Here is a 144179-nt window from a genome sequence, read left to right as displayed (position 1 = left end):
AAATCAATGGTGTCTTCTTCGTTCCTGAGAACGGTAGTTGGAGTCAGTTCATGTTCAGAAATCTTCTTGGGCTTCTTGGTTTTCTTTGTCTTCTCGGCCTTCTTGGAGACACGAGACAAGTCTTCGGACTACACACTGGCTTCAGGAGGTGCAGTGGCCAATGGCTTCACACACGAAGCTTTTGGTGAGGTAGGGGGCTTTGAAGTCTTTGATTTATTCTTCTTCTGCGGCTTGGGTGGAGCTGGTGCTTCTTCAGAGTCTGCGTCATCAGCAGAGTGCTCCACCATAGCCCCCTGTACAGCTATGTGAGTGAGAAGGCCATCGAGGTTGTAGAAGGGGCCGATGACATTTGGATTGGCATCATGGGTGCCATCAACCCTAAGAGCAGATGGGCCAGGGTTGAAGTCGAGGCCAAACTCCTTATTTTTGACAACAAACTCCTTTGCAAACTGATAATTGCACTTGAATAGATTGTCTTCACAACACCATAACAAGGATGATGGGTCGGAATTCTCTGGCTGTGGCCCTCGAACCATGCAAGGGTAGAAGCCTTGAGCAATGGCTTCAGACTTGGACTTGGGCTCCAGATTTCTGTATAGAATATCTCCCCAAGGGCCCTTGATGGCGTTCTTTTCAGCATATTCAGCAGTCACAAATCTGCACATGAACCATTCTTCCGCCCAATATCTTTGAATCCATTGGATTCAGGTTTTGCGCTGGTTGTAGCTTTCCTCAGGATCTGATTTGTACAGCTCAAACAGACCTGGAGGTAAATCCTTAGTTGTATTTCCATGGCGCTGCCTGCCACCCTTTCTAGCTGATTTCTCTATTGCCATTGTATTAAGATTGAAAGGCTTCAAGACAGTGAATGGCTTCCTTTTGCTGGTCAAACAGGAACTGGCTTCAGGTGAGTGAATATGACGATGTAAGAACTCTGCATATGAATGCAAACTATGAGAACCAAGGGATTCTCCCATGGACATGTACCTGTGACAGCATTAGAGATGCGAGGGAAGGGGAAGAGGTCATATGCATTCTCAGAAGATTTTTAAGATAAATCAGTTTGAAGACATTGATCTCATAGCGCGAAGACATTCACTTACTTGAAGAGAGTCGGTTCCACATTTGTACGAATCCATGAATAAGTACAAGTGAGGAATCTAATTAGTTGTGAAGCATAAGTGAATATACTTGGCATGATATGAGATGAAGATAAGGATGGATCCATATTTGGAAGTGAAGAAACCACTTTTGGTTGAAGTGGATGGATCTGACGGATATGAAAGGTAGTAAAAAGTAAGATTTAATTACCACAGATGAACTGCTAGCCGAGGTGGAGAGAGAGGTCGAGCAATTCAATCTTCCTTGCCCTAACATGGCGGCGGAAGTGTAGCGACCAGACCTAAAACAGTCTGATCTCTGTGCTCCGGTGTCATCCCTGGATCAGTCATGCTGACACCACACAGTACTCGGAGGATTTATAGCAGAGTAACAATCACACACTTATTACATCGAGTGTCTCGAGAGAGAACTTATTACAATAAATATGGCTTAAGGCCATCTAATAACGATAACAACGGAAGGCTTGGAAGATAAGTGAGTCCATAAACTCCAACGGCATCACTGAGTATAGAACCACGACCTAAAAACTCCTTAATCGTCGTCTGAAAAGTCTGCAACATTAACGTTGCAGCCCGAAACGGGTCAGCACATGGAATATGCTGGCAAGGTAACACATAGAGAGTAATGGAATGAAACAACTATACTATATGCATATTTGGCTAGTGGAAAGATCTATGGTTACAGTTTTGCGTAAAGCCAATTTTTCCCTACTTCAAAGGAATAAATTTATTTAACTATCATGGTAGTTGTTAAACATTGAGAATGGTTGACAGCATTCTCAATCCCAATTAAGCATCATCATTAAACAAAACCCAAAATAAAATTAATTTAGGGTAACATGTTGAGATTCACATGATAATCCAAGTACTAGATACTCAAGATTGTCCATAACCGGGGACACGGCTAATCATGATTAGTTTATTCCACTCTGCAGAGGTTTGTGCACTTTTCCCCATAGGACTCGATCGCCTCTGTTTGGTTTCTCGCACTACATGGTGTTTGAGAAGACGGATGACCGAGACATAGTCTTTCAGAAGCGCTAGCACCTTACGATCGGGTAGACCGTACCACCTACATCCCCTACATCTGCTAGTCTACCACTGTAAGAGTTCGCACGACTTAGTCAACTATGCTAGAGCCCATAATAGCTTGTGGCTGCACACGGAAGTTTCTAGTATGAATGGTCTCATGATCCCTTTGAGCCTGGGTGGCGGTCCAAAAGAAAACAGGCAAGTCCTGAAATACCCAGGTGCCTCAATCCACCCAGATGTGTGTTTAAGTTGCCACCTTAGATAAACCATTAATTAACAAACTCACATCTGTCATGGATATCACTCACCCAATCCATGTCTACTAGCATAGCATGGCATAATAAGAAAATGTAGAAGTAAGTCCCAAAGGTTTGAAAGTAAACAGGTAATAGGTACTACCTCAACTACTTCCCATCCCACAATTTAATTAGATCCTAATCATGCAATGTTTGAGGATTGATCTAATGCAATAAACTAGGTAGTAGGAAAGGTATGATCAAAGTGTTACTTGCCTTGCTGATGATCTGGGAAACCTAGCGATTCGAAGTAACAAGCGGCACACTCCGGGTATTCTATCGCAGATAAACAAACAAGCATACAATAAGTACTCATCTAATGCACAGGTAAAAGTCAAATAAGAGATCTAACCAGAAGGTTCAACTTAAGAACTCCGCTTTGCAAAAAGAATCAAATCGAACGAAGCAACGAAAGTCAAACGGCGAAAGAAAACAACTTCGTTCTACTAATCTGGATCTAAGGCAATTTTTACAGTAGCAAAAACTTGTTTAAGTTGGTTAAACGGATAGAGGGTTTCGAGATGAAACTCCAGGCGCTTGAATCGGCTGATTCCAATAAACGAGCGAAAAGTTATACTAAAAAGAAATTCGGATCAGGAATCGCAATCAGAAAAATCGCGGATTAAATCCGAGAAAAGAAAAACGATGAACGTTCATTAGAACGAACGAACAGACGAACGCTCGCTATTTAAATAAATCGGAAAAACCGATCTATTTAAAAAAACCGAAACTTAAAAAATAAAAAATAAACGACGGAAAAACCGGACGGTTTTTCAAAAAAAAACCGGCACGGAAATCGAGACGACCTCGGGCGGCGTGTCGGCGGCGGCGGGGTCGGCGGCGGGCGGCGGCGGCGGGGAGGCGCTGGGTGCGGCTCGGCTAGGGTTTGGCTGGGGCTGGGCCTCCCCCCCGGCTTATATAGCCTAGTCGGGCTGGAGTCCGAGTCGGACACGGCCCGTTAGGTCGGTTCGTTTTTTTATATAAATAATTACGCGCAGAAGAAAAATAAAAAGAAATACTAAACGGACTCCAAAAATCCCGAAATAAATTTTCCCGGGCTTCTAAAATCAAGCCGCACATGGTGAACATTTATTTGGGGCCTAAATGCAATTTTGAAAAACGCACATTTTTCCTAAATTCAAATAAAATAACGAAAAACTCCGAAATAAAATCTTATTTGATTTTATTATTAAATCCTCAATATTTCTTTATTTTGGGAAAGTCATTTTATTCCCTCTCTCATATTTTTGTAATAGAAATAATTGACGATAAAATAACAAAATCAAATGATCCTATTCTCAATATTTGAGAAAACTCAAATATGAAAATAATGAAATCCCCAACTCTCTCCGTGGGTCCTTGAGTTGCGTAGAATTTCTAGGATCAAAACCAAAAGCACATAAAAATATGATATGCATAGATGATCTAATGTATAACATTCCAAATTGAAAATTTGCGATGTTACAAACCTACCCCCCTTAAGATGAATCTCGCCCTCGAGATTCGGGTTGGCTAGAAAATAGGTGAGGGTGGTCCTTGAGCAAATCTTCCTCTCGTTCCCAGGTGGCTTCGTCCTCCGTGTGGTGGCTCCACTGAACTTTGCAAAACTTAATAACCTTGCTGCGAGTGACTCGACTGGCAAACTCGAGAATCTTAATTGGTTTCTCCTCATAGGTCAAATCGTTATCCAACTGAATAGTTTCAAATGGCACTGTATCTCTCAAAGGTATGTCAGCCATCTCCGCGTGACACTTCTTCAACTGGGAAACGTGGAACACATCATGAACTCGTGACAATCCTTCGGGCAATTCCAACTTGTAGGCCACTTCTCCCATACGCTCCAAAACTCGATATGGTCCTACAAATCATGGCGCTAACTTTCCTTTAACTCCAAAACACTTTGTTCCTCGAAGTGGAGATACTCGAAGATAAGCTCTATCTCCAACTTTGTAAACTACATCCTTGCGTTTAGAATCTGCATAACTCTTCTGTCTGGACTGAGCTACCTTGAGCCTATCGCGAATCAACTTCACCTTCTGTTCAGACTCTTTAATCAAGTCAGGCCCAAACAACTGGCGGTCTCCAACTTCGTCCCATGACAACGGTGACCTGCACCTCCTTCCGTACAAGGCTTCAAAAGGAGCCATCTTCAAACTGGTTTGGTAACTGTTGTTGTAAGAGAACTCTGCATATGGCAAATTATCGTCCCAACTAGATCCGTAATCTAGCGTACAAGCTCTCAGCATATCCTCCAAAATCTGATTGACTCTCTCGGTCTGTCCATCTGTCTGTGGATGAAAAGCTGTACTGAATTCTAGCCTGGTTCCCAAAGTTTCTTGCAACTGCTTCCAGAACTTTGAGGTAAACTGGGTTCCTCTATCTGATACGATACTCCTCGGAACTCCATGCAGACATACGATCCTGGTCATGTATATGTTTGCCAACTTAGCACTGGTGTAAGTGGTCTTTACCGGGATGAAATGAGCTACCTTCGTCAATCGATCAACTACAAGCCAAATCGAGTCATAGCCTGAACGAGTCCTAGGTAATCCCGTGATAAAATCCATGCCTAATTTATCCCACTTCCATTCGGGTATCGGCAATGGTTGTAACAATCCTGCTGGCTTCTGACGCTCTGCCTTTACTCTCTGAAACACATCACAAACTGCTACGTACTCTGCAATATCCTTCTTCATTCCGGTCCACCAGAAAATATCTTTCAAATCCAAATACATCTTGGTATTTCCTGGATGAATCGAATATGGTGAATCGTGTGCCTCTTGCAGAATCAACTTCCTAATCTCCGGGTCATTGGGCACATAAACACGGTCTTTAAACCATAGGGTGTCGTGCTCATCCTCACGAAATCCTTTAGCCTTTCCTTTGCTAAGTTTCTCCTTAATAGAGGCAATGTCCTTGTTAGTCTTCTGAGCTTCTCTGATTCTATCCATCAAAGTTGACTGAATCTCCAATGCTGCTGCATAGTCTCTCAGAACTATTTCCAAACATAGTTCATGAAGATTTTCTGCTAACTCCCTTGGTATTCCTCCCGTCATTAATGTATTGACGTGGCTCTTACGGCTTAATGCGTCAGCTACTACATTAGCCTTCCCAGGATGATAATGCAATTTCATATCATAATCCTTGATGAGCTCCAACCATCTCCTTTGTCTGAGGTTTAACTCCTTCTGGGTGAAGATGTATTTCAAACTCTTATGATCCGTGTACACCTCACAATGATTTCCAATCAGAAAATGTCTCCATGTTTTCAATGCGTGCACTACGGCTGCTAACTCCAAATCATGCGTAGCATAATTCAACTCATGAGGCTCCAGTTGTCTTGAGGCATATGAAACAACTCTCCCTTCCTGCATAAGCACTGCTCCAAGTCCTCGACGTGAAGCGTCGTAATACACCTCATAATCCTTGGTCTGGTCTGGCAAAATCAACACTGGTGAGGTAACCAAACGTTTCTTCAACTCCTGGAAACTAGCCTCACATTCCTCCGTCCATATGAACTTGGTATCTTTCTTTAATAACTCTGTCATAGGCTTCGCAATCTTGGAGAAATTCTCAATGAATCTCCGGTAGTATCCTGCGAGTCCAAGAAAACTCCGGATCTCTCCCACAGTGGTTGGTGCTTCCCACTTGGTCACGGTATCAACTTTAGTGGGATCAACTGCTATACCTTCTCCAGATATAACGTGTCCGAGTAATCCTACTTCCTTCAACCAAAACTCACATTTGCTAAACTTGGCATACAACTGATGTTCTCTGAGCTTCTCAAGTACCAATCGCAAATGTTCCTTATGCTCCTCTTCATTCTTCGAGTAAACCAGGATATCATCAATGAACACCACGACGAACTTATCCAAAAACTCCATAAATACTTTGTTCATCATGTTCATAAAATAGGCAGGTGTGTTAGTTAGACCAAATGACATAACGGTATACTCGTACAGCCCATACCTGGTGGTAAAAGTTGTCTTAGGAATATCCTGTTCTCGAATCTTCAACTGGTGGTATCCTGATCGCAAATCGATCTTGGAAAATACCTTAGCTCCTTGCAATCGATCAAACAAATCATTGATCATTGGTAGTGGGTACTTATTCTTGATGGTTACTTCATTCAATCCTCGATAATCGACAACCATCCTTAACGATCCATCCTTCTTCTCCACTAGAACTACTGGCGATCCCCAAGGTGAGGAACTTGGGCGAATATATCCTTTATCCAGTAACTCCTTAATTTGCTTCTTAATTTCCACCAAATCCTTTGCTGGCATCCTATATGGTCTCTTCGATATTGGCCCGGTGCCTGGCAATAGCTCAATCAAAAACTCAATATCTCTATCCAGTGGCATGCCTGGCAACTCCTCTGGAAATACTTCAGGGAAATCCTTCACTACTGGTACTTCCTCCTGCACAACTCCTGTTAAGCAATTTACTTGAGTCCTCTTTGGCACATGTCGGGATACATACTTGATCCTTCTCCCTTCTGGGGTGGTAAGCAAAATTGACTTACTAGCACATTCAATATTCCCTTCATACTTTGACAACCAATCCATGCCTAATATCACATCCAATCCTTGGGATTCCAATACTATTAGGTCTGAGGGAAAACATAGTTACCAATCCTTAATGGCAACCGATCACACCATAGACTAGCCATATATTCTGCTCCAGGTGAGGTTACTAACATGGATGACCTAAGGGCTTGGGTTGACAGGTTATACTTATCCACAAATCCCCTTGAGATGTATGAATGCGATGCACCAGTATCAAAAAGAACGAGTGCAATAAATGACTTAACCAAAAACTTACCTATTACTGCATTGGGCTGAGCTTCAACCTCCTCCACGCTAACGTGGTTCACCTGTCCCCTGTTGAAAGGGTTCGGCTTCTTCCCAGAGCTTCCATTGCTATTTCCATTTTGTATTTCAGGGCATTCATTTGCATAATGTCCTGTCTTCGAACACTTAAAGCAAGTGACTTGGCTCAAGTCCTTCTTGGCTGGGGTTGATGGGTTGGTGCGATTCTGGCCATTGCTTCCTCCATTCCCATTACCATTCCTGGTGCCATTGTGATTGTGCGAGCTACCTCCTCCATGGGTATGCTTAAAATGTCCTCCCGGTCTAGGGGTAAAACGTGGCTTCTGCTGAGCTCCTGAATTGTACTTTCCTTGTCCATACTTCCTCTTGCGATTCTCAATTTGCTGCTGCTTGCCTTCAATCATAAGAGCACGGTCTACCAACTCCTGGTAGTTGTTGAAGGTTGCTACCATCAACTGCATGCTCAACTCATCGTTCAGTCCTTCCAGAAACTTCTCCTGCTTAGCTGCATCCGTAGCAACGTCATCTGGGGCATAACGTGCTAACTTACTAAAGTCCTCCACATACTGGCCTACTGTCCGTCCTCCTTGGCGCAAGTTGTGAAACTCACGCTTCTTCATGGCCATAGCTCCTGCTGAAACATGGGCAGTACGAAAGGCCTGCTGAAACTGGTCCCATGTGACAGTGTCGACAGGGAAAGTGGCTATGAAATTCTCCCACCATGATGCTGCGGGTCCTTCAAGCTGATGTGCGGCAAACTTCACCTTCTCCGCATCCGCGCATCCTGTTGTGGTCAACTCTCTAGCTGTCTTGCAGAGCCAATCATCTTCTACTATCGGCTCGGTGCTACTGGAAAACACCGGCGGATTTAGCCTAAGAAAATGGGCTAAGTGATCAACAGGTGGTGGTGGTGGTGGTGGGTTGTTGTTGTTGTTGTTCCCCTAGTTCTGATTCTGGACTAGCAACTGCATCAAGGTGTTCTGCTGCTGGATCAACTGGGTGAGCTCCGGTGGAAAGGTAAATCCGGGGTCACGTCTCGGAGGCATCTGAGGGTTTAGAAAAGATGAGATGTAAGAATAGAGGGGGTCTAAAGAGAAAACACTACCCATATGCACATGAGGCAAAAGCAAACAATTCACTTCATTCAATCAAACAAGGGCATACAGTCGATCTAGCTATCGCAAAAGTGCTCGGACTACTTTATTTACATGGTGGACTACTATTACTGATGAGGTGGTCTACTAGAAATATTCTTCGGTTGCAGACTCCATGATATCTGCTCCAGCTTCATCAACATAGTCATCATCGCTTTCGTCTGGGTCTAAGTCTGTGTCGTCGATGATGATGTAGTCTCCCGGGCGAATCTCCTTGGGTTCTTCGTCTTCATCTACTGGTGTAGGGCCTCCCATAAATATCCCAATCTTCTTGATCAGATCGTCATTCTTCTCCACCAATACTTCAATTTCCTCTTCATAATCTTCACGTGTAGCCTTGAGTTCTTCCTCCAGTTCCTTGATTCTAGTCTTAGCCTTCTTCAGATCTATCATGGCGGCGCACATCTGGTTCTCCTGTCGTCGAATGTGCTGGTTTAACTCCTGGATAAAACATGCAATTGATCTATCCTTCCTGGTGCTGATCATCTCCCAGTGCTCATCTCGGCGCCCACAAATCTGGTAGATAGTATCCTTGAGATCATTGCGGTAGACTTCTCCAATGCGTCCCATGGCGATGTGAGCTGCCATGCTCTTTCCTAGACTCCAAATTGGTGCATCAAAAGAAAACTCTATGGGCTCAGTGACTGGCATGAACGTCCTTCCTGGAACTTGAACTTGAATCATCCAGCGCTCTTCTTCAGGTAAAGTGGCATTGTAGGTTCCTGTGAAGCTTGGTACTCCTATGTTCAGATATCTAGTGACTTCCTTCAAGTGACGTCCAAAGGGTGTATCTTCATCCGGTTGTGTGGACTTGTTCCTTGCATCCGCCATCCTAAAAGAGTAGAAAAGATGAATAGTCAGAAGAGAATAGAGTGAGTAGTGATCTAGGTCTTTAGCTTAGTGGTCGTGTCCTACAGTCAGCATGTGCTCTGATACCATCTCTATAGCGACTAGACCTCAAACAGTCTGATCTCTGTGCTCCGGTGTCATCCCTGGATCAGTAATGCTGGCACCACACAGTACTCGGAGGATTTATTGCAGAGTAGCAATCACACACTTATTACATCAAGTGTCTCGAGAGAGAACTTATTACAATAAATATAGCTTAAGGCCATCTAATAACGATAACAACGGAAGGCTTGGAAGATAAGTGAGTCCATCAACTCCAACGGCATCACTGAGTATAGAACCACGACCTAAAAACTCCTTAATCGTCGTCTGAAAAGTTTGCAACATTAACGTTGCAGCCCGAAACAGGTCAGCACATCGAATATGCTGGCAAGGTAACACATAGAGAGTAATGGAATGAAACATCTATACTATATGCATATTTGGCTGGTGGAAAGCTCTATGGTTACAGTTTTGCGTAAAGCCAATTTTTCCCTACTTCAAAGGAATAAATTTATTTAACTATCATGGTAGTTGTTATACATTGAGAATGGTTGACAGCATTCTCAATCCCAATTAAGCATCATCATTAAACAAAACCCAACAAAATTAATTTAGGGTAACATGTTGAGATTCACATGATAATCCAAGTACTAGATACTCAAGATTGTCCATAACCGGGGACACGGCTAACCATGATTAGTTTATTACACTCTGCAGAGGTTTGTGCACTTTTCCCCACAGGACTCGATCGCCTCCGTTTGGTTTCTCGCACTACATGGTGTTTGAGAAGACGGATGACCGAGACATAGTATTTCAGAAGCGCTAGCACCTTACGATCGGGTAGACCGTACCACCTACATCCCCTACATCTGCTAGTCTACCACTGTAAGAGTTCGCACGACTTAGTCAACTATGCTAGAGCCCATAATAGCTTGTGGCTGCATACGGAAGTTTCTAGTATGAATGGTCTCATGATCCCTTTGAGCCTGGGTGGCGGTCCAAAAGAAAACAGGCAAGTCCTGAAATACCCAGGTGCCTCAATCCACCCAGATGTGTGTTTAAGTTGCCACCTTAGATAAACCATTAATTAACAAACTCACATCTGTCATGGATATCACTCACCCAATCCACGTCTACTAGCATAGCATGGCATAATAAGAAAACGTAGAAGTAAGTCCCAAAGGTTTGAAAGTAAACAGGTAATAGGTACTACCTCAACTACTTCCCATCCCACAATTTAATTAGATCCTAATCATGCAATGTTTGAGGATTGATCTAATGCAATAAACTGGGTAGTAGGAAAGGTATGATCAAAGTGTTACTTGCCTTGCTGATCCAGGAAACCTAGCGATTCGAAGTAACAAGCGGCACACTCCGGGTATTCTATCGTAGATAAACAAACAAGCATTCAATAAGTACTCATCTAATGCATAGGTAAAAGTCAAATAAGAGATCTAACCAGAAGGTTCAACTTAAGAACTCCGCTTTGCAAAAAGAATCAAATCGAACGAAGCAACGAAAGTCAAACGGCGAAAGAAAACAACTTCGTTCTACTAATCTGGATCTAAGGCAATTTTTACAGTAGCAAAAACTTGTTTAAGTTGGTTAAACGGATAGAGGGTTTCGAGACGAAACTCCAGGCGCTTGAATCGGCTGATTCCGATAAACGAGCGAAAAGTTATACTAAAAAGAAATTCGGATCAGGAATCGCGATCAGAAAAATCACGGATTAAATCCGAGAAAAGAAAAACGACGAACGTTCATTAGAACGAATGAACGGACGAACGCTCGCTATTTAAATAAATCAGAAAAACCGATCTATTTAAAAAACTCGAAACTTAAAAAATAAAAAATAAACGACGGAAAAACCGGACGGTTTTTCGAAAAAAAACCGGCACGGAAATCGAGACGACCTCGGGCGGCGTGTCGGCGGCGGTGGCGTCGGCGGCGGCGGCGGGCGGCGCGGCGGGGCGGCGGCGGCGGCGGGGAGGCGCTGGGTGCGGCTCGGCTAGGGTTTGGCTGAGGCTGGGCCTCCCCCCGGCTTATATAGCCTAGTCGGGCCGGAGTCCGGGTCGGACACGGCCCGTTAGGTCGGTTCGTTTTTTATATAAATAATTATGCGCAGAATAAAAATAAAAAGAAATACTAAACGGACTGCAAAAATCCCAAAATAAATTTTCCCGGGCTTCTAAAATCAAGCCGCACAAGGTGAACATTTATTTGGGGCCTAAATGCAATTTTGAAAAACGCACATTTTTCCTAAATTCAAATAAAATAACGAAAAACTCCGAAATAAAATCTTCTTTGATTTTATTATTAAATCCTCAATATTTCTTTATTTTGGAAAAGTCATTTTATTCCCTCTCTCATATTTTTGTAATAGAAATAATTGACGATAAAATAACAAAATCAAATGATCCTATTCTCAATATTTGAGAAAACTCAAATATGAAAATAACGAAATCCCCAACTCTCTCTGTGGGTCCTTGAGTTGCGTAGAATTTCTAGGATCAAAACCAAAAGGACATAAAAATATGATATGCATATATGATCTAATGTATAACATTCCAAATTGAAAATTTGGGATGTTACAGGAAGACACCTACAACGACGACGGAGAGGACGAGGTCCGCGGCCGGTGTGAGGACGACGTCGAAGAAGTTGCGGAAGTCAAGCGCTTCATCTCCGGCATCGACACGAGCTAGCAGAGGCGCTAGGGTTTGTGCAAGGCAGAGAGGTGGAAGAAGAGATAATGACCATGGTGAGTTGTGTATTTATAAGGATAGGGACGACACAACACAATTACGCAGGTGCCCCTGGCGGTTCACATTTGAAGGACACATGGCTTGCATGCAACTTATTGAAAGTTGTTCCACGTTCCCGTGCACGCCTGGATTGTTGGGTGGTCGTTCCGACTTCTCCGGTTTTCAGGCAAAAAGGATATGGCAATAAAAATAGATTTAAATGTTTGTCTCTTTGTCTTCTGCTGACAAGGACTCAAAGAAGACAAATGACAGGTTTCAATAGAATGCATATGATTTGGATAGATAGAATTTGAGGTAGAAGCACATAAGAGGTTAGGCTCCGATCACATTCACTTAGATCAAGAAAAATTCAATCGTGAAGACATAGCCATAAGTGAATGCTGTAGAGGACAAAACACTAATATATATATATATATATATATATATATATATATATCAGACCAACTCAACATTGGGAAGATAAACATGAAGTTAGATCAATGTTGAAGACAAATGAAATGTGAAGACTATGCAATTTTGACGCCACATAAAACACTTCAAAAAGATTTTGGTGGTGGCGTTATCCACCGTATAGGAAGTATTAGACCCAGACACGGCACAAAATTATCGTGGCGCTCCGATGTCAAATTCCGCGTTGATGTATTCACACTTAGAATGTATGTCTTCATTGATTGAAGATATACGTTACTTTGTGTGTTGCACATCTAAGTCGTCAACATGCATAAGCGTTAGGATGTGTGTCCAATTACAGGACATTTGCGAATTCTAAGATATTTAGCTCACACCGTAACTTGCAAAACCTTTTCTCATCCAAGGGCTTTGTGAAGATATCTGTCAATTGCTCTTCAGTGTTGGCGTGAATGATATCAATATCTTCCTTCATAACATGATCTCCGAGAAAATGATGACGGATCTGAACGTGCTTTGTCTTCGAGTGCTGAACTGGGTTATTGGCAATCTTGATGGCGCTTTCATTGTCGCAGTAGAGTGGCGCATGCTTCAGGTGGATGCCATAGTCCTTGAGAGTTTGCTTCATCCATAGAAGCTGATCACAGCAAGATCCAACAACAATGTATTCAGATTCAGCAGTGGAGAGAGATACACAGTTCTGCTTCTTTGAAGACCAAGATACAAGAGATCGTTCAAGAAAATGACATGTGCCTAATGTGTACTTGCGATCAACCTTGTCACCAGCATAATCAACATCTGAGAATCCAACTAGATCAAACTCTGAGCCCTTTGGATACCATAATCCTAGTGTTGGGGTGTCAGCCAAATATCGAAGAATTCGCTTCATAGCTAAGTGATGCGACTCCTTTGGTGCCGCTTGGAATCGGGCACACATGCAAACGCTAAGCATTATATCTGGCCTAGATGCACATAAATAGAGTACAGAACCAATCATGGAGCGGTATACCTTTTGATCGAACTCTTTACCATTGTCGTCGGGGCCCAGATGACTTTTAGTTGGCATTGGCGTCATGTATCTTTTGCAGTCTTGCATTCCAAACTTCTTCAGACAATTTTTGAGGTATTTCTCTTGTGATATGAAGATGCCGTTGCTCTGTTGACGGATTTGAAGACCAAGGAAGAATTTCAGCTCACCCATCATATACATCTGATATTACTCTTGCATCATGTGTCCAAACTCATCACTGTATCTCTTGTCAGTGTAGCCGAAGATAATGTCATCCACATAGATTTGGCACACAAACAATTCTCCACCATATGTCTTCGTGAAGAGTGTAGGATCTAGAGAACCAGGTTTGAAGCCTTTTCTCTTCAGAAAGTATTTGAGTGTGTCATACCAAGCACGAGGTGCTTGTTTGAGGCCATACAGTGCCTTGTTGAGCTTGTATACCATATCAGGACGTTTTGGATCTTCAAAGCCAGGTGGTTGTGCAACATACACGTCTTCTTCAATCTTGCCATTGAGAAAAGCACTCTTCACATCCATTTGATATAGGAGGATGTTGTGATGGTTGGCATAGGCTAGCAGTATGCGAATGGCTTCAAGCCTAGCCACCGGAGCAAATGTTTCATCAAAGTCAATCCCTTCAACTTGAGTGTATCCTTGAGCAACGAGACGAGCCTTGTTTCTGACAACTTGACCATGCTCATCTTATTTGTTGCGATAGATCCATTTGGTGCCTATGATATTGTGCTTCCGAGGGTCAGGACGCTTAACCAATTCCCACACATTGTTCAGCTCGAACTGTTGAAGCTCTTCTTGCATCGCTTCCATTCAGGTTCCATGAAGGCTTCAACAACTTTCTTGTGTTCAGATATAGATACAAATGCAAAGTGCCCATAGAAATTTGCTAGCTGTGTTGCTCTTGAACGAGTGAGTGGACCAGGTGCATTGATGCTATCGATTATCTTCTCAATCTGCACTTCATTTGAAACACGAGGATGAGCTGGACAAAGATTTTGGTCTTGCTGATCATTGTCTTCATTATCGGCATTGACTTCAGGCTGAGCATTGTCTTCGGGTTGATTTGGTGCAGAGATGATGAGTTCTTCTTCAGCCTGAGCCTCTGAAGGTATGATTTCTCCAGTACCCATAAGCTTGATGGATTCACTTGGTGAGACTTCATCTAACATATTTGGCAGGGGCTCTCTTTGCGAGCCGTTAGTTTCATCGAACCGCACATCCACATGTTCAACCACTTTATAGTGAAAGAGGTTGAAGACTCTGTAGGAGTGCAAATCCTTTCCGTAACCAAGCATAAAACCTTCATGTGCTTTCGATGCCAATTTAGAAGTGTGATGTGGATCCTTGATCCAGCATCTAGCACCAAATACTCTGAAGTAACTTACGTTTGGCTTCTTACCAGTTAGTAGCTCATATGATGTCTTCTTTAGAAGCTTGTGAAGATAAACACGGTTGATGACGTGGCATGCAGTATCAATGGCTTCAGGCCAGAACTTCCTTGGAGTCTTGTACTCATCAAGCATTGTCCGAGCCATCTCAATGAGGGTTTTGTTCTTGCACTCCATGATGCCATTCTGCTGAGGTGTGTATGGAGCTGAGAACTCATGAGTAATGCCCAATGTATCAAGGTAAGTGTCGAGGCCGATGTTCTTGAACTCTGTGCCATTGTCACTTCTAATGTGCTTGATCTTGATGCCATAGTTCGTCATGGCACGATTGGCAAATTGTCTGAAGACATCCCGCACTTCATTCTTGTAGAGGATTATATGCACCCATGTATATCTTGATTAATCATCAACAATGACGAAGCCATAGAGGCAAGTAGTGGTAGTAAGAGTGGAGTAGTGAGTAGGGCCAAATAAGTCTATGTGAAGCAGCTCGAAGGGACGAGATGTCGTCATGATTGTCTTCAAGGGATGCTTGGCCCTTGTCATCTTTCCAGCTTCGTAGGCACCACACAGATGATCCTTCTTGAACTTGACGGCCTCGATGCCTACGACATGTTTCTTCTTCGCGAGTGTGTACAGGTTCCTCATGCCAGCATGCCCTAGCCTCCGATGCCAGAGCCAGCACTCTGAAGCTTTTGCTAGAAGACATACGGCCAACTGTGGTCCTACTGAGAAATCTACCATGTACAAATCATCCTTTCGATACCCTTCAAAGACTAGAGATTTGTCAGATTCCATAAGCACAAGGCAAAGATATTTTGCAAACATCACAATCATGTTCAGATCACAAAGCATTGAGACAGACATTAAGTTGAAACCAAGGGATTCAACAAGCATCACTTTATCCATGTGCTGATCCTTTGAGATTGCAACTCTACCTAGACCCAATACCTTGCTTTTACCAGTGTCAACAAATGTGATGTGAATCTTGTCAGATGGACGTAAGGTTGAGTCCATGAGAAGACTTCGATCACCAGTCATGTGGTTAGTGCATCCACTGTCCATAATCCACTCAAAAGCCTTTGATATCGTACCCTACAGTGCAGTTAGGAGGATAGGCTTCACCAAGGGAAATGTGAAGCATAAACATTTGACGAACAAGTATATTATCCAAATTCAAATCCTGGTTAGGGAAGATAGGATGATTGTCAAGGAATCCAGGAACAAAATACATAGTAAGACCATTTGGGCATTTTATCTTGCGCCCCACAAGATGTTTTAGGTCCCCAGCATAAGTATCAGATGACTTTGATTTCTGGCTGGAGACCTTTCCCTGCAAAAGAGAGTTAATTCTTCTTAACCACCCACATCTTTAGGGGTGGCTTAGAAGCAATGAGTCTAAGTGCAGCATCTGAGAACTTTGGCTTTGGAGCCTCATAACCCACAAGTATAGGGGATCGCAACAGTTTTCGAGGGTAGAGTATTCAACCCAAATTTATTGATTCGACACAAGGGGAGCCAAAGAATATTCTCAAGTATTAGCAGCTGAGTTGTCAATTCAAACACACCTGGAAACTTAATATCTGCAGCAAAGTATTTAGTAGCAAAGTAATATGATAGTAGTGGTAACGATAGAAAAAGTAATATTTTTGGGTTTTGTAGTGATTGTACCAGTAGCAGCGGAAAAGTAAATAAGCGAAGAATAACATAGGAAAAGCTCGTAGGCATTGGATCGGTGATGGAGAATTATGCCGGATGCGATCGATCATGTAACAGTCATAACCTAGGGTGACACAGAACTACCTCCAGTTCATCAATGTAATGTAGGCATGTATTCCGAATATAGTCATACGTGCTTATGGAAAAGAACTTGCATGACTTCTTTTGTCCTACCCTCCCGTGGCAGCGGGGTCCTAATGGAAACTAAGGGATATTAAGGCCTCCTTTTAATAGAGTACTGGACCAAAGCATTAACACATAGTGAATACATGAACTCCTCAAACTACGGTCATCACCGGTAAGTATCCCGATTATTGTCACTTCAGGGTTAACGGATCATAACACATAATAGGTGACTATAGACTTGCAAGATAGGATCAAGAGCTCTCATATATTGATGAAAACATAATAGGTTCAGATCTGAAATCATGGCACTCGGGCCCTAGTGACAAGCATTAAGCATAGCAAAGTCATAGCAACATCAATCTCAGAACATAGTGGATACTAGGGATCAAACCCTAACAAAACTGCAGACTAAGGCATAGCCTAGTGGTGGGAAGGGGCTGATGCCTTCCCACCCACCCAGGTTCAAGGCATGGTACTTGCAAGTTGGGTTTGTTGCACCAATTATACTATAGGGGATTCCCCTATAGTCTTTCTGTAAAAAAAACCCTAACAAAACTAACTCGATTACATGATAAATCTCATCCAACCCATCACCATCCAGCAAGCCTACGATGGAATTACTCACGCACGACGGTGAACATCATGAAATTGGTGATGGAGGAAGTTTGATGATGACGATGGCGACGGATTCCCCTCTCTGGAGCCCCGAACGGACTCCAGATCAGCCCTCCCAAGAGAGTTTAGGGCTTGGCGGCGGCTCCGTGTCATAAAACGCGATGAATCCTTCTCTCTGGTTTTTTCTCCCCGAAAGTGAATATATGGAGTCAAGGTTGAGGTCGGTGGAGCGTCAGGGGGGCCGCGAGGTAGGGGGGCGCGCCCAGGGGGGTAGGGCGCGCCTCCCACCCTCGTGGACAGGTGGTGGCCCCCCTGACGTGGATCTTTCTTCCAGTATTTTTTATATATTCCAAAATAATTCTCCATTGATTTTCAGGTCATTCCGAGATCTTTTATTTCTGCACAAAAATAACACCATGACAATTCTACTGAAAACAACGTCAGTCCGGGTTAGTTCCATTCAAATCATGCAAGTCAGAGTCCAAAACAAGGGCAAAAGTGTTTGGAAAAGTAGATACAACGGAGATGTATCAACTCCCCCAAGCTTAAACCTTTGCTTATCCTCAAGCAATTCAGTTGAGAAACTGAAAGTGATAAAGAAAAACTTTTACAAACTCTGTTTGTTCTTGTTGTTGTAAATATGTAAAGCCAGCATTCAGATTTTCAGCAAAGATTATGAACTAACCATATTCACAATAACACTTAGGTCTCATGTTTACTCATTCCAATGGCATAACCAACTAGTGAGCAATAATAATAAATCTCGGATGACAACACTTTCTCAAAACAATCATGATATGATATGACAAGATGGTATCTCGCTAGCCCTTTCCGAGACTGCAAAACATAAATGCAGAGCACCTTTAAAGATCAAGGACTTACTAGACATTGTAGTTCATGGTAAAAGAGATCCAGTCAAGTCATACTCAATGTAAATTAACAGCAATGGATGCAAATGGCAGCGGTGCTCTCCAACTGGTGCTTTTTAATAAGAGGATGATGACTCAACATAAAAGTAAATAGATAGGCCCTTCGCAGAGGGAAGCAGGGATCTGTAGAGGTGCCAGAGCTCGGTTTTGAAATAGATATGAATAATATTTTGAGCGGTATACTTTCATTGTCAACATAACAACTGAGAGATCTCGATATCTTCCATGCTACACACATTATAGGCAGTTCCCAAACAGAATGGTAAAGTTTATACCCCCCTCCACCAACAAGCATCAATCCATGGTTTGCTCGAAACAACGAGTGCCTCCAACTAACAACAATCCCGGGGGAGTTTTGTTTGCAATTATTTTGATTTTATTTGCTTAAAGCATGGGACTGGGCATCCCGGTGACCAGCCATATTCTCATGAGTGAGGAGCGGAGTCCACTCCTCTTGAGAATAACCCGCCTAGCATGGAAGATACAGACAACCCTAGTTGATACATGAGCTATTCGAGCATACAAAACAGAATGTTTATTTAAAGGTTTAGAGTTTGGCACATACAAATTTACTTGGAACGGCAGGTAGATACCGTATATAGGTAGGTATGGTGGACTCATATGGAACAACTTTGGGGTTTATGGAATTGGATGCACAAGCAGTATTCCCTCTTAGTACAAGTGAAGGCTAGAAAAAGACTGGGAAGCGACCAGCTAGAGAGCGACAACAGTCATGAACATGCATTAAAATTAATCAACACCGAATGCAAGCATGAGTAGGATATAATGCACCATGAACATAAATATTGTAGAGGCTATGTTGATTTTGTTTCAACTACATGCGTGAACATGTGCCAAGTCAAGCCACTCGAATCGTTCAAAAGAGGATACCACCCTATCATACCACATCACAACCATTTTAATAGCATGTTGGCACGCAAGGTAAACCATTATAAGCTCCTAGCTAATTAAGCATGGCATAAGCAACTACAATCTCTAATTGTCATTGCAAACATGTTTATTCATAATAGGCTGAATCAGGAACGATGAACTAATCATATTTACAAAAACAAGAGAGGTCGAGTTCATACCAGCTTTTCTCATCTCAATATGTTCATCATATAATCATCATTATTGCCTTTCACTTGCATGACCGAATAATGTGGATAATAATAATAGTGCACATGCATTGGACTAAGCTGGAATCTGCAAGCATTCAATTCAAGAGAGAAGACAAGGTAATATGGGCTCTTTGTTTGATCAACAATAATGCATATGAGAGCCACTCAACATTTTAATCATGGTCTTCTCCTCTCAACCCCCAAAGAAAAAGAAAAGAAATAAAACTATTTACACGGGAAAGCTCCCAACAAGCAAAAGAAGAATGAGAAATCTTTTTGGGTTTTCTTTTTAATTACAACTACTACAGGCATGGAAAATAAACTAACTAAAAGCTACAACTATATTTTTTTTGTTTTTTTCTTAAGGTTTATTAAACACACAAGAAGAAAGCATAAAAAGGAAAATAAACTAGCATGGATATTACAATGAAAAATTATGAGCACCGACAAATAGCATGAGTGTGTGAACATGAATGTAATGTCGGTGAGAAATACGTACTCCCCCAAGCTTAGGCTTTTAGCCTAAGTTGGTCTATGGCCACGGCTGGCCTGGCGGATATCCAAAGTAATAGTTGGGGTCGTACTGAGAAGAATCCCCCTGGTGCCACTGGTTGGCGATTTCTTCCGGATTCCACTGATAAACAGACTCCCGGTGAGGATCAAATTGTGGTTCCGGCTCTGGCTCTGTAGCTGGTGTGGGGTTTCGGTGGGCGTGAATGGCCTCCGGCGGAATAAGGTACTTGCTTGCAGATAAGTCAAACAAAGAAGGAGCAGGCCAAGTAATAGTCTCAGGGTGATTTTTATCAAATATCAGCTTGTGCTTAAGCATCTTTTCCTTATTCTTAACGATAAAATCATGTTCTACCATACTCTTATAGTCTAGAAAAACAGGAGGCAGCAACTTTTCTTCTTTCTCATAATGCCTAATATGTATGCTCAAATGTGCAGCGAGGCGCGAGGCAAAGATACCTCCCAAAATGGGGCCCTTAGTACGGTTAAGATTTAACCGCTTTGCAACAATAGCGCCCATACTAAATGTGTCATCACGGAACAAGGCATGGAACAAAATAACAATATTAGGGGCACTAAGGTTGCCACAGTTTCCGTGACCAATTAAGCATCTACTAGCAAATATTGCGAAGTAACGTAAAACAGAAAAATGTATGCTAGTGATTCTTGCATCAGAAACTTTCCTCGTTTCCCTACAGCAATTGTATCAATAAACCCTTCCACATCGTCACGATGCAGTTCCTCTACACTGCCCTCGAAAGGGATCAAACAAATCTGACAAAAGTCATGAAGTGACATCTCCTTATGCTCATCATATAAATAAAATTCCACCGAAGGTGGTGAGCTCCTATCATGGAAATTAAAGTTTTGCACAAAGATATTGGTGAGTAAGAGATACTGTTCACGTTGGTTGTGGAGGAAGGCGGCGAGGCCTGCATTCTCAGCCAACTCGTAAAAATCATCATAAATCCCGACTGCTCTCAAGAAATTATCACAAGGCCATTCACATGGCCGAACTTCCACGATGCGAGGGAGATTATATTTGGGCCTCTTATCCTCCTCACTTTGCTTATCCTTCAAGCTTCGGCTCGATGAGCCCCTCAAAAATCTCTTCATCTTTTTCTAAAAATATATGAATTTTTTAGTAACTTCAAAACAAAAGTGAACCAAACTCAACAAAATTGATAGCAACTACTCCTACAAGTGCCTAGAGGCTATATCATGCATTAAAACTACTTTTGACCATATAAATTTTACATGCGAGCTCAAGAACAGGGTCACCTAAGCAGCAAAAAATTCCAATTAATAAAGCACTAGAACAAAAACTAATTGGACCATTGGAGGAGTAAAATACCAAAGAACAATCCCCCAAAGCAGTTTTGTGAATGGAGCTTTGAGCAAGAAGATCGAAAATGGCAGCAAGATGAGCTAGAACTCGTGCTTGAGCTGGTTAGTGATTTTTTTGGGAGGAAGAAGGAGTGTGTGGTGGCTGGAATAAGTGGAGGGGAGCCACCATGGGCCCACGAGGCAGGGGGCGCGCCCAGGGGGGTGGGCACGCCCTGGACCCTCGTGGCCAGGTGCTTGCTCCCCTGCTGTGTTCTTAGTGCCATATATTCTCAAATATTCCAGAAAAAATCATATTTAAATTTTAGGGCATTTGGAGAACTTTTATTTTCAGGGTATTTTTTATTGCATGGATAATTCAGAAAACAGACAGAAAAATACTATTTTTGCTTTATTTTATATAAATAACAGAAAATAAAAAGAGGGTATAGAGAGTTGTGTTTTCTAACTTCATCCATCTCATGCTCATCAAAAGGAATCCACTAACAAGGTTGATCAGGTCTTGTTAACAACTCATTTCGAGTAACATGAAACCGGAGAAATTTCGAATAACACTATGGAATATGCACGTCCCCAATAATAAGAATATCATATTTCTTCTTGACAGTAGGTAGAGGAAATTCAAAACCTCCAAAAATAATCGATGGAATTTTTCCAATAGAGTTTATACTATGAACTTGAGGTTGTTTCCTCGGAAAGTGTACCGTATGCTCATTTCCATTAACATGAGAAGTGACATTGCCTTTGGTGCAATCAATAACAGCCCCTGCAGTATTCAAAAAGGGTCTTCCAAGAATAATAGACATACTATAATCCTCAGGAATATCAAGAATAACAAAGTCCGTTAAAACGTTTGCAACCACAACAGGCACATCCTCACAAATACCGACAGGTATAATAGTTGATTTATTAGCCATTTGCAAAGATATTTCAGTAGGTGTCAACTTATTCAATTCAAGTCTACGATATAAAGAGAGAGGCATAACACTAACACCGGCTCCAAGATCACATAAAGCAGTTTTAACATAGTTTCTTTTAATGGAGCATGGTATAGTTGGTACTCCTGGATCTCCAAGTTTCTTTGGTATTCCACCCTTAAAAGTATAATTAGCAAGCATGGTGGAAATTTCAGCTTCTGGTATCTTTCTCTTATTAGTAACAATTTCCTTCATATATTTAGCATAGGGATTCATTTTAAGCATATCAGTCAAATGCATACGCAAAAAGATAGGTCTAATCATTTCAGCAAAGCGCTCAAAATCCTCATCATCCTTTTTCTTGGATGGTTTAGGAGGAAAAGGCATGGGTTTCTGAACCCATGGTTCTCTTTCTTTACCATGCTTCCTAGCAACAAAGTCTCTCTTAACATAATGTCGATTCTTTGATTGTGGGATCAAGATCAACAACAGGTTCAATCTCTACATCATTGTCATTACTAGGTTGAGCATCAACATGAACATCATCATTAACATTATCACTAGGTTCATGTTTATTACCAGATTGTGTTTCAGCAGCAGAAATAGAAATATCATTGGGATTCTCAGGTGTGTCAACAACAGGTTCACGAGAAGCATGCAAAGTCCTATCATTTTTCTTTTTCTTCCTTTTAGAAGGACTAGGTGCATCTATAGTAGTTCTTTGAGAATCTTGCTCAATTCTCTTAGGGTGGCCCTCAGGATACAAAGGCTCCTGAGTCATTTTACCACCTCTAGTCGCAACTCTAATAGCATTATCATTCTTATTATTTAATTCATTGAGCAAATCATTCTGAGCTTGAAGTACTTGTTCTACTTGAATGGTAACCATAGAAGCATGCTTAGTAATAAGTTTAAGTTCACCTTTAACACTAGCCATATAATCACCCAAGTGTTCAAGCATATCAGCATTGTGTTTCAATTGTCTACCAACATAAGCATTAAAATTTTCTTGTTTAACAATAAAATTATCAAACTCATCTAAGCATTGGCTAGCAGACTTATTACGAGGAATATCACCTTCATCAAATCTATAGAGAGAATTTACCTTTACTACCTGTGTCGGGTTATCAAGACCGTGTGTTTCTTCAATAGGTGATGAATTAAGACCAGGTATTTCTTCAATAGGTGGTAAATTCTTAACATCTTCAGCTTTAATACCTTTTTCTTTCATAGATTTCTTTGGCTCTTGCATATCTTCGGGACTGAGAAATAGAATACCCCTTTTCTTCGGGGTTGGCTTAGGAGTTGGTTCAGGAAGTGTCCAATTATTTTCATTAGTCAGCATATTATTCAATAGAATTTCAGCTTGATTAATAGTTCTTTCCCTGAAAACACAACCAACACAACTATCCAGGTAATCTCTGGAAGCATCGGTTAGTCCATTATAAAAGATATCAAGTATTTCATTTTTATTGATAGGATGATCAAGCAAAGCATTAAGTAATTGGAGAAGCCTCCCCCAAGCTTGTGGGAGACTCTCTTCTTCAATTTGCACAAAATTATATATTTCCCTTAAAGCAGCTTGTTTCTTATGAGCAGGGAAATATTTAGCAGAGAAGTAATAAATCATATCCTGGGGACTACACACACAACCAGGATCAAGAGAATTAAACCATATCTTAGCATCACCCTTTAATGAGAACGGAAATATTTTAAGGATATAGTAGTAGCGAGTTTTCTCATCATTAGTGAACAGGGTGGCTATATCATTTAATTTAGTAAGATGTGACACAACAGTTTCACATTCATAGCCATAGAAAGGATCAGATTCAACCAAAGTAAATATATCAGGGTCGACAGAGAATTCATAATCCTTATCAGTAACAAAGATAGGTGAAGTAGCATAAGCAGGATCATATTTCATTCTAGCATTCAGAGATTTTTGTTTCAGCTTAGCTAATAGTTTCTTAAGATCACTCCTATCATTGCAAGCAAGAAAGTCTCTAGCAGTTTGTTCATCCATAACGTAACCCTCAGGAACAACAGGTAATTCATATCTAGGGGAGAATCTTCATCATCACTTTCATCAATATTATCAGTTTCAATAATTTCATTCTCTCTAGCCCTAGCAAGTTATTCATCAAGAAATTCACCAAGTGGACAGTGGTATCAAGCATATAAGTAGTTTCATCATAAGTATCATGCATAGCATAAGTGGCATCATCAATAACATGCGACATATCAGAATTAATAGTAGAAGCAGGTTTAGGTGTCGCAAGTTTACTCAAAACAGAAGGTGAATCAAGTGCAGAGCTAGATGGCAGTTCCTTACCTCCCCTCATAGTTGAGGGAAAAATCTTGGTTCTTTGATCTTTCAAGTTCTTCATAATGATAAGCAGATATAAATCCCAAGTGACTCAAAGAATAGAGCTATGCTCCCCGGCAACGGCGCCAGAAAATAGTCTTGATAACCCACAAGTATAGGGGATCGCAATAGTTTTCGAGGGTAGAGTATTCAACCCAAATTTATTGATTCGACACAAGGGGAGCCAAAGAATATTCTCAAGTATTAGCAGCTGAGTTGTCAATTCCACCACACCTGGAAACTTAATATCTGCAGCAAAGTATTTAGTAGCAAAGTAATATGATAGTAGTGGTAACGATAGTAAAAGTAATATTTTTGGGTTTTGTAGTGATTGTACCAGTAGCATCAGAAAAGTAAATAAGCGAAGAACAATACAGCAAAACCTCGTAGGCATTGGATCGGTGATGGAGAATTATGCTGGATGCGATCGATCATGTAACAGCCATAACCTAGGGTGACACAGAACTAGCTCTAGTTCATCAATGTAATGTAGGCATGTATTCCGAATATAGTCATACATGCTTATGGAAAAGAACTTGCATGACATCTTTTTCCCTACCCTCCCGTGGCAGCGAGGTCCTAATGGAAACTAAGGGATATTAAGGCCTCCTCTCAATAGAGTACCGGACCAAAGCATTAACACATAGTGAATACATTAACTCCTCAAACTACGGTCATCACCGGTAAGTATCCCGATTATTGTCACTTCGGGGTTAACATATCATAACACATAATAGGTGACTATAGACTTGCAAGATAGGATCAAGAACTCTCATATATTGATGAAAACATAATAGGTTCAGATCTGAAATCATGGAACTCGGGCCCCAGTGACAAGCATTAAGCATAGCAAAGTCATAGCAACATCAATCTCAGAACATAGTGGATACTGGGGATCAAACCTAACAAAACTAACTCGACTACATGACAAATCTCATCCAACCCATCACCATCCAACAAGCCTATGATGGAATTACTCACGCACGGCGGTGAGCATCATGAAATTGGTGATGGAGGAAGGTTGATGATGACGATGGCGACGGATTCCCCTCTCCGGAGCCCCGAACGGACTCCAGATCAGCCCTCCCGAGAGAGTTTAGGGCTTGGCAGCGGCTCCATATGGTAAAACGTGATGAATCCTTCTCTCTGTTTTTTTATCCTCGAAAGTAAATATATGGAGTCAAGGTTGAGGTCGGTGGAGCGTCAGGGGCCCACGAGGCAGGGGGCGCGCCGCGCGCCCCCACCCTCGTGGACAGGTGGTGGCCCCCCTGACGTGGATCTTTCTTCCAGTACTTTTTATATATTCCAAAATAATCCTCCATTAATTTTCAGGTCATCCCGAGAACTTTTATTTCTGCACAAAAATAACACCATGACAATTCTGCTGAAAACAACGTCAGTCCGGGTTAGTTCCATTCAAATCATGCAAGTTAGAGTCCAAAACAAGGGCAAAAGTGTTTGGAAAAGCAGATACGATGGAGATGTATCAGAGCCCTAGCAAATAGCCTTGCACGAGGTGAATAATACTCATAAGAATAAGCAAAATAGTGCTTGGTATTATGAACATAGCGGTTTGATGAAACACGCTCATATTCATAAGTCTGGGTATGGTTTCCCTACAAAACATTGGTGTTAGGGTGACTCTGGTGAGTCCTCTGTCTGTATGAATCCTTTGGTCTGGGGTTTGTCTTCTTCCCAGGTGGTGTCATGTTGACATTGACCTAAAGATTCTCAAGACAACTCTTGGGCACCCAGATCTTCCTCAAAGGGAGTCCATACCTGCAGTTAGTACCAATATACCTGGCAAACACTTCACCATTCTGATTCTTAAACAGTTTATAGTTTGCATCAAAGGATTCATCAATGATAATAGGGTTAGCACAAGTGAAGCCGGATAAGGTAGATGGATCCACTGAAGGTCCCTTTGCAGCAACCCATGTGGTTTTGGGGTACTGCTTAGGCTTCTAGTAGGAACCATCAACATTCATTTTCCTCTTGAACCCAACACCCTCTTTCCTAGGGTTTCGGTTCAGAATCTGTTTCTTGAGGACATCGCACAGTGTCTGATGCCCTTTGAGGCTTTTGTACATCTCTGTTTCAAGCAATGTCTTCAACCTGGCATTCTCATCAGCAATAGTAGTGGCATCCTCAGAAGAGGGGTTAGTTTCCACATTAGCAGTTGAAGACATAGCAACAGTAGAAACAGTGGAATATCCAGCAACAGAAGCAGTATTATCACGCTCAAGACATTTTAAACATGGGGTCTCAAAGTCTTCCTGAGCGGACCTGATCTGTTGAGCGCAGAGTGACTCATTCTCCTTTTGAAGATCTTCATGAGCCGATCTCAAGTTCTCAAGCTCTTGCTTCCTTTAAAGATAATCATAGGAGAGCTTTTCATGAGTAGTTGAGAGCTTTTCATGACGACTTTCTAGTCCCTCGTACTTAACATGAAGACTTTTAATGTCTTCAATTAAGGACTGAGTTCGAGTCATTTCCGCGTCCAACAGGTCATCGCCTTTGTCTAGCAACTTTTGAATATGTTCCATAGCATTTTGTTGTTCTGTTGCAATTTTAGCAAGTGTTTTGTAGCTGGGTTTAGATTCACATTCAGAGTCATCTTCACTTGAAGTTTGAAAGTAAGCTTCTTGTGAGTTTACCTTGGCACCACGTGCCATGAAGCAGTAGGTGGGAGAAGATAGCTTAGGTTCGGGAGTCATTGTTTTGAGTGACTCTTTGAATTCAAGGAACCATGGGTCCTGACATGTTCGATGACCTTCATAAACGTCAGAGATCCGGTCCCATATAAGCTTTGCATTGCAGAGATGCTTGACGCGCCTGAACTCGTCTCTTGACAGACAGGAGCATATAACAACCTTCGCCTTCGTATCCAGAAAAGTGTATTTCTGAATATCGTCAGCATGCGCCATCTTGAATAAATCGGTGAGACCAATCTCCGTGACAGTTCAAAGCTCATTGTCCATAGCAAGAAGGCGCTTCCTCATCATAGCCTTCCCTCGGGGATAATCATGACCATCGAAAATGGGGCACACAATGGAGACCTGGATTATCCCTGCAGTCGACATAGCTAAAACTCTAGTGGTTAAACCGAATCACACAGAACAAGGGAGCACCTTGCTTTGATACCAATTGAAAGTGCTAGTTATCGACTAGAGGGGGGTGAATAGGCGATTTTTATGAAAGTCTTCAAAACACGGGGGCTTTGAAGACAAACGATAGAAATGAACCTGTTGATATGCAGCGGAAGGTAGACTACACTAGACAAGCCATAGTCAAGTAAGCAATGAAGTGAAAGCACGAAGACTATCTGCAGCTAGGTAGCATGGATCAGGATGGAAGATAGTATGAAGCCAAAAAGCAAACAATCTTCACACAGTGAAGCCAATCAGATCATGCAAGCAGGCAATGACTTCATGAACACAAGTGTAAAGTAAAGGATGATAAGGATAGAACCAGTTGCTTGGAGAGGACACGAGTTTGGTAGACCAGTTCCAGTTGCTGTGACAACTGTACGTCTGGTTACGGAGGCTGAGATCCAACTTATAAGACCGCGTCTTCACCTTATTCCCCTTGAGCTAAGGACACACAATCCTCGCCCAATCACTCTGGTAAGTCTTCAAGGTAGACTTCCAAACCTTCACAGACTTTGTTCACCGGCAATCCACAATGACTCTTGGATGCTCAGAATGCGACGCCTAACCGGCTGGAGGATTCATAGTCCTCAAGTGTAACAAGTCTTCAGATCATGCAGATAGAGAGACTTCAGTGATGCCTAACACTCTTTGGTTTGGGTGTTTTGGGCTTTGTCCTCACAAGGATCTCTTTCAAACGCTTCGGAGGTGGGTTGCTCTCAAACAACAAAAGTCGTGCACTAACTCTGAGCAGCCACCAATTTATGGTGTAGGGGGTGGGCTATTTATAGCCAGGAGGCAACCCGAGCTGATTTGTCCGAACTGACCCTGGGTCACTAAGGAACTGACATGTGTCCAACGGTCAGATTTCAAACACACGCGGCAACTTGACTTGGGCTACAAGTAAAGCCGACTTATCCAGCTCTGGATAAGATTTGCTCTCATTGTCTTCGCTCGAAGGCATAGGATTTGGTTGAGCATCACATCAATCACTCTGACTTTGTTCACTTGGACCCCACTTAACAGTACAGTGGTTCCTATGACTCAACAAAGAAGAAAAGGAAACTACGAAACAACTATGTCTTCATACTCCATAGTCTTCATACAATGTCTTCTCATGTCATAGTCTTCAATGTGAATCTCTTCACAGACCACCATTGTCTTCAATGTCTTCACACATTTTTAGGAGTCATCTCTGGTAGGTAAACCGAATCAATGAGGGAATACTACCTGTGTTATCCTGCAATTCTCACAAACACATTAGTCCCTCAACCAAGTTTGTCGTCAATACTCCAAAACCAACTAGGGGTGGCACTAGATGCACTTACAACTTGTGAGAGAGGTTTAGTCAACGGGTCTGTCACATTCGTATCCATATGTATTTTGCAAATTTCTATGTCTACAGTGCGCTCCATGGAGCTACTATAGCTAATTGCTCCCACTTTCAATATGTATCCAGATTGATACTCTGAGTCATTTGAATCGGTGTTAAAGCTTGTATCGATGTAACCCTTTACAACGAACTTTTTATCACCTCCATAACCGAGAAACATTTCCTTAGTCCTCTTAGGTAACTAAGGATATTGTTGACCCTTGTCCAGTGATCTACTCCTGGATCACCATTGTACCCCTTGGCAAACTCATGGCAAGGTACACAATTGGTCTGGTACACAACATGTCATACTTTATGAAGGAAATATGCCCTAGAGGCAATAATAAAGTTATTATTTATTTCCTCATATCATGATAAATGTTTATTTTCATGCTAGAATTGTATTAACCGGAAACATAATACATGTGCGAATACATAGACAAACATAGTGTCACTAGTATGCCTCTACTTGACTAGCTCCTTGATCAAAGATGGTTGAGTTTCCTAGCCATAGACATGAGTTGTTATTTGATCAACGGGATCACATCATTAGGAGAATGATGTGATTGACTTGACCCATTTCGTTAGCTTAGCACTTGATCATTTAAGTTTACTGCTATTGCTTTCTTCATGACTTATACATGTTCCTATGACTATGAGATTGTGCAACTCCCGAATACTGGAGGAACACTTTGTGTGCCACCAAACGTCACAACGTAACTGGTGATTATAAAGGTGCTCTACATGTGTCTCCGATGGTGTTCGTGGAGTTGGCATAGATCAAGAATAGGATTTGTCACTCCGATTGTCGGAGAGGTATCTCTGGGCCCTTGATAACCCACAAGTATAGGGGATCAATTGTAGCCTCTTTCGATAAGTAAGAGTGTGGAACCCAACGAGGAGCTAAAGGTAGAACAAATATTCCCTCAAGTTCTATGGACCACCGATACAACTCTACGCACACTTGACGTTCGCTTTACCTAGAACAAGTATGAAACTACAAGTACTTTATAGGTGTTGTTGGATAGGTTTGCAAGATAATAAAGAGAAAGTAAATAAAAATTAGGGGCTGTTTAGATAAAGACACAACTAAATTAGTTTTAGTAAAGAGATTTTGTCAACAAGAAGGTTATTTGTCCCTAGGCAATCGATAACTAGACCGGTAATCATTATTGCAATTTTATTTGAGGGAGAGGCATAAGCAAACATACTTTCTCTACTTGGATCATATGCACTTATGATTGGAACTCTAGCAAGCATCTGCAACTACTAAAGATTCGTTAAGGTAAAACCCAACCATAGCATAAAAGCATCAAGCCCCCTTTATCCCATACGCAAACAACCTACTTACTCGGGTCTGTGCTTCTGTCACTCACGCCACCCACCATAAGCAAATCATGAACATATTGCAAACCCTACAGCGGGAATCCCTCACGCTTGCGCGACATGGAGAGCACCATAGGACAGCACCAATAATAAAACATACAACTCAAACCAATCACGATCATCAAATAGCCATTAGGATAAAACAGATCTACTCAAACATCATAGGATAGCCATACATCATTGGGAAATAATATATAGCGTTGAGCACCATGTTTAAGTAGAGATTACATCAGGTAAGAGAGAGGTTACACCGCTGCATAGAGGGGGAAGAGTTGGTGATGATGGCGGTGAAGTTGTTGGTGAAGATGGCGGTGATGATGATGGCCCCGGCAGCGCTCAGGCGCCACCGGAAGCAAGGGGGAGAGGGCCCCCCTTCTTCTTCTTCTTCCTTGACCTCCTCCCTAGATGGGAGAAGGGTTTCCCCTCTCGTCCTTGGCTCCCATGGCGTGGGAGGGGCAAGAGCCCCTCTGAGATTGGATCTATCTCTGTCTCTCTCTGGTTCTGCGTTCTCTCCTGGCTCTGTTTCACCGTTTCGTATATATATGGAGATCCGTAACTCCGATTGGCCTGAAACCTTCGCCGTGATTTTTTCCCGAATATTAGCTTTCTTGCGCAAAAGAAGAGCGTCAACCGCCTTACGGTGGGCTCACGAGGGTAGGGGCGCGCCCTAAGGGGGGGGGCCTGCCTCGTGACCACCTCGGGCACTGGTTCACGTTGATTTTCCTTCCGAATTTTCCAAAATAAGCTCCATCCGTTTTTATTCCGTTTGGACTCTGTTTGATATGGATATTCTGCGAAACCAAAAACATGCAACAGACAGGAACTGGCACTGGGCACTGGATCAATATGTTAGTCCCAAAAATAATATAAAAAGTTGCCAAAAAGTATATGAAAGTTGAATAATATTGGCATGGAACAATAAAAAATTATAGATACGACGGAGACGTATCAGCATCCCCAAGCTTAATTCCTGCTCGTCCTCGAGTAGGTAAATGATAAAAAAGATAATTTTTGATGTGGAATGCTACCTAGCATAATCTTGATCATATGTCTAATCATGGCATGAATATTAAGACACGAGTGATTCAAAGCAATAATCTCTCCTTTGACATAAAGACAATAATATTTCAAGCATACCAACCAAGCAATTATGTCTTATTGAAATAACATAGCCAAAGAAAGCTCATCCCTACAAAATCATATAGTCTGGCTATGCTCCATCTTCACCACACAAAGCATTCACATCATGCATAACCCCGATGAAAAGCCAAGCAATTGTTTCATACTTTTGACATTCTCAAACCTTTTCAACTTTCACGCAATACATGGGCATGAGCCATGGACATAGCACTATAGGTGGAATAGAATATGATGATGGGTGTTATGTGGAGAAGACAAAAAGGAGAAGATAGTCTCACATCAACTAGGCGTATCAACGGGCTATGGAGATGCCCATCAATAGATATCAATGTGAGGAGTAGGGATTGCCATGCAACGGATGCACTAAGAGCTATAAGTTTATTAAAGCTCAAACTGAAACTAAGTGGGTGTGCATCCAACTTGCTTGCCCATGAAGACCTAGGGCATTTGAGGAAGCCCATCGTTGGAATATACAAGCCAAGTTCTATAATGAAAATTCCCACTAGTATATGAAAGTGATAACTCAATAGACTTTCTATATGAAGAACATGGTGCTACTTTGAAGCACAAGTGTGGTAAAAGGATAGTAACATTGCCCCTTTTTATTTTTTTTATTTTTCTTGCGGGCTTCTTTTGCCGTCCTTTTTGTATTTAGGCTTCTGTGGCCTCTCTTTTTTTGGGCAATGCTCTAATAATGATGATCATCACACTTTTATTTACTTACAACTCAATATTACAACTCGATACTAGAACAAAGATATGACTCTATATGAATGCCTCCGGCGGTGTACCGGGATGTGCAATGATCTAGTGTAGCAATGACATAAAAAAACGGACAAGCCATGAAAACATCATGCTAGCTATCTTACGATCATGCAAAGCAATATGACAATGATGCTCAAGTCATGTATATGATGATGATGTAAGTTGCATGGCAATTTATCTCGGAATGGCTATGGAAATGACATAATAGGTAGGTATGGTTGCTGTTTTGAGGAAAGTATGGTGGGTTCATGGTACCGGCGAAAGTTGCGCGGTACTAGAGAGGCTAGCAATGATGGAAGGGTGAGAGTGCATCCATGGACTCAACATTAGTCATAAAGAACTCACATACTTATTGCAAAAATCTATTAGTAATCGAAACAAAGTACTACGCGCATGCTCCTAGGGGGATAGATTGGTAGGAAAAGACCATCGCTCGTCCCCGACCGCCACTCATAAGGAAGACAATCAATAAACACCTCATGCTCCGACTTCGTTACATAGCGGTTCACCATACGTGCATGCTACGGGACTTGCAAACCTCAACACAAGTATTTATCAATTTAACAATTACTCAACTAGCATGACTCTAATATCACCACCTTTATATGGCAAAACTATTGCAAGGAATGAAACATATCATATTCAGCGATCTACGAGTTTATGTAGGATTTTATGACTAACCATGTGAATGACCAGTTCCTGTCATCTCTCTAAATAGATATAAGTGAAGCAAGAGAGTTTAATTCTTTCTACAAAAGATATGCCCATGCTCTAACAAGTATAAGTGAAGCAAAATAGCATTCTACAAATGGCGGTTGTCTATGTAAAGAGAAACAGGCAATCCAAGCTTCAAATGATATAAGTGAAGCACATGAAGCATTCTATAAAGCCATACTCAAAAAATATAAGTGAAGTGCAATGAGCATTCTATAAATCAACCAAGGACTATATCATACCAGCATGGTGCATAAAAATAAAAATAAAAACCTAAATGCAAAAGACGCTCCAAGACTTGCACATATCGCATGAACGAAACGAATCCGAAAACATACCAATATTTGTTGAAGAAAGAGGGGATGCCTCCCCAGCATCCCCAAGCTTAGACGCTTGAGTCTCCTTGAATATTTACTTGGGGTGCCTCGGGCATCCCCAAGCTTGAGCTCTTGCCTCTCTTCCTTCTTCTCACATCGAAACCTTCTCAATCATCGAACACTTCATCCACACAAAACTTCAACAGAAAACTCGTAAGATCCGTTAGTATAATAAAGCAAATCACTACTCTAGGTAATGTTGCAAACCAATTCATATTTTTTTTTGCATTGTGTATACTGTAATATAACTTTTTCGTGGCTTAATCCACTAATATAAATTGATAGTTTCATCAAAACAAGCAAACTATGCATCAAAAACAGAATCTGTCTAAAACAGAACAGTCTGTAATAATCTGAACATTCACCATACTTCTGATACTTTAAAAATTCTACCAAAATTAGGAAAAATAAAAAATTTGTATAGGAAGACAGTGCAAAAAGAATAAGAACCATTTGACGTTCCAGCTAAAAATGTAAAATCGCGCACTACAGCCAAAGTTTCTGTCCTGCACCGTACAAACCATCAAGCAAATGTAAACATCCTAAAGGCAAACCTTGGCACATTATTTTTATAATACAATGGAATTGTACAAGGGTATAATTATTTTTGTTGAAAGGTTTCTGTAATTAAGATTCACAAAGTTCCCATGGGCACGAACAAAGTTCAAGGACGTCCCCCACTTTCACAATGCTCGTCTCTCTCACTTTCACTTTTCTTTTAGAAAAAGTTTTGGGTTCCCCTCTTTATTTTTGTTGTTTTTAAACTATATAAAAGCACTCAACAGAAATAAATGACTCTCTAAAACTTCTGGGTTGTCTCCCTGGCAGCGCTTTCTTTAAAACCATTAAGCTAGGCATATAGTGCTCAAGTAGTGAATCCACCCGGATCCCAAGGTATATCAAAGCCAATTTTAATTAACAATGATTTGTAATTTAGTGGTGAGCACAAGGTAACATGTATCATGTAATGACGAAGTCTAACTCTCTTCCTATGCATCAGCATGTCATAAAAGAACAATTCGTGCACACAAAGTAAAGGCCAATGCATAGTATAAACAATTTCTTGCAATTTTATCATATTGGAAACATAGAGAGGTGGAGACATAGTTCCTCTCTAATAATAATTACAAGTAGGAGCAGCAAGCACATGCATATAATATCTATCAAAATCATCATGTGCAACGGTAGAAGGCAACCCATCAATGTAATCCTTAACAAGTGCAAACTTCTCCGATATAGTGTAATCGGGAGAATTCAAAAAGATAATAGGACTATCATGCGTGGGTGCAATAGCAACAATTTCATGTTTAACATAAGGAACTATAGCAAGTTCATCTCCATAAGCATAATTGATATTGGCATCTTGGCCACAAGCATCATCAAAAAGGGATATTTCAAAAGAATCCAAGGGATCATAACAGTCATCATAGCAATCATCCTTCGGTAAGCACGAAGGGGAATTAAACAATGTATGAGTTGAAGAGTTACTCTCATTAGAAGGCGGGCACGGGTGATCAATCCGCTCTTCCTCCTTTTGTTCTTCGCTCTCTTCCTCATCTTTTTCATCCAATGAGCTCACAGTTTCATCAATTTCTTCTTCCATAGACTCCTGCAAAATATTAGTCTCTTCTTGGACAGCGGAGACTTTCTTAATAAGCGCATTAATTTCTTAATTGTATTCATAATTCTCATAACAATATTTCAGGATAGCTAAATTTTCAGGTCTATAAACAGCATCATCAAAATCTTCAAACTCTTTAAACATAGATTCAATTTCATAAGCACCCTTAAAATCAACTAATTCTTCTATTTGTTCCACATCATAGTAATCATATATACAATTAGCATAAGAAGCCAAGGTTTCATTATCATTAAATTCACATGAAAAGGGAAGGTGTGGAGCCTTCACCTTAGAGCAACAAGTATAATCATATCTCAAGCATAGTTGCCTAGCATACCACTTCAATATATGAATTTGATCCCATAATAGTTTCCCTTTTTGTGTCAAGCGGTAATCCCTAAAGTATTCATGTTGATCCAACATTACTCCCGTTACATAATTGAATGGGGTTTTCTCAGGATTATTAAAGTAGTACATAATATCTTTCACATAACCAGCATCGAGGGTTTTAGGAGGTTCCCCATCTCCATGAGCAGCAAGTACACCTAATTTTTTTGGTATTTCGTGTTACATATCCATAACTAAAGATAGAGAAGAACTAAGAACAACAAATAAAAATTACTTAGTGATAAAGCAAACAAGCACACACGAGAATATTCACCCCACGCTATTGCTCCCCGGCAACGGCGCCAGAAAAAGGTCTTGATAACCCACAAGTATAGGGGATCAATTGTAGCCTCTTTCGATAAGTAAGAGTGTCGAACGCAACGAGGAGCTAAAGCTAGAACAAATATTCCTCAAGTTCTATCGACCACCGATACAACTCTACGCACGCTTGACGTTCACTTTAGCTAGAACAAGTATGAAACTAGAAGTACTTTGTAGGTGTTGTTGGATAGGTTTGCAAGATAATAAAGAGCAAGTAAATAAAAAGTAGGGGCTGTTTAGATAAAGACACAACTAAATTAGTTTTAGTAAAGAGATTTTGTCAACAAGAAGGTTATTTGTCCCTAGGCAATCGATAACTAGACCGGTAATCATTATTGCAATTTTATTTGAGGGAGAGGCATAAGCTAACATACTTTCTCTACTTGGATCATATGCACTTATGATTGGAACTCTAGCAAGCATCCACAACTAATAAAGATTCATTAAGGTAAAATCCAACCATAGCATTAAAGCATCAAGTCCCCTTTATCCCATACGCAAACAACCTACTTACTCGGGTCTGTGCTTCTGTCACTCATGCTACCCACCATAAGAAAATCATGAACATATTGCAAACCCTACATCGGGAATCCCTCACGCTTGCGTGACACGGAGAGCACCATAGACAGCACCAATAATAAAACATACAGCTCAAACCAATCATGATCATCAAATAGCCATTAGGACAAAACAGATCTACTCAAACATCATAGGATAGCCATACATCATTGGGAAATAATATATAGCGTTGAGCACCATGTTTAAGTAGAGATTACATCGGGTAAGAAAGAGGTTACACCGCTGCATAGAGGGGGGAAGAGTTGGTGATGATGGCCCCGGCAGCGCTCCGGCGCCACCGGAAGCAATGGGGAGAGGGGCCCCTTTCTTCTTCTTCTTCTTCTTCTTCCTTGACCTCCTCCCTAGATGGGAGAAGGGTTTCCCCTCTGGTCCTTGGCTCCCATGGCGTGGGAGGGGTGAGAACCCCTCCGAGATTGGATCTATCTTTCTGTCTCTCTCTGGTTCTGCGTTCTCTCCTGGCTCTGTTTCACCATTTCGTATATATATGGAGATCCGTAACTCCGATTGGCCTGAAACCTTCGTCGTGATTTTTTTCCAAATATTAGCTTTCTTGCGGAAAAAGAAGAGCGTCAACTGCCTTACGGTGGGCTCATGAGGGTAGGGGGCGCGCCCTAAGGGGGGGGGCGTCCCCTGCCTCGTGACCACCTCGGGCACTGGTTCGCGTTGATTTTCCTTCCAAATTTTCCATATTTTCCAAAAATAAGCTCCGTCCGTTTTTATCCCGTTTGGACTCCGTTTGATATGGATATTCTGCGAAACCAAAAACATGCAACAGACAAGAAGTGGCACTGGGCACTGGATCAATATGTTAGTCCCAAAAATAATATAAAAAGTTGCCAAAAAGTATATGAAAGTTGAATAATATTGGCATGGAACAATAAAAAATTATAGATACGATGGAGACGTATCAGCCCTCTCGGTAATGCACATCACTATAAGCCTTGCAAGCAATGTGACTAATGAGTTAGTCGCGGGATGATGCATTACGAAACGAGTAAAGAGACTTTCCGGTAACAAGATTGAACTAGGTATTGAGATACCGATGATCGAATCTCGGGCAAGTAACATACCGATGACAAATGGAACAACGTATGTTGTTATGCGGTTTGACCAATAAAGATCTTCGTAGAATATGTAGGAACCAATATGAGCATCCAGGTTCTTCTATTGGTTATTGACCAGAGACATGTCGGGGTCATGTCTACATAGTTCTCGAACCCGTAGGGTCCGGACGCTTAAAGTTCTGTGATGATCGGTATTATGAGTTTTTATGTTTTTATGTACCGAAGGTAGCTCGGAGTCCTGGATATGATCACAGACATGACGAGGAGTCTCGTAATGGTCGAGACATAAAGATCGATATATTGGATGACTATGTTCGGACACCGGAAGGGTTACGGGAGGTTTCAGACATATACCGGAGTACCGGGGGTTACCGGAACCCACCCGGGAAGCTATTGGGCCTTATGTGCCTTAGTGGAGAAGAGAGAGAGAGAGCAACCAGGAGGTGGCGCGCGGCCCCCCTTGCCCCAATCCGAATTGGACAAGGGGAAGGGGCGGTAGACTCCCTCTCCTTCCTTCTCTCCACCTCCTCCTTCCCCCTTCTCCTTCTTGGAATAGGAAAGGGAGGGGGCAAACCTACTTGGAGTAGGATTGCCCCCCCTTGGGCGCGCCTCTCCCTTGGCCGACGCTCTCCTCCCCCCTTATATATGGGGGTAGGGGGGCACCCCAAAGACACAACAATTGATCTGTTCATCTCTTAGCCGTGTGCGGTGCCCCCCTCCACCATAATCCACCTCGGTTATATCGCAGCGGTGCTTAGCAAAGCCCTGTGACAGTAGCTTCATCAACATCGTCACCACACCGTCGTGCTGACGAAACTCTTCCCCGAGCTCTACTGGATCGTGAGTTTGCGGGACGTCACCGAGCTGAACGTCTGCTGAACGCGGAGGTGCCGTACTTTCGGTGCTGAGGATCGGTCGATCGTGAAGACGTACGACTACATCAACCGCGTTGTTATAACGCTTCCGCTTAACGGTCTACGAGGGTACATGGACGACACTCTCCCCTCTCATTGCTATGCATCACCATGATCTTGCGCGTGCATAGGAAAATTTTGAAATTACTACGTTCCCCAACAGTGGCATCCGAGCCAGGTTTATGCGTAGATGTTATATGCATGAGTAGAACACAAGTGAGTTGTGGGCGATACAAGTCATACTGGTTACGTGCATGTCATACTTTGGTTCGGCGGTATTGTTGGATGAAGCGACCCGGACCGACATTACGCGTACGCTTACGCGAGACTGGTTCTACTGACGTGCTTTGCACACAGGTGGCTGGCGGGTGCTAGTTTCTCCAACTTTAGTTGAACCTAGTGTGCCTACGCCTGGTCCTTGAGAAGATTAAAACAACACTAACTTGACGAACTATCGTTGTGGTTTTGATGCGTAGGTAAGAATGGTTCTTGCTCAGCCCGTAGCAGCCACGTAAAACTTGCAACAACCAAGTAGAGGACGTCTAACTTGTTTTTGCAGGGCATGTTGTGATGTGATATGGTCAAGACATGATGCTATATTTATTGTATGAGATGATCATGTTTTGTAATGGAGTTATCGGCAACTAGCAGGAGCCATATGGTTGTCGCTTTATTGTATGCAATGCAATTGCCATGTAATTGCTTTACTTTATCACTAAGCGGTAGCGATAGTTGTAGAAGCAATAGTTGGCGAGACGACAATGATGCTATGATGGAGATCAAGGTGTCGCGCCGGTGACGATGGTGATCATGACGGTGCTTTGGAGATGGAGATCAAAGGCACAAGATGATGATGGCCATATCATATCACTTATATTGATTGCATGTGATGTTTATCCTTTATGCATATTATTTTGCTTTGTTTGACGGTAGCATTATAAGATGATCTCTCACTAAATTTCAAGGTAAAAAGTGTTCTCCTTGAGTATGCACCATTGCCATAGTTCGTTGTGCCGACACACCACATGATGATCGGGTGTGATAAGCTCAACGTTCATCTACAATAGGTGTAAGACAATTTTGCACACGCAGAATACTCAGGTTAAACTTGACGAGCCTAGCATATGCAGATATAGCCTCGGAACACTGAGTACGAAAGGTCGAGTGTGAATCATATAGTAGATATGATCAACATAGTGATGTTCACCATTGAAAACTACTCCATTTCACGTGATGATCAGTTATGGTTTAGTTGATATGGATCACGTGATCACTTAGATAATTAGAGCGATGTCTATCTAAGTGGGAGTTCTTAAGTAATATGATTACTTGAACTTAAATTTATCATGAACTTAGTACCTGATAGTATTTTGCTTGTCTATGTTATTGTAGATAGACGGCACGTGCTGTTGTTCCGTTGAATTTTAATGCATTCCTTGAGAAAGCAAAGTTGAAAGATGATGATAGCAATTACACGGACTGGGTCCGTAACTTGAGGATTATCCTCATTGCTTCACAGAAGAATTACATCCTGGAAGCACCGCAGGGTGCCAAACCCGCTGCAGGAGCAACGCCAGATGTTATGAACGTCTGGCAGAGCAAAGCTGATGACTACTCAATAGTTCAGTGTGCCATGCTTGACGGCTTAGAACCGGGACTTCAACGATGTTCTGAACGTCATGGATCATATGAGATGTTCAAGGAGTTGAAGTTAATATTTCAAGCAAATGCCCGGATTGAGAGATATGAAGTCTCCAATAAGTTCTACAGCTGCAAGATGGAGGAGAATAGTTATGTCAGTGAACATATACTCAGAATGTCTGGATATCATAACCACTTGACTCAGCTGGGAGTTAATCTTCCAGTTGATAGTGTCATTGACAGAGTTCATCAATCATTGCCACCAAGCTACTAGAGCTTTGTGATAAACTATAATATGCAAGGGATGGATAAGACAATTCCCAAGCTCTTCGCAATGCTAAAGGCTGCGGAGGTAGAAATCAAGAAGGAGCATCAAGTGTTGATGATCAACAAGACCACTAGTTTCAAGAAAAAGGGTAAAGGGAAGAAGAAATGGAACTTCAAGAAGAACGGCAAACAAGTTGCTACTCAAGGGAAGAAACCCAAGTCTGGACCTAAGCCTGAGACTGGGTTGAAGGAAATATGCCCTAGAGGCAATAATAAAATTATTATTTATTTCCTTATATCATGATACATGTGTGAATACATAGACAAACAGAGTGTCACTAGTATGCCTCTACATGACTAGCTCATTAATCAAAGATGGTTATGTTTCCTAGCCATAGACAAAGAGTTGACATTTGATTAACGGGATCACATCATTAGGAGAATGATGTGATTGACTTGACCCATTCCGTTAGCTTAGCACTAGATCGTTTAGTTTGTTGCTATTGCTTTCTTCATGACTTATACATGTTCCTATGACTATGAGATTATGCAACTCCCGTTTACTGGAGGAACACTTTGTGTGCTACCAAACGTCACAACGTAACTTGGTGATTATAAAGGTGCTCTACAGGTGTCTCCAAAGGTACTTGTTGGGTTGGCGTATTTCGAGATTAGGATTTGTCACTCCGATTGTCGGAGAGGTATCTCTGGGCCCACTCGGTAATGCACATCACTATAAGCCTTGCAAGCAATGCAACTAATGAGTTAGTTGTGGGATGATGTATTATGGAACGAGTAAAGAGACTTGCCGGTAACGAGATTGAACTAGGTATTGAGATACCGACGATCGAATCTCGGGCAAGTAACATACCGATGACAAAGGGAACAACGTATGTTGTTATGCGGTTTGACCGATAAAGATCTTTGTAGAATATGTAGGAGCCAATATGAACATCTAGGTTCCGCTATTGGTTATTGATCGGAGACGTGTTTCGGTCATGTCTACATAGTTCTCGCACCCGTAGGGTCCGCACGCTTAAAGTTAGATGACAGTTATATTATGAGTTTATATGTTTTGATGTACCTAAGGTAGTTCGGAGTCCCGGATGTGATCACGGACATGATGAGGAGTCTCGAAATGGTCGATACATAAAGATCGATATATTGGACGACTATGTTTGGACACCGGAAAGGTTCTCGAAGGTTTCGGAGATTTATTGGAGTACCGGGGGTTACCGGAACCCCCCGGGGACTAATGGGCCTTGTTGGGCCTTAGTGGAGAGAGAGAGGGGCTGGCCAGGGCAAGAGGCACGCCCCCTCCCCTTGAGTTCGAATAGGACAAGGAAAGGGGGGGGGGCGGCGCCCCCCTTGCCTTTCCCATCTCCCACTCCTTCATTCCTCCTCCTTATTGGACTAGGAAAGGGAGGGGCAAACCTACTTGGAGTAGGTTTCCCCCTCCTAGGGCGCGGCACCCCCTTGGCCGGCCCACTCCTCCTTCCCCCTTTATATACGAAGGAGGGGGCACCCCATAGACACAACAATTGATCTCTTAGCCGTGTGCGGTGCCCCCTCCACCATAATCCAGCTCGATCATATCGTAGCGGTGCTTAGGCGAAGCCGTGCGTCGGTAGAACATCATCATCATCACCATGCCACCGTGCTGACGAAACTCTCCCTTAACACTCGGCTGGATCGGAGTTCGAGGGACGTCATCGAGTTGAACGTGTGCAGAACTCGGAGGTGCCATGCCTTCGGTACTTGATCAATCGGATCGTGAAGACGTACGACTACATCAACCGTGTTGTGCTAACGCTTCCGCTTCTGGTCTACGAGGGTACGTGGAGACACTCTCCCCTCTCGTTGCTATGCATCACCATGATCTTGCGTGTGCGTAGGAATTTTTTTGAAATTACTACGTCCCCCAACAGTGGTATCAGAGCCAGGTTTTATGCGTAGATGTCATATGCACGAGTAGAACACAAGAGAGTTGTGGGCGATACAAGTCATACTACCTACCAGCATGTCATACTTTGGTTCGGCGGTATTGTTGGATGAAGCGGCCTGGACCGACATTACGCGTACGCTTACGCGAGACTGGTTCTACCGACGTGCTTTGCACACAGGTGGCTGGCGGGTGTCAATTTCTCCAACTTTAGTTGAACCAAGTGTGGCTACGCCCGGTCCTTGAGAAGGTTAAAACAACACTAACTTGACGAACTATCGTTGTGGTTTTGATGCATAGGTAAGAACGGTTGTTGCTTAGCCCGTAGCAGCCACATAAAACTTTGCAACAACAAAGTAGAGGACGTCTAACTTGTTTTTGCAGGGCATGTTGTGATGTGATATGGTCAAGGCATGATGCTATATTTTATTGTATGAGATGATCATGTTTTGTAACCGAGTTATCGGCAACTGGAAGGAGCCATATGGTTGTCGCTTTATTGTATGCAATGCAATCGCCCTGTAATGCTTTACTTTATCACTAAGTGGTAGCGATAGTCATAGAAGCATAAGTTGGCGAGACGACAACGATGCTACGATGGATATCAAGGTGTCGCGCCAGTGACGATGGTGATCATGACGGTGCTTCGGAGATGGAGATCACAAGCACAAGATGATGATGGCCATATCATATCACTTATATTGATTGCATTTGATGTTTATCTTTTATGCATCTTATCTTACTTTGATTGACGGTAGCATTATAAGATGATCTCTCACTAAATTATCAACATATATGTGTTCTCGCTGAGTATGCACCGTTTCGAAAGTTCTTCGTGCTGAGACACCACGCGATGATTGGGTGTGATAGGCTCTACATTCAAATACAACAGGTGCAAAACAGTTGCACATGCAGAATACTCAGGTTAAACTTGACGAGCCTAGCATATAACAGATATGGCCTCGGAACACTGAGACCGAATGGTCGAGCATGAATCATATAGTAGATATGATCAACATAGTGATGTTCACCATTGAAACTCCTCCATCTCACATGATGATCAGACATGGTTTAGTTGATTTGGATCACGTGATCACTTAGAGGATTAGAGGAATGTCTATCTAAGTAGGAGTTCTTAAGTAATATGATTAATTGAACTTAAATTTATCATGAACTTAGTACCTGATAGTTTCTTGGTTGTCTATGTTGATTGTAGATAGATGGCTCATGTTGTTGTTCCGTTGAATTTTAATCCATTCCTTGAGAAAGAAAAGTTGAAAGATGATGGTAGCAATTACACGGACTGGGTCCGTAACTTGAGGATTATCCTCATTGCTGCACAAAAGAATTACGTCCTGGAAGCACCGCTGGGTGCCAGGCCTGCTGCAGATGCTGCTAACAACGTTAAGAACATTTGTCAGAGTAAACCTGATGACTACTCGATAGTTCAATCTGCCATACTTTACGGCTTAGAACCGGGACATCAACAACGTTTTGAACATCATGGAGCATATGAGATGTTCCAGGAATTGAAGTTAATATTTCAAGCAAATGCCCGGATTGAGAGATATGAAGTCTCCAATAAGTTCTATAGCTGCAAGATGGAGGAGAATAGTTTTGTCAGTGAACATATACTCAAAATGTCTGGGTATCATAATCACTTGACTCAACTGGGAGTTAATCTTCCTATTGATAGTGTCATTGACAGAGTTCTTCAAGCACTGCCACCAAGCTACAAAGGCTTCGTGATGAACTATAATATGCAAGGGATGAATAAGACAATTCCCGAGCACTTCGCGATGCTCAAGGCTGTGAAGGTAGAAATCAAGAAGGAGCATCAAGTGTTGATGGTCAATAAGACCACCGGTTTCAAGAAAAATGGCAAAGGGGAGAAGAAGGGGAACTTCAAGAAGAACGGCAAACAAGTTGCTGCTCAAGAGAAGAAACCCAAGTCTGGACCTAAGCCTGAGACTGAGGGCTTCTACTGCAAGCAGACTGGTCACTAGAAGCGGAACTGCCCCAAGTATTTGGCGGATAAGAAGGATGGCAAGGTGAACAAAGGTATATGTGATATACATGTTATTGATGTGTACCTTACTAATGCTCGCAGTAGCACCTGGGTATTTGATACTGGTTCTGTTGCTAACATTTGCAACTCGAAATAGGGGCTACGGATTAAGCAAAGATTGGCTAAGGATGAGGTGACGATGCGCGTGGGAAATGGTTCCAAAGTCGATGTGATCGCGGTCGGCACGCTACCTCTACATCTACCTTTGGGATTAGTTTTAGACCTGAATAATTGTTATTTGGTGCCAGCGTTGAGCATGAACATTATATCTGGATCTTGTTTGATACGAGACGGTTATTCGTTTAAATCACAGAATAATGGTTGTTCTATTTATATGAGTAATATCTTTTATGGTCATGCACCCTTGAAGAGTGGTCTATTTTTGATAAATCTCGATAGTAGTGATACACATATTCATAATATTGAAGCCAAAATATGCAGAGTTGATAATGATAGTGCAACTTATTTGTGGCACTACCGTTTAGGTCATATCGGTGTAAAGCGCATGAAGAAACTCCATTCTGATGGACTTTTGGAACCACTTGATTATGAATCACTTGTTACTTGCGAACGGTGCCTCATGGGCAAGATGACTAAAACGCCGTTCTCCGGAACTATGGAGCGAGCAACAGATTTGTTGGAAATCATACATACAGATGTGTGTGGTCCGATGAATATTGAGGCTCGCGGCGGGTATCGTTATTTTCTCACCTTCACAGATGATTTAAGCAGATATGGGTATATCTACTTAATGAAACATAAGTCTGAAACATTTGAAAAGTTCAAAGAATTTCAGAGTGAAGTTGAAAATCATCGTAACAAGAAAATAAAGTTTCTACGATCTGATCGTGGAGGAGAATATTTGAGTTATGAGTTTGGTCTTCATTTGAAACAATCCGGAATAGTTTCGCAACTCACACCACCCGGAACACCACAGCGTAATGGTGTGTCCTAACGTCGTAATCGTACTTTACTGGATACGGTATGATCTATGATGTCTCTTACTGATTTACCGCTATCGTTTTGGGGTTATGCTCTAGAGACAGTTGCATTCACGTTAAATAGGGCACCATCTAAATCTGTTGAGACGACACCTTATGAACTATGGTTTGGCAAGAAACCAAAGTTGTCGTTTCTTAAAGTTTGGGGCTACGATGCTTATGTGAAAAAGCTTCAACCTGATAAGCTCGAACCCAAATCGGAGAAATGTGTCTTCATAGGATACCCAAAAGAGACTATTGGGTACACCTTCTATCACAAATCCGAAGGCAAGACTTTTGTTGCTAAATTTGGAATCTTTCTAGAGAAGGAGTTTCTCTCGAAAGAATTGAGTGGGAGGAAAGTAGAACTTGATGAGTTAACTGTACCTGCTCCCTTATTGGAAAGTAGTTCATCACAGAAACGGGTTCCTGTGACACCTACACCAATTAGTGAGGAAGTTAAATGATGATGATCATGAAACTTCAGATCAAGTTGTTACTGAACCTCGTAGGTCAACCAGAGTAAGATCCGCACTAGAGTGGTACGGTAACCCTATTCTAGAGGTTATGTTACTAGACCACGATGAACCTACGAACTATGAAGAAGCGATGGTGAGCCCAGATTCCGCAAAATGGCTTGAGGCCATGAAATCTGAGATGGGATCCATGTATGATAACAAAGTGTGGACTTTGGTTGACTTGCCCGTTGATCGACAAGCCATTGAAAATAAATGGATCTTCAAGAAGAAGACTGACGCAGACGGTAATGTTACTGTCTATAAAGCTCGACTTGTTGCAAAAGGTTTTCGACAAGTTCAAGGGATTGACTACGATGAGACTTTCTCACCCGTAGCGATGCTTAAGTCTGTCCGAATCATGTTAGCGATTGCCACATTTTATGATTATGAAATTTGGCAAATGGATGTCAAAACTGCATTCCTGAATGGATTTCTGGAAGAAGAGTTGTATATGATGCAACCGGAAGGTTTTGTCGATCGAAAGGGAGCTGACAAAGTGTGCAAGCTCCAGCGATCCATTTATGGACTGGTGCAAGTCTCTTGGAGTTGGAATAAACGTTTTGATAGTGTGATCAAAGCTTATGGTTTTATACGGACTTTTGGAGAAGCCTGTATTTACAAGAAAGTGAGTGGGAGCTTTGTAGCATTTCTTATATTATATGTGGATGACATATTGTTGATTGGAAATGATATAGAATTTCTGGATAGCATAAAAGGATATTTAAATAAGAGTTTTTCAATGAAAGATCTCAGAGAAGCTGCTTATATATTGGGCATCAAGATCTATAGAGATAGATCGAGACGCTTAATTGGACTTTCACAAAGCACATACCTTGACAAAGTTTTGAAGAAGTTCAAAATGGATCAAGCAAAGAAAGGATTCTTGCCTGTGTTACAAGGTGTGAAGTTGAGTAAGACTCAATGCCCAACCACTGCAGAAGATAGAGAGAAAATGAAAGATGTTCCCTATGCTTCAGCCATAGGCTCTATCATGTATGCAATGTTGTGTACCAGTCCTGATGTGTGCCTTGCTGTTAGTTTAGCAGGGAAGTACCAAAGTAATCCAGGAGTGGATCACTGGACAACGGTCAAGAACATCCTGAAATACCTGAAAAGGATGACGGATATGTTTCTCATTTATGGAGGTGACAAAGAACTCGTCGTAAATGGTTACGTCGATGCAAGCTTTGACACTGATCCAGACGATTCTAAATCACAAACCGGATACATGTTTTTATTAAACGGTGGGGCTGTCAGTTGGTGCAGTTCTAAACAAAGCGTCGTAGCAGGATCTACATGTGAAGCGGAGTACATAGCTGCTTCAGAAGCATCAAATGAAGGAGTCTGGATGAAGAAGTTCATATCCGATCTAGGTGTCATACCTACTGCATCGGGACCAATGAAAATCTTTTGTGACAATACTGGTGCAATTGCTTTGGCAAAGGAATCCAGATTTCACAAGAGAACCAAGCACATCAAGAGACGCTTCAACTCCATCCGGGATCAAGTCCAGGTGGGAGACTTAGATATTTGCAAGATACATATGGATCTGAATGTTGCAGACCCATTGACTAAGCCTCTTCCACGAGCAAAACATGATCAACACCATGGCTCCATGGGTGTTAGAATCATTATTGTGTAATCTGGATTATTGACTCTAGTGCAAGTGGGAGACTGAAGGAAATATGCCATAGAGGCAATAATAAAGTTATTATTTATTTCCTTATATCATGATAAATGTTTATTATTCATGCTAGAATTGTATTAACTGGAAACATGATACATGTGTGAATACATAAACAAACAGAGTGTCACTAGTATGCCTCTACTTGACTAGCTCGTTAATCAAAGATGGTTATGTTTCCTAGCCATAGACAAAGAGTTGTCATTTGATTGACGGGATCACATCATTAGGAGAATGATGTGATTGACTTGACCCATTCCGTTAGCTTAGCACTTGATCGTTTAGTTTGTTGTTATTGCTTTCTTCATGACTTATACATGTTCCTATGACTATGAGATTATGCAACTCCCGTTTACCGTAGGAACACTTTGTGTGCTACCAAACTTCACAACGTAACTAGGTGATTATAAAGGTGCTCTATAGGTGTCTCCAAAGGTACTTGTTGAGTCGGCGTAATTCGGGATTAGGATCTGTCACTCCGATTGTCGGAGAGGTATCTCTTGGCCCACTCGGTAATGCACATCACTATAAGCCTTACAAGCAATGCAACTAATGATTTAGTTGTGGGATGATGTATTACAGAACGAGTAAATAGACTTGCCGGTAACGATATTGAACTAGGTATTGAGATACCGACGATCGAATCTCGAGAAAGTAACATACCGATGACAAAGGGAACAATGTATGTTGTTATGTGGTTTGACCGATAAAGATCTTCATAGAATATGTAGGAGCCAATATGAACATCCAGGTTCCGTTATTATTTATTGACCGGAGACGTGTCTCGGTCATGTCTACATAGTTCTCGAACTCGTAGGGTCCGCACGCTTAAAGTTAGATGACGGTTATATTATGAGTTTATATGTTCTGATGTACCGAAGGTAGTTCGGAGTCCCGGATGTGATCACGGACATGACGAGGAGTCTCGAAATGGTCGATACGTAAAGATCGATATATTAGACGACTATGTTTGGACACTGGAAAGATTCCAGAAGGTTTCGGACATTTATCGAAGTACCGGGGGTTACCGGAACCCCCCCGGGAACTAATGGGCCTTGTTGGGCCTTAGTGGAGAGAGAGAGGGGCCGGCCAGGGCAAGAGGCATGCCCCCTCCCCTTGAGTCCGAATAGGACAAGGAAAGGGGGGGCCCCTTTCCTTTCCCCTCTCCCACTCCTTCCTTCCCCTCCTTCTTGGACTAGGAAAGGGAGGGGCAAACCTACTTGGAGTAGGTTTCCCCCTCCTAGGGTGCGCCACCCCCTTGGTCGGCCCTCTCCTCCCTCCCCCCTTTATATACGGAGGAGGGGGCACCCCATAGACACAACAATTGATCTCTTGATCTCTTAGCCGTGTGCGGTGCCCCCCTCCATAATAATTCACCTCGATCATATCGTAGCAGTGCTTAGGAGAAGCCCTGCGTCGGTAGAACATCATCATCGTCACCATGCCTTAGTGCTGACAAAACTCTCCCTCAACACTCGGCTGGATCGGAGTTCGAGGGACGTCATCGAGTTGAACGTGTGCATAACTCGGAGGTGACGTGCGTTCGGTACTTGATCGGTCGGATCGTGAAGACGTACGACTACATCAACCGCGTTGTGCTAACGCTTCCGCTTTCGGTCTACGAGGGTACATGGACACACTCTCCCCTCTCATTACTATGCATCACCATGATCTTGCATGTGCGTAGGATTTTTTTTGAAATTACTACGTTCCCCAACATGAGTGCTTCTACTGCAAAGGGACTGGTCACTAGAAGTGGAACTGCCCCAAGTATTTGGCGGATAAGAAGGATGGCAAGATGAACAAAGGTATATGTGATATACATGTTATTGATGTGTACCTTACTAGAGCTCGCAGTAGCACCTGGGTATTTGATACTTGTTCTGTTGCTAATATTTGCAACTCGAAACAGGGACTACGAATTAAGCGAAGACTGGCTAAGGACGAGGTGACGATGCGCGTGGGAAATGGTTCCAAAGTCGATGTGATTGCCGTCGGCACGCTACCTCTACATCTACCTTCGGGATTAGTTTTAGACCTGAATAATTGTTATTTGGTGCTAGCATTAAGCATGAACATTATATCTGGATCTTGTTTGATGCGAGACGGTTATTCATTTAAATCTGAGAATAATGGTTGTTCTATTTATATGAGTAACATCTTTTATGGTCATGCACCTTTAAAGAATGGTCTATTTGTGTTGAATCACGATAGTTGTGATACACATATTCATAATGTTGAAGCCAAAAGATGCAGAGTTGATAATAATAATAGTGCAACTTATTTGTGGCACTGCCGTTTGGGTCATATTGGTGTAAAGCGCATGAAGAAACTCCATACTGATGGACTTCTGGAATCACTTGATTATGAATCAATTGGTACTTGCGAACCATGCCTCATGGGCAAGATGACTAAAACGCCGTTCTCCGGAACAATGGAGCGAGAAACAGACTTGTTGGAAATCATACATGCTGATGTATGTGGTCCGATGAATATTGAGGCTCGCGGCGGGTATCATTATTTCCTCACCTTCACAGATGATTTGAGGAGATATGGGTATATCTACTTAATGAAACATAAGTCTGAAACATTTGAAAAGTAGAAAGAATTTCAGAGTGAAGTGGAAAATCATCGTAATAAGAAAATAAAGTTTCTACGATCTGATCGTGGAGGAGAATATTTGAATTACGAGTTTGGTCTACATTTCAAACAATGTGGAATAGTTTCGCAACTCACGCCACCCGGAACACCACAGCATAATGGTGTGTCCGAACGTCGTAATTGTACTTTACTAGATATGGTGCGATATATGATGTCTCTTACTAATTTACCGCTATCGTTTTGGGGTTATGCTTTAGGGACGATAGCATTCACGTTAAATAGGGCACCATCGAAATCCGTTGAGACGACACCTTATGAACTATGGTTTGGCAAGAAACCAAAGTTGTCGTTTCTTAAAGTTTGGGGCTGCGATGCTTATGTGAAAAAGCTTCAACTTCATAAGCTCGAACCCAAATTGGAGAAATATGTCTTCATAGGATACCCAAATGAGACTATTGGGTACACCTTCTATCACAGATCCGAAGGCAAGACATTTGTTGCTAAGAATGGATCCTTTCTAGAGAAGGAGTTTCTCTCGAAAGAAGTAAGTGGGAGGAAAGTAGAACTTGATGAGGTAACTATACCTGCTCCCTTATTGGAGAGTAGTTCATCACAGAAACCGGTTCCTGTGACACCTACACCAATTAGTCAGGAAGCTAATGATGATGAACATGAAACTTCAGATCAAGTTACTACTGAACCTCATAGGTCAACCAGAGTAATATCCGCACCAGAGTGGTACGGTAATCCTGTTTTGGAGGTCATGTTACTTAAGCATGATGAGCTTACGAACTATGAGGAAGCGATGATGAGCGCAGATTCCGTAAAATGGCTTGAAGCCATGAAATCTGAGATGGGATCCATGTATGAGAACAAAGTGTGGACTTTGGTTGACTTGCCCGATGATCGGCAAGACATCGAGAATAAATGGATCTTCAAGAAGAAGACTGACAGTGACGGTAATGTTACTGCCTACAAAGCTCGACTTGTTGCAAAAGGTTTTCGACAAGGTCAAGGAGTTGCCTACGATAAGACCTTCTCACCCGTAGCGATGCTTAAGTCCGTCCAAATCATGTTAGCAATTGCCGCATTTTATGATTATGAAATCTGGCAAATGGATGTAAAGACTGCATTCCTGAATAGATTTCTGGAAGAAGAGTTGTATATGATGCAACCTGAAGGTTTTATCGATCCAAAGGGTTCTAACAAAGTGTGCAAGCTCCAGTGATCCATTTACGGACTGGTACAAGCCTCTCGCAGTTGGAATAAACGTTTTGATAGTGTGATCAAAGCATATGGTTTTATACAGACTTTTGGAGAAGCCCGTATTCACAAGAAAGTGAGTGGGAGCTCTGTCGCATTTCTAGTATTATATGTGGATGACATATTGTTGATTGGAAATGATATAGAATTTCTGGATAGCATAAAAGGATACTTGAATAAGAGTTTTTCAATGAAAGACCTCGGTGAAGCTGCTTATATATTGTGCATCAAGATTTATAGAGATGGATCAAGACGCTTAATTGGACTTTCACAAAGCACATACCTTGATAAAGTTTTGAAGAAGTTCAAAATGGATCAAGCTAAGAAAGCCTTCTTGCCTATGTTACCAGGTGTGAAGTTGAGTAAGACTCAATGCCCGACCACTGCAAAAGATAGAGAGAAAATGAAAAGTATTCCCTATGCTTCAGCCATAGGCTCTATCATGTATGCAATGCTGTGTACCAGACCTGATGTGTGCCTTGCTATTAGTTTAGCAGGGAGGTACCAAAGTAATCCAGGAGTGGATCACTGGACAACAGTCAAGAACATCCTGAAATACCTGAAAATTACTAGGGATATGTTTCTCGTTTATGGAGGTGACAAAGAGCTTGTCGCAAATGGTTATGTTGATGCAAGCTTTGACACTGATCCGGACGATTCTAAATCGCAAACTGGATACATGTTTATATTGAACGGTGGAGCTGTCAGTTGGAGCAGTTCTAAACAAAGCATCGTGGCGGGATCTACGTGTGAAGTGGAGTACATAGCTGCTTTGCAAGCAGCAAATGAAGGAGTCTGGATGAAGGAGTTCATATCCGATCTAGGTGTTATACCTAGTGCATCGGGTCCAATGAAAATCTTTTGTGACAATACTGGTGCTATTGCCTTGGCAAAGGAATCCAGATTTCACAAGAGAACCAAGCACATCAAGAGACGCTTCAATTCCATCCGGGACCATGTCCAGGTGGGAGACATAGAGATTTGCAAGATACATACGGATCTGAATGTTGCAGACCCGTTGACTAAGCCTCTTCCACGAGAAAAACATGATCAGCACCAAGACACCATGGGTGTTAGAATCATTACTGTGTAATCTAGATTATTGACTCTAGTGCAAGTGGGAGACTGAAGGAAATATGCCCTAGAGGCAATAATAAAGGTATTATTTATTTCCTCATATCATGATAAATGTTTATTATTCATGCTAGAATTGTATTAACCGGAAACATAATGCATGTGTGAATACATAGACAAACATAGTGTCACTAGTATGCCTCTACTTGACTAGCTCATTGATCAAAGATGGTTGAGTTTCCTAGCCATAGACATGAGTTGTTATTTGATCAAGGGATCACATCATTAGGAGAATGATGTGATTGACTTGACCCATTTCGTTAGCATAGCACTTGATAGTTTAAGTTTACTGCTATTGCTTTCTTCATGACTTATACATGTTCCTATGACTATGAGATTGTGCAACTCCCGAATACCGGAGGAACACTTTGTGTCCTACCAAACATCACAACGTAACTTGGTGAGTATAAAGGTGCTCTACAGGTGTCTCCGATGGTGTTCGTGGAGTTGGCATAGATCAAGAATAGGATTTGTCACTCCGATTGCGGAGAGGTATCTCTGGGCCCTCTCAGTAATGCACATCACTATAAGCCTTGCAAGCAATGTGACTAATGAGTTAGTTGCGGGATGATGCATTACGGAGCGAGTAAATAGACTTGCCGGTAATGAGATTGAACTAGGTATTGAGATACCGACGATCGAATCTCGGGCAAGTAACATACCGATGACAAAGGGAACAACGTATGTTGTTATGCGGTTTGACCGATAAAGATCTTCGTAGAATATGTAGGAACCAATATGAGCATCTAGGTTCCGCTATTGGTTATTGACCGGAGACATGTCTCTGTCATGTCTACATAGTTCTCGAACCCGTAGGGTCCGCACGCTTAAAGTTCCGTGACGATCGGTATTATGAGTTGTTATGTTTTGATGTACCGAAGGTAGTTCGGAGTCCTGGATATGAGAACGGACATGACGAGGAGTCTCGAAATGGTCAAGACGTAAAGATCTATATATTGGATAACTATGTTCGGACACCGGAAGGGTTCTGGGAGGTTTCGGACATATACCGGAGTACTAGGGGTTATCGAAACCCCCCGGGAAGCTATTGGGCCTTATGGGCCTTAGTGGAGAAGAGAGAGAGAGCAGCCAGGAGGTGGCGCGTGGCCCCCTTGCCCCTATCCAAATTGGAGTAGGATTGCCCCGCGTTGGGCGCGCCTCTCCCTTGGCCGACCCTCTCCTCCTCCCCCCTTTATATACGGGGGTAGGGGGCACCCCAAAGACACAACAATTGATTTGTTGATCTCTTAGCCGTGTGCAGTGCCCCCCTCCACCATATTCCACCTCGGTTATATCGTAGCGGTGCTTAGGCGAAGCCCTGTGATGGTAGCTTCATCAACATCGTCATCACGCCGTCGTGCTGACGAAACTCTTCCCCGAGCTCTACTGGATCGTGATTTCGCGAGACGTCACCGAGCTGAACGTGTGCTGAACGCGGAGGTGCCGTATGTTCGGTGCTGAGGATCGGTCGATCGTGAAGACGTACGACTACATCAACCGTGTTGTTATAACGCTTCCGCTTAACAGTCTACGAGGGTACGTGGAGGACACTCTCCCCTCTCGTTGCTATGCATCACCATGATCTTGCGTGTGCGTAGGAAAATATTGAAATTACTACGTTCCCCAACACTTTATAGAACCTATGGCCGGGGCATGTGGAATGACTTTCATTCTCTCTTTATCTTCTGTCGTGGTCGGGTTTTGAGTCTTACTCAACTTCGCACCTTGCAACACAGACAAGAACCCTTTCTTTGTCTGATTTATTTTGAACTTCTTCAAAATTTTGCCAAGGTATATACTTTGTGAAAGTCCTATTAAACGTCTCGATCTGTCCCTATAGATCTTGATGCCCAATATATAAGTAGCTTCACTGAGGTCTTTCTTTGAAAAAATCTTATTCATGTATCCTTTTATGCTATGTAGAATTTCTATATCATTTCCAATCAATAATATGTCATCCACATATACTATCAGAAATTCTACAGAGCTCCCACTCGCTTTCTTGTAAATATAGGCTTCTCCGAAAGTCTGTATAAAACGATATGCTTTGATCACCTCATCAAAGCATATATTCCAGCTCCAAGATGCTTGCACCAGTCCATAGATGGATCGCTGGAGCTTGCACACTTTGTTAGCACTTTTAGGATCGACAAAACCTTTTGGTTGCATCATATACAACTCTTGTTTAAGAAATCAATTAAGGAATGCAGTTTTGACATCCATTTGCCAGATTTTATAATCATAAAATGCGGCAATTGCTAACATGATTCGAAGAGACTTAAGCATCGTTATAGGTGAGAAAGTCTCATCGTAGTCAATTCCTTGAACTTGTCAAAAACCATTCGCAACAAGTCGAGCTTTGTAGACAGTTACATTACCATCAGTGTCAATTTTCTTCTTGAAGATCCATTTATTCTCTATGGCTCGCCGATCATCGGGCAAGTCAACCAAAGTCCACACTTTGTTCTCATACATGGATCCTATCTCAGATTTCATGGCCTCAAGCCATTTATCAAAATCTGGGCTCATCATCGGTTCTTCATAGTTCATAGGTTCATCATGGTCTAGTAACATGACTTCCAGAACAGGATTACCGTACCACTCTGGTGCGGAACGTGCTCTGGTTGACCTAAGAGGTCCTGTAGTAACTTGATTTGAAGTTTCATGATCATCATCATCATTAGCTTCCTGTCTAGTTGGTGTAGGCATCACGGGAACGAATTTCTCTAATGAGCAACTTTCCAATCCGAGAGAAGGTACAATTACCACATCAAGTTCTACTTTCCTCTCACTCACTTCTTTCGAGAGAAACTCCTTCTCTAGAAAGTTTCCGTTCTTGGCAACAAAGATCTTGCTTTCGGATGTGTGGTAGAAGGTGTACCCAATTGTTTCCTTAGGGTATCCTATGAAGACGCACTTCTCTGATTTGGGTTCGAGCTTATCAGACTGAAGCCTTTTGACATAAGTGTCTCAACCCCAAATTTTAAGAAACGACAGTTTAGGTTTCTTGCCAAACCACAGTTCATACGGTGTCGTCTCAACGGATTTAGATGGTGCCCTATTTAATGTGAACGCAGCTGTCTCTAATGCATAACCCCAAAACGATAGTGGTAAATCGGTAGGAGACATCATAGATCACACCATATATCTAATAAAGTACAGTTACAACGTTCGAACACACCATTACGCTGTAGTGTTCCATGTGGCGTGAGTTGTGAAACTATTCCACATTGTTTTTAAATGAAGGCCAAACTCGTTACTCGAATATTCGCCTCTGCGATCAGATCGTAGAAACCTTATTTTCTTGTTACGATGATTCTCCACTTCTCTCTGAAATTCTTTGAACTTTTCAAATGTTTAAGACTTGTGTTTCATTAAGTAGATATACCCATATCTTCTCAAATCATCTGTGAAGGTCAGAAAATAACGATACTCGCCGCGTGCCTCAACACTCATTGGATCGCATACATCGGTATGTATTATTTCCAATAAGTCATTGGCTCGCTCCATTGTTCCGGAGAACGGAGTTTTAGTCATCCCACTACAAAAAAAGACACATCCGTGACATTTTGGGCCGAACGAATTTTTTTGTCATGCTTATGACACTTCTATGATGATAATTGTGACAAAACCCGGTATCATCATATATGTGGTGGGCTCCTACTTCTATGACAAAAAATCATGATAGAAAATGGGCTTTTCGTCCTGGGCGGGCTGGAGATGCAGTTGCATTAGATTCTTTGGGCCGTCCATGACGGAAAAAACCGTGGTAGAAGCGAGGGCGAGGAAAATATCGAGTAGTTCCCGGTTACGGTGGGTGGTCGGGGCCGAGCGATGGACGAAGGTTTACGCATTTCTCTCGTACACGTATGCGCGTGTGTGTGAGGCGTTGCACTCTAACTGAACCCGAGCAAGGCGTCCGCCTAATGAACCCGAGCGATTGCACTGCAGGCTACGCGTTACTGAACCCGAGCGATCGATCCCTGGCTGTTAACTGAACCCGATCGAGCTATTCCTTCGCTACTACTGCTAACTGAAGCCGATCGAACAGGACCCCGTGGTAGTAGAGGCCATTGCCGCTGGATGAACATGACCCCGATCGAGCCGAATGGGGGTGGATGAACAGGACCCCGTGGAGGGCTGGATGAATAGGACGGCCCCGTGGAGGGGTGGTTGAACAGTAGCCGGTGGAGGGCTGGGTGAACAATAGCCCGTGGAGGGGTGGTTGAACAGAACCCCGTGGAGAGGTCTGGTTGAATAGTAGCCGGTGGAGGAGCGGTGGAGGCTTGATGAACAGGAGCCCGTGGATGAACAATCGCGGGTGGAGGCTGGAGGAGGTCGACGGTGGATGAACAGTAGCCCGTGGAGGCTGGAGGAGGTCGACGGTGGAGATGAACAGTAGCCCGTGGAGTCCCGTTTTGCGGTACACCACACCCCTCCCGATGAACGGGACCCCCGTTTCGACCATAGCGCTCCAACACAAGTCTGTTTGCTCTGTTTTGCGGTACGCCACACCCCTCCCAATCAACAGGACCCCATTTTGATCATAGGCACTCGAACACAAGTCTGTTTCCTCCGTTTTGTGGTACTCCAAACCCCTCCCGATGAACAAGATCCCGTTTTGACCGTGGCCGGTCGAACAGAAGGTTGTTTCCTCCGTTCTGTGGTACGCCAGGCCTCGTTTCGATCGGTTTTTCCGTCCAAGCCGGTTGGTGATAACCCACAAGTATAGGGGATCACAACAGTTTTCGAGGGTATAGGATTCAACCCAAATTTATAGATTCGACACAAGGGGAGCCAAAGAATATATTGAAGGTATTAGCAGCTGAGTTGTCAATTCAACCACACCTGAAGATTAATTATCTGCAGCGAAGTGATCAGTAGCAAAGTAGTATGATAGTTTTTATAATAGTAGCAGCAACAACAATAACAGTAACAGTGATAGCAGTAATTTTGTAACAAGTGCAACAGTAAACATAACAGTAGTAACTTAGCAAGAACAATATAGGATAAATTCGTAGGCATTGGATCGATGACTTGTTGGATGATATTCATCATGAGACAGTTATAACCTAGGGCGATACGGCACTAGCTCCAGTTCATCAATATAATGTAGGCATGTATTCCGTAAATAGTCATACATGCTTATGGAAAGAACTTGCATGACATCTTTTGTCCTACCCTCCCGTGGAAGTGGGGTCCTATTGGAAACTAAGGGATATTAAGGCCACCTTTTAATAGAGAACCGGAACAAAGCATTAACACACGGTGAATACATGAACTCCTCAAACTACGGTCATCACCGGGAGTGGTCTCGACTATTGTCACTCCGGGGTTTCCAGATCATAACACGTAGTAGGTGACTATAACTTGCAAGATCGGATCTAGAACATGGATATAATGGTGATAACATAAACGGTTCAGATCTGAAATCATGGCACCCGGGCCCAAAGTGACAAACATTAAGCATGGCAAAGTCATAACAACATCAATCTTAGAACATAATGGATACTAGGGATCAAGCCCTAACAAAACTAACTCGATTACATGATGAATCTCATCCAACTCCTCACTGACCAGGAAGCCTACGAAGGAATCACTCACTCCCGGTGGGGAGCATCATGGAATTGGCGATGGAGAAATGTTAGTGATGACGAAGAACGAAGATCCCCCTATCCAGAGCCCCAAACGGACTCCAGATCTGGCCTCCCGATGAAGAACGGGAGGTGACGGCGGCTCCGTCTCATGGATCATGATAATTCTTCCTCCTCGATTTTTTTCTGGAAAAATAGGATTTTATAGCATCGGTTTCAGGGTCTGCGGGGCCACCAGGTGGGGACAACCTACCTGGGCATGCCAGGAGAGGGGGCTGCGCCCTGGTGGGTTGTGCCCACCCAGGTGCCCCTTCTCCGGTAGGTCTTGACTCCAGAAATTCTTGTTTATTGTATAAAAATTCCTCGCAAAGTTTTGTTCCATTGCGAGAACTTTTATTTCTGCACAAAAACAACACCATGGTAATTCTGCTGAAAACAACGTCAGTCCGGGGTTAGTTTCATTCAAATCATGCAAATTAGAGTCCAAACCACAAGGAAAAGCGTTAGGAAAAGTAGATACGTTGGAGACGTAGTTGGCTCCCGATGAACACGACGCAGTTTCTCCGTTCCGACCCAGCCGGTTGGCTACTGATGAACAGGACGCCGTCGTTGCCTCTCCATGTACACGAGCCTGGGCCGTACGTATGCGCGAGTAGGCATTCGAGACCCCGCCCGTATGTATGTACGTGGCTGTAGTTACTTTTCTTGCACCCTGGTTGTATGTATGTGTACATGCTACATGTGCGCCTCTACTACGACACGTGCCCTTCCTTACTCGGCCACGGTTCATCGCTGCAGCTTGCAGACAGACCAATCGACTAGTATGTACGTACACGTTCGCGACCAGAATGACAACGCTACGTACACTTGGACTAGGTGGGTCCCGACTGTCAGGGAGGATAAGGAGGCACTTCCTTGCATGCGGAGATGTAGCTGGTGGGTCCCAGCAGTCAGAGGGAAACATTTTTTTTTCGCGAAATACGGTGGCCCGTCTGGTGGGTCCCTGTTGTCAGGTGGAGGAATCATTATTTTCCACGTAATAAGGAGCATTTCCTTGCTGCGGTCATGGACCCAGCTGTCAGCCTCTCCACGTACAGTACTCTTCCGATGGAAGTCGTTCCTTGACCACATTGACCATGCCGCACCATGAGCACCAAGGCGGTGGACGACGGCGAGGCCTAGGAAGGGTACGAAGTGGAGCCGGGGAAGACGCGGCACTGGATGCCCACGCGGAAAGGAGTACGAGGGTTCACTAGTTCGGCTGTGGTGTGAGGCTGCCATCGCCGTAGAATAACAGGGGGTGTGGGTGAGTAGAGGGATGGTCTGGCCAGTGGTGGGAGTAGTAGGGGGCGGTGTGGCCTCCGCGGCAGCACAACCGGCCACGGTAGGCAAGAGCACGCGGTGGTTTGGACGGCTGGAGCAAGAAAATCAGAGGTTGAAGAAGCAGGACGACCGTTGGATGTTAACAATCCAACGGTCACTAGTGATAGAATCGTTTGTTGACTCAGTTGAGAAAGCCCTCTGTCCGCCTCAACTTAGTAGGCCCACAAGTCAGCCTCCCACTATGGTGGGTCCCAGCTAGCAGGGGGAGTATTCTTTTTTTTGTGCGTAATAAGGAGGCAATTCCTTGCATGCGAAGATATAGCTGGTGGGTCCGAGCTGTCATTGGGAGTATTCATTCTTTTTGGCATAATAAGGAGGTACTTGCTTGCGGCGGCCATGGACCATGTGGTTCCCAACTGTCAGCCTCTCCATGTACATCCCTCTTTCGATGTTGTCGTTTGTTGACAACGTTGACGACGCCGTGCCGGGAACACCAGCGCGATGGACGGCGGCGAGACCCAAGAAGGGAATGACCCGGAGGTGGTGAAGCCACAACAGTGGAGGGATGTGGGTGAGTAGAGGGATGGCCTGGCCATCGGTGGGAGTAGTAGGGGGCAGTGAGGCCTACGCGGCACCACAGCCGGCCACGGGAGGCGGGAGCAGGCGGTCCCGCCGACGCTGGATTTGGCGGCTCGAGCAAGAAGATGAGAGATTGAAGAAACACGACGACCGTTGGATTGACATCCAATGGTTACGTCTGCTAGAATCATTTGTTGACGTATATAATAAGTAAAAAAAATTGCATACGCGTTAACTTAATAGGCCCACAAGTCAGACCATTCCCTATTTTTTTAACAATTTATAGCTCATTGCAACTTCTTATGCAATTTATTGCAGTCCGTTTTTTGTTGGCCAGGGCAAGGGTTAAAAATTTAAACGAAATTTCACATATTTCTGTGGGTTCCAGACATTTTTAATACCAAAATGTCGAGCTAGATTTAAAGTACTTTGAAGATATATTTAAATTAGGTTAAAGCCCCGTGAAATTGGAATATGAAAATGTGAAAAAATTCAAAAATTATAAAGTAATTGCCAATTTGTCATCTGTTTTTTATATTTACAGCCCATTTCATATTACTTTCAAGATTTGCAGGAGTCTTGAAAGAGTTGCAACCCATCAGGGCATAGAAAAATAAGTAGGCCTAGATTGGGTATTCTTCAGAAAAAATAAACTGGGTTCATTTTCACAAAGAAAAAATAGTTGGGCTGGTAATGTGGTGAACATAAAATATAAGCCTGGGCTAGATGGGCCACAACCGAGTTGAAACCCTGCTCCGTCTCAACAATAACAAAAAAATACTGCTCGAGCAGCTACGTCCCAAGTGTCAGTCGATCTTGTGTTGTTCTCTTGTCTATTGACTATATACGCTGACAATGTCGTGGGTCCCAGATGTCAGGAAACCACTAGGAGTAAGCATTTTATTTTTCCATACACTGACAATGGAGTATATATAACAAAAAATGAGGAACTTCCTTGCGTACGGCCATGGACATGGTGGGCCCCTACTGTCATCCTCTCCACGTACAGTCCTCGCTCGATTCCTCTTATTTGTTGACCATGTTGACAATGTGAGAGGGCGGCGGCGCGGCGAGCGCACCAAAGCGCGCAGAGAACGACGGCGAGGCCTCGGACGTCAGCGTTAACGATTTAGGAGATGGTGGGGCGGCGATGCATGCACTGAGGCGCAGCCAGCCATGGGAGGCGGAAGCAGGCGGCCAAGCCGATGCTGGTTTGGTTTTGGCGGCTGTAGGAAGGCAGGGCTGAAGAAACACGACAGACTGTAAAAGCAGCAGGAGTACTTAACAACCTTAACTGAAACTAGCAGGGGCACTTAACAAACATAGCGGAAAGCTTATACAGGTTCAGCCGTACAAATAACGCCTCGAATAGTGCTACTTTGCCTACAATTAACCAAGGGTGAGGCCGCCAAGCCGCAGGACAAGGCCCAGGCGCCACCCCATTCATCCACAACCTTCTGAAAGCAGCTTCATCTCGCAATGTGGTCAATAAACAGGATATTCGCTTTAGAGCCATGGAAAAGCATGAACATAACCTTCTGTCCTATTCTCCAAGATGGACGTGCCTTCATTATTTGAGACCACCCATGAATAAGTATCTTTTCACCTCCAAGGGGAATGGAGTAGGTCGACATAAACATCATGTTGTGACCAAGCGCAAGTCTGACCCGACCATGGTCAGGCATATGTATAGGAACAATAGAACTGGGCAGTTTCTGTTTCAAGAAGATCACAACTGTAAAACTGTGTATAAGCAAGAGTTTATGAATAACATATATAACAGAAAATAGCTCATACCATAAGTTTCTCGACACAGTTGGACCTGTTCAACGACTGCAGGAGTGGCACACATATCCCACGTGGCCTTCCACCATTGAAACGCCCCACAAGGACCTCAAGATGATTAATAAAGTGTAGGAACTTGTGGATGTTGTCCCAGTCAACTTCAGTGCCATCAGTAACAGTCGAGTTCTTATAGAATAACAAACAAGTAGCCTGCTTAACTTTGAAAAAACCTACATGTGCCACCAATTATAAATCTTAGTTAGAAGTAGCATCTTCGTGAGAGATTCACTGCTACTTCTAAAGTTAAATTGTGATTACTTAGATAGAATAGGTGGATTAAGAAGTAATCGAGGCAACAAGCAAGAACCAGATACAAAACTAACATGGATGAACAATTGGAATGACGTCGGGGTGGAAGATCACAGTGAAGATGAGACCGGATTCTGCTATTTCCATCAACATTCGTGCGCCAACTTTCAGTCTGTAACACTTGAGAAAGTTTATCCAAGTTCGGCCATAAAAAAGTGGTGATCTTCTTGGTTCATGAACCCAACTCGGAACTTATATCCATGGCTTGTCTTCAATGTGACCATTAAACTGGTGTATTCAGTTATGGCAAGGCCGAGCATCTTGAGTACATGTGTTCTGGCAGAGCAAGGAATGCACCGCAGGGAAAATAATATGAGAACACAATGTATTCCCTATCCAAATCTAGAAATAATTTCCTCCTTCACGTTAGTGTTGACCATGGTACTAGTACCTTTTATCCAAATATAGCAAATTTCCAAATTAGTTGACAACATGTTCAAAAAACCCCACCCTCCCGGATGGAAAAGAGGATTCTAGGAACATATTGTGCGCGCTTTAAAATCTTGTGTTAGGATGAGAAGGAACAAGTGTGGCATCTCGCTGAGGGCACAGAAACCTGTAGGCTCCTCGCACTTTGGGCACTGCAAATGAAACACACTAGATTCAGTAGGAAGAAAAATGCATCAACAGCGGCGACTACCATCCTAGGATTACCCGACCAAGGGACTTGGATTTATCGGGGATGGATGAAGAATTCGTACATGGTTCTCCATGAGAAAACCCTATCCAGTCGCCGAGAGGTGGTTTTCTCTGAACAAGCAAACAAGGGAGAAGGCGATTCAGGCCAGTGAAATATTGTTGCTTCGTCCGTCCAGCTTACTGCTAAAGCTAGAAAGGTGGGGCTTTTTTGTGATTTGGCGGCTCATTGGGCATTACTGCGGCGCTATGACCGGGGTGAGTCTGTGCAGTTGTGCACTCTAATTTGGTGCATGGCACGTGGACCCCGTTGCCGGATGCCCACATATCAGCGAAAGGAAGTAGAAAGGCAGGAGTAACTAGTTACACATAAATATATTTTTGACAGAGAGATACTCCCTCTGTAAAGAAATATAACAATCTTTTATATCACAACTTCATACATAAGAAAAATCAAGGGGAATATATATAACATATATATAACATAATTATAAAATACAGAGTTGGTGATGATGGTGTGCCTGCCATCCTGCAATATAGGCCGTCCGATTTATATCTGACGGATAGGAAGGAAACTATGGCCATTTTGCAAAAATGTACCCACACACCTCTCCACATTTACAAATAAGGCCTTCCCGCGTTCATCCTTTTCTCTCACAAGATAAACTACTCATACAAATGCATCTTGATGTTACGTGCAACGCACGTGCATCTTGCTAGTATAACATAATATGGGGGTTCAACTGAGAATATAATACTCTGGCAGGCTCACGGTTCTGGACTTTGGGCCACAGGCCGGTGGGCCTGTATGTTTGGGGGCCCATGTGTTCTACATCAATGCTTTTCATATTGCAAGAGATCAGTACGACACTGGTTTTAGATGCTGTCGCAAGGCGAATATACAAAATTGAATAAAGCACGCCAAATGTTAGAATGAAATCGAACGACAGTTCCTAACCAGCAATCAGAGTTGCAATTCTATCAACGATATACTACGTGATAAATAATACTATCGTACTACTTATACACACAGGACACTTGTTTCACCATGCCAGATTATTGCATCAAAATCTCTCGGAGGATAGATCAGTTCGGCAGTTGAGTGCTGCTACTGAAGAATTTCAAAGTTGATTTGGACCGGCTCTCCTTGCCGAGAAAGTTCGATTTTGACATCATCCCCTACCGCAAGATATGATTTAGATTTGAACCTTGACCATCCTTTAGCATCAATCATCATGCGACCATCCTTTGTACTTATAGTATATTGAGTACGTTCATTCACACCAAGGCTGCGCATGGTAAGAGAAACTTGGCCACGGTCTCCCGGATTGTTGAATGACTCCCTCGTTGCTCTAGGAATTATCTGTTTGCAAACAAGAAGACATACACAAACAGTTAGATCAACACAGTGAATCATGTGAAACAACATGGAAATAAAAAAGAAAGAAGCATTTGGGCGGCCAATGCTTACCAAGAAGGTGGAGATGTCGGTTTTTGTAAGGACTTTGGTATATGCAGTGCGAACTGCGGCCCAGTCTGTTGCCGGTGCAACAGATGGTTCTGTTGCCGCTACATGGGCTGGAGCAGATGCAAGTGCAAATGTTGGTGCAGGTGCCGGAGCCATTGCTGGTGCCCGTGCCGATGCGACTGGTAGTGCTGCTACTGCCGGAGATGGTGCTCCTTGTAGAGCTCGTGCCGGTGTCGGAGCAGGTGCCGGTGTCGATCAGCCTGATCCGCTGACGCGGTCGGTGCCCAATCCTCAGGTGGATCATACTGAGCTGCTGCCACTGTCAGTGCTAGAGCAAGTGTCGTGGGATAAGGTGCCAGTGCTCGATCCGTTGCTGAAGGTGGTATCGATGTGTGAGATAGCAACGATCGTGTCTGGTCTGCTATGATCAGCTTTCTAACTTGACTAGGCTTCCTGACCATGATCCAGTCTTTTTCTTCATTTCTTTTAAATGCGAGAAGGACTAATTGTGGCGTGTTTGTTAAACCAAACTGCAGTTCATCATAGGGCTTCAGCTTGTACTCAGACAATAGACTGATCCAATTGTTTCCAGTAATATAAGTGATGGACAGTGCCTTCGTTACTCACACGACATAAGAAGTGAAACCTGCAAAAATAACCATCGTAGAGCAAACCAGACAGTTTATTCTGTGATGAATGTCACATGGCAAAACCTGCATCGTAAAATTGCAGCAAAAGTAAGAAAACATGACATTAAATCAATAAGATTTAGACATTAAATCAATAAGATTTACTTGATGTGACACGAGTGAATCCTTACCAGGAAATCACTATGTCGAAGTACTAAACAAAAGATTGATTGTCCCACTATGCGCGGCATGCTGCGCCCCCGCCTACTCCCACAAGCAGGACAGTTCGAAGGTCGTGACAAATTGTATGGACCGAACATCCATGGGACTGGAAATCCTGGTGGGTGCGATAAACCCTGCAATGCATACAGATATTGGAGTGTAACCATAATTGATAAACCGTCCTCAATACAGGGTTCACCACACACCAAAAAAGATGATCCGGATACTTCAAAATATACAGACTGAACTGAGTGGATAGACATTAACATAGACTGTTCTCAGGACTCACCACACACCAAAAGCGGCAGTACTAAACAATACATCGTTCACACACACAAATCAAGTACTGAACAATAGTACTTACTACAGGCAAGCAAAGTCGCACTAATTAAACTCTGCAGACTATTTCTTGCCACCGACCTACGGGGTGAACCCTGCATTGCTGAGTAGGCCATGGACTTCGTGAGAGGTGTCTACCTGCACCATCACCATCTCGTCAACCTTGGAGAACCTAACATAGTGGTCTTTCCACTCATAAACATGACGATGAAGACAGTCCGCATCAGATTTGTCGGGAAGCTTTACAAGAACCACCCCTTCGTAATCGAAGGCACAACCAGGAAATTGTTGTGGTCAAGTATAGCCTTGGGAACACGCCTGACAACAATGCTACAGGAAAACATTAGTTTAGGACATGTGGCGACAAGGACACAACAACTGGATAGTTTAGCAGTAGAACTCATCCTCAAGTCTTCCAGTTCACACGACATGACTTTGAGAACTTCATCTCCACCGCAGACCTGGTTCTAATTCAAACAGAAACCAAATATTTTATTACTACCTTCGTTCAGAAATATAAGATGATTTTTGATATTTTACTCCATATATGAATACATATACACACAGAAATGAGGGAACAAAGACACTAGAACATGTTTTCAAAGGCACGAGAGCAGAGGGATTACTTGCAATATCCATAACACAAGTTACTGAGGCAAATATACTCTCTTCAAAGGTAGCATTGATGTTCATAAAGTAGTTGAAAGTAATCTATAAGAAATCAGTGTTAACCTCTTGCATGTTTTGGTTAAAAGTGGAATTTAGAACCGTCATTTGGCACACAAAAATCACATGGAAGATCACCCAGAAAGTTGTACTACTAGTACTAGTACTGCGTGTTAGATGAAAAAACACGATCAAGATCGAGTAAAAGATCATCAAGAAGAGATATTACCTGGACTTTCTTAATGAGGGATCCAAGAGAGGGGGGCTTGGACAGGGTGATGGCTTTGAGCTTGTCTGCGGTAGTCTCGGCGGGTGCTTGCGCTTCTTCGTACCATGAGCCTCGACGTTTTTGGCCAGAGCCATAGAAATTAGTTCGGCCGGTGCGCCAGCGTCCATCAAGAAACTGTCAAAGAGAAATAAAAGAAAAGAAACCATAATCACAAACCCAAAAGAAGAACAGAGAGGGATTTATAGGATCAGTCTCGGGGTTGCAAGACTGGGCCTTGGCCAGAATCGACACCATTGATGCACTCACCTTTCCTTCTTTGGGGAGAAGAACAATGGCAGAAGCAGGTTGGGGTTTTCTTGAAGAAATGAGGAACAAGATGAGGGATAAGCGAGTTGGGGTTTTCTTCAAGAGAGGAAGCTGAGGGAAAAGAGTGAAATGATGTTTTCTTCGTCCGTCCAACTTACTGCTGGAAAGGGGGGGTTGTGATTTAATGGCTCATTAGGCATTACTATGGCGCTTCGATCGGGGTAGTCTACCATGCAGTCGGGCACTCTATTATGGGGTAATTTAGTGCATGGAAAGTGGACCCTGATGCAGGGTGTCCCACACATCGGTGAAAGTGAGTAGCAAGGTTTCCGACGACCATCGAGGAGGATCTGCATGGTAGAGTGTGTCCACTTTTTTTCTGAAGAAAAAACGATTACAACAAGCGTTTCCACTCTTATGACGGAGGAGTGTGAAACACGTCAGCCACTTGAACTTACACAGTGCTCCTACTACTAGGCATGTGCAGTGGTTCATACGTCAGTACTACATAATCTTGTTGCTAGTGTAATAAGATATGACGATAACAAATGATGTTGTGCGCATGTCAACTATATGAACAATAATGTAACATAGTACCCCTTTTTGACTATCCGGTCGAGAATGAACCGTGAGATCAATGTTAACAGAACTAGGTCTATAGCGCATGGAGAGTACGGTGCTACAGTACTCCATGGAACATGAACCATATGAAGCACGAATCAGTGTTAGGCAGGGTGTATGAAGGGTGCACGGGATGGGAGCAAAAGTTCCCTTCTTGACCCACTTTTGGGTGTTTGGCAGAGTGCATGAAGGGTGCATGAGTCCACACTAGTAGGTTAACACAAATACACTAGGTGCATGCATGAAGAGGGGTGCTGAGATGAGCATGCACGAAGAGGGAACAACTATATTGAGATGAGAATGCAACCAAACACACCCACACGCTTTGTGCTACAGTGACTGATCTGCACCGTCTGATTTTGATCCAACGGCCAGGTTGCTCCGAGACATGGACATGCCCATGCAGAGGATGCCTAAACACTACCGAAGTCCCTATGCATCTCGAGGTGCACGATGTTGGTGATGCAGGGTGCAACCGCCCGCAGAGCCCGCTGCCGGTAGACGGGAGCCAGCTCGTCAAAGATGTCGTCCATGGCACAAATGGATTCCAGTGACGGAGCCCTAAGAGGATTCGCTCGGCAACGGTGACGGCAACCCGCAACCCCTCCTTGTCCAGCTCCGCCCCCACCATCGCACGGAGAAGGCTCAGCTCCTCGAAGATATAGGTGAAGAAGGAGACCGGGTCAGGAAGCCGCAACTCGTTGAAGTCGACGGGGTGGTCAAATGGGTTTAGCCCGACGCCCGGCATGGTCGCGCTGGCACGACGGTAGGCATCGCGCAGCTGCAACACATGTGTGGCAACATGGTCCACCAAGTGGCTGAGGCGATCCTGGACCTCCTCACGATCGGCCCGCTCGCGCTCCAGTCGGCTCGCTTGATGGCCTATAGTATCTCCCACTTTCTGCAGCAACATCGTCGACGCCTCCAGGATCTTTGTGGTGGACGCCTGCCGCTTTTGAAGCTCCATTAACTCCCGCACATAAAGGAGGAGCATGGCACTCATCTCCTCCTTGAGCTCACGGAGCTCCACATCCTTGGCTCTGAGCTCCGCATCCTTGGCCTGGAGCTCCTGTGTCAGGCGCCTCACCTCGGACTCCATGATCTGCTGCGCCGCCATGGCACCAGGTAGAAACAATGGGGAGAGGAAGCGAAGGGGGTGAAATGGCTGAAAGGCAATGCAATCTATGAGAAGGCAGAGGGAGCCAGCCGAGGAGAAGGGTGAATCTTTTGGTTTTCACCATGGGAAAACACGAGTCGATGAATTTTCACATCAGGGAGCAGTGGGTTTTATAAGCGGAGTCACCGCGCCTGCTCCCGTCTATCAAAAATAAAAACCATGTCTGCCTGCTCCCATCAATCAAAAAAATTAAAAATCCTGCCGCACCCAAAGACCAAAGCAACGCCGTGGTGGATATTTAAATTTACCCGCCGGCAAGGAGATAAAAATGGGTGAAAAAACAAATGTGGCAGCGTCCTAGCTAATCGGTCGCACTAGCCCAACTAGCTAGCCACCGTGCTTCACTAATGTACTCGACGGGAAAGGTGGTCTTTTATGATTTGACGACTCATTTACTTGCTTCGGCGCTACGACCGAGGAGGATCCAGAAAACATGCGATAGGGCGTCCCATGTCTCGGCAAGGAAGAATATATGCGTGCACCACCCGGCCGGACCCCGAAACCACGCGGTAGGGTGTGCCACGTCTCGGCACGGAGCAAAAATGTGCGTGTAAAAATATACTGTATCAGACGTACTACCTATGGTTTGACCTCGGGACCCAGTCAGTAGGTCGAAAACACCCCACTAGCCACACAGCTTCATCATGCTAACGTTGCATGGAGGATAGCTGTGGTTAGCACCGTCTTGACCAGCCACAACGTCTCTTGTTCTAGGCGATTCTTCTATTTTCCAAGCTTTTTTTAGTTATAATAACACCACGGCAAGCCAGCGCCGCTCTTCGTGTGTGCCCGTGCGTCCAAAGGTTAGACGATGGAGAGGAGAGAGAGACCATAGAGCTGGGACCCACCAGTAAGTGAGTAAATGGTCATGCATGTGTTGACGAGCCACTCCCTCTACTCTACTCAATGTAATACTGCGTGAAATCAAGTTATGGGACAAAGCCAGCAACCGTTGTTGTATCAGGCTATCGACTTACGCTTTGTAGTCCAGTTTGCTAGTTCGAATCTCGTCTTTCAGATTTGTTAGTTTTAGGTCCAAATTTGATCAATGACAAGTGGAACCCCTGTGTGTTCTTCCGATATTTCAGTGTAGGATGTTTTTTTTGAACAAACACTTTGCACGGTTAGACAAGTAACGACACGAGTTACACGTATTTTGCAAGTTTAGGAACAAAAATGACAGCGGCATAGAATATCACATCCACCCTGCAACTTACATGCTATGGTGATACGAGTTTTTGCGTCGTTGGAATTGAGATCCAATGGCTTGGGACTAGTCTTTGTAATTATGCGCAATTTCCAAACTCTCCAAGGTTTTTTGCAAATAAAACATTCAGGCCTCGTGTGTGCCACTGCAGCTTGGATCCAACGGCTCCCCGTTGCTCATATTAGGTGTTCCCCGTAGCTTAATTAGCTGCTACAGTGATACGAGCATCTAGGTCGTATGATCTGTGATTAGATGCCACATGCGTAGTACTTGTACTTTCTGCGCAATTCCCAAACTCCCTCAGGCGTATATTGCTAAAACATTCAAACCTCCTACTGTGAGCCATTAGATCTCTGGGAACTCGTATCACCATAGAATCTATGGTGCGGGAGCACCTCATATTCTCCCGTGCGAGAAAACATCAGGTGCTCTCACAGCTTGGTTGCTACGGTGATACGAGCTTCGAGGTAGTTTGCTCTGAGATCCAATGGCACCTAAGCAGTCTTGTGCTTGTAAGCAGTGGCCGAACTCTTTGGGGGCTTTTCCGCAAAAAACATTTGAACCACCGAGGAGTTGTTGGATCACAAATCCAACGGCTCCGAAGAGCTTGTATCATGAAAGCATCTAAGGTGTGGTAGCACATGATATTCTTACATACACGAGAATATGAGGTCCTCCTTCATCTTAGATGCTACGGTGATATGAGCTTCGAGGTTGTTGGATATGGGATCCAAGGGCATCTGAGTAGTTTTTGTACAAATTGTGTGCAATTCTCAAACTCATTACGGTTTCCTATAAAAATATTAAGACATCATGTGAGCTGCTATATGTCAGATCTACAAGCTCCAAGCAACTCGTATCAGCATATAGCATCTAAGGTGTGGGGGCACATGATATTCTCCTGGGGAGGGGGGGTGCACAACCAATCGGTGTTTGGGAGGGTGGGGACAAATATAATGTTCAAATAATACAATCTAAACAATCCTAAACAGAGCTTCACAATTTTATCTAAGGTTGAGGGGTTAACCCCCGACAATCTACATAGCTCCGCCTAAACATAACATTTGCATGTATGTAGTACTAGACTTAATATTCATGTTTCAGTTTCCTGTTCATTTTAAATATTGAATTGAGGACCATGCATGTTTTACATTTTACTCCCTTCATTCCTAAATATTAGTCTTTCTAGATATTTCAAATGGACTGCCACATATGGATGTATATAGACATATTTTAGAGTGTAGATTCACTCATTTTGCTCCGTATGTAGTCACTTGTTGAAATCTCTAAAATACAAATATGTAGGAACATAAGGAGTATTATTGAATTCGTGTCATACATGCATGGTTTGGAAAAATAGATGCACAATACTTACTGGATTGTTGTTGTATTCGTGTGTGTGTGTGGTCATATGCTTGATACAAACAAAGTTTTCTCACCACCATACCGTTCATCTTTTAAACTTGAATTTGCAATGAAAAACTTACTAGGGATACCATGAAATGTGAAATCCACGCTGAGATTACAATATCACAAACTCACACCAATTCAAGAACTCGTCATAAATCAATTACCATGTTGAGATTACTATTTGCAAGGAAAATACAGGCATTGTCATACACATAGATTCGTTTGGCAATTTAAAAGATTCCTTTCGTATTCTTGAATGGTAGGACCCAACGGCGTACCAGCCAGACTCTGGCTCGTGTTGATCCTCAAAAAAACTGGGCTTGTGTCCTTCTGGTGGCGTGCGTGGTACGCACATTAACCAACCCCAACTAGTCCAGCCTCCGCGTTTCGAGTCGAAATACCCAGTGGCCAGAATTCCAGCCCTAGGAAATTCTCCTCATGTCACCGGTCCATAATGACTACCGATGAACAATGGAGGGATACCTTAGTAACTAGACAACGTTACCTACCGTGTCGAGCACGATTCAATTCCCTCGATCGCCGCTACCCAAGGTCACCCATCAACTCCATTGCCTAGTACTAATAGGAGTACTACACCAGGATGAGCACATAATTGAGCATGTTTGTTCGTGCCTACTACTTGAGTTAATATATCAGGCAATGCACTAGTACGGAGGGATTATCCTTTTATTGTGCATATATAACTTGTCTGAAGTCTAGCTAAGCAAAATGTTTGACCAAATCCTTTCTTAAGAAATACAACAGGAAAGATGTATCACTTGAAAATTTATTGCATGATGCAGGTTATGATATTGTTTTGAATCCTGGATTTTAAATTTCAAAAAATCCAAAAGTGACCGGAAATTCATGAAACTGAGCATGGTCTCGTGATATGGCACAAATATTCCTACGTAATTTTGTTTCATCAATTTGAGACAAGCTACTTATGAGAAGTTGCACAAACGAAGCTCCAAGGTATTTTGGAACAAAGACCTGTCATGTTAAGGCGAACGCTTTCACTATTGAAACCGTGGGCGTTTACGTGCCGCCACGAGTCTCGCTTCTCATCGGCAGGTGTCGTCCGAGCAAGCGTGTGAGTCGACGGGAGGCGTGCGAGCAGACCGATGTGCCTGCTGACCGGGAGGCGTGCGAGCAGACCGCTGTGCAGGCTCACCGGGGGGCGAGCCCTTTGACCAGGCTCCCCCGCCCCCTTCGTCCCAACTGCCCCCACTTTTAATGGCGCCGGCGCCGCAGTTTAAAATCAACCCCGCCATAACCGGTATCGCTACAATCTTCTCTCTTCCTCTCCGATTCTCTTGTCGCCTACCTCCAACCAGGCTGACCTAACCATACGCCATGCCGCATCATGATGGTCTGCCCTTAGTCTTCCAGTTTTCTGAGGAAGACACCCAGCCGGAGTCTCAAGAACATAAGGTGCTTTGGGACGAGCTTGAACCGGCCTTGCGGGCAGACGCCGCGCCTGTCCCTGCTCATGTTCTGGCTCCCATCGGCCCGACTGTGCCAACGCCCAACCCCGTGGCATTGATGGGCTGGGAGCCGCACATTGTCGCCGAGATTGATGCCACAGGGTTCCACGAGATCCCCAACGACTTTCACGCGCCCGTGCACCTGCCAGCGCATGCGCCTACGCGTGCACTGTCACGCGCACCCATGCCGGTGCCCGTGCACCTGCCAGCGCATGCGCCTGCACATGCACTGACGCATGCGCCCGTGCCGGTGCCCGTGCACATGAATGTCTCCGCTGCGCCGTTGCCAGCGCCTGTCCCCGCGCGGGTGCCAGTGCCCCCCTCAACAGCATGCATGACCGTCGTCGACTGCTTACTTGCACCAGCGCTAGTCGCCTCCTCCCACCAGTTGACTTGCTCCTAGAGACCGAAGTCCAGAACATTGTGGCCTTCCTTGAATCTAGGGCTAATGTCCAGGAGTACGCCAACAACGTGGCAAGACGCCGCCATCGTCGTCGGTCAGTGGCCCGATGACACACAGAGCACGGCAGGGGAGCCTCTTCCCACTGAAAGACGCCCCCGCCACCGCTGCGTAATCTAAATTTGCCATGAAAAACGTTCGGATTGCCATGCTTAAAATCCGAACGTTTATCATTTCCATTTATATTAGATCGATCGTTGTATGAATGTAAAGTTGGAGTTAGACTGAATGAAATCTGTGGTTTGATCGATTGAATGTTCTGCTAGAGCCGTATCAAATTAAATATAAAACGTCATCAAGCCACATGTATTCCTTCTCATCCAACGACCTAAGCTGCTTCAATGTCGAGCGCTCAACACGTTTAGCGTGTAGTTAATTTAATGCAAAAAATAGTGCTAATCACATAATAACACGCAAATAATATCCTACTTAATATCCGCATGCACTTAATATACCTCCAAATTAACGTGCATTACACGTACATATTGACTAGTACTACTAGTACGTGAAACTGGTGCCGTAACTTATGAACGCGTCCAGATATGGTCAACGGCAATATCGCCCGCGAGTTCTTCGTGTTTGCCCATGCGTCTAAACGTAGAAGGGGAGGAAAGAGATCAGACATGGAACCCACCAGTAAGTGAAGGCGAATAGTACGTGCTAACGAGCCAGTCCCACTAATGGACTAAAAATAATATTACATGTTATTCATTAAATATGTTGTGGTAATGTAAAAACATTATATGAACAAAGGGGGTACAACAAACATTGTTGTACTACGTATGTTTCCTATTGACGTGCGGCTTGAAGGCCCTGGTCGCATGTTCGATCCTCTTCCTTCTTAATTTTTAATTTATATACGGGTCCAAATTTGTTTCATGATAGGTGGGCCCCTCGGTGTGTCATTTGTAGCACTTTAATTTGTGGGCCGAAATTTGTTCCATTACAGGTGGACTATCAGTGTGTAGTTTTGTAGCTTATTTGTAATAATTAAAGAGAACAACAAAGTTTTTTTGCAAAAATACCATGGTGCGACGTTGAAGGCGAGAAAGGACATGCGAGAGAGCGATGACCGAGCCAAAGGGAAATCAATTGGGGGAGGTGCGGGGGTTGCAACAGTGTTTGGAGTAGTTGTGCACCGAATGCTATGAAAATATAATCTAAACCCACCGGAATAAATGCCTACACAAATTAATCCAAGTTGGAGTCCCTCTCGCAATGTAAATAGCTCTGTCTTTGTGGGGGGTGGAGAGGTAGCTTCAATGTGTGGAAGATACGGTGTGAGAAAGCGAGGTCAATCGAGACAAGAATAGATAGAGAGACAAAGTGAGTGTGGTCCGACATTCATTGAAAAGATATATATGCTCTGGAGAGATATTGTCTGATTGAGCTTTTGGGAAGGATAAGGGCTGTAAGATAGAGCTTGAGAGATGATCCAGTCACAGACATGTGGATATATTTTGTGCGTGGGAGGAAGCAAGGTTAATCGATTACATATATAAAGGGAGAGAGATTGAGCGAGTGTGGGTCGTCGTGCGATTGAAAGAGTGAGACGGGTTGGAGAGAGTGACCTAGATAGCCAATGTGCGTGAGAGAGTATACAATATGAATATGACGAATTGGGCTCAAACATGGAGATATATCGTTTGTGTCCGAGAAAGAGCGAGGCCAATTGAGACATACACACACACACACACAGAGAGAGAGAGAGAGAGAGAGAGATTGAGCGAGCGTGGCCTGCCATGAGGTCAAAATAGTGGGGGCGGCTTGGATGGACTGGCCTAGATAGACAATCTGCGTGAGAGAGTATAGAGTGTGTCGATCGAGGCCCGAACAGGGACATATTTCATTAGTGTGTGAAAGAAAGTGAGGTTAATCGAGACTCTGATAAAGAGAGCGAGATTGAGAAAGTGTGACGCATCATGCAGAAGAAAGAGTGAGACAGTCTCAAGGGAGTGACCTAGATAGACAACGTGTGCGCATGCGCACGAGAGGTTGGGGGCTAGATAGGCAATGCATGTATCTAGCGAGAGAGGATGGGAGGGAGGAAGAGAGAGAGCTCGCATGGGGTGCAATGGCGGGTGTGTGAGGTAGATACATTTGGTAACAGAGTGGAAAAATGGGGTTATGTAGTAGAGAGAGTTAGAGATCGAAACATGGAGAGAAAGAATGAACTTGTTGAAAGTGCAATCATGCCCTTACATCATGTTTTGATGTTGATGACAATATACATGTAGGGTACTAACAATGGTTGTCAAGTAAGTTCCAGGCGTTAGTCCCCGGTTCATCGAAGTGTGTGGATCAAGAGCATACAAAGTGACTTTACTCAAGGATGAAGCATAAAAATTGATTTCATATTTGTTTTCTTGAGTATAGGATCCTGCACTATTAAGAGGGGATCTATAGGGTTAGTTAAAGGCTTGCTCTTGTCACAAACCTCCTTGCCATACATGCACATGATAAAACCTTCAGGTTTCTGCCTCTTGGCTGCCGGATGTCCGGGCTTCAAGCCGGATGTCCGCGCCTCACGCCGGATATCCGGCCTACCTGCCGGATATCCGGGCCTAGCCATCCAGAGAGTGCTTTTGTGTTGTGTTGCATGCCGGATGTCCGGGTTATACCCCGGATGTCCGGGCCTTCCTGATTCGCCAGATGTCCGGGCCCCATCCCGGATGTCCGACCTCTACTACCCGTGGAACAATCGAGGTTCTGTAACCTTTTAGTGATCGCACCGGATGTCTAGCCACCTGCCGGATATCTGGGCCCTCCTGATATGCCGGATGTCTGGGCTTGGCCCCCGGATATCCGGCCCCTCTGTTTTCTGTTCTGTTATGTTTCTGTTCCTCGTACATTGCCAGGCCGGATGTTCGGCCTACTCATTCACTTAGACTACAACGGCCATATTTGTGCTCACACTATATATAACCCTTCCCCCCACAGGATAAGGTTGACCATTCACTTTGAACAAACCCTAGAACACATTTCACTCTCTCTCTCTCTCACTTCTCCACACCAAATCTTAGATCCCCAAGGGATTTGAGAGCATTTGAGAGGAGTTGTCCGATCAAGTGATAGATCCACTCCTTCCCCTTCTTTGCACCAAAGGAATTCGTGATTTGACCAAGTCTTGAGTTTTTCCCCATCGTTCTTGTTACTCTTGGTGGTTGGAGACTCCTAGGAGGTAGGAGTCTTTCGGAGAGGAATCGTCCCTTGTGATTACCCCCGGAAAAGTTTGTGAGGGTTTGGAGACCACCCCAAGGTCTACCACTAGTGGTTGAGAAACGCCTCCGTGGTGTTGTCTCAAAGGGAGAATAGGGTGAGCCTTCGTGGCATTGGTATGCCTTCGTGGTAACATCCATCTCTCTAACGGTGACGTAGCTTCCCTCCAAGGAAGTGAACATCGACATACATCCTCATCTCCTGGAGTTGCGGTTATCCCTAACCCTAACTCTCTACTTGTGGTTACTTGTCTCTTAGCTCTTACTCATTTCATATTGCTCTTACTTACATACTTGTGTTACTTGTTATCTTGCTTAGCCCTTAGTATCACACTTGCCATTGTTAGGCTCACTTTTATATTCCGCATTATTTCCTAAAATTGCTAAGTAACAATTAAAATTTGTTATTGTACCTATTCACCCCCCCCTCTAGGTCCATCTCGATCCTTTCAATTGGTATCAGAGCCTCGTGCTCTATTCTTGTGGCTTAACCACCCTAGAGCGAGATGAACCCAGATGGGACTCCCCTTGTTACAGATCCGAAGGATAAAGGTGTGCCTTCTTCAGAAGTCAAGTCCTTTACTTTTGAGGATATGGAATGGGCCCTTGCTAAGCAAAAAGAGGAGCATGATGCTTCTCTTGAGGACTTGGTCCAAATGATACTAGCCACGTTGTCCACGGTGCTTGCACCACTTTCTGGTGGTGCGGCTTCGAGGCCAACTGTGCCAACTCCGTCACTTGGTCAACAACCTCCTAACAATGATCACTCCAGTGTTCCTTGACTTTATGCAAGACCACAAGTTGAGAAACCAAAATATAACCCTCAAGGCAAACCTCCTTTACTTGATGCCACTTCCGATTTTGCCTTGTGGAGAGTTGCTATGTAGAATCATCTTCGATATGGAAATGATGAGATGCTGGAGATCTTGGAGTATGGTTACCATGTGGTTGATCCAAAGAATCCTATACCAAGAGAAATTTATGACAAGAATCTCAATGACACTGCAACCATGTGTATAAGGAGAGGTATGGATGAAAAGCAACGGAGACCTTTCATACACATCACAAGTGCCAAGGAACTATGGGAAAGTATTATGAGATCCAAGACCGGTACCTCCACCCTCCGGAGTTCTCAATATGAAATTGCCAAGGGGCAATTGCAAAACTTTTGTATGGAGAAAGGTGAAACTCCCAATCAACTCCTTGAGCGTCTCATGACTCTCACCGCTGACACTGAGTCGTGTGAGTGTGATAAGACACAAGATGGATTTAACATGACTAAGCGATTTCTTGTGGACAAGTTGCTTCATGCTCTTGGCCCATATCACCACCAAATGGTGTGGGACATAAGACAACACCATGCCTCCAAGGTAATGACTACATATGCCATCATATCCACCTTCCAACTATTTGAAGAGTCAAAGGCAATTGCTACAAAACATCTTGCCATGCATGGTACTCCAACGTCAAAGATCAATCTCGCATTGAAGGCCAAGCATGTATGTGAAGATGAGCAAAGTGAAGAAGAAGAACAAGATGATGAAGATGGTGATGAGGTTGAATTCGATGAGGGCCCTTCATATGAAGACATGTCTCTCTTTGTCAAGAAGTTTAGCGCAGGAAAAATCAAAGGAAGATTCCAGAAGAAGAAAGTGAGAAAATGCTATAACTGTGAAGAAACCAATCACTTCTCCAACGAGTGTCCTTATGAGAAGAGAGAAGATAAACCAAGGTTTCCCAAGACCTTTCCCAAGAAGAAGTTGCCAAATCCTTTGAACTCCAAGCTCAAGAAGATAGATGGGAAAGCAATGGTTGCTCAAGAAGAATCTGATCTGGATGTTGTTAGTGGTGTTGCTGGAGTTGCTCAAGATTCTCAAAACACGTTGAGGCTAGTCAACAAGAGTGGTGATGTTGTCACCTACAACTATATGAAGAACTACAAGGGAAACGCTCACATGTGCCTAATGTCAAAGGCCGTGGTAGAAGATGGAGAGGACCAAAGCTCTCTCGACAAGGTCATGGTAACTCCACGATCGAATCCTCCTCTTTTCACTCCTCCTACTCCTAGTGATGAGTATCTTGATGCGGAGGATAGTCATGAGGATGATGATATAGATGATCCCATGGTTGCTAAACTAAATAAGTTCATGTGCTCCCTCAAAGGAAAGAAGCTCACTATGTTTCGTATGCTTATGGAAATGGTGAGTAAGCACACCATCACCATTAAAGAACTCGAAACCATCGTCACCGAGGAAAAGGAAAAATATGTAATCCTTGAGCGGAAAGTCCAATATGAGGAAGCACGAAATGATGAACTAGGCTTGAAACTTGGTACAAACATTGATGGTCATACTAAAGATCTTGCCTCCTTGAAAAAGGCTATTGACTCTTGCGAAGAGTTGATGAATGATAAAAGTAAGCTTGTGAAGTCTAATGCTTCTCTCTCTAAGGATTGTGAGCTCCTATCCATGTCCCTCAAGACTAAGGAAGAAGAGCTCACCCTTCTTACCAAGAGTTTTCAGACTCTCAATCTTACTTATCTTGAAACTCTAGCCAAGGCTTACTCTTGTCCTATTATCAATGTTGATGCTTGTACTACTAACTCTAGTAGTGATTTAGCATCTATTCTTGAGGAGAATTGCTTTCTTAAGGCTCAAATCGAGAAAGGCCTCATGACATGTTGCTACCTCTTGAGCACTGCATTGGTTTTCCCCGAAGAGGAAGGGATGATGCAGCAAAGTAGCGTAAGTATTTCCCTCAGTTTTTGAGAACGAAGGTATCAATCCAGTAGGAGGCTACATGCGAGTCCCTCGTACCTGCACAAAACAAATAAATCCTCGCAACCAACGCAAATAGGGGTTGTCAATCCTTATAAGGCCACTTACGAGAGTGAGATCTAATAGATATGATAAGATAATATTTTTGGTATTTTTATGATAAAAGATGCAAAGTAAAATAAAGGCAAAGTAAATAGCAAAGGAAATAACTAAGTAGTAGGAGATCAATATGATAAAGATAGACCCGGGGGCCATAGGTTTCACTAATGGCTTCTCTCGAGAGCATAAGTATTCTATGGTGGGTGAACAAATTACTATTGAGCAATTGACAGAATTGAAAATAGTTATGAGAATATCTAGGTATGATCATGTATATAGGCATCATGTCTTCATAAGATTGCATCAAGGAAATACAATCAATCAAAGAGCAATTTTAATTTTAATAGTTGGTTCCCACTCATCATAAAGTTTTCTAGGGATAGAAACTTCCAATTCAATTTTCTCTTCATAAGATTGCATCAAGGCATCAACGATATGTTTAGTAAACGCTTTATTTTGACTATAAGCATGAGGAGAATTTAGCATAGATTGCAACAAGGAAATACAATCAATCAAAGAGCAATTTTCATAGTTAAATTCCTTGAAATCCATAATAGTGGGTTTAGCAACATCTAGGGTTTTAATTTCTTCAATCCCACTTTTATCAAATTTAGCATCAAGATCAACAAATTCTGAATTCTTGGAACGCCTTCTAGGTAAAGGTGGATCATATTCAGTCCCATCATTATCAAGATTCATATTGCAAAACAAAGATTTAATAGGGGACACATCAATAACTTTTAGATCTTCATCTTTATTTTCATAGCAATCCGGTTTAGCGGCCACCTTATTAACTAAGGTAGCCTGCTTATCCGAAATTTCAGCAGTTAATTTCTCAAGATGAGCAATTTGGGATCTTAAACCATCGAATTCTTTAGACATATCATCAAGCTCTTTATTCATAAAATTCATAAAACTTTTTTGTTCTTTAAGATCGTTTCTGAAGAAACTATTATGTTCAAATTGCAAGACCATAAAACTCCTGACATTGCCTTCGATCTCTTCTACTCTTTTAAGGTGAAGGTCACAAAATTTAGGTAGAGCCATCGTGACAAGCAAGCAAACTAACACACAAGCAAACAAAAAGAGGCAAATAGAGAGGGGGGATGGAGAGAGAGGGCGAATAAAACGACAAGGGTGAAGTGGGGGAGAGGAAAACGAGAGGCAAATGGCAAATAATGTAATGCGGGAGATAAGGGTATGTGATGGGTACTTGGTATGTTGACTTTTGCGTAGACCTCCCGGCAACGGCGCCAGAAATCCTTCTTGCTACCTCTTGAGCACTGCGTTGGTTTTCCCCTAAGAGGAAGGGATGATGCAGCAAAGTAGCGTAAGTATTTCCCTCAGTTTTTGAGAACCAAGGTATCAATCCAGTAGGAGGCTACGCGCGAGTCCCTCGTACCTGGACAAAACAAATAAATCCTCGCAACCAACGCAAATAGGGGTTGTCAATCCCTATAGGGCCACTTACGAGAGTGAGATCTGATAGATATGATAAGATAATATTTTTGGTATTTTTATGATAAAAGATGCAAAGTAAAATAAAGGTAAAGTAAATAGCAAAGGAAATAACTAAGTAGTAGGAGATTAATATGATGAAGATAGACCCGGGGGCCATAGGTTTCACTAGTGGCTTCTCTCGAGAGCATAAGTATTCTACGGTGGGTGAACAAATTACTGTTGAGCAATTGACAGAATTGAGCATAGTTATGAGAATATCTAGGTATGATCATGTATATAGGCATCACGTCCGAGACAAGTAGACCGACTGCTGCCTGCATCTACTGCTATTACTCCACTCATCAACCGCTATCCAGCATGCATCTAGAGTATTAAGTTAAAAACAGAGTAATGCCTTAAGCAAGATGACATGATGTAGAGGGATAGACTCATGCAATATGAATAAAACCCCATCTTGTTATCCTCGATGGCAACAATACAATACGTGCCTTGCTTCCCTTACTGTCACCGGGAAAGGACACCGCAAGATTGAACCCAAAGCTAAGCACTTCTCCCATTGCAAGAAAGATCAATCTAGTAGGCCAAACCAAACTGATAATTTGAAGAGACTTGCAAAGATAACCAATCATACATAAAAGAGTTCAGAGAAGATTCAAATATTATTCATAGATAGACTTGATCATAAACCCACAATTCATCGGTCTCAACAAACACACCGCAAAAAGAAGATTACATCGAATAGTTCTCCACAAGAGAGGGGGAGAACATTGTATTGAGATCCAAAAAGAGAGAAGAAGCCATCTAGCTACTAACTATGGACCCGTAGGTCTGAAGTAAACTACTCACACTTCATCGGAGAGGCTATGGTGTTTGTCGGTCTCAAAACCGGCGGATCTTGGGTAGGGTGTCCCGAACTGTGCGTCTAAGGCGGATGGTAACGGAGGCAAGGGATAAAATGTTTTACCCACATTCGGGCCCTCTTGATGGAGGTAAAACCCTACGCCCTGCTTGATTAATATTGATGATATGGGTAGTACAAGAGTAGATCTACCACGAGATCGAAGAGGCTAAACCCTAGAAGCTAGCCTATGGTATGATTGTATGTTGTAGTTGTTGTGTCCTACGGACTAAAACCCTCCGTTTTATATAGACACCGGAGAGGTTAGGGTTACACAAGGTCGGTTACAAAGGAGGAGATACAGATATCCGTACTGCCTAGCTTGCCTTCCACGCCAAGTAGAGTCACATCCGGATACGAGACGAAGTCTTCAATCTTGCATCTTCATAGTCTAACAGTCCGGCCAATGGAGATAGTCCGGCTGTCCGGAGACCCCCTAATCCAGGACTCCCACAGTAGCCCCTGAACCAGGCTTTGAATGACGATGAGTCCGGCGCGCAGTATTGTCTTCGGCATTGCAAGGCGGGTTCCTCCTCTGAATACACCACGGAAGAATTCGAATATTAGGATAGTGTCCGACCCTGCAAAATAAGTTCCACTTACCACCGTAGAGAGAATAATATTTCCGCAAATCCAAATTGCTAACTAGTTTTGGCAGCACGACATTACGTCACGGCCCGGTGATTATTCGAACCGCTTCCTTTCACTAGCCCCGCACATAACGCGAGGCAGTTTTTTGACACGTCTTGTCAAAGCAGAGATCGTGTCCCCTTATCACGGGATTCTCATCAATATGGGTGTGGGTAACCCAACCGTGCCATCGATTACGGCTCTTGGGGAACAAGCGAGTTTTACCAGGCTAGTGGGGACGCATAGTTTCGTCCGCCCATATAAAGGGATAAGGATTTACCTTTTCATCCACGCCTTCTTCCTCCTTTGCTCATCCACCTTCGCATACTCGAGCTCCAACGCCCAAACCTACATCCTTCCCCTCAACCTTCTCCAACATGTTCGGAGCGGGAGGCAAATGGATGGCTTCCTCGTTACGAAAGGACACATCAAGAAGCTGCGCGGAGCCGGATACTTGGCCGCGAATATCGCGCATTGGCTGCCCGCCGTGGGGCAGATCGTTCCTACCCCTGAACCTCACGAGAGGGTAGTTTTCCTCCACCACTTCCTCCGCGGACTGGGGTTTCCCCTCCATCCATTCGTCTGTGGTCTCATGTTCTACTATGGGCTGGACTTCCATGATCTGTCCCCGAACTTCATCCTCAACATTTCGGCGTTTATCGTCGTGTGTGAGGCTTTCCTCCGCATTCGGCCCCACTTCGGCCTGTGGTTAAAGACCTTCAATATCAAGCCGAAGGTTGTGGGCGGCCGGCAAGCAGAGTGCAGCGGAGCCATGGTGGGCAAGATGCCCAACGTTATATGGCTTGAAGGCTCCTTCATGGAGACCATAAAGGGGTGGCAATCGGCGTGGTTCTACATCACCGAGCCGCGCGACGCCAAATGGGTGGCTGCCCCCCGAGTTTTGATCTGGATTCCCTACACGGCTCACTTCCTGGAAAGAGAAGGGCTTGTCGTGGGGTTCATCCGTGGAGCTGGATGGACTCCAGAAATGTATCCGGAGCATGGCAAGCAATAAGCTCAAGCTTGTCAACATAGTCCAGGTCATGCTCATCCGCCGGATACTCCCGTGTCAACAACGGGATTTTAACTTGTGGGAGTTCGACCCGGCCCAGCACCATACTTTGAGCGAGCTATTCGACACGACGCACAAGGACGTCTGGAGGGTGCTTTTCAAGGGCGCCGAGGTCCCTCCCTCTCTCGCCAAGGACCGCGGGCTAAGCGCAAAGCGCCTAGCGCGTTCGGTGAGTTCAATATGTCCCGTAGGACATTTATTTCCCCTAGCTTAATCATGTGCGGGGTCTAATCTCCATGCCTTTGATAGGACTGGGTGGAGACATCGGGGCAGATTAACTATCCGGCTCCTCTGCCCGAAGACACTGCGGACGCTCTCCTGGTGGAGATGCTGACTCCGGCTCCTTACAAGGTGCCGGAGAAGACCAAGAAGGCCAAGGGAACCCGAAAGAGTTCCCGACGCCAGGCGTCGTCGGACTCACCGTCCGATGACTCTGCGGCGCACTCCTCCCCCGAAGACGAGAAGGAAGAAGAAGATGCTCCCCCTCCCGTTGGGGGAGATAAGAAAAGGAAGGCCGCCCCAACTGGGGGGGGCGAAAGGTCCAAGAAGGGAAGGACTCTCCTTCCGGACAGTTCCACCGCCGCCGACGAAGGCGAAGACGAGTGGTTGCCCAGGGCCAAGCCCCTAGGGAGATCGTAAGTATTCGGATACTAGAGTAACTCATAGCATTCCTTTGTCGCACTGCTTTCCCTAACGCCGAACATGATTATGCAGGTCGCCACGAGCCAGTATCGATGTATCATCGGATGGCTCCCTAGGCTCGTCGGACAGGGATAGCGATCCAGTCCCAACCGACACCTCCCCTCATCCTGCGGACGATGCCGAGGTGCTGTCTCACGGGGCACTGGGTCGAGGGGAGACAGTCCCGGAGGCGCCTCAAGGCGGACTCCCGGACTCCGGGAGCCGAGGGGACAAGGCCCCTGAGAGCTCTGAGTTCGGCCCTCAGCCGAACACCGCGCCGGAACCTCCAGTGGTTCCGGGCTCGGGCAGGCGGCCTCCTTCTAAGAGGGGCGAGACGCCTGTACCGGTGACCTCTGTCCATCCAGAGGTGCCAGACAATCTGCTGGAAGCGCTTCACAGCGCTTCCATCGACGAGGAGCACCGCACTATCATGAGTGTGGTGATCTAGAAGGTTCAGTCCGCCAAGAGCAGATTGACTAAAGCCTGTGCCAGCCTTCTAACAGGCTTTAAGGTAAGTGTTTGAAATATAGGAAAATATTACTGCATAGACAGTAGCCCCTGATGCTCTGTTCGATGTTCACAAAGAAAAGCCGAACAGAGGATCAAACAATATCACAGGAGTCTAATATGAGTATGTCAATATGCGTATGCAGGCTTCGCTGCTGGCGTCCGCCGCACTGACTGCGGAGGTCGCCGTACTAAAGCAGGACCTCAAGGGGTCCAAGAAAGAGCTCGGCCTTGCCAAGAGGCAGCTCGAGGAGAACAAGGGTAAGTAATACCCTGTCTATAGATATGTATATATATATAAAAGAAGACGCGATTGCAAAATGACAGGATCATCGTATATTTGCCAGGGGCCACGACCGAGGTGGCAACCCTGAAGCAAGCGCTAACCAAGGCCGAAGATAAAGCAGCCAAGGAGCGCACCTAGCGGGAAAAGCAAGAGGCTCGTGTGGGCGAGGTGCAGCAAGAGCTCCAGGCTCTCGTGACGAAGCACGAGGCGTTGGAGCTTGACTCGAAGACGTGAGAGTCTGAGCTTGTCGCGGCCCTCGAGAGCGCAAAAAGTGCCAAGGCCGAAGCCCAAAAGGCCCTCTAGGAAATCGACGCAATGAAGAAGATAGCGGCGGGTAAGGCATTCTATATGCAGAGCAAGCATGTAAAAGTAAATTACCGATTACTTACCCAAATTCGGAGCTCTCCAGGAGCATTCGCAGATTTGCCCCATAGCATGTTGGATGCCGCACAGTTTTACCAGGCCGAGGAGGGAAGCTCAACGGAGAAGCTATTCTGGTCTCAGTATACTGGGACCAAACACCCGATGCCTCTGAGCGACCAACTGAAGCAGTTGGTCGAGCTACACAAGGCGGCCGAACAGGCCATGAAGGGCTTTATAGTCCGGCTGTGGCCCGGCGACACCCTTCCGAACAGCTACTTCGGCCTGGTGAGGTGGCTTGTGGATGCCTGCCCACGGCTGGAGGTCGTCAAGCGGTCCGTCTGCATCGAAGGTGCACGCCGGGCTTTCACCCGTGTGAAGGTGCAGTGGGCCAAGCTAGATGCTGTGAAGCTGATCGAGGAAGGGCCGCCGCAGGGCAAGGAGCATCGCACCCTCGAAATTTATTATGAGGGTGTCCTGAAGGGTGCCCATATTGTAGCGGACGAATGTTCCAAGGATGTAATATTTGAGTAAACTTGCTCGTGTGATCCTGTGTGATGAAAACTTGTTTCATATGCGCTATGCAACGCTTGTGTGAATTTAAAATATTACCTTCTGTTTGGCCGTTTATCCAATCTGAGAGATGGCTAGTCCTCGGCTTCTGCCCCCATGCCACGAGTGCTGGGGCGTTCGGGATAAACCTGAGCACTCTTGTTCCCATGTTTGGGTCCTTCGAGGGAGGAGCTTAGCACAACGAACAAGGCAACCGGACTAATAATGCTTTATCACTCTCACTTAGCCATAGAATTCTATAATTTTAAATTTCGGCGAAGCCCCTGGTATTCAGAAGGCCGAATTCGGGGCGCGATACATGCCTTTAAGCCGGACAGGGCCGGCCCCTCGCCCTAAGCGGCATAAGTCTTTAGGGACTCGAAAACCTCGCCGAACAGCGACTAGTCTCTCGCCTTATCATGACAGTTAGTTTTAGCTTTCTCTACTGAGGTGCTAAGCCCGGCAGAACCGGGGCACAATCGCAGTAGTTCTCCTAGCGCTACCTTAGCCGATAGAGTGGAACGTAAGGTACCAAAACATAGGAGCCGGGAAAACCCAACATTTGACCAAAGACATGATTCGGAGCTGATGCATATAATGCTATAAGTTCGGGGTGCCGCACTTGTGAAAGTGTTCGGACTTTTCACACCATATTGTGGGGTACGTAAGCCCCTGGTGTACTGGCCATACCAAAGTGTACGGTTGCAAGGCGTCGTTCATGAACACACACACACACACACACACATATATATATATATAACAAGAATGCAATAATAGTCGTAATGTTATGCATTGTTTATTCAAAAAGGTGCGTTAAAGCAGAATGATACAGATGGTGCGATAAGAAAAGAGTAGGACTATGTCCCTTCCAAGGGCAAGCTGAGGAATAGTATTAAATCAAATATTTCGCTCGTTATTGTAATCCACCTGGGAATGTCGTGGTGTGACGTAGCTTTTTGCCTCCTTGGTTGCTACATCATGTGTTCGGCAATAGTGCTGCCGGACAGGGTTTGCAGAGAAAAATAACCAAACGGGAAGCCCCTAGTGCGGTTTAAGCCGCGTCTTGAGGCATGCCGCAGTTGTGCCCCCCTCCCCACCTGTGCCCATGGTATTTTTAATCCGTAATTATGCACGCGTGGCACGAGTTTCGCCATTTGGCTGGGACTGGGGTGGGGGCCGCATTGCTACGCGAGCTCAGATCGCGCCAGGCGGTCTATTTGCCGATTGCTCCGAGCGCGCTTGAAGGTGTCCGGGTCTTGAAACGCCGAACTGGTTGATTGCCTTGAGAGGCTGCTTTGCGCTTCTGCTGCGAGGGCCGCAGTGTGCTCCTTTGTTTGGAGAGAGCGCTCTGTGTTTCCATTGACTGTAATAACCCCGCGAGGTCCTGGCATCTTGAGCTTGAGGTATGCATAATGTGGTACCGCATTGAATCTTGCAAATGCGGTTCGCCCAAGCAGTGCATGATAACCACTGCGGAACGGGACTATATCGAAGATTAACTCTTCACTTCGGAAGTTATCCGAGGATCCGAAGACCACTTCTAGTGTAATTGAGCCTATGGAATGGGCCTCTACACCTAGAATGACGCCTTTAAAGGTCATTTTTGTGGGTTTGATCCTTGAGGGGTCTATACCCATTTTGCGCACTGTGTCCTGATAAAGCAGGTTCAGGCTGCTACCGCCATCCATAAGGACTCGAGTGAGGTGAAATCCGTCAATGATTGGGTCCAGAACCAGTGCGGCGAATCCGCCATGACGGATACTAGTGGGATGGTCCCTGCGATCGAAAGTGATCGGATAGGAGGACCATGGGTTGAACTTTGGGGCGACTGGCTCCAACGCATATACGTCCCTGAGCGCACGCTTCCGCTCCCTCTTGGGGATGTGGGTTGCGTGTATCATGTTCACCGTCCGCACTTGTGGGGGAAACCTCTTCTGTCCTCCGGTGTGTGGCTGCCGGGGCTCCTCCTCGTCATCGCTATGCGGCCCCTTGTCCTTGTTTGCGGCAATTAACTTACCGCCCTGCTTGAACACCCAACAATCCCTGTTGGTGTGATTGGCTGGCTTGTCTGGGGTGCCGTGTATTTGACACGAGCGATCGAGTATACGGTCCAAGCTGGATGGGCCCAGCGTACTTTGTTTGAATGGCTTTTTCCACTGACCGGGTTTAGAGCCTTCGAATCCAGCATTGACTGCCGTATCCTCGGTATTATCGCTGTTAATGCGGCGCTTTTGTTTGTTGAAACGTGACCTACTATTGCCGTCCTTGGTATCCAGAGTACCATGGTTCTTTGATATGTTATTACTGCGAGCCAGCCAGCTGTCTTCTGCCGCACAAAAGCGGGTCATGAGTGTCGTGAGGGCTGCCATAGATTTCGTCTTTTCCTAACCAAGGTGCCGGGCTAGCCATTCGTCGCGGGTGTTGTGTTTGAAAGCCGCTAGGGCCTCTGCATCCGGGCATTCGACAATTTGATTTTTCTTTGTTAGGAACCGAGTCCAGAATTGCCTGGCCGATTCTTCTGGCTGCTGAATTATGTGGCTCAAGTCATCGGCATCTGGTGGCCGCACATAAGTGCCCTGAAAGTTGTCGAGGAATGCGGCTTCCAGATCTTCCCAACATCTAATGGACTCTGCTGGCAAGCTGTTAAGACAATGCCGCGCTGGTCCCTTGAGCTTTAGTGGGAGGTATTTGATGGCGTGTAAGTCATCACCGCGGGCCATGTGGATGTGGAGGAGGAAATCCTCGATCCATACCGCGGGATCTGTTGTGCCGTCGTATGAGTCAATATTTACAGGTTTGAAACCTTCTGGGATTTGATGATCCATTACTTCGTCTATGAAGCATAAGGGGTGTGTGGCACCTCTGTATTGGGCTATATCACGACGCAGCTCGAATGGGTCTTGCCCGCTATGTTCGGCCTGGCCGGATTTACTTTTACTGTATCCGGCGTGACGTTTATCATCTCGCGTCGTGGCGCACCCTCGTGATCCGTAGATCGATCTTGCATGCTTTGCTTTGTCCTCCAATATGTCTCGCAGGTCTGGCGTATCTCCCCATGCCTTTTTATTTGAATGGCGTCGGGGTGCAAGCTGAATTTTTGGCTGGAATGCCTCTCTATCGCGGCCACGAGCTGGTGGATCAGCCGCGTCGTACGCTTGTTCCTCTAGTCGGGGTAGCAACCTACACTTTGGGTAACTCTTGGAGGGGCGCTCGAGTTTATATTCCTCGGCCGCGAGGACTTCAGTCCATCTGTCAGCTAGCAGATCCTGATTAGCTTGAAGCTGTTGCTGCTTTTTCTTGAGGCTATTAGCCGTGGCTATAAGCCGGCGCTTGAATCGCTCTTGTTTGATGGGATCCTCTGGCACGGCGAATTCGTCGTCGCCGAGGCTTGCCTCATCTTCGGAGGGGGGCATGTAATTATCATCCTCCGCCTCTCCATCTGCCGTTCTCTCAGGAGGGCTGGCTCATCCATCCTCCTGCTCTGAATCTTGCTGGAGGGGGTTGTTCTTGTCTTCGGCACAATCCGGAGTGTTATTATCTCCTGTGCCGGTATCACCACTTTTGCTTTGGCAGGACTTAGAGCGGCGCCGCTGACATCGGCGCTTGGGTTGCTTCTTGGAGGGGTCATCCTCCGCTATCTCGTAGCCATTGCCTTCTTTGGGTGTGTCCACCATGTATATATCATATGATGAGGTGGCTGTCCAGTGCCCTGTGGGCAGTGGTTCCTCTTTGTCTCCCGCATCGTCGTCCATGCCATCGATGTCTTCAGAGTCGAAGTCGAGCATGTCGGTTAAGTCATCGACAGTGGCTACTAAGTGGGTGGTGGGTGGGCCGCGAATTTCTTCATCGTCCGCATCCCAGTCCTGCCGGACATAGTTCGGCCAGGACTCTCCTGACAAGGAGAGAGACCTTAATGAGTTCAGTATGTCACCAAAGGGCGAGTGCTGAAAAATATCGCGGAGGTAAACTCCATGATCGGCGCCCAATCAGATCTGATAGAAACGGACACAAGCGGTTCGGAGTCCGTGGCCGGAGAAGGATCCGACAGTTTAACAACACGGCTCTCATGCAAGGTAAGGTCGATGTTTGGCTCAATCGCCGTTGAGGGTAAGGCCTCCGTGGCGGGGTCTATCCACCCGTCCGTGGATGGCGCAACTGGCTCCGAATTGAGGGTCGGAGCGGCTGCCTGTGCGATCTCCTGAACACTGTCCGATGGTAGAGCTAAATCGTACTCATCGCGACCGTGTGACGCACAAGGCAGAGGCTCGAATCCGTTGAAGATTAAGTCTCCACGGATATCGGCCGTGTAGTTTAAGCTTCCAAACCTGACCTGGTGGCCAGGGGCGTAACTTCCAATCTGCTCCAGATGGCCAAGTGAATTGGCCCGCAGTGCAAAGCCGCCGAATACGAAGATCTGTCCGGGGAGAAAAGTCTCACCCCGGACTACATCGCTATCGATGATAGTAGGAGCCATCAAGCCTAACGGCGACGACACAGAGGAACTCTCAATGAAAGCACCAATGTCGGTGTCAAAATCGGCGGATCTTGGGTAGGGGGTCCCGAACTGTGCGCCTAAGGCGGATGATAACAGGATGCAAGGGACACAATGTTTTACCCAGGTTCGGGCCCTCTTGATGGAGGTAAAACCCTACGTCCTGCTTGATTAATATTGATGATATGGGTAGTACAAGAGTAGATCTACCATGAGATCGGAGAGGCTAAACCCTAGAAGCTAGCCTATGGTATGATTGTATGTTGTAGTTGTTGTGTCCTACGGACTAAAACCCTCCGGTTTATATAGACACCGGAGAGGTTAGGGTTACACAAGGTCGGTTACAAAGGAGGAGATACACATATCCGTACTTCCTAGCTTGCCTTCCACGCCAAGTAGAGTCCCATCCGGACACGAGCCGAAGTCTTCAATCTTGCATCTTCATAGTCTAACAGTCCGGCCAATGGAGATAGTCCGGCTGTCCGGAGACCCCCTAATCCAGGACTCCCACAGTGTTGATGTAGAAGCCCTCCGTGATCGATGCCCCCTCCGGCGGAGCTCTGGAACTGGCCCCAAGATGGGATCTTGTGGATATAGAAAGTTGTGGCGGTGGAATTAGGTGTTTGGCTCCTGTTCTGATCGTTTGGGGGTACGTGGGTATATATAGGAGGAAGGAGTACGTCGGTGGAGCAACAAGGGGCCCACGAGGGTGGAGGGCGCGCCTGGTGGGGGTGGGCGCGCCCCCCTACCTCGTGGCCTCATGTTTCTTTTCTTGACATAGGGTCCAATTCTCTCTCGTCTTATTCGTTGAGAAAATCATGTTCCCGAAGGTTTCGTTCCGTTTGGACTCCATTTGATATTCCTTTTCTTCGAAACCCTAAAATACGCAAAAAAAACAGCAATTCTGGGTTGGGCCTCCAGTTAATAGGTTAGTCCCAAAAATAATATAAAAGTGGATAATAAAGCCCAATAATGTCCAAACAGTAGATAATATAGCATGGAGCAATCAAAAATTATAGATACGTTGGAGACGTATCAAGCATCCCCAAGCTTAATTCCTGCTCATCCTCGATTAGGTAAATGATAAAAACAGAATTTTTGATGCGGAGTGCTACCTGGCATAATTTTAATGTAATTCTTCTTAATTGTGGTATGAATATTCAGATCCGAAAGATTCAAGACAAAAGTTCATATTGACATAAAAATAATAATACTTCAAGCATACTAACAAAGCAATTATGTCTTCTCAAAATAACATGGATAAAGAAGGTTATCCCTACAAAATCATATAGTCTGGCTATGCTCTATCTTCACAACACAAAATATTTAAATCATGCACAATCCCGATGACAAGCCAAGCAATTGTTTCATACTTTTGACATTCTCAAAACTTTTTCAATTTTCACGCAATACATGAGCGTGAGCCATGGATATAGCACTATAGGTGGAATAGAGTGGTGGTTGTGGAGAAGACAGAAAGGGATAATATAGTCTCACATCAACTAGGCATATCAACGGGCTATGGAGATGCCCATCAATAGATATCAATGTGAGTGAGTAGTGATTGCCATGCAACGAATGCACTAGAGCTATAAGTATATGAAAGCTCAAAATGAAACTAAGTGGGTGTGCATCCAAATTGCTTGCTCATGAAGACCTAGGGCATTTTGAGGAAGCCCATCACTGGAATATACAAGCCAAGTTCTATAATGAAAGATTCCCACTAGTATATGAAAGTGATAACATGAGAGACTCTCTACTATGAAGATCATGGTGCTACTTTGAAGCACAAGTGTGGTAAAAGGATAGTAACATTGTCCCTTATCTCTTTTTTTCTCTCATTTTTATTTTTTATTTGGGCCTTTTCTCTTTTTTTATATGGCCTCTTTTCTTTCTCTTTTTTTTATTTTTCGTCTGGAGTCTCATCCCGACTTGTGGGGGAAATCATAGTCTCCATCATCCTTTCCTCACTGGGACAATGCTCTAATAATGATGATCATCACACTTTTATTTTTCTTACAACTCAACAATTGCAACTCAATACTTAGAACAAAATATGACTCTATATGAATGCCTCTGGAGGTATACCGCGATATGCAATGACTCATGAGTGACACGTATGAAATAATTATGAATGGTGGCTTTGCCACAAATACGATGTCAACTACATGATCATGCTAAGCAATATGACAATGATGGAGTGTGTCATAATAAAAGGAACGGTGGAAAGTTGCATGGCAATATATCTCGGAGTGGCTATGAAAATGCCATAATAGGTAGGTATGGTGGCTGTTTTGAGGAAGGTATATGGTGGGTGTATGATAGCTGCAAAAGGTGCGCGGTATTAGAGAGGCTAGCAAAGGTGGAAGGGTGAGAGTGCGTATAATCCATGGACTCAACATTAGTCATAAAGAACTCATATACTTATTGCAAAAATCTACAAGTTATCAAAGCAAATTATTACGCGCATGCTCCTAGGGGGATAGATTGGTAGGAAAAGACCATCGCTCGTCCCCGACCGCCACTCATAAGGAAGACAATCAATAAATAAATCATGCTCCGACTTCATCACATAACGGTTCACCATACGTGCATGCTACGGGAATCACAAACTTTAACACAAGTATTTCTCAAATTCACAACTACTCAACTAGCACGACTTTGATATTATTACCTCCATATCTCAAAACAATCATCAAACATCAAACTTCTCTTAGTATTCAAAACACTCTTAAGAAAATTTTACTAACTTTGAATACCTAGCATATTAGGATTTTAAGCAAATTACCATGCTATTAAGACTCTCAAAATAATCTAAGTGAAGCATGAGAGATCAATAGTTTCTATAAAACAAATACACCACCGTGCTCTAAAAGATATAAGTGAAGTACTAGAGCAAAACTATATAACTCAAAATATATAAGCGAAGCACATAGAGTATTCTAACAAATTCCAAATCATGTATGGATCTCTCAAAAGGTGTGTACAGCAAGGATTATTGTGGTAAACTAACAAGCAAAGACTCAAATCATACAAGACGCTCCAAGAAAAACACATATCATGTGGCGAATAAAAATATAGCTCCAAGTAAAGTTACCGATAGAAGTAGACGAAAGAGGGGATGCCTTCCGGGGCATCCCCAAGCTTTGGATTTAGGTGTCCTTAGATTATCTTGGGGTGCCATGGGCATCCCCAAGCTTAGGCTCTTTCCACTCCTTGTTCCATAATCCATCAAATCTTTACCCAAAACTTGAAAACTTCACAACACAAAACTTAAAGTAGAAAATCTCGTGAGCTCCGTTAGCGAAAGAAAAAAAAAGAACACTTCAAGGTACTGTAATGAACTCATTATTTATTTATATTGGTGTTATAACTACTGTATTCCAACTTCTCTATGGTTTATAAACTATTTTACTAGCCATAGATTCATCAAAATAAGCAAACAACACACGAAAAACAGAATCTGTCAAAAACAGAACAGTCTGTAGTAATCTGTAGCTAGCGCAAGATCTGGAACCCCAAAAATTCTAAAATAAATTTCTTGACGTGAGGAATTTATCTATTAATAGTCTGAAAAAATAATTAACTAAATATCACTTTCCAAATAAAAATGGCAGCAGTTCTCATGAGCGCTAAAGTTTCTGTTTTTTACAGCAAGTTTAACAAGACTTTCCCCAAGTCTTCCCAACGGTTCTACTTGGCACAAACACTAATTAAACACAAAAAACACAACAAAAGAAGAGGCTAGATAAATTATTTATTACTAAATAGGAGCAAATATCAAGGAATAAAAATAAAATTAGGTTGCCTCCCAACAAGCGTTATCGTTTAACGCCCCTAGCTAGGCATAACAATCAAGAATAGATCTAGGTATTGCCATCTTTGGTAGGCAATCCATAAGTGTCTCTCATAATAGATTCATAAGGTATTTTAATTTTATTTCTAGGAAAGTGTTCCATGCCTTTACTTAATGCAAATTGGAATGTAATATTTCCTTCCTTCATATCAATAATTGCACCAATCATTCTAAGGAAAGGTCTACCAAGAATAATAGGACATGAAGGATTGCAATCTATGTCAAGAACAATAAAATCTACGGGCACATAATTCCTATTTGCAAAAATAAGAACATCATTAATTCTTCCCATAGGTTTCTTAATAGTGGAATCCGCAAGGTGCAAGTTTAGAGAGCAATCATCAAAATCACGGAAACCTAACAAATCACACAAAGTCTTTGGAATCGTGGAAACACTAGCACCCAAATCACATAAAGCATAGCATTCATGATATTTAATTTTAATTTTAATAGTTGGTTCCCACTCATCATAAATTTTTCTAGGGATATAAACTTCCAATTCAAGTTTTTCTTCAAAAGATTGCATCAAGGCATCAACGATATGTTTAGTAAACGCTTTATTTTGACTATAAGCGTGAGGAGAATTTAGCACGGATTGCAACAAGGAAATACAATCAATCAAAGGGCAATTTTCATAGTTAAATCCCTTGAAATCCATGATAGTGGGTTTAGCAACATCTAGGGTTTTAATTTCTTCAATCCCACTTTTATCAATTTTAGCATCAAGATCAACAAATTCCGAATTCTTGGAACGCCTTCTAGGTAAAGGTGGATCATATTCAGTCCCACCATTATCAAGATTCATATTGCAAAACAAAGATTTAATAGGGGACACATCAATAACTTTTAGATCTTCATCATTATTTTCATAGGAACTAGAAGAACACGCTCTTATAAAGGCATCTTTCTTAGCACGCATCCTAGCGGTTCTTTCTTTGCACTCATCAATGGAAATTCCCATGGCTTTGAGAGACCCATTGATATCATGCTTAGGTGGAATAGATCTAAGTTTCAAAGAATCAACATCAAGAGAAATTCTATCAACGTTCCTAGCCAAATCATCAATCTTAAGCAATTTTTTTTCAACCATAGCATTAAAATTCTTTTGCGAAGTAATAAATTCTTTAATATTAGATTCAAAATCAGAGGGAATCTTATTATAATTTCCATAGGAATTGTTGTAGGAATTACCCTAATTATTAAAGGGATTACTAGGATAAGGCCTAGGATTAAAATTTCCTCTATACGCGTTGTTACCAAAATTGTTCCTACTAACAAAATTCACATCCATAGATTCATTATTATTCTCAATCAAAGTAGACAAGGGCATATCATTAGGATCAGAAGAAACACTCTTATTAGCAAATAATTTCATAAGTTCATCCATCTTCCACTCAAAACATTAATTTCTTCTATCGCATGCACCTTTTTATTAGTAGATCTTTCAGTATGCCATTGAGAATAATTAACCATAATATTATCTAGGAGTTTAGTAGCTTCTCTTAAAGTGATTTCCATAAAAGTGCCTCCCGCGGCCGAATCTAAAAGATTTCTAGAAGCAAAATTCAATCTGGCATAAAATTCTGAACAATCATCCACAAATTTAAACCATGAGTAGGGCAATTACGTATCATTAATTTGATTCCCTCCCAAGCTTGTGCAACATGTTCATGATCAAGTTGCTTAAAATTCATAATATCGTTTCTAAGAGAGATGATCTTAGCGGCAGGAAAATACTTAGAGATAAAAGCATCTTTGCACTTGTTCCATGAATCAATACTATTTTTAGGCAAAGACGAAAACCAAGCTTTAGCATGATCTCTAAGCGAAAAAGGAAATAGCTTCAATTTAACATTATCCACATCTTACTTCTTTTGCATGTCACACAAATCAACGAAGCTATTTAGATGGGTAGCGGCATCTTCACTAGGAAGGCCGGAAAACGGATCTTTCATGGCAAGGTTCAGCAAGGCAGTATTAATTTCACAAGATTCAGCATCGGTAAGAGGAGCAATCGGAGTGCTAATAAAATCATTATTGTTGGTATTGGTGAAGTCACACAATTTAGTATTATCTTGAGCCATCGTGACAAGCAAGCAAACTAACACACAAGCAAACAAAAAGCAAGCAGGCAAAAAGAGGCAAATAGAGAAAGAGAGGGAGGATAGAGAGAGAGGGCGAATAAAATGACAATGGTGAAGTGGGGGAGAGGAAAATGAGAGGCAAATGGCAAATAATGTAATGCGGGAGATAAGGGTATGTGATGGGTACTTGGTATGTTGACTTTTGCGTATACCTCCCCGGCAATGGCGCCAGAAATCCTTCTTGCTACCTCTTGAGCACTGCGTTGGTTTTCCCCGAAGAGGAAGGGATGATGCAACAAAGTAGTATAAGTATTTCCCTCAGTTTTTGAGAACCAAGGTATCAATCCAGTAGGAGGCTACGCGCGAGTCCCTCGTACCTGCACAAAACAAATAAATCCTCGGAACCAACGCAAATAGGGGTTGTCAATCCCTATAAGGCCACTTACGAGAGTGAGATCTAATAGATATGATAAGATAATATTTTTGGTATTTTTATGATAAAAGATGCAAAGTAAAATAAAGGCAAAGTAAATAGCAAAGGAAATAACTAAGTAGTAGGAGATCAATATGATAAAGATAGACCCCGGGGCCATAGGTTTCACTAATGGCTTCTCTCGAGAGCATAAGTATTCTATGGTGGGTGAACAAATTACTATTGAGCAATTGACAGAATTGAAAATAGTTATGAGAATATCTAGGTATGATCATGTATATAGGCATCATGTCTGAGACAAGTAGACCGACTCCTGCCTGCATCTACTGCTATTACTCCACTCATCGACCGCTATCCAGCATGCATCTAGAGTATTAAGTTAAAAACAGAGTAACGCCTTAAGCAAGATGACATGATGTAGAGGGATAGACTCATGCAATATGAAGAAAACCCCATCTTGTTATCCTCAATGGCAACAATACAATACGTGCCTTGCTGCCCTTACTGTCACCGGGAAAGGACACCGCAAGATTGAACCCAAAGCTAAGCACTTCTCCCATTGCAAGAAAGATCAATCTAGCAGGCCAAACCAAACTGATAATTTGAAGAGACTTGCAAAGACAACCAATCATACATAAAAGAATTCAGAGAAGATTCAAATATTATTCATAGATAGACTTGATCATAAACCCACAATTCATCGATCTCAACAAACACACCGCAAAAAGAAGATTACATCGAATAGTTCTCCACAAGAGAGGGGGAGAACATTGTATTGAGATCCAAAAGGAGAGAAGAAGCCATCTAGCTACTAACTACGGACCCGTAGGTCTGAAGTAAACTACTCACACTTCATCGAAGAGGCTATGGTGTTGATGTAGAAGCCCTCCGTGATCGATGCCCCGTCCGGCGGACCTCCGGAACAGGCCCCAAGATGGGATCTCGTGGATATAGAAAGTTGTGGCGGAGGAATTAGGTTTTTGGCTCCGTCTCTGATCGTTTGGGGGTATGTGGATATATATAGGAGGAAGGAGTACATCGGTGGAGCAACAGGGGGGCCACGAGGGTGGAGGGCGCGCCTGGTGGGGGTGGGCGCGCCCCCCTACCTCGTGGTCTCCTGTTTCTTTTCTTGACATAGGGTCCAAGTCTCTGTGGTCTTATTCGTTGAGAAAATCACATTCCCAAAGGTTTCATTCCGTTTGGACTCCGTTTGATATTCCTTTTCTTCGAAACCCTAAAATAGGCAAAAACAGCAATTCTGGGCTGGGCCTCCGGTTAATAGGTTAGTCCCAAAAATAATATAAAAGTGGATAATAAAGCCCAATAATGTCCAAAACAGTAGATAATATAGCATGGAGCAATCAAAAATTATAGGTACGTTGGAGACGTATCACATGTGCTCAAGGGCAAAAGAACCTTAATGAGGTATTGAGCCAACACAATGAGGTGTTTGCCAAAGAGGGACTCGGGTTTGACCCAAGCACAAGGAAGAAGAAGATGTCCTCTCAAAAGTGCACCACTCCTCTAAAAGAAACTTCTGTAAGATAAGGGCATAAGGAGAAAGGTAAGGTTGTTAGTGGGAAGGCCACAAGGGGCATGCCCACTCTCAACAAGCCAAAAGAGTCCATGCCTCCATCTTATGTACTTCGTAAGACTAAGGATGGAGAGGTTTATGCAAGATTTGTTGGTCCTCGAAATGCATTCCGGTTTTATGCTATTTGGGTCCCTAAGACCCTTGTGACTAACTTGAGAGGTCCCATTGCAAAATGGGTGCCTCTAACCAAGTCATAATTGTGTGTAGGTTGCTTCCTCCGGTGGGGTAAAATGGGTGATTGACAGTGGATGTACAAATCATATGACCGGAGATAGCAAATTGCTCTACGATTTCATGGAAGCTATTCAACCATTTATGAGCATTATGTTTGGCGGAGGATCAAAAGGACAGGTACTCAGGTTGGGCAAGGTGGCTATCACAAATGACATGTCTCTAGCAAATGTCATGCTTGTCCAATCCCTTAAATACCATTTGCTTTGTGTTCGCCAATTGGCTTCTGTTGGTTATGATACACTCTTTGGACTAACGGATGTGAAAGTCTTTAAGAGAGATATTCTCGAAGTGGCCTTTGTTGGAGAGTTGGATGGCAAACTTTACACGGTTGATTTCTCGAAAGAGAGCACATTCCATGCAACTTGTCTAATGGCCAAGGCCGACAAGGGGTGGCTATGGCATCACTGGCTAGCCCATGTCGGCATGAGAAATCTTCAAGATCTCTTAAAGGGTAATCACATCCTTGGACTAACCAATGTCTCTTTTGAGAAAGATCATGTGTGTAGTGCATGCATAGCCGGGAAGCAACATCAATCAAAGCACCCACCCAAGAATATTGTGTCTACCTCAAGGCCTTTAGAGCTCCTTCATGTGGATCTTTTTGGGCCTCCTTCATGGGATAGTCTTGGTGGGAAAAGTATGGGCTTGTCATTGTTGATGATTACTCAAGATATACATGGGTCTTCTTCCTCAAGTCCAAAGACGAGACGAAGATCACCTTCATTGATTTTACCAAGCAATCACAACGCAAGTTTGACAAAGAAATCTTGGCAATAAGAAGTGATAATGGGTCTGAGTTCAAGAACTACACCTTGGAAGAATCTCTTAGTGATGAAGGGATTGAACATCAATATTCAGCTCCATACACTCCCCAACAAAATGGTGTAGCAGAAAGGAAGAACCGCACACTTGTGGAGATGGCAAGGTCCATGTTGGATGAATACAAGTTGCCACATAGTTTTTGGGCCGAGGCTGTCAACACCGCATGCCATGCATCAAACCGGCTCTTCCTCCGCACTATATTGGAAAAGGCTCCATATGAGCTCCTAACCGGGAACAAGCCGAATGTCAAGTACTTTCGTGTATTTGGGTGCAAATGTTTCATCCTCAACAAAAGAGAATGGTTAGGAAAATTTCAATCCAAAACCATTGAGGGCATATTTGTTGGCTAAGGATCAAACTCTCACGCCTATAGAGTCTACAACAAATCAAATGGATGTGTTGTAGAAACTTGTGACGTGGTGTTTGATGAATTTAATGGCTCCCACGGGGAGCAAGTTGATCTAAGTGATGTAGGTGAGGAAGATTCTTGTCAAGATATCTTGACCATGGGTGTTGGTGCACTTCTTCCAACGGAACAAGAACCTCATGATGATGAAGAAGAAGATGGAAGCTTCATGCATCATCAAACTACTTCAACACCCATACCACCACAAGCTCCTATTGCTCAACCAATGCCCGTAGACCAAGTACAAGATGATGATCAAGTTCCTCTTCATAATAATCATCAAGAACAAGACCATACTCAAGGGCAAGAACAAGAAAGTGCAATCATTGACAATGAAACTCAACAAATGCAAAATGAAGAAGAAGATCTTCCACCACACATTAATGATCCATATGTTGAGGACATGGATGATGGACATGAAGTTGAACCTCGTGAAACTCTTACCTCCCTCATGCCTCGAGTGGCTGGTCGTGTTGATGTTGACAAAATTCTCACCGGCATATCGGAAGGTAGAGTCACTCGTAAACATTTGACAAATTTTTGTGCTCACTTCTCGTTTGTGTCTAGTGTTGAGCCTCTCAAGGTACAAGATGCATTGATGGACAATGATTGGCTCGTTGCTATGCAAGAAGAGTTAAACAGTTTTGAACGCAACCAAGTGTGTTCCTTAGTCAAGAGGCCAACTATCAAGCACAATGTCATTGGAACAAAATGGATTTTCAAGAACAAGCAAGATGAGAATGGTGTCATCATCCGTAACAAGGCAAGGTTAGTGGCACAAGGGTACTCACAAGTTGAAGGTTTGGACTTTGGTGAGACCTTTGCCCCCGTTGCCCATCTTGAATCCATTCGTATCTTACTTGCTTATGCCGCTTTTAATGGTTTTACATTACATCAAATGGATGTGAAGAGTGCTTTCCTTAACGGTCCTCTACAACAAGAAGTATATGTATCACAACCACCTGGGTTCGTTGATCCCGATCACAAAGACTATGTGTATAAACTTCATAAGGCTTTGTATGGCCTCAAACAAGAACCTCGTGCTTGGTATGATCATCTTAAGAAGTTTTTACTCGATGATGGTTTTGTGAGAGGGGTGATCGATCCCACACTTTTTACTAAGAGGGACAAGGCTGATTTGATCTTATGCCAAATCTATGTAGATGATATCATTTTTGGTTCTCCTAACATTCATTTGTGCAAGAAGTTTGCGGCTTCCATGACCAAGAATTTTGAGATGTCACTCAATGCGGATTTGAAGTTCTTCCTTGGATTTCGAATTCAACAATTTCAAGAAGGGATTTTCTTGTCTCAAGCAAAATACCTCAAGGATATCCTAGAGAAATTTGGCATGTCTGATGCTAGTCCATGTAAGACACCCATGCCAACCAAAGTTGTACTCACTGAAGACACAAACGGTATCCCTTTCGACCCATCTAAATACCGCTCTATGATTGGTTCATTACTTTATCTTTGTGCATCTATACCATACATCATGTTTAGTGTATGCATGTGTGCTAGATTTCAAGCTTCCCCTAGGGAAAGTCATCATAAGGCAGTTAAGCACATTCTTAGATACCTTGTTCACACCCCAAAGTTGGGTCTATGGTACCCCAAGGATGCTAAGCTTGATCTCATTGGGTACACAGATGCGGATTGGGCTGACGACAAAGTGGATCGTAAGTCCACCTCCGGCGCATGTCAGTTTCTTGGACGCTCCTTGGTAAGTTGCTCCTCAAAGAAACAAAATTGTGTTGCCCTCTCAACCGCAGAAGCTGAATACATTGCAACCGCTAGTTGTGCCACTCAATTACTATGGATGAGGCAAACTTTGAAGGATTACAGTATCACCTATAGACATGTGCCTCTTCTATGTGATAATGAAAGTGCCATCAATATTGCCGAGAATCCCAAAGATCATACACGCACCAAGCATATTGATATTAGGTATCACTTCTTGAGAGATCATGTGGAAAAGGGTGATATTGAAATTTCTCATGTTGGCACAGATATGCAACTTGCCGATATTTTCACCAAACCATTGGACGAGGCAAGGTTTTGTCAACCTAGGCGTGAACTTGGTATCTTGGAGCTTGACAATATTATGTGAAATCTAGTACCCATTCATGCATAAACTTAATGTCTTGTCTTGATGTAGGCATATATTTAGGGGGAGACATTCAATTCATGAGTATTCTCACCCTACATAATGCATAAATAGAACAAACACTCTCAAAGTTATCATGGCTCGAACTATGGTGCTTTAACATGATGGAGTCGAGAATATACGCCCAAAGTATACATCTTTGCGGTACTATATTCCGTATGCTCAAACATGGTGACCTCGTTCACCGCTTTTGCATTTCTCATGTGGACCTTTCATTACTTATTTTGCTTGGGTTGTTAGTACATCTTAGTATGGCCTTAGATTACTCCGGTCCCCCCCCCATAATTCTCTAAAAATTCCTTGGCGGAGTCTATATCAAATCATATTTGTTGTCTCCTTTCAAATCTCTACTCTGCCTAGTCCTGATGTCCAGTGGCCGGACATCCGACTCCTGAGCCGGACATCCGGGCTCTGGAGCAAATCCTTCTTAGCTCAAACCACACATCATGCATTTTCAGTGGCCAGACATCCGGGCTCTAGCCGGATATCCAGGCCCTGAACATATTGCTCTTTGACACCCACACGCCGGATGTCCGGGCTTATCCCCAGATGTCCGGCCCGTTGGCCCCTGCTTCGCTGCTCTCTGACCTCCGCTCACCGGATATCTGGGCCAGGCCCCGGATGTCCGGCCCATAGCCCACAGCCAGATATATCAGGGGCGAGGCCTGGGATTTGGGGGGCAATTCCTCACTCGCCCGTTTTCTCTCCCCATCTCATATGACAGCCGCCGCCGCCGGGCCGTGCTCCGGCGCTGCCCCGGCTATCTCCTCCGACCTTCGGCCCCGATCTCCTTCCCACGGATTCTCCTCCTCCTGATCTACGATTCTATCCAATCCATTTATTGGGTTGTGGTGTGAATCTCTCGGGAGGGACCGGGATACTGTGGTATTCACCGCCGGAGTTCTTCATGGCACGTACCAAGAACGTCGGCCCCGAGCGCCCCGAGCCTTCTTCTAAGGGTATGGATGCTATCTCTCTTGCATCTTTATCTTGTTATGACCAAATCATATTAGTGTTTCATTATCTCTCATGAATATCTTGACATATATATATCTCCCTAGTGTCTTGCTATTTCTTGCCTAAGCCTATACATCTCTTTATGTACTCGGCTAATCAACTTAATCATGGGAATGTCACATTTTTTATCTATCACTTGGCCTTTTTCTATGTTCATGATCGAAAATGTTCATTCCTCTGTTTAATTTGCTTTATCCTTGTTCAATACTCTTTGGCTCCTTCTCATTGGGACTTATATTATCCGTTTCAGCCGCTCGCCAGCAAGGCTCAACCGACTCTGATGAACATGCTCGGCCTAAGAAGAAAAAGACCACTACCAACAAGAAGAAGCGAGCATCGTCCACAAGTCTGTCGGCCTAGGATCCGGATGGTGCGGACTATGTTGGGGAGGAAGAGGATGACATTGCACCACGACATTTCGTTGGGAAGTCCAATCCTGGTACTAGGAGGGCGCCGGTGCCTCAAGTATGTGGTTCTGCCATGCCCGTGGTCCATGGTTGTCGCATCTCCATGGAGCTTCCTGATAGTGGGGATCGCCCCATTCACGACTTCACAACTATGGGGGCGGGGCAATATCTTGTGTTCTGTCGGGGTGTCAATCAATATGAGATGGTAGCTGATGCAGAGGATCCTCGGTTCCGTACTCGTATGTAGCAGGATCTCTATTCCAGTTTCGTCCATTGGCAAGGACTTTCTCCTCACAAATTCGTGGATCTCAAGTTCCTGCGTGACCATCCTACCATGTTCCCTAACAACCTGGTCAAGATCATTGATGATATGACTCTAGGTCATGCAATGACCTTCACGTGTGATTGGAATGAAGCTGCCATTCTTTAGTTCTATGCCACCTGTTTCTTTGGTTCGGACAACACTCTCACATGGAGGACCGATGACACTACACTGAGTATCACCTATGATCGTTTTGTTCAGATTTTTGGCCTCTCTGGAGTTGGACATTGCATTCATAGTATGGATCCAGAGTATAAGCCCAAAGGGATTGATGCTTGCTTGCCTCTTGTGAAGCCTCCCTCTTAGCTCACTGACGAGGAATGTGGATATCCACTCAATGAGGTCTCCATGTTTCGTGCTCCTTACTACATCCTCTATCAGTGTGTGCTTCGCACCCTCTATCCTAAGAAGGCAGACCGGTCAAGAGCTCGCAACTACTGTATTGATCTGATGGTACGTATGCATGATGCACCTACTGAGCCTCTTGACACGGCTCACTATATTTGGCATGAGATTCGTCTCGCCAACTTCATTCAGACGCGTCAGTTCCCATATGCTCCATTCATTCAGGCCATCATTGATCACACTGCTCTGTTTGACGTTGTGAAGACCGTTGGGCATTCCATTTGGACGCCGCCCGTTCACATGTGTGTGGCTGCTACTGTACCAGCTGCTGCATCTTGACTACCTAGGAAGCCTACTGGTGGGTCTAGGCCCGCTACTTCCTCCATGCCCTCTTCCTCGTCTGCTCCTCAGGGACGTCTTGCCTCTTTCTTCGGCAAGACTCGATCTGGTATTATGAAGGCAATCACTTTCAGCTGTCAGCAGAATCATGATGTTCAGAAGCGCCTCGTCATCTCCAAGAATCAGCTCAAGCAGCGCCTACGTGACCGTGGGAGTCCCGTGAGAGATGATGATCCTCTTCCCGCGGCTCTGTCCTTGTCCACTTTCGGATTTCCATCTTGTGACGAGTACCCCGAGTTCTTTGACGATGATGACATCCTCCAGGAGTGATAGAGTCCATTTAGTTCTTCACCCCTTTTTACTTGTTGTTGTCAAAGGGGGAGAAGTAGTATCTTAGGTCATGCTATGTTATGTTGTCTAGTTGTGTTAACTACTAATTGTTATGTTGCTACCTATGGTACTTATTCGTGTGAGACTATGATCTTATCTTGTGGCTATGAAATGTTGGTTTCATATGTGCATGTCTCTCACATTTATATCTCTGACTATGATCTTATCTTGTGGCTATGAGATGTTGGTTTCATATGTGCATGTCTATCACATTTATATCACTCTGAGGTACATATGCTACCATACGAAGATATGTTGTACATCCTAACATATTCATCCCATGCACACATTGAGGGCGAGCTAAAAGCAAATAGAAACATATACTTATTTTGTACTTTTGCTCTCATGATTGTCAATGCTAAGATTATTTATTGCATCTATGATACTACATGTATGGTTGTCATCAACAAACAAAAAGGGGGAGGTTGAAAGTGCAATCATGCCCTTACATCATGTTTTGATGTTGATGACAATATACATGTAGGGGACTAACAATGGTTGTCAAATAAGTTTCAGGCGTTAGTCCCCAGTTCATCGAAGTGTGTGGATCAAGATCATACAAAGTGATTTTATTCAAGGATGAAGCATAAAAATTGATTTCATATTTGTTTTCTTGAGTATAGGATCGATAGGGTTAGTTAAAGGCTTTCTCTTGTCACAAACCTCCTTGCCATACATGCACATGATAAAACCTTCAGGTTTCTGCCTCTTGGCTGCCGGATGTCCGGGCTTCAAGCCGGATGTCCGGGCCTCACGCTGGATATCCGGCCTACCTGCCGGATATCCGGGCCTAGCCATCCAGAGAGCGCTTTTGGGCTGTGCTGCATGCCGGATGTCTGGGTTATACCCCGGATGTGCGGGACCCATCCCGGATTCCGGCCTCTACTACCCATGGAACAACCGAGGTTTTGTAACCTTTTAGTGATCGCGCTAGATGTCCAGCCATCTGCCGGATATCCAGGCCCTCCTGATATGCCGGATGTCCGGGCTTGGCCCCCGGATGTCCGTCCCCTCTGTTTTCTGTTCCATTCTGTTTCTGTTCCTCATACATTGCCAGGCCGGATGTCCGACCCCTTGCCCAGATGTCCGGCCTGCTCATTCACTTACACTACAACGGCCATATTTGTGCTCACACTATAGATAGCCCTTTTCCCCCACGGGATAAGGTTGATATTCACTTTGAACAAACCCTAGAACACATTTCACTCTCTCTCTCACTTCTCCACACCAAATCTTAGATCCCAAAGGGATTTGAGAGCATTTGAGAGGAGTTGCCTGATCAAGTGATAGATCCACTCCTTCCCCTTCTTAGCACCAGAGGAATTCATGATTTGATCAAGTCTTGATTTTTCCCCCATCGTTCTTGTTACTCTTGGAGGTTGGAGACTCCTAGGGGGTAGGAGTCTTTCGGAGAGGAATCGACCCTTGTGATTACCCCCGGAAAAGTTTGTGAGGGTTTGGAGACCACCCCAAGGTCTACCACTAGTGGTTGAGAAATGCCTCCGTGGTGTTGTCTCAAAGGGAGAATAGGGTGAGCCTTCGTGGCGTTGGTGTGCCTTCGTGGTAACATCCACCTCTCTAACGGTGACGTAGCTTCCCTCCAAGGAAGGGAACATCGGCATACATCCTCGTCTCCTGGAGTTGCGGTTATCCCTAACCCTAACTCTCTACTTGTGGTTACTTGCCTCTTAGCTCTTACTCATTTCATATTGCTCTTACTTACTTACATACTTGTGTTACTTGTTATCTTGCTTAGCCCTTAGTATCACACTTGCAATTGTTAGGCTCACTTTTATATTCTGCATTATTGCCTAAAATTGCTAAGTAACAATTAAAATTTGTTATTGTACCTATTCACCCCCCACTCTAGGTCCATCTCAATCCTTTCACGTGTGTCAAAAACCGATAGCTTCCTAAGGTGGTTAGGAGAAGAAGATTGACCGATACAGGAAGTATGTAGCGTGTGTGCCGAGGGGGGGTGGGGGCTAAAAACAACATTTGAATGTAGATAGTAAGAGACTTAATATCGATGTTTCAATTTAGTGTACATTGTAATATTTGAACTAAGGACCATGCATATGGGTAATTTATTTTGAATTCGTGCCATACTAGATTTGGAAAAGTTGGCATTGACTCGATTGTTGTGCTATTGTGTAGGTCATATGTTTGAATCCATCCAAAGTTTTCTCACTACCATGGTGTTCATCATGTACATATGAATTTGTATTGAGAAAGTAGCATGGATACCGTGAAATGCGAAATCCACGTTAGAATTGGAGATCGCTATGTGACACACACTCTAATTCAAATAACTCCTCATTAATTAATTTATAGTATCTCGTTTCGAATGACTAATTATTTGCAAGGCAAACACAGGCATGGTAATACATACATATTCGTTTGCAAATGAAAGAAGATTCGTTTGCAAATGAAAGAAGATTCATTTGCATTCAAATGTAGGCACACCAGGCAGACCAAGGTCGCGTCGTGGTGGTCGCGTGTGTCATACGGACACTAGCACCCAACAACCCCCCCCCCCCAAAAAGAACGGCGACAAAATATGTTCGCGCTTCCACGTTTCAGATTGAAATATCTGGAGGCCCCAATTCCATCCCTGCAAAATCTCCCTTCTCCACCGTCCCCTTCCGTGCCTAGATTGCTCAAACCCCTAATTCTCCGCCAACCCAAGCAAAGTTTGAATCGCCTCTCATCTCATCTCTTTCCCCACCTCTGTGCCGGACGACGACGACGAAGACGACGGTCGCGCTTCACCACCGCATTGGAGCTACCTCATCTACGCGCTCTTCCACTGCACCGGGTGGTCCACCGACAACGTCGGTAGCCGCAACCGACGTGACTCATACACACCGACTTCCACCGCATTAGGTGCGCTTCACCGACGCCGTCTCCCACCTCACCGGGGCTACTTCACCGAGCACATCATCGCACCTCCGCCTCCCGAGGACGTTGGGGCTTCACCAACGGTCTCATCCACCGCATCATAGCGCTCCGCTACCCCTCAAGATTTGCATCCGTGCATGACCAGCCAACGCCAGCACATGACCCTCAACGGCTCTGAAGTGACCCGCACTCTAGCTAGGCGGGCATGCCCAAACGCCGGCCCGAACTAGGTATCCACATATCGCTCCCTTGTGCATTGTTCCGACGATGTTTGGGTATCCTTTCACTGCTCTCTTAGCTTACACGCCTATGCAACTCTGACTTTAACTCTTATTTCTTCTAGAGATGTCATCTAAAACAAGCAAAACCATTTTTTAGCGAAGCATGCTGGCACTACCGGATCTGGTACACATCTTGCACGCATGTATAACCTTGTAAGTATATGTCCTTCGGTAAAACAGCAAGGTCGATTCCTCTTATTTGATCAACCATTCGCGGTGTCAAAAATGCAGAGGGGGATGCAAGGATCACAAGGCCTTCACATCCAAGAAAGTGGTAACATGGACTTGTACATGGAACATCCCAAGCGCAAGAAGAGCTGTAGTGAGCCTGTACAACGAGCTAGCGTAAGTCCCTGCATTTCATTTAATTTGTACTGGCCTGCAAGTATGATTTGTGTTTAGTGGCAGATCCATGAATTCAAGTTACCAGGGGCAAAAATTTAACTTAAAAAATATGAAGGCACTTGCACTCCGGAAATCAACATAACTTGAGAAATGTGAAGCTACATGCACTTTGAAAACCAGCTAATGATCCAAAGTAGTTCAGATTATAAAACACTAAATGATGTAAGCACCAAAAAACACAAAATGCAACATGGTGTACAAGGACTACTAACATGGTCTCTACCTGCTTGAATTATTCGTTTTCTGGCTGAAAATATCGAAGTGTAATTGCACCTATAACCAGTGCGCAAACTGCATATCAATATATCTATCCTGCACAAGTATGCCAATAGTTTCAAACAACAGATTAGAAAAGTATTTATGCTACGTTGTCATGATACGTGGACTTCCTGGTAGATGGCCTCGACGTTTCCTCAAGCCCTGAAAATGTACTATAATTTGCTTATCGTCAATGCCTGCAAATCTCTATGTCTCTCTCAACATAGCAGATCATCATTAGACACTAAATGCTTCAACGGGAGCTTGCAAAATGCTTGCATTAGATCCCTCATTAGACACTTCATCGCCAGGAGCATGTAAAATGTTTGGATCAAATCCTTCATTAGACACTTCAGGCTCAAGAACAACATGAGCTTGTATGTTTGCACCGGAAACTTGATTAGATACATCAGGTTCATTCAGTTTGGTATTGATTGGGGGAGTTATAAAATAAGCAGAAACTGGTTTCATTTTCTCATAGATTCCCTACATACAAGCAGTTTTACAACACCGTCAGGTTTAACTATTGGCCAGAAATTGAACAGTTGAAGTAGATATAATCATGGATGTGATGTACCTGCTCGTTGCGCATGCTGCTCTTGCAAGCTGCGACTGTCCGTTTGCACAAGCTTGATGCCATGCCCGTGCTGCCGCCGCTGCCTCCCACGCAGACTACACCCAGGGTTGGATCTTCATCTTCTTGTCCTTCCATTCGCTTGAAGCCCGACGACCGCCCTCCAACGAGGGCACAAGGAAGTGTTGTGTCGGTCTGTCTGTCCATCGGCGACTAGGTTAGGAGCGAACTAGATTGGAGGCTAGAGCGAACGAATTGGGATTTTTCCTGCTGTCGATCGATATGGGAGGCACTTGTTTGGGCCGTGAGCCTGCTATAGGGTCTGCCTTGCACTTACATTATTGGCCCATCCAAATTGAAATGTTTTTCTTCATTTTTTACATTGCATGCTCATGCATTGGGACGAACAAAACTAGCCTGGGCCAACCTGGACTACTCAAACTAGTTGCACACTTTCCAGCCACGCGAGGCGGCCGCCCATACCAGCCCCTATGGTGGCATCGCCCCTTTTTGTGTGCATGCCTGGGGTAGTGAAAAATATTCTAGTGGCGCTTTTAATTTACCCACGGAATGGTTGAATTGCTTGGTTCTATGAACTGAGTTCACCAATAATGTGAAGGATGCCATTCTTTTCATCCTATTGTAGATTGCTTAGATCTCGATATGCCAAATGTAAACGCATGAAATATAAAGTAAAATCCAGTGTGATGTGTGTGGCTACAACTAGTCTGACAACCCGTCCTCATATAACATATCAAGGACGCACCATCTTATCAGATTAACCATTCGACTTACCAATGCAGTGTGGGAAGAAAGAAGTATTGGGACTGCGTATCCAAGCAATTGATGCCATGGACTCTTTCGTAGAACCTTGTAAGCGAAAAAGAAGTTGAAGTGTGCATGTACAAAGAGCTAGCGTAAGTTCAGTTACCTGCTTCTCGGAATTTTAGTTATCCACTTATTGTAAAATTGCTCAATTACGTTGCTTGGTTTAATTTAGTTTGCTAATGATTACATAATGCCATAGCATGTTAATCCTATTATAGACTGCGTCTATCTATGTGTTTGATACTTACTGTTCAGAATTACATGTTTTCCTAAACTTAAATAGCTACTTAAGCACGTAGATAGCTGGTCATATGTACTTCTAGGGTGCATCAGAATTCACGTGTAATTTATGTTCTGATACCCTGTTTGTTTAAATGGTTTGCTGTTATCATTTGTAGCACTAGTAATGTTTGCATGTTCATAGATAGACAACTGTCAGGTTTATATGAGGGACTGATACGTCTCCAATGTATCTATAATTTTTTATTGTTTGATGTTGTTATAGTATCAATCTTGGATGTTTTATAATCATTTTATAGTAATTTTATATCATTTGTTGGTACTAACCTATTGACATAGTGCCAAGTGCCAGTTGCTGTTTTTTCCATGTTTTTTACATCGCAGAAAATCAATATCAAACGGAGTGCAAATGCCACGAAAATTTACGGAGAATTTTTATGGGCCAGAAGGAACACAACGGGCCCTGGTTGTGCCTGGGGGTGCCCCGAGGGAGGCACAACCCACCAGGGCGTGCTAGGAGGCCCAGGCGCGCCCTAGTGGGTTGTGCCCACCTCGGGTGCCCCTCGGACCGCCTCTTTGCTCTATAAATACCCCAATATTCCCAAAACCCTAGGGGAGTCGACGAAATATTCATCCAGCTGTCGCAGAGTCCAGAACCACCATATCAAATCTAGACACCATCTCGGACGGGGTTCACCACCTCCATTGGTGCCTCTCTGATGATGCGTGAGTAGTTCTTTGTACACCTTCGGGTCTGTAGTTAGTAGCTATTCGACTTCATCTCTATCTCTTGATTCTCAATACAATGGTCTCTTGGAGATCCATATGATGTAACTCTTTTGCGGTGTGTTTGTTGGGATCGATGCACTTTGAGTTTATGATCAGATCTATGTTTTTATATCCCTGAAAGTATTTGAGTTTCTTTGATCTATTTTATGCATGATCTCTTATAGCCTCGTATTTCTTCTTTGATATTTGGATTTTTTTGCCAACTTGATCTATTTATCTTGCAATGGGAAGAGATGCTTTGTAGTGGGTTCGATCTTACAGTGACAGAAAGGGAATCGACACGTATGTATCGTTGCTACTAAGGATAAAACGATGGGGTCTATATATACATAGATAGATCTTGTCTACATCATGTCATTGTTCTTATTGCATTACTCCGTTTCTCCATGAACTTAATACACTAGATACATGCTGGATAGCGGTTGATGTGTGGAGTAATAGTAGTAGATGCAGGCAGGAGTCGGTCTACTAATCTTGGACGTGATGCCTATATAATGATCATTGCCTAGATATCGTCATGAGTATTTGAAGTTCTATCAATTGCCCAACAGTATTTTTTTCACCCACCGCTCTGCTATTTTTCTTGAGAGAAGCCACTAGTGAAACCTACGCCCCCAAGTCTCTTTCTCATATTATTTGTGTTTGCGATCTACTTTTATTTCCTTTTATTTTCAGATCTATTAATCCAAAAATCCAAAAATACTTTGTCGCACTTCATTTTATTCGCGATCTATTTATCCAATCTATTACAACCTTTTTACCGTCACGTACCAATTTCTGGCACCGTTACCCGAAAGGGATTGACCCTTTAACACGTCGGGTTGCCAGGATTTGTTATCTGTGTGTAGGGGCTATTTACGTTGTGTTGCTTGGTTCGCCTACTGGTTCAATAACCTTGGTTCCATATCTGAGGGAAATACCTACCGCCGCTGTGCTGCATCATCCCTTCCTCTTTGGGGAAATACTGATGTAGCTTCAAGCGACATCAGGGACACCGTCTTTTTAACTTATATATGTGCTGGAATCATTTTGCTTACATCAAAGAAATTTACAGATGTCTGTGTTGCTAGTAAACGGTACCAACTTGTTACTTTAATACGTTGCCAAGAACTTGTTACTTTTACCAGTTCATGTGTAATTAAATATGTTGCCAAAACTGGTTAGTTTTATTAGTTTGATGCTAGTTTCTTATGGCTCTTGCAACACTTTATTTATGATTGCTAACATTCAAGTTTGCAGGATCCAACTGAAACTCCGTTGGCACAATAGGTATGTTTTCAGAAACTTCCTTGTTTATCTAGTTTGTTGCTGTAACTTGTTGTAATCATCTTACCAACTTCAAGTTTTCAAGATCCAATTGGAGGTCCAATTGCACAGCAAGTACATTTTCAAAAATATATTTGTGTAACAGGTTTGCTGCTATAACTTGTTGCTCTAATCAAGTTACTAACTACTCAACTTTTCAGGATCCAAGAGAAACTCCAATGCCACAACAGGTTCCTTTTGCAACACTTGTTTGTTTAACTGTTTTGCTGCTGCAACCGGTTGCTCTAATCACGTTACTGGCTACTCAACTTTTCAGGATCCAAGAGAAACTCCAATGCCACAACAGGTAACTTTTGCAAACCTTGTTTGTTTAACTCGTTTGCTGCTGCAACTCGTTACAATGATGTTAACAACTACTTTTCAGCATCCAATCAAAACTCTTTAATTCCTTGTTTGTTTAACTGGTTTGCTGTTATAACTCCCAGTTGAGATGTTTTTCTAATTTCAACTTTTCGAAATCCAATCGGAACTTTAATGGCAAAACAAGTTAGCCCCAGATCAAAGACCAAGGTCCCGATGGACGTTGTATCATCCCACGGCAGTGGCACCAGCCCAATCGTGCATCATGAATTGCCAACTGCTGATGCTCTAGAGACTAAACTATTGGTAGAAAGAGATTCTGCTTCCGCACTTAGAGATGAAGTTGACATGTTGAGGAAGCAAACAACACAATCACAAGCAGTACTCAAGACAACCATTGAATATTTGGTGGATTTCAAAACAAAGCAAGCTGAGACTGAGCACATTGTTAAGGTTCTGAAGGAAAAAAGGAAATTAAATTCCCACTTGGTAAATCATAGGTGAAATGTTCTCTCCATCATTAATAACCTTTGTGTTGTTTGTTCATGTAATCGATCAAACCATTTGTTTTAGAGATCATGTAAAGAGATCATGTAATAATTTTTTTGTTTTTTGTTTTTTGTTTTGTAATTTTTTTAGCACAAGCCTGTATTAATTGATAAGACTCTAGGACATTTCATTTTGATTGATGTGCCAGACCTATAAATATGCCAATCGGGCTGAATGTGCATTCAGCAATAATAGTACTCCGTAGTATAGATCGACCTTAAGTGGCACGCATCGGAAAGGGCCAAGATGTTGTACTAGCTTTGCTAACAAAGGATGCTCTTCTAGCAAAAAAAGTACAGCGGCCTGGCTTATGTATGTTAGTTGATATTATTGATCCATATGCTTTATAAGTGTTTATATGTCTGTTAGTTTTGTACATTATTTGTTGATTGACTCGGTATTTGAATCTTGATACATCGCTTGTGTACATATCTAAATGGGAGTACACATTATCCTGCGTGTGTCACTTGAGTTGGACATAAAGTGGTTTCAAATATTCGAATTCACCTTAAACTGGATTCTAGCTTCTGAATTCGAGTATCGGCATTTGTAAATCATATTCATATATGATAGTGGAATACATCTTTGTCGTGCTTTTGAAGATATATAAAAACACATAGAATGATTTATAAAGATTCATATAGGAATACAAAATGGATTCGAATTTAGTTGCCAAGGTAAATGTGGATGCTTATTGTCCCAAAATTCGAAAGAACCGGCAAAATGTCCACTCCCACGTCGGCTGCCCGAAGACAGTGTTTGGAAATTACTGCCTACCCCTTACACGGACAATCCATCGGCTCGATTTCCACTGCTCTCAATAGGGGTAGGTTAGTAACTTCAATTAGACGTGACACGACCGCCTCTGAGCCCATTCCGACACGGTGGGTGCCAAACATGGGCGGCAAAACACATTTGATTCAAGCTCGTCAGAAAGACCTCTATCTCTCCCTCCATTTCCCCATTCATACACGGTGGGTGGCAAAACAAACTCGACTCGGCCAGAATCGATGTAGTCAAATATTTTCAATAGGAGCAAGTTTGTAACTTCACTCAGACGTGACACAACTACCCTACCTGTCAGCCCCATTCATACACCATGGGCGCCAACCGTAGGTGCCAAAACACCCTCTCCTCACCCAAAACCGCTCTGGGCAAATATTGGCGAGATGCGAGATTACCGTCCTATCCCCAACCAACGAGACATCCAAATTTTAAACGGGGGCTAAGTTCGTAAATTTCCCATATTTCAGATAGGCATGTCCCAAAAACATGGTTTCCCGTACCTCTCCCTCCATGTTCCCATTCATACACCGTCCGCGTTAGAACGCCATCCCCACACCAGCCTCCTCCGTCCGCCATCCCATCCATCGCCGCCGTCCTCCACCCCATCCATCACCACCGTCCTCCACCATGCCAGAGCGCCTACCAAGACAGCGTCATCCACTGTTAGAGATGGACGTTTCTCATCCATGGCGACAGACCAGGAGCCTTCCATCGCGTCCTCTCGCTTCATCGGTGATGTCGTCCTCTTTGTCGGGGCCGCTCACATAACCTTATCGTCCATCGCAACTGGACTCATCCCCCGATGCACCCGTCTACCTTCGCAGATCAGCTTTAACGCCACCGACAGCCATCGCACCCCGATGCCTACATGGCACCGCAAGAGAGGTGGTACTTCATATCTCCTCAACTTTTTGATCTCAACCAGAAAATAGATCGTAACTTGGTTACTATACTTTCTTTTCAGCTCTTAGAATTTAGTTCTTAGTTCGAAGCTAACAATGGATGCTAAATAGAATTTCCGCAGTTTGCAGCTTTAAATCTGCCATAGCATAGTCATAATTGGGTTTAATTGATCATCCTTAGGGTTTAATTGATCATGTTGGTTCTGTGGTGGTTTCTTTAATAGAAATCAGAGGGGAAACCCTCTTTTCCTCAAAAAAATTGCTTAGGGTTTCCCCCTTTTATGATCACTATACGATCAGCATACGTGCTTCGTGTCATAATAGCACTGCTCCACCCATCAAGATAGACAAGCTTAGCTGTTCAAATACGAATCTGATATTATTAAAACAGAGTCATTTAATTGGTCAGCTAAATGTTCCTAATATAGTTTCGAAAACACATGTTTGTCGCCTGGGTGTGTATCTCTATAGGGTGCCCACGATGGGCCACGACCCATCCTGGGATTTTGGGTTGGCCTAGGCCCCGATTCCCCTCTGTTCTGATGCGCTTCCGATCTCTACTAGCCCCCAGCCGCCTGCCTCGCCGGCGACTTGCCATCCCCGGACGACATGACTCTAGGAGGAGACACCGGACTAACAGAAGGTCAGGAGCCGCTCGCCCAACAGCGTCACCGCTGCCCAGGTGTGCCACCATGCCTACCTTGCCATTCTGTTCATGGCTCAAAGTCTCAAACATGCAGCAACCACTAAGTGAACCCGATTCATCCTGAGATATGTCCTGAACACTCAGCAGCCACTCCTCATCACCCATTTTCTAATTGATTCATTACTCATTAGGCAGGACTGTCATTAGGGTTTGTTGTGTACTGAGTACAACCTACACTTAATGGTTCAGATGTATATCAGTAATCTTTTGTACCTGTAAAGTTCATAGGGTTTCAAAATTCCAGCCCTAGGAACAGACACTAGTCATTTTGGATTGTTGGTCGTAGTGACATTGACCCAGATTATTATTGCAGGCCAGGTTTGTCGGCGTCCTGGGAACGGGGGTACCCAGACTTGCCTGCCTGCGGCCCAAGGCGTGGCTCCACCAACGGCTTGGTACGGCCCACCTTCGGCAGCAACCACTCAAGACCCTCGCGAGGGGCCAAGCCTCGTGAGGCGGACGACACCAAGACCTCTCCAGGGGCGGCCTCGCTAGGCTGGCTCCCGAGGAGCGGAGATATCTATGCAATGGGGCACCTCGCGAGGTCCGCGTGACGTGAGCCATGACGACCAAGGCCAGGCGGGCGCCAGCGGGCGCAAAGTACCTGTTTCCTCTTTGGTGCTAAAGGGGCAAGCGCAGGCGAGGATTCTCGAGGCATCAGGCAAAGGTTTCCATATCGGTGCAACAAGACCAAGACCGGCAGGATGGCAGGACGGAGGTCATCGCGGAGCCCACGACGGCGTCACCACCAGAACCTTTGGCAGGCGAAGACCAATTTTGTCAGGATAGCTTGTACTAGTTGTCTCCCTTCGAAATTGGCCGTTGTGGGATCCCTTCCCACCTAAAATTTGGGAAGAGGACCAGTGCCTCTTTAAATAGGGCCAGCCACCACCATAGCAAAGGGGGATCATTCGGACCATCCTCAGACACACCAGCTCATCGAGCTCAAGAACACCTCTCCTCAGGAGGTTGTTCATCCATTGTACTGATTCATCCTCAGCCCACGAGGCAATCCACCACACCACACTGGAGTAGGGTATTACACCATAATGGTGGCCCGAACCAGTATAAACCCTTGTGTCTCTTGTTCCTTGGGTTCGGCGAGCTAGGACTTGAGATCGTTGTGAGAGCGAGCTAGGGAGAGATCTTCATGCGCACCCTAGAGTTCGAACCTCAAGGGTTTGCCGGAAGCCAGAATCTGACATTTGGCGCATTAGGTAGGGGTGCGCTGAAGCCTTTCTTCCGTAGATCCACGCTCCACTGCTCCACCGCATCCATGGCTGATGCTTGTTGAGCCCGTGCTGAGCGCCAGGCTGACCTCTCCACCCGCATCGCTCAGACGGCACCCGTTGGCAGACCTCCCCACCGTTCTCCATCACCCGTTGCCAACGCTACCACCGGCCCGACAACAAACGAGCAGGAAGCTTCATCCCTGCACCCCTCCGTGCAGCGAGACAGACGCACTGCCACCCCGTCACTGACTCCGGCCGACTCGTCGTCTCACGCTCGTCGCGCGCACAGGACACGCAGGCCGCGCTGCTCATGGCACGCGAGCTCCTGCGTTACCTCTTGGTTGATGACCTCTACGACGACTGGTTGGACCGCACCGCGGAGCTCGTCAGCGTTGCCGGGGGCTCTCTCGCACCATCTCTCTCGCTGGCTCGCCCACCTCTAGCTGCGGGCGACGTAGCTCACGGAGCGCCCCCACCGCCTCCACATCTAGACGGCGCCCTCGCACCAAGATGCACGGTCCCGCGGCGTGACCCACCATGTCGGGCGCCCGTGCATGAAGAAGGAAGCTGCCAAGAAGTCTCGAGGCCGCAAGAAAACGCTCCTACGCTCCCAGCACCATTGCATCAACACCGCACGCCGCCTGCGGCGGCGGCGCGTGGATATTAGTATCAGGCTCTGCCTCCGCGACGGGCTCCGGTGACCATAGCAGGCTGCCGTGCCTTCACTCCCGATGCTCTGCTCACCCGTCATCAGCAACGTTCAAGTCACCAAGACCCTCATCGACAGTGGCACAGGGCTCAATGTCTTGTCCGTCGAGACATTCGATAGCCTCCAGGTGCCATACGATCAGGTACAGCCTACCAAGCCTTTCTCAGGAGTGACCGACGGCTCCACCACCCCGATAGGGCAGGTCCGCCTCCCTGTCATCTTCGGCCAGCGTGACAACTACCGCACCGAGCTCATCGACTTCGACGTCGTTCACATCCACCTGCCATACAACGCCATCCTTCGGTATCCAGCCTTGGCCAAGTTTATGGCAATGACCCACCACGGCTACAACGTCCTATAGATGCCAGGGAGCGGCGGCATCATCACGATCCCCTGTGAAGAAAAGGATGCAGTGCGCTCTTACCAAGCTACAGCGGCCGAAGACCCCAACAACGAAGGCACCCTGTACACTCCTGAGTCCATCCCCAAGGGGAAGAAGCGGCTACTTCGCCAAGGGCCTCAAGAAGGTGATGTTTCCAGCGGCGCCACCTCAGGATCTGCGCCCGCAGCTAGGGCGCCTCCCTCCCTCACATAGGAAGGCGTGCCCGGTGCCCCCTCGGGCTGGGCTTGAGGGCTCTCTTCCGGAGGGCCTCAGACCTAGCCAACGTCACAAGGGAGGCGCTCGGGCACCATGTGGAGGCGTGGTTCTCCGCACGTTTCCCTCAAGAGGGCTCGAGGCGTGGAGCACCTAGAGCTCAGGAGTTCATCACCAAGGCGATCCAGGAGCTTTAAGAGGCAAGGACCATGCATGGCGACCGTCGCCCACCACCCAGTGCAGCTCCCCATCCTGGTGAGGACGGCGAGCTACTGATACGTCCATTTTGCATCATGCTTTTATATCGATATTTATTGCATTATGGGATGTTATTACACATTATGTCACAATTGTTATGCCTATTCTCTCTTATTTGACAAGGTTTACACGAAGAGGGAGAATGCCGGCAACTGGAATTCTGGGATGGAAAAGGAGAAAATATTAGAGACCTATTCTGCACAACTCCAAAAGTCATGAAACTCCAGGAAGTCAGTTTTGGAATATATAAAAAATATTGGGCAAAGAAAGCACCAGAGGGGGGGCGCCCACCATCCAGGGGGGTGGGGGCGCGCCCCCTGTCTCATGGGCCCCCTAGCAGGCCTCCGGTGACCATCTTTGGCTATATGAAGTCTTTCGCCCTGGAAAAAATCATAAGAAAGCTCTCGGGACGAAGCGCCGCCGCCACAAGGCAGAACCTTGGCGGAACCAATCTAGGGCTCCGGCGGAGCTGTTATGCTCGGGAAGCATCCCTCCAAGAGGGGGAAATCATCACCATCGTCATCACCATCGATCCTCTCATCGGGAGGGGGTCAATCTCCATCAACATCTTCACCAGCACCATCTCATCTCAAACCCTAGTTCATCTCTTGTATCCAATCTTTGTCCCAAAACCTCGTGTTGGTATCTGTGGGTTGCTAGTAGTGTTGATTACTCCTTGTAGTTGATGCTAGTTGGTTTATTTGGTGGAAGATCATATGTTCAGATCCTTTATGCATATTAATACCCCTCTGATTATGAACATGAATATGATTTATGAGTAGTTACGTTTTTTCCTGAGGACATGGGAGAAGTCTTGCTATAAGTAGTCATGTGAATTTGGAATTCGTTCGATATTTTGATGAGATGTATGTTGTCTTTCCTCTAGTGGTGTCATGTGAACGTCGACTACATGACACTTCACCATTGTTTGGGCCTAGGGGAAGGCATTGGGAAGTAATAAGTAGATGATGGGTTGCTAGAGTGACAGAAGCTTAAACCCTAGTTTATGCGTTGCTTCGTAAGGGGCTGATTTGGATCCATATGTTTCATGCTATGGTTAGGTTTACCTTAATACTTCTTTTGTAGTTGCAGATGCTTGCAAGAGGGGTTAATAATAAGTGGGATGCTTGTCCAAGGATTGGTCCATCTTGCTGCACCTCATTTACTTTTATTACTTGTTACCCGTTACAAATTACCTTCTCACAAAACTATTTGTTACCGATAATTTCAGTGCTTGCAGAGAATAACTTACTGAAAACTGCTTATCATTTCCTTCTGCTCCTCGTTGGGTTCGACACTCTTACTTATCGAAAGGACTACAATAGATCCCCTATACTTGTGGGTCATCAAGACTCTTTTCTAGCGCCGTTGCCAGGGAGTGAAGCGCCTTTGGTAGGTGGAATTTGGTAAGGAAAAATTTATATAGTGTGCTGAAATTTACTGTCACTTGTTACTATGGAAAGTAATCCTTTAAGGGGCTTGTTCGGGGTATCTTCACCCCGACCAGTAGAGCAAAGAGTTGCTCCTGAACCTACTGAACCTACTAAAAATGTTTACTTTGAAATTCCTTCGGGTATGATAGAGAAACTGCTAGCTAATCCTTTTACAGGAGATGGAACATTGCATCCCGATTTGCACCTAATCTATGTGGATGAAGTTTATGGATTATTTAAGCTTGCAGGTATGCCTGAGGATGTTATCAAGAAGAAGGACTTCCCTTTATCTTTGAATGGATAGGCATTGACATGGTTTAGGCTATGTGATGATATTGGATCATGGAACTACAACCGATTGAAATTGGAATTTCATCAAAAGTTTTATCCTATGCATCTGGTTCATCGTGATCGTAATTATATATATATAATTTTTGGCCTTGCGAAGGAGAAAGCAGCGCTCAAGCTTGGGGGAGGCTTAAGTCAATGTTATATTCATGCCCCAATCATGAGCTCTCAAGAGAAATTATTATTCAAAAAATTTATGCTCGACTTTCTCTCAATAATCGCTCCATGCTCGATACTTCTTGTGCTGGTTCTTTTATGATGCAGACTATTGAATTCAGATGAGATTTACTAGAAAGAATTAAATGCAACTCTGAGGATTGGGAACTTGGCAAAGGTAAGGAGTCAGGTATAACCCCTAAGTTTGATTGTGTTAAATCTTTTATGGATACCGATGCTTTTCGTGAATTTAGCACTAAATATGGAGTTGACTCTGAGATAGTAGCTTCTTTCTGTGAATCATTTGCTACTCATGTTGATCTCCCTAAGGAGAAGTGGCTTAAATATCATCCTCCCATTGAAGGAAAAGTAGTTGAACCTACTAAAGTTGGAGAGAAGACTATCACTTATAATGTTGATCATATTGTTCCTACCGCTTATATTGAGAAACCACCTTTCCCTGTTAGAATAAAGGATCATGCTCAAGCTTCAACTGTGGTCAACAAAAGTAACATTAGAACACCCAGACCCTCTGAGCAAATTAAAGTTGAACCTAGTATTGCTATGGTTAAAGATCTCTTGTCCGAGAATATTGATGGGCATGTTATTTACTTTTGCGATGAAGCTGCTAGAATTGCTAGACATGATACTAAAAATAGACATAGACCTGTTGTAGGCATGCCTGATATTTCTGTTAAAATAGGAGATCATTGCTATCATGGCTTATGTGATATGGGTGCTAGTGCGAGTGCAATACCTCATTCCTTATATGAAGAAATTATGCATGATATTGCACCTGCTGAGTTAGAAGGTATTGATGTTACAATTAAGATTGCCAATAGAGATACTATTTCACCGGTTGGGATTGTTAGAGATGTTGAAGTCTTGTGTGGGAAAGTTAAATATCCTGCTGATTTTCTTGTTCTTGGTTCCCCACAAGATGACTTTTGTCCCATTATATTTGGTAGACCCTTCTTGAATACTGTCAATGCTAAGATAGACTGCAAAAGGATATTGATTCTGTTGGTTTAGGGGATATGTCTCATGATTTTAATTTTGCTAAATTTCATAGACAACCCCATGATAAGGAATTGCCTAGTAAAGATGAAATTATTGGGCTTGCTTCTATTGTCATGCCTCCTAATGACCCTTTAGAACAATATTTGCTAGACCATGAAAATGATATGTTTATGTATGAAAGAAGGGAAATAGATGAAGTATTCTTTAAACAGGGACCTATTTTGAAACACAACTTGCCTGTCGAAATTCTAGGGGATCCTCCTCCACCCAAGGGTGATCCCGTGTTTGAGCTTAAACCATTACCTGGTACTCTTAAATATGCTTATCTTGATGAAAATAAGATATATCCTGTTATTATTAGTGCTAACCTTTCAGAGCAGGAAGAAGAGAAATTATTGACAACTCTGAAGAAGCACCTTGCTGCTATTGGATATACTCTTGATGATCTTAAGGGCATTAGTCCCACTCTATGCCAGCACAATAAAATTAGAGAAAGACGCTAAACTGGTTGTTGATCACCAACGACAGTTAAATCCTAAGCTGAAATAAGTGGTAAGAAAAGAAATACTAAAGCTTCTGGAGGCAGGTATAATTTATCCCGTTTCTGATAGTCAGTGGATAAGTCATGTCCATTGTGTCCCTAAGAAGGGAGCTATTACCGTTGTTCCTAATGATAAAGATTAATTGATCCCACAAACAATTGTTACAGGTTATAGAATGGTAATTGACTTCCGCAAATGATAGAAATATTATCTAAACATACACATTTTTGCTTTCTAGATGGTTATTCCAGTTTCTCTCAAATACTCGTGTTGAAAGAGGATCAGGAAAAGACCACTTTCACTTGCCCTTTCGGTACCTTTGCTTATAGACGTATGCCTTTTGGTTTATGTAATGCACCTGCTACCTTTCAAAGATGTATGATTGCTATATTCACTGACTTTTGTGCAAAGATTGTTGAGGTTTTCATGGATGATTTTTTTTTGTATATGGAACTTCTTTTGATGATTGCTTAAGCAACCTTGATCGAGTTTTGTAGAGATGTGAAGAAACTAATCTTATCTTGAGTTGGGAGAAGTGCCACTTTATGGTTAATGAAGGCATTGTCTTGGGGCATAGAATTTCTGAAAGAGGTATTGAAGTTGATAAAGATAAAGTTGATGCTATTGAAAAGATGGTGTGTCCTAAGGACATTAAAGGTATAAGAAGTTTCCTTGGTCATGCCAGTTTTTATAGGAGGTTCATTAAAGACTTCTCAAAAAATTTCCAGGCCTCTGAGTAATCTCTTACAAAAAGATGTTCCTTTTGTCTTTGATGATGATTGTGTAGAAGCATTTGAAATACTTAAGAAAGCCTTGATTTTTGCACCTATTGTTCAGCCTCCTGATTGGAATTTACCCTTTGAAATTATGTGTGATGCTAGTGATTATGTTGTAGGTGTTGTTTTAGGACAAAGAGTTGATAAGAAATTAAATGTTATCCAATATGCTAGTAAAACTCTAGACAGTGCCCAGAGAAATTATGCTACTACTGAAAAAGAATTTTTAGCAGTTGTATTTGCTTGTGATAAGTTCAGACCTTATATTGTTGATTCTAAAGTAACTTTTCACACTGATCATGCTGCTATTAAATACCTTATGGAAAATAAAGATGCTAACCCTAGACTTATTAGATGGGTTCTCCTACTACAAGAATCTGATTTGCTTATTATTGATAGAAAAGGAGTTGAGAACCCCGTTGCAGACAACTGTCTAGGTTAGAGAATGTTCTTGATGACCCACTACCTATAGATGATAGCTTTCCTGATGAACAATTAGCTGTCATAAATGCTTCTCGTACTGCTCCATGGTATGCTGATTATGCCAATTACATTTTTGCTAAATTTATACCACCTAGTTTCACATACCAGCAAAAGAAAAAGTTTTTCTATAATTTAAGACAATACTTCTGGGATGACCCACACCTTTATAAAGAAGGATTAGATGGTTTTATTAGACGTTGTGTACCTGGGCATGAACAGGAACATATCTTACGCAAGTGTCACTCCAAGGCTTATGGAGGACACCATGCTGGAGATAGAACTGCACATAAGGTATTGCAATCCAGTTTTTATTAGACTACTCTCTTCAAGGATGCCCGTAAGTTTGTCTTGGCTTGTGATGAATGTAAAAAAATTGGTAACATTAGTAGACGTCAAGAAATGCCTATGAATTATTCACTTGTTATTGAACCATTTGATGTTTGGGGCTTTGATTACATGGGACTGTTTCCTTCCTCTAATGGGTATACACATATTTTAGTTGTTGTTGATTACGTTACTAAGTGGGTAGAAGCTATTCCAGCTAGTAGTGTTGATCATAACGCCTCTATTAAGATACTTAAAGAAGTTATTTTTCTGAGGTTTGGAGTCCCTAGATACTTAATGACAGATGGTGGTTCGCATTTTATTCATAGTGCTTTTCGTAAAATGCTTGCTAAGTATGATGTTAATCATAGAATTGCACCTCCATATCATCCACAGTCTAGTGGTCAAGTAGAACTGAGTAATAGAGAGCTTAAATTAATTTTGCAAAAGACTGTTAATAGATCTAGAAAGAATTGGTCAAAGAAACTTGATGATGCATTATGGGCTTATAGAACTGCATATAAAAATCCTATGGATATGTCTCCGTATAAAATGGTTTATGGAAAAGCATGTCACTTGCCTCTCGAACTAGAACATAAGGCACATTGGGCCATTAAAGAGCTCAACTATGACTTCAAACTTGTTGGTGAGAAGAGACTATTTGACATTAGCTCACTTGATGAGTGGAGAACCCAGGCCTATGAGAATGCCAAACTGTTTAAAGAAAAAGTTAAAAGATGGCAAATGTGAGTTTAATGTAGGTGATTATGTTTTGTTATACAACTCTCATTTAAGATTTTTTGCAGGAAAACTCCTCTCTAAATGGGAAGGTCCTTACGTTATCGAGGAGGTCTATCGTTCCGATGCCATAAAAATCAACAACTTCGAAGGCACAATTCCGAGGGTGGTGAACGGTCAAAAGATCAAACATTTTATCTCAGGTAATCCTATAAATGTTGAAACCAATGTTATTGAAACCGTAACCCCGGAGGAGTATATAAGGGACACCTTCCAGAATGTTTCAGCCTCTGAAAAGGAATAGGTATGTGGTATGGTAAGTAAACCGACTCCAAAACAGTTCTAATAGCAATTTTCTCTGTTTTTGAATATTTAAGAAAATAGGAAAATAAGAAGCAGTCCGGAAAGGACACGAGGCGTCCACGAGGGTGGCGGGCGCGCCCCCTGCCTCGTGGGCACCTCGTGTGCCCTCCGGACTCCGTTTTCTTGCATGATACTTCTTTTGGTCAGTAAAAATTCATTATATAATCTCTCGAAGGTTTTGACCACCGTACCACGCAAATATCTCCTGTTTTTGTTTTGAGTTGTCTCTACCGCATATTAGAGCAAGATGTCTTCTCAAGAGTCAGTCGGGGAGAGCTGGGTGTCTCATCCGACACCTGGACCAGGAGCAAATAGTGATGCTGGCCACTTTGGGCCATCAACGGAGGAAGAGATGGAGGCTGACTTGAAAAGGATAGATGCCACAGAAGAGGATCAAGAAGTTACTTCTCATTTCCGAGCCGGATTCACGATGGGGGAGCTACAGAGCTCAGCTATTCCAAACTCGGTCATCCCTTCCAATGTTAGATTTATTTCTTATGAAAATATGAAAAAGAGTGTTACTTGTTCTCCCGCGGCTATGCAACATCTATGGGTGAAAGGAGCTTTAGCCGTCACGGGCAAGCTCCATAAGGAAATAATGGACCTCAAGCAACAAGTTAATAAGCTCGAGGAAGAGAATCACATCCTGAGGGGCATCATCGCCAAGAATATCACATCACCACCTCCGAAGAAAGAGACATACATACATGGGTATGGGCACTCCCCTTGGCAATTGCCAAGCTTGGGGGAGTGCCCCGGTATCGTATCACCATCACACTTTTATCTTTACCGTTTTTCTTAGTTCGATCCTTTTGGTAATATCTTGATCTAGTAGAATAAAGTTTTAGTATGATTCAGTTTTGAGTTTTGCTTTATGATCCTTCCATGTAATCGAGTCTGTGAGCTATATATAATAAAGATTAGTTTTGAGTCAAGGGCTTGGTTATCTTGCTATGATCTTGAGAGAATAAAAGTAAGAATAAAAAGAAATAAAGAGATCATATTGATCTTATGGAGAGTAATGACTTCACATATAAAGAGTATGATGAATAAAAGTTATTGAGAGTTGACAAACATAGTTTTGGTCATCATTGCAATTAATAGGAAGTAATAAAGAAAGAGAGGTTTTCACATATAAATATACTATTTTGGACATCTTTTATGATTGTGAGCACTCATTAAAATATGACATGCTAAAAAGTTGATGTCGGACAAGGAAGACAACGTAATGGGTTATGCTTTCTTACATCCGAAATAAATTATATTGTCATGGATCATCCAACATGTTGAGCTTGCCTTTCCCCCTCATGCTAGCCAAATTCTTCGCACCAAGTAGAGATACTACTTGTGCTTCCAAATATCCTTAAACCCAGTTTTGCCATGAGAGTCCACCATATCTACCTATGGATTGAGTAAGATCCTTCAAGTAAGTTGCCATTGTTGCAAGCAATAAAAATTGCTCTCTAAATATGTATGATCTATTAGTGTGGAGAAAATAAGCTTTATACGATATTGTGATGCGGAAGAAATAAAAGCGACAAACAACATAATAAAGGTCCATATCACAAGTGGCAACATAAAGTTTCGTTATTTTGCATTAAGATTTCATACATCCAACCATAAAAACACATGACAATCTCTGCTTCCCTCTACGAAGGGCCTATCTTTTATTTTTGTCTTGTGTCTTATGCAAGATTCGTCGTGATCTTCGCCTCTCAATTTTATACTTTATCCTTTGGCAAGCACTGTGTGTTGGAAAGATCCCGATATATATAGCTAATTGGATGTGGGTTTTCATAAACTATTATTGTTGACATTACCCTTGAGGTAAAAGGTTGAGAGGCAAAACTATAAGCCTCTATCTTTCTCTGTGTCCGATTGAAACTACATACCCATCAGTATTGTGTGAGTGTTAGCAATTGTGAAAGACTAAATGATAGTTGAGTATGTGGACTTGCTGAAAAGCTCTTATATTGACTCTTTCTGATGTTATGATAAATTGCAATTGCTTCAATGACTGAGATTATAGTTTGTTAGTTTTCAATGAAGTTTCTGATTCAAACTTGAAATTGTGAATGAATTGTTACTTTAGCATAAGAAATCATATAACAATATATATATGTATGTTGTTGTTCTAAGAATGATCATGATGCCCTCATGTTTGTATTTTATTTTATCGACGCCTCTATCTCTAAACATGTGGACATATTTTTCATTATTGGCTTCCGCTTGAGGACAAGCGAGGCCTAAGCTTGGGGGAGTTGATACGTCCATTTTGCATCATGCTTTTATATCGATATTTATTGCCTTATGGGCTGTTATTACACATTATGTCACAATACTTATGCCTATTCTCTCTTATTTTAGAAGGTTTACACAAAGAGGGAGAATGCCAACAGCTGTAATTCTGGGCTGGAAAAGGAGCAAATATTAGAGACCTATTCTACACAACTCCAAAAGTCCTGAAACTCCACGGAAGTCAGTTTTGGAATATATAAAAAATATTGGGCGAAGAAAGCACCAGAGGGGGGCCACCCACCATCCACGAGGGTGGGGGCGCGCCCTACCCCCTAGGCACGCCCCCTGTCTCGTGGGCCCCCTGGCAGGCCTCTGGTGCCCATCTTTGGCTATATGAAGTCTTTCGCCCTGGAAAAAATCATAAGAAAGCTTTCGGGACGAAGCGCTGCCGCCACGAGGCGGAACCTTGGCGGGACCAATCTGGGGCTCCAGCGGAGCTGTTCTGCCGGGGAAGCATCCCTCCGGGAGGGGGAAATCATCACCATCGTCATCACCATCGATCCTCTCATCGGGAGGGGGTCAATCTCCATCAACATCTTCACCAGCACCATCTCATCTCAAACCCTAGTTAATCTCTTGTATCCAATCTTTGTCCCAAAACCTCAAATTGGTACCTGTGGGTTGCAAGTAGTGTTGATTACTCCTTGTAGTTGATGCTAGTTGGTTGATTTGGTGGAAGATCATATGTTCTGATCCTTCATACATATTAATACCCCTCTGATTATGAACATGAATATGATTTGTGAGTAGTTACGTTTGTTCCTGAGGACATGGGATGTAAATTTGGTATTCATTTGATATTTTGATGAGTTGTATGTTGACTTTCCTCTAGTGGTGTCATGTGAACGTCGATTACATGAAACTTCACCATTGTTTGGGCCTAGGGGAAGGCATTGGGAAGTAATAAGTAGATGATGGGTTGCTAGAGTGACAGAAGCTTAAACCCTAGTTTATGCGTTGCTTTGTAAGGGGCTGATTTGGATCTATATGTTTCATGATATGGTTAGGTTTACCTTAATACTTCTTTTGTAGTTGCGGATGCTTGCAAGAGGGGTTAATCATACGTGGGATGCTTTTCCAAGGAAGGGCAGTACCCAAGCACCAGTCCACCCACATATCAAATTATCAAAGTAACGAACGTGAATCATATGAGTGTGATGAAAACTAGCTTGACGATAATTCCCATGTGTCCTCGGGAGCATTTTCCTTTATATAAGAGTTTGTCCAGGCTTGTCCTTTGCTACAAAAAGGATTGGGCCATCTTGCTGCACCTCATTTACTTTTATTACTTGTTACCCGTTACAAATTACCTTATCACAAAACTATCTGTTACCGATAATTTCGGTGCTTGCAAAGAATACCTCACTGAAAACTACTTATCATTTCCTTCTGCTCCTCGTTGGGTTCGACACTCTTACTTATCAAAAGGACTACAATAGATCCCCTATACTTTTGGGTCATCAGCTATGCGTCTGCGTTGACATTCGAGGGCTCAACAGGGCCGCATCTCAGGGACATTTCTGGCCTTCGTGCGTTGAACGGTGCGAGGGTGCACCTCACAGCTATGTTCGCATGCCATTTGGCCTGCCGAACACGGTTGTCACCTTCCAGCGCCACTTGCGGAGCATTGTGGTGGCTCAAGAGGCCAGGCATCACGTTGTCCTGGCGGAGATCGCGACAGTTCTTCAGGGGCCACCTGGGCCTGCGGAGCCTCCTAAGGCTCAGGACCCTGGCGGCTCATAAGGAGCGACCTCCCCAACGCACATCTTCAGCTGCTTCAACACTTCTTCGGCAATAGTACCAGGTGACTCTTTCTGGTTCATTCAGCTGGGGGCGGCCCTCGGGCTGCATCATCCCTAGGTTGCATGGGCCTGTCCCTGCGGCGTATATCCTTTTGCATCTTTAGCTTACTCTGTTGGGAGCGCCTCACGGGCTGCATTATCCCCAGGCCGCTCAGGTCCGTCCCAATGCCATGTATCTTTCTTGCATCTATCTGAACTAGTTTGCATCCTCTCATGAATTGCTCTATAATCATTACTCACCTGGAGCTTGCTCATCGCAGCCTCCCGCGCTGCTGATCGGTCACTTGCTCATCCCGCAATGGGAGACTCACATGCTGGCACGGTGCTTGTGCTCAGGTCCGTCCCTGCAACACTGATAAACCTGTGCGGTCGAGCTCTGGCTCGCGGCCTGCTCCATGTACGCCACCTCACCAGATCCACAGTGCCTTCATCTCCTCGCGGAAGGAGCGATGGTAGGCCGACAAGCGCAGCTACGGGCTACTCTCTTCTCTCGCACTAACCCGCGGGAATCTCCGGAGCCTAGCTATAGCTGGTCCCGCCAGCTGCTCCCTTTCATGATTTTCGCTTGAGCGTTAAAAGGAGGGCTCCTGAGCATCGCACCTCAGGAGCTCTTACTGACTCTCCAGCCCCCACCCCCTGGCCTTGATCACGGTGTTGCGACTTGGCATAACAGCGGCAAATCACTCAGGAGAGTGTGAAAGGTGGGAGCTGGTGTGAACACAACTCGACGACATCACCATCAGCGGTGCGTAAATTGGGCACCACGCAAGGGACCGACCCGAATCGCTAAGATAAGTCACGCACTCAAGCCAGCCCTGCACTGTGACCCAGGATTTCCAGCTCTCGCAGCCTTGCTCCGGAAGTGCCGCCTTCCTTTTCTGCCTTTAGGGAGCTGCTTGCATGCCAAGGGGGACCTTCTGAGCATCGCGACTCAGGAGCTCTTACCGGACCTTAGGCCGCTCACCTCCTGGCCTTGACCACGACATCGCGACCTGGCATACCAGCGACGGTTGACGCCTGCCTAAGGACTGGGACCTGTCAGCATAGAGCACTAAGCTACAGCAAGGACGAAAAGGGGGACAATGCCAGAGCAAGACATGCAATCACAAATTTCACAATGAAAATGATATTGATGCAAAAGCATTACAGATTCTTTACACACCCCCATGGGGTTCATCTCGATTCCTCACAGGAAAGAAAAGAAGGAAGTTTCTAGGAGTCCTATCTACAAGTATCGCCGCCGGCGCCATCATCAATAGTGGGCCACGAGGGGTCGGCGCCGACCCCATCCAGACCAGTGGCGACGACGAGCGGATGCCGCTGCTGCTCTCCAGGCGCGACGAGAGCTCGGGGGCACATAGCTATCGTCGCTCGTCTTCGGAGTCTCGTCAGGCTCGGGAGAGTCGCTGGACTCCCAGGCGTCGTCGCTACTGCTGGAGAAGTCGTCGACAGGACCAACGGCGGGCCCAGCTCCTACCCCTGTGTTGTCTTGGCGATCCCCTTCAGGGCAGCACTCCAGGCGGCGGCCTTCTTCATCAAAGACTTTGAAGAACATCATGGAAGGCGTCGTCGTACTCAAAATGGATGGCGAGGGCCCCCTCCGTGCGACAGACCCATGCAACCTCGCCCCATCCATGGGTCATGAATATCTTGCCTGGGGAGATGGCCTCGACCTCTGCTCTCATCGCCGGGGTGCCGCACTCGGCATGCTGCAGCCACAGCTCGAGCGTCCCCCTTGGCGTCATCTCTTCAGCAAAGAATTGTGGGAATCGGATCCACGCGCGCGGTGGCATCATGGCCCACACCACGAGTTCACGCGAGGAGCCCTCAGCGTGGGTTCGCGGGGCGGCAGCGCGCACCACCACGGCACAGCCGCCGCGGCCGTGGAGCGAGTGGCACCGGTCGCTGCCTCCTCCTCCGAAGCCTTCTGCCTGAGTGTAAAAGAGTAGCGGGTAGCCGGGGGGAGGCTGCTCATACCAAGGCCTCGTCACCTCCGGCCTCACGACGACGTCGCGGGAGCGGGCCAGCCTCTTCTTCGATGGGAGTGGCCCAAGCTCTTCGCAGGGTTTTTTTTCCTTCTTAGCGACGGAGAACCTCCGTATCGGCACCATGAGTGATGCAGCAAGGAGGAGGACGAAGAAGCAGGCGGAATGGAGGAAGAGATGAGCAACGAGGGCTCCGCCCCTCTCCTCATTTATAGCTAGAGGGAGGCCAACCGCCGGCCTCCATGATCTAAGGTAATGATGGTTTTCTTCTGCATGCAGCATGGTCTCGTCGGATGGTTGCCAAGGCAGCATGGGGAAGCGGAGACGCCCACGTCCTATCAATCTCCACGCGTCAATCAAGGCTGTAGGTGGTTGGGGCCCGCGGCGCTCTGCACTTGCCTTTTGGCTTCGCCTCAAAGCCAAGTCCGAGCGCGCCTTGGGCCCGGGGGCTATTGTCGGCGCCTTGGGAACGGGGGTACCCAGACTTGCCTGCCTGCGGCCCAGGGCATGGCTCCACCAACAGCCTGGTATGGCCCACCTTCGGTAGCAACAACTCAAGACCCTCGCGAGGGGCCAAGCCTCGCGAGGCGGACAACACCAAGACCTCACCAGGGGCGGCCTCGCTAGGCTGGCTCCCAAGGAGTGGAGATATCTATGCAAGGGGGCACCTCGTGAGGTCCGCATGATGTGAGCTAATGACCCACAAGTATAGGGGATCGCAACAATTTTTGATAAGTAAGAGTGTCGAACCCAACGAGGAGCTAAAGGTAGAACAAATATTCCCTCAAGTTCTATCGACCACCGATACAACTCTACGCACGCTTGACGTTCGCTTTACCTAGAACAAGTATGAAACTAGAAGTACTTTGTAGGTGTTTTTGGATAGGTTTGCAAGATAATAAAGAGCACGTAAATAAAAGCTAGGGGTTGTTCAGATAAAGAAGCAATAAAGTAAATATAGTGAGTGTGGAAAAGTGGTGGTAGGCGTTGCGAAATTGTCCCTAAGCAATTGACTACTTTACTAGACCGATAGCAAGTTTTATGTGGGAGAGGCCACTGCTAGCATGTCTTCCGTGACTTGGAATTCTATGCACTTATGATTGGAACTATTAGCAAGCATCTGCAACTACTAACGTTCATTAAGGTAAAACCTAACCATAGCATTAAGATATATTGGTCCCCCTTCAATCCCGTATGCATCAATTTCTATGCTAGGTTGAAGCTTCTGTCACTCTTGCCCTCCAATACATAGTCCTATCAACATACAACTAACCCTATGGTGTGATCCATGCGCGCGCTCATATGATGGGCACCAAAGGACAGCAACATAACCAGAAGCAAATTATATCAATCGTAGCAATTCATCAACCACCGATAGGACAACGAAAATCTACCCAGACATCATAGGATGGCAACACATCATTGGATAATAATATGAAGCATAAAGCACCATGTTCAAGTAGAGGGTACAGCGGGTTGCGGGAGAGTGGACCACTGTAGATAGAGGGGGGATGGTGATGGAGATGTTGGGGTGTTGGTGAAGATCGCGGTGATGATGATGATGGCCACGGCAGCGTTCCGGCGCCACTGGAAGAGAAGGGGGAGGGGCCCCTTCTTCTTCTTCTTCTTCTTCCTTGACATCCTCCCTAGATGGGAGAAGGGTTTCCCCTCTGGTCCTTGTCCTCCATGGCATGGGAGAGGCGAGAGCCCCTCCGAAATTGGATCTGTCTCTCTGTGTTTCTCTCTGTTTCTGCGTTCTGGTATTCTGCCCTTTCACCGTTTCTTATATATCCGGAGATCCGTAACTCCGATTGGATTGAAACCTTCGCTCCGATTTTTTCTTCTGAAAATTAGCTTTCTTGCGGCCGAAGAAGAGCATTAACCGCCTTACGGGGGCCCATGAGGGTCAGGGGCGCGCCCCTGCCTCGTGGCTCCCTCGGGGACCGTCTCGCGTTGATTTTCTTCCCATATTTCACATATATTCCAAAAATAATCTATGTCTGTTTTTATCTCGTTTAGACTCCGTTTGATATGGATTTTTTGCGAAACAAAAAACATGCAACAAACAGGAACTGGCACTAGGCACTGGATCAATATGTTAGTCCCCAAAAATAGTATAAAAAGTTGCCAAAAGTATATGAAAGTTGTAGAATATTGGCATGGAACAATCAAAAATTATAGATACGAAGGAGACGTATCATGAGCCATGACGACCAAGGCCGCGGGCGCCAGCGGGCGCAAAGTACCTGCTTCCTCTTTGGTGCTAAAGGGGCAAGCACGGGCGAGGAGTCCCGAGGCATCAGGAAAAGGTTTCCTTATCGGTGCAACAAGACCAAGACCGTAGGACGGTAGGACAGAGGTCATCGCAGAGCCGACGGTGGTGTCACCACCAGAACCTTTGGCAGGCGAAGACCACCTTTTGTCAGGATAGCTTGTACTAGTTGTCTCCATTCAAAATTGACCGTTGTGGGATCTCTTCCCGCCTAACATTTGGGAATAGGACCAGGGCCTCTATAAATAGAGCTAGCCACCACCATAGCAAAGGGGATCATTCGGACCATCCTTAGACATACCAGCTCATCGAGGTCAAGAACACCTCTCCTCAGGAGGCTGTTCATCCATTGTACTGATTCATCCTCAGCCCACGAGGCAATCCACCACACCACACTGGAGTAGGGTATTACACCATAACGGTGGCCCAAACCAGTATAAACCCTCGTGTCTCTTGTTCCTTGGGTTCGGCGAGCTAGGCCTTGAGATCGTTGCGAGAGCGAGCTAGGGAGAGATCTTTATGCGCACCCCAGAGTTCGAACCCCAAGGGTTTGCCGGAACCCAGAATCTGACAAGGTTTGTTGACAATTTTACTTGTCTTTCTTACTCATTTGATATGATATCCAATTATTCACGTCGATTAGTTGCAACAATAAGTGCTAGACCAACTTCTTGATTCAGATTTTGGACGGTCTCTTACTGCAGTTAAAATTTTGCATACTTGTCCTAGTAAGCTCACAAGTAATGATTGATTCACTACATCTATGCTTGCCTTGTCATATTTGTTGTCAATATTCTTTTAGCGTGGACCACCCTGTTTCAAAATACTGGAACCACGGACATGAGTGAATAGTAATTCTCTGTATGATCTCTTCCATCATGTGTCAGCAACGAACATTGCATTGTATAGAAAGAAAGTGTCATTTCCACCTTTTACATAGACTATGATCTTCTACATGGAATACAATCTGCCTGCTTGCTTTGTGCCACACTACCAGCACTCCACCCTTTAAGGTAAACATTATGCCACTCATAATTCCTTATTTTATTTGTTCAAATACGAATTTGATATGATTCTAATGTTCCTACTCAGTTTTGAAATGTGTGTATGCCTATTATAGAGACATAAGAGGTTTGTATTTCTATGTGTGGTCTGGTCAGCACGGTTGGGGGGTGAACTTTGCATATGCAGGGGTTTATAGGGAGACACTCTTCGAGTTGAATCCGCAATGCATTCCATCGATAAACTGACTACTTTTTATGTTTTCATGAATCTCAGATACTGGACAACATCATAATGATTATGAGCTTGTGTGCATGAAAAGAATAAAGCAGAACAATGCCATGGCTGTCAAACTTGGCATTAAGGGACTGAAATCAAGTCTGGATGCAATGCAATGCAATGCAAACGCTCTCCACCTACACATTCATGCTCGGAATATGATCCTAACAGTGATTCTGATCTAGAGGGGGACCTAAGTCAATGTAGCTCCCCAGTGGAGGAGTCATATGCAGATGCCCTATCTTATTCACCCATCAAGGTGCTTGCTCTAACTTTCCAAGGTTATATTGGTCGCACATATCTTGCAACTGATGCTTTGATTGCTTCTACTTTGTTGCACTGCCATTAGCTTAGTTTACACATCGTGTATGTGAATACGCTTTGCCTATCCATTTTTAGTACATATTCCATCTGTCATCATACCATATTTATCCATTCAAATGTTGTTCTTGTGTATCAGATGTTCAAAAGGAAGAGGGCAATTGCTAATCGCGGAGGAGCACAAGCAAAGTATTTGGAAAAGGTAGTGACACCTGATAAATCAAATAGCCCATTAGGTGTAGTTGCAATATCACCTGGCCCACAAAACACGGCCGCAACTCTAGCCGTACTACACTGGTCATCTCTGATGCCCCAACTCAGCAGACCCCAACTGCAGCAAATAGTATGATGATGTCAGTTGACATAGCACCAGCTCTACAATGCAAAACCCCCATTCCAGCAAAGAGTACACCAAATCCAGTTGCCAATTCCCTTTTCGAACCAGAGAGAGCCCCAATTGCAGCAAATAGGATCCCAGTTCCATTTCTTCCTAGTTTAGAAGATGAAGCTTATATTATTGTCAGGAACTTTGTGCGCATCTTTCCTTCATGGAAAGATTATACCACAGACACAAAACAATTTCCAGTCTTCCTCCGCAACTTACGCGTAAGTAATGTACTAATGTTATTCATGGTAACTACTGCATATGTTTCTGCTGACAGAAGACACAAGATTTCATTCTTTTAAATAGGCGAGGACCAAACTGGATTGTCAAGACAAGCAAGGGTTGGTTGTGCTTTTCAAGCACTCGTTAATGAAGTATCGTTCCTACTTGAGGCAAGCGCACTTTGATGGCAAGCCTCTAAACAAAATTTCTTTAAAGTCTCTGGTGCTACATTTATCAGACAGTGACTGGAATAATCTTGTTACACATTGGTCTCGTCTGCAGCGTAAGGTACTTTCTATGATATCACATCATAATTTGAACTACATTTCTGCATGTGCCTTAATGTCTCACTTGTACGAAAACTGTTTGCAGAAGAACGTTCATTCTCAAGGGACCACAGAATCTCGCAACTATATTGCACACTGCATTGCTCTTTTGAGTACCTCTTGCCTTGTATGACCATACTTACTTTCATAGCTGGTTGATTATGTAGCATCACTGCACATGTTAGCCTCGTTATTGTCCATTTGGTGGACATTATAAGATCCGTATGGACTCTTACATAAATTTAGAATCAACCCAATGCTTTTGAAGAGGTTTAGCTCTGCAGTCCTCTTGTAAGGACTGAATGTCGTCTATCACTGTACTTACATTAACAGCTACTCCCCCCGTCCCATAATATAAGAACGTTTTATACACCAGTGTTCAGAACACTCTTATATTATGGGAAGAGGGATTGGTTGATTGTGTAGCATTCTGCATCTTATCTCCCTCACCCACCATTTACTAAAAAATATCAGATCTATATTTAATCTTACCAAAAAGTTGAATACACAGACAATGCTAGTGGAGAAGTGTAGCCCATTGCTCTTGTCAATACATTTTGTCCTGTAACGCTTGTACTTCCGGGGATTGGTAATTGATTATGTAGCATCAATATGCATCTTATCTTCATTATCCTCTATCCCTTCCAGTATTATCATATCTATAATTACTCTCTACAAAATGTAGAGTACAAGCAATGCTTATGAAGAAGATTTTGTGCTGAAATTCCTGAGTTATTCTTCCCTTGACAGGGAGAAGGGCATTATAAAGCCAGTGTTAACTGTTAATGTAAGTCCGTCCTTCTAAAGCCTTTATCCTCAACTGTTGTTTAATTTTCTCATACTCCCTATCGTTAACTGATGTTTAGTTCGTTGTTTCTATCAAAATGCATGTTCGCAACAACCGTAAGTTCCAAGTTTTACTTGTAAAACCAAATTCCTTATTCATACCATGCACATTACTCAATACTCCCTGTATGTATGCTTGTTTTTGTGGATCTATAATCCAGTGTGTGGTGAAGCAGCCCACGTTTGCACCTTGTCATATCCTGTTTTATCTTACTGATGTGGCTGATGATATGAACAACATGCCATGCACATTAACAAAAATAGATACAATGATTGTCTTTGCCCTTCATCTATGCTTGTTATGTTGACATGGTAATTCAGTAGTGTGGTGAAGCTCCCCGCATGATGAACAATGCAAAATTATGCTATTGATATTTTGAACTTACTCTTTATTTTCTAATTTGAAATTGGATGGAATTGACAGCACAGTTATCATCTTTGTTTATACACGTGCAAATCCTATCATATCTCTGCTTATTTCAGGGTGATATGCCGGATGGCACGCACAAGTCTGCTGAAGGATATGAGACAAACCCAACATATATTGCAGCAAAGAAGGCAAAACATCTTGAAGATAGCGAGACAGACCCAAAGTCTTGTCTTGATGCAGTGTTCAAGCTACTTGAGACTTGCAGTCAGACAAGCTCACATAATTCGTTCTCTAGATCAGTTCGACTTCTTCAGTCCCAAGTTCTAGCAGCAAGGCATTCTGCAACTCAACTTCGACTTGAAGTCCTATCTCTAAGAAAGATTGCAGAGAACACCAATGAGAACCTCATTGCTAAACATCTACACCTGGAAGCTATGACCGACATGCTAGGCCGGTCTCACAGCCTTGCTCAGCAGCTTGCGGAGCAGTTCCCGCGCAAGGCTAACCTTTCTTGAACTCTCTTGGAAGTGGTCTTGGTTCAGTATTATTTTGTTATGTTGTAATGGTGCCCAGTTTTTGTAATCTGCTTCTTCGTTGCGCTTTATGATCACTGGTGGCGAACTTCGATGCCCAGTGGATGTAATATACCATAAATCCTATTATATAGTGTAGGTTTATTCAAGGTTACTATGCCATAATTTCTTTGTATAGAGTAGGTTTGTTCTTAATTCCTACTAGTTACTACCATCATTCGCTATCTGAAAAAAATCAGATGTAGTCAACCGGGCAGAAACATTTGCCTCTAACGGGCCTGCTTTTTAGCAGGCCACAACTGGGTCGGCCTGCAACTTTCTTGGGCCTGAAAGGCCATTGGGGCCTTCACACTTCGCGTCAGGCCCACAACTTACATGGGCCTATATTCGGCCCAAAGTTTAGTTGGTCCTTTAGTGGACCCAGCGCTTAGTTGGGCCCATGTAGACATTGGGCCATTAACAGGCTGAATATTCTGCTGGCCTATTATGGCCCAGAAGAAACCATGGGCTTTTAGCAGGCCGAATTGCATGTTGGGCCTCAATTTTCACTAGTCGTCGACGGGCCTTCAGCAGGCTGAAATGTCAACCGGACCTTTTTTGGCCCAGTTATATGACGGGCCATTACTAGGATGAAACATATCTCGGGCCTTAGTTGGCCCACTGATATCATGGGCTTTTAAGAGGCCGAAAGCTTAGTACAAGCATCAACGGGCCGAATTATACGATAGGCCTTTAACAGGCCCAAAGTCACGTTGGGATGAACCATTGACACCTTTATCACGGGTCGTTAGAGGGTCGGATGTCGCGTCAGACCATATATGGCCCATGGGCAGCATGGGCCATTCCCAGGCCGAAAGACACACCGGGCTGAAATGCGCCCATGTCTACATCGGGCCTCTAACAGGCGGAAATGTCACTGGGCCGTAATTAGGCCAAAATATTCGGCGAACAATTAACGGGCCAGATCTGGCTTCGGGTCGTAAATGGGCCATGTTTAAACAACCCGTTATTGGGCTGGCCCACTAGTACCTGAGTAAATACTGCATGCCTTTGACTGGGCCGACCTTTTTAACCTATATGGGCCTCTGTTGGGCCCTGCCACGTGTCAACGAATGATAGGCGCCTTCTATCCAATGAGAGGATGACATATGTCCCAACGATGAGCCGACACGTGGTTCCTCTGGCCATTGTGAATTTTACGCATGGGAAATCCCCATTGGTCTGGGCTGTTAAAGGGTTATCGGATCCAAACCGGAACCCGATAGGTTAACGGTGAACCTTTATGGTGGATGCCACGTGTCAGTCACCCTTGATGAAAGCACTTCTGTGACGCATGATTTATCGTCATGGAAGTGGACACTTCCATGATGATAATTTTGGTAATGTCATGGAACACTTCTATGACAGTACGGGTATGACTATCTTGATTCTGTCATAAAATCTTCATGGATATACATGCATGACAGAAAACGTGACCTACTGTGACAAACATGTATCATCATGGAAGTGTATATTTTGTAGTGTCTTGCCCATGAGGCATGGTTCACAAGTATCAAATGATTCATAATCAAGTGATTCCAAAAGTCCATCCGCATGGAGTTTCTTCAAGCGCTTTACACCAATACGACCTAAACAGCAGTGCCACAAATATGTTGCACTATCATTATAAAATTTGCGTCTTCTGGCATAAATATTATGAATATGTGTATCACTACGATCGAGATTCAATAAAGCATTGACATTGGGTGTATGACCATAGAAGGTTTTATTCATGTAAACAGAACAACAATTATTCTCTAACTTAAATGAATAACCGTATTGCAATAAACATGATCTAATCATATTCATGCTTAACGCAAACACCAAGTAACATTTATTTAGGTTCAACACTAATCCTGAAGGTAGAGTGAGTGTGCGATGTTTGATCATATCAACCTTGGAATCAATTCCAACACCCATCGTCATCTCGCCCTTAACTAGTCTCTGTTTATTCTGCAACTCATGTTCAGAGTTACTAATCTTAGCAAATGAACCGGTATCAAATACCCAGTGGATACTATGAACAGTAGTAAGGTACACATTAATAACCTGTATATCAAATATACCTTTGTTCACTTCGCCATCCTTCTTATCCGCCAAATGTTTTGGGCAGCTCCGCTTCCAGTGACCATTTCCTTTGTAGTAGAAGCACTCAGTTTCAGGCTTGGATCCAGCTTTGGGCTTATTCCCGGGAGTGGCAACTTGCTTGACATTCTTCTTGAAGTTCCCTTTCTTTCCCTTTGCCCTTTTTATTGAAACTAGTGGTTTTGTTAACCATCAACACTTGATGTTTTTTCTTGATTTCTACCTTCGTTGATTTCAGCATCACGGAGAGCTCGGGAATCAGTTTCATCATCCCTTGCATATTATAGTTCATCACGAAGTTCTAGTAACTTGGTGATATTGACTAGAGAACTCTGTCAATCACTCTCTTACCTGGAAGATTGACTCCCACTTGATTCAAGCGATTGTAGTACCCAGACATTCTGAGCACATGCTCACTAGCTGAGCTATTCTCCTCCATCTTGTAGGCAAAATACTTGTCAGAGGTCTCATACCTCTCGACACGGGCATGAGTCTAAAATACTAATTTCAACTCTTGGAACATCTTATACGCTCCGTGGCGTTCAAAACGTTTTTGAAGTCCCGGTTCTAAGTCATAAAGCATGGCGCACTAAACTATCAAGTAGTCATCATACCCAGCTTGTCAAATGTTTATAGCATCTGCATCTGCTCCTGCAATAGGTCTATCACCTATCGGTGCATCAAGGACATAATTCTTCTGTGCAGCAATGAGGATAATCCTCAGATCATGGACCCAGTCCGCATCATTGCTACTATCATCTTTCAACTTTACTCTAGGAACATATCAAAAAAATTAGGAGCTATATCGCGAGGTATTGATCTACAACATAGATATGCAAAAACTATCAGGACTAAAATTAATTTCAATTAATCAAATTACTTAAGAACTCCCACTTAGATAGACATCCCTCAAGTCATCTAAATGATACGTGATCCAAATCAACTAAACCATGTCCGCTCATCACGTGAGATGGAGTAGTCATCAATGGTGAACATCTCTATGTTGATCATATCTACTATATGATTCACGTTCGACCTTTCGGTCTCCAGTGTTCCGAGGCCATGTATGTACATGCCAGGCTCATCAAGTTTAACCTGAGTATTCCGCATGTGCAAAACTCTCTTGCACCCGTTGTATGTGAACATAGAGTCTATCACACCCGATCATCATGTGGTGTCTCAACACGACGAACTGTCACAACGGTGCATACTCGGGGAGAACACTCATACCTTGAAATTTTGTTAAGGGATCATCTTATAATGCTACCGCCGTTTTAAGCAAAACAAGATGCATAAACGATAAACATCACATGCAATCAAAATATGTGACATGATATGGCCATCATCAACTTGTGCTTTTGATCTCCATCTCCAAAGCATCTTCATGATCTCCATAGTCACCGGCTTGACACCTTGATTTCCATTGTAGCGTTGAGCTCGTCTCGCCAGCTATTGCTTCTACAACTATCGCTAACGCATAGTGATAAAGTAAAGCAATTACATGGCGTTTGCATTTCATACAATAAAGAGACAACCATAAGGCTCATGTTGGTTGTCATATATCTTACAAAACATGATTATCGCATACAATAACGTTTATCACATCATGTCTTGACCATATCACATCACAACAAGACTTGCAAAAACAAGTTAGACATCCTCTACTTTGTTGTTGCAAGTTTTACGTGGATGCTACGGGCTTCTAGCAAGAACCGTTCTTACCTACGCATCAAAACCACAACAGTGATTTATCAAGTTTGTTGTTTTAACCTTCAATAAGGACCGACCGCAATGAAATTCGATTCAACTAAAGTAGGAGAAACAGACACCCGCCAGCCACCTTTATGCAAAACTAGTTGCATGTCTGTTGGTGGAACCGGTCTCATGAATGTGGTCATGTAAGGTTGGTTTGGGCCGCTTCATCCAACAATACCGCTAAATCCAAATAAGACATTGGTGGTAAGCAGTATGACGATCACCGCCCACAATTCTTTGTGTTCTACTCGTGCATATCATCTACACATAGACCTGGCTTGGATGGCACTATTGGGAAATGCAACATGCAATTTCAAAAATATTGCTACGCTCACGCAAGATCTATCTAGGAGATGCATAGCAATGAGGGGAGGAGAGTGTGTCTACGTACCCTCGTAGTCTGAAAGCGGAAGCGGTTTGACAACACAGTTGATGTAGTCGAACTTCTTCGAGATCCGACCGATCAAGCACCAAACGTATGGCACCTCCGAGTTCTGCACGCGTTCAGCTCGATGACGTCCCTCGTCCTCTTGATCCAGCAAAGGAGTCGAGGAAGAAGATGAGTTCCGTTAGCACGACGGGGTGGTGACGGTGATGGTGAAGTGATCCGCGCAGGGGTTCGCCTAAGCACTACGAAGATATGACCGGAGGCGTAAACTGTGGAGGGGGCGCCGCACACGGCTAAATATTGTTGGTGTGTGTGTTATAGGCGCCCCCCACATATATATAGGTGGGAGGGGAAGGGGAGAAGCCATGGGGTGCCCCAAATAGGAGGAATCCTACTTGGAGGCCTCCTCCAATTCGGCCTCCCCATAAGCATAGAAATTTTACTACTCTCCAAATAAGCAAAATTCTTCTCATTCAGAATAGTGGGAGTATCATACAAAACTTGGACACTATAAATTGTTTCCACATTAAAAGGATAATGTTCAGAAAAAGGGTAATCATAATTATGACAAGCTTTATAAATACTATAAGTAGCAACTTTGTTCTCATCATAATCAATTGAAACCTCTTCCAAGATAGTGGAATCATTACTAAATAAAGTCCTGACCTCTACAAACCCACTTTCATAAATATTGCAATCATCAAAATAGGGGGTATGCTATCATCATAATAAATTCGCACATCAAAACTTGGAGGACTAAAAATATCATCTTCATTAAACATAGCATCCCCAGGCTTGGGACAAACATTAATTGTGACAAATGAATTCTCAAACATGTCATTCCCATCAAACATAGCATACCCTAGCTTGGGCCTTTGCATATCATAAGCATAATCAGTCTCATCATCAATAGTATGGATAGCACAAATAGTATAGCAATTATTATCATCACAACTTTCTAAGTTGGTGCCAGAAAGATTTTCAAGATTATAACAAGTATCATTACTTTCCCAAACATAATCATCACAAGGAATAATAGGCATAACAAAATCATTCTCAATAATTTCTTCGAACATAGTATCATAAGGTAAATAATCAATATCATCATCAAGTATATAATCATCCACATTTATTTTTGATTCACTCTTATGAGGCATAACAACAATAGGAGCAACATCATTTGGGAGTGATACCTTTTTACCTTTGCTTCTCCGTCTTTTCTTTTTCTTATTCACATCATGTGTGGGTTTAATCACACTTTTCGAGATCCTTATTGATGAGATTGGTTGAATAAAAGGCTCCTCCTCGTTACCTGATTCAACATAAGAAAAAATAGTAGGATATTGGGAAACCTCTTCCCCTTCATTAGTATTCTCTTCATCTTCTATTTGTTTTCTTGTCTTTAAGTAATTGGCAATATAAGGATTCTCAATGCAATTTACCGCACAATACATATAAATTTCCTCTAGATCGAAATCAATATATTTCTCAAGGTTATATTCTAGAATACCCATAGTTATACATTTCATTTCTTCATATCCCAGAAGCAAATTAAGTTCATTATGATTTGCAAGGGAAATCAAGTCATCACAATTTTTGGACACGATTCAATCATGAAACAATTTGCATTGGAGATTTAAATGACCATGTTCATTGCAAAGTTCACAAGGATGGCTAAAAATATTAAACTGTTGAGCACAAACATCTAGCCTCTCTTGCAACCATTTAGTTTCTAAATGCTTATGCCTCTTGCAAAATCTATCTTCCCTTTTTGGTATGTAACGGCAAACTCTATGCACTCCACAAAAATTGATATGCTTATAAGAAACATTTTTATCATGACTAGTGCAATCATCATTAGTACTATGGATATTCAAAGAGTTCATACTAACAACATTGAAATCATGCTCATCGTTTAAAGATTGTATGTCAAATATTTTATTGCATTCTCCCTCTAGCAATTGAGCACAATTATCGGAATACTTATTTTCACGATAGACATAAAAAAGACGAAGCATATGAGGCAACCTCAATTCCATTTTTTTTGTAGTTTTATTTTATAGACTGAATGTGATAAAACAAGAAACTAAAAGATTCGATTGCAAGATCTAAAGATATACCTTCAAGCACTAACCTCCCCGGCAATGGTGCCAGAAAAGAGCTTGATGTCTACTACGCAACTTTATCCTTGTAGACGTTTTTGGGCCTCCAAGTGCAGAGTTTTGTAGGACAGTAGCAAATTTCCCTCAAGTGGATGACCTAAGGTTTATCAATCCGTGGGAGGCGTAGAATGAAGATGGTCTCTCTCAAACAATCCTGCAACCAAATAACAAAGAGTCTCTTGTGTACCCAACACACCCAATACAATGGTAAATTGTATAGGCGCACTAGTTCAGCGAAGAGATGGTGATACAAGTGCAATATGGATGGTAGATGTAGGTTTTTGTAATCTGAAAAATATAAAAACAGCAAGGTAACTAGTAACAAGAGTGAGCGGAAATGGTATTGAAGTGCTTGGAAACAAGGCCTAGGGTTCATACTTTCACTAGTGCAAGTTCTCTCAACAATGATAACATAATTAGATCATATAACAATCCCTCAACATGCAACAAAGAGTCACTCCAAAGTCACTAATAGCGGAGAACAAATAAAGAGATTATTGTAGGGTACGAAACCACCTCAAAGTTATTCTTTCTGATCAATCTATTGGGCTATTCGTATAAGTGTCACAAACAGCCCTAGAGTTCGTACTAAAATAACACCTTAAGACACACATCAACCAAAACCCTAATGTCACCTAGATACTCCAATGTCACCACAAGTATCTGCGGGTTTGATTATACGATATGCATCACACAATCTCAGATTCATCTATTTGAACCAACACAAAGAAGTTCTAAGAGCGCCCCAAAGTTTCTATCGGTGAGTCAAGACAAAAACGTGTGCCAACCCCTATGCATAAGTTCACAATGTCACAGAACCCGCAAGTTGATCACCAAAACAGACATCAAGTAGATCACGTGAATATCCCATTGTCACCACAGGT

Source organism: Triticum urartu, chromosome 4A, assembly GCF_056163025.1.
Source record: "Triticum urartu cultivar PI428250 chromosome 4A, HENAU_Tu73, whole genome shotgun sequence".
Taxonomy (NCBI): domain Eukaryota; kingdom Viridiplantae; phylum Streptophyta; class Magnoliopsida; order Poales; family Poaceae; genus Triticum; species Triticum urartu.
The sequence above is the reverse complement of the archived record's forward strand: the minus strand, read 5'-3'. Positions refer to the sequence as shown.